This window comes from Harpia harpyja, chromosome 3, assembly GCF_026419915.1.
Source record: "Harpia harpyja isolate bHarHar1 chromosome 3, bHarHar1 primary haplotype, whole genome shotgun sequence".
NCBI classification, from domain to species: Eukaryota; Metazoa; Chordata; class Aves; order Accipitriformes; family Accipitridae; genus Harpia; species Harpia harpyja.
Window position 1 is genome coordinate 10,247,022 of NC_068942.1, and position 144,179 is coordinate 10,391,200.

The 144,179-nt window shown below is 41.4% G+C and overlaps 3 protein-coding genes across 11 annotated transcripts; 1 reads left to right on the top strand and 2 right to left on the bottom strand.

Annotated features, from left to right (window-relative positions):
* Nucleotides 1–720: 720 nt before the first annotated feature.
* Nucleotides 721–71,798, bottom strand: AFG1L (AFG1 like ATPase). 3 transcript variants are annotated; one of them, XM_052781368.1, is made up of 13 exons: nt 71,659–71,798; nt 63,575–63,798; nt 54,273–54,324; nt 53,540–53,641; nt 52,005–52,135; nt 46,523–46,622; nt 43,525–43,583; nt 28,146–28,228; nt 24,614–24,684; nt 24,257–24,357; nt 7,919–8,059; nt 6,098–6,211; nt 721–5,368 (listed from the first exon to the last, which is right to left on the bottom strand). In XM_052781368.1, exons 1-13 carry the CDS (start codon nt 71,762–71,764, stop codon nt 5,234–5,236), a joined length of 1,419 nt encoding a protein of 472 aa, XP_052637328.1. In that variant the 5' UTR covers nt 71,765–71,798; the 3' UTR covers nt 721–5,233. The 3 variants fall into 3 exon arrangements, with proteins under 3 accessions (XP_052637328.1, XP_052637327.1, XP_052637326.1); XM_052781366.1 differs by lacking the exon at nt 721–5,368 and having other exon boundaries at nt 6,116–6,189; nt 71,659–71,784; XM_052781367.1 differs by lacking the exons at nt 52,005–52,135; nt 53,540–53,641; nt 54,273–54,324 and having other exon boundaries at nt 71,659–71,784.
* A 6,431-nt stretch (nt 71,799–78,229) lies between these two features.
* On the top strand, nt 78,230–97,020 carry SNX3 (sorting nexin 3). Of its 7 annotated transcripts, none has more exons than XM_052781370.1 (5): nt 78,230–78,546; nt 91,575–91,670; nt 92,053–92,177; nt 92,528–92,615; nt 96,339–97,020. In XM_052781370.1, exons 1-5 carry the CDS (start codon nt 78,385–78,387, stop codon nt 96,396–96,398), a joined length of 531 nt encoding a protein of 176 aa, XP_052637330.1. In that variant the 5' UTR covers nt 78,230–78,384; the 3' UTR covers nt 96,399–97,020. The 7 variants fall into 7 exon arrangements, 6 of the variants coding, with proteins under 6 accessions (XP_052637330.1, XP_052637331.1, XP_052637334.1 ...); XM_052781371.1 differs by lacking the exon at nt 96,339–97,020 and adding an exon at nt 93,349–94,154; XR_008234292.1 differs by having other exon boundaries at nt 78,232–78,546; nt 92,464–92,615; nt 96,339–96,393.
* A 3,000-nt stretch (nt 97,021–100,020) lies between these two features.
* On the bottom strand, nt 100,021–117,408 carry NR2E1 (nuclear receptor subfamily 2 group E member 1). The gene is made up of 9 exons (XM_052781369.1): nt 117,196–117,408; nt 112,360–112,505; nt 111,707–111,794; nt 111,160–111,395; nt 109,698–109,844; nt 105,024–105,120; nt 104,489–104,638; nt 104,121–104,226; nt 100,021–101,477 (listed from the first exon to the last, which is right to left on the bottom strand). Exons 1-9 carry the CDS (start codon nt 117,218–117,220, stop codon nt 101,315–101,317), a joined length of 1,158 nt encoding a protein of 385 aa, XP_052637329.1. The 5' UTR covers nt 117,221–117,408; the 3' UTR covers nt 100,021–101,314.
* Between the last annotated feature and the right edge of the window lie 26,771 nt (nt 117,409–144,179).

Genomic DNA, 144,179 nt, shown 5'->3' on the forward strand with positions numbered 1-144,179 from the left:
CTGTTGGCCATCTGTCAGCAAGAACTGTCTGACTATCTGCCACTAGCATCCATGGAGAAGTGCCATGCTGCAGCCTTGCTCTCCCACTCACAACACAAACAGGTGCTGCAGGAGGGCACCTGCACCGGGGTGCTGCAGTGACCCCCCGACCCTCCCAACCCAGCAGTGCGGAGACTTCTCTGCCTGCCTAAATGTTAACTAACTGCTTCCCAGGGGGAATCTTCCAAGCTGTGTAACACATGTGACAGCTAACTGCAGAACTAATTGACTGACAGTGAAAGCAGATCTTGAACAGTAAGAATCCCAAACTAACAGAAGAAAAGAGCACTTTCATTGTGGTTTGCACTCAGTTGGAGCGCCTCAACCTCAAGTTGCTGGAGAAAAGAGTCAGAGAGGTGGATAAAAGTGTTCCAAACCTCAAAATTAGGGCTGCTGGCAGCAGTAACCACGGAGGACAAGTCTCGACTGCCTCTGAAGGAGGACCTTTCTGACAAGCCCTGGATACACCTACTACCAAAAGCCAAGCCACGTGTAGGGCAATGGCCTGCGGTGCTACAGCTCATCCAGGCAACCAAATGCCCAGAAACGGCCAGTGCTGCCAGTCTGGGTTGCCCCCTGGAGACAGAGATAAAGAAGAAAAAAAAAAATCTCACTAAGTAATTAACACAAGGCCTATCTATTCGAACATATACCTTAAAATAGCATGAGCAGTAAGTGAAATGTTTGTAAAATCTGGATTTATTGATTTTTCTTTATTACAACAAACTCTTCTCAAATAACAGAAGGATTTAGGAGCGTTCAGTTTGTTATATATTAGACTCAACATTACATATTCAAAAAAAAAATTCTCAGCATACAAGGAAAATCCCAACAGAATTTACAAAGCCACTGTACTTCACAATTACAGGAGCTAAGGTTGTAATGAATCATACAGGAAGTTTGTCATTACAGGTAGAACAACAACTACGTGAACTGGTTAGGGTTTTAATCACAAACCTCAAAATTTTTTTTCTTTAGAACAGATGATTAAAAAAAAAAATCACTACAAAGAGGCACGTTGTGTTTAGTTGATGGCATTAATTCTGTAACCCAAACAAGGAAACTAAGCCACTTTGAGTAGCTAAATTATTTTTTGCACTATTTACATACTTTACTGAAGTATTTTCATCCCAGAGCCTCAGCAAGCATCTTAGAATATTAATGAATGAAGCCTGGCAGCACTCCAGTGTTAGCAAATAAGAAAAGTAATATCATTCCCATTTTATCAACAGGGAGACTGAGGCACCAGGAATATTCAGATCCAGGTAACTGCAGAAAGAAAACTCTGGGATCTTTATCCTCTTAGACAGGTCTTGATGGAGAGACTGTTCTTCCTTGTTAGATGGCTGGTGACCATGCTGAGCACTGTTTGAAACCTGGTCAGGTTGGTTTTTTTTTCATGTTTAAATTGCTGCAAAATTGGTGACATCTATCCAGCTATAGTGTCATTATGATCACCTTTACTCAATAAAAGCCATTAATAGTTTTCCTTTTTAGATCAAAAAGCAACAACAGCAGTAAGTGCACCTTCAATTCCTCCAAAGACCTTTGGAAGGCTGTCTCATTATACCCAAAATACTGCAATTGTTCCCTCGATCTGTGCAAAGGTAAATACTGAAAACCAGTAACTTTGAGAGACAATTGCATTATTTATTAAAAAAAAAAAACAAAACAAGCCAAGTAAGAGCTACTGCATAAGAATGCAAAATGAAAATACAGCTTTAAAGATAAAATGTCTATATGGATAGAATTTTTGGGCATTGGGAACGTTCCTTCGTCAATCAAGTATTTGAAACAAATTAGCTGAGAGATTCTCAGCCAGGACGTGGCCTTTCTAAACCAACATGAAATGTTTCACATGGTCCATAATCACAAGGATTTTACTTCCTGTGACAGCAAAATATCATACCACATCAGTAAGGTTGAAGAAAGACCCTTAAAAATAATTTGGCAATAACGTTTGCTGAATGACTAAAAGGGAAATAAAGACTTGTTGCAGATCTGAGATGACATGAATTTGCACGTTAAGAAAAACCTAAAGAGCCAATACTTCAACTTGGGATAGAAGCATCCAGCATAAGTCCAGCAATTTTAAGGCCATTAAGGAGTGTGCATAATTTATTCACAGGCATCTCACAGTTCACATTTTGGCAAATACAACATCTGAGTGTGGGAATAAAAAGTCACAGACCACTGCTGTCTCACAGCAGTGAGGAGCAAGCCAGGCAGTAGGGGACAGGACTGCTGGGAGCGTAGGTGACCCAGTGCCCTGGGGCAGGACATACCCAGTGTTGTCCATCGTGCCCCAGTGACAGATTCTGGCCAGCACCAGTTGCCTGGAAGTTGTCTGACCTCAGAAGAAGCCCCCCCAAATTCACTATTGGAAAGAGACTTTATGCATGCTACAGCATCATTAGCAGCATTGTAAAATAAGCATATAGGGCCTCACTTTCTTCAGGGAAGTAGACAGACATAAATATGCTGCTTCTGTGGTTACTGTGGGGATCTCTGCCCTGGCATCTGGGCTGGCTGACAAATTGGTCCCATCAATCTCTCTTTGTGGCAATCCACACTCTGCAGTGCAACCACAAACACTGCACAATGATTTAAGCAGCTTTTCTTGTTTTCAGCCCCAAAACACTTCTGGAATACTCCCCATTTCTTCTCCTTGATTACAGCTGGCGCCTACCAATGACTCCCAACAGACAGCTTCCTTGCTGGCCAAGGAAAAACTGCACTATGGCTTTAGCAATATGCCCTGGAAGCAGTGCTGGCTCTGGAAGCTTTCGGGAACTTCCCTCATGTGGTTTGACAGAGCTCACCTACATCCTCGGAGGCTTTCAACGATACATCAGTCCCACTGCATTTAGGAGCTTCCGCAAACCTGGAGTATCCAAGTTTGCAATGGGTGCTCAGATTGCAGAAGAGCCTCAAATACCAATAGGCAAAGCTGCAGTTTGAACACAACCATCTGCCCAGGGGGCTCCAGGGATCCCGTGCTTAAAGGAGATCGGTCGTCGCTCACACGGACTGTGGAGAAACACTTCACTTCCCTGGCCCCAGACAGTCTCCATGGGAACACAAAACTTGCCAGGACCTCCTCTCTCACATGTCCCAAACATCTCACCTGTGCTCTGCAAGATTATGCATTTCCCTTGTACCGCATGACAGAGGACATACAGGCTAAACTAATAAACAGTTTTTAAAAGAATGCAAATAAATATCCAGATGCAAGGTGCTTTAGGGTATCTACCACCACCTCCTATTTTTCCACATTACATTCTGGTTCAGGAGGCATTTGAATGCTGCTAGAAAAAAAGTCAAGGCTGAAGCTTCAGAGAGTTATCAGCACACGCCCAGGCTGATGAGTATAGATTGCCATGTATAAATATAGAACCACACACATTTAAATTACATATATTAGTTTTATCTATACAAATATAGATATGTATAAATTAAGTATACATATGTGTGTGTACATACAGACACACATACATTAATCTCAATAGTCCCTCTGTTGAGAAACCTAATACAAATCTCTGAAAATATACATCAATTATTCGGATATTCTTAAGTATAAGCAATGTATTCTGACTGGGGTTTTCATAAATATGCATTAAAATTCTCCATGGTAGTCACCCTTGTGGGAATAAAAACATAGTTGCGTAAGTTGTAAACTATAAATAGAGGCTTTTAAAAATTCTCTGAAGAACAGGTATAGCCAGTATAAGTAACTTCCAGGACAAACAGAAGTGATCAGAACAGAAAACCACACTTCAGCACATGGCTCCAAAGCATCTGTATTACCATAACACATGCAAGTGCACAGGACCTCTCCAGTCCTCCCTGCCACACAAAACTCCCTTTTAAAAGCTTTCTGTAATTGTGATGGGGGCTACAATTGAAACAATTTAATCAGGCTTAACAAAGGCAGAGAAGAATATTTTTTATAACAGATACAGTACACGAAAAAGGTCATGTTGCAAAATCCAAGAAAACTCAAATTTGGGGACTGTGTTATATATCTTCTCCCTAAGAAATTAAGGCAAACTTTTCAGTCCATCTGCATAATGTTTTTGCCTATTCAGGGTTTCTAAATATGGTCTTAAAATGACTTTTTATAAAAATACACTATAAGCCAATATCTGCAATACCATATTTTGTTTGTTAGATTAAAACCAAGAATGACACAACTGCATTTTTAACTAAAAGAAAGTTTCCAACTACAAACACGAGGATAGGTGATGTGTTTTGAGGTATCAGTTAATATCCCATCATTTCCATGAAACACATTCCTATTGTAGCACGATGAATTGCCTCAGTAGTACTGTGTACTACTGTCCCCAGATCAGGGCAGGTGTGCTAGCAGCAATGGAAGGTTTGGTATAGATGAAGCCTGAGAAAATTCAGGGTAGAGGTACGTCACTGGTGTAGAGGCGGCATATCCAGGCTTGCAAGAACCGCAAAACTTGGGAAGAGTATTAACTTGCACTTCTATATTACAGTATACCCTGTCTTACCATAGTTTCTTTTCCCATCTGTGATTACTTAGATCTTCATCCTGTGCAGTTTCAAGTACCTTCAAGCTCCTCCTCAGGGTTCTCTCTTGGTTCAATCCATTAGTTTTCAATGAACCAGACTGAGCAAGTCTGATTACAAGAAACTCTTAGAGCCTGGAAGTCAGCAGATGGCTACACACAGAAAATAAGAAAAAAAACCCACAGAATACACTACAGAGGATCTCCAGGATTCTAGTAGGGACCTATACAATATCATATCAGGAGTTTCATATAGCAAGCATTTGATTTTTCTTTTGTCCAAACTGCATTGTACATGTCAGAAGCAGTGCATAAACCACAAAGTGCCCTCTTCACATGACATTATAAATCTACTGTGAACCCTGCGCAGACCATTAACTTTGTCTCTAGACTAATTCTCCAGAAAAATTCTAATCCCATTAAACTTCCTGAACATCAAAGTTATATTTTACAGAAAAGAAAACTAAGGCAAAATTTCACATGTCCACACACTGGTGGTACAGAAAAAAAGCCCGAGTCCTCACGTGTTAAGCACAAAAAACAACTGATGAAAGAAAACATGGTCCAAATAATAAAGTGCAATTATTATTTCAGTTGTGCTAAAAAGCTTTCAAATTCTGTAGTTTTACTTCTTGGTGATTTTATTAAACTTTTAATTATAACGTTTTTTTGCTTCTGTCCCCATCTTTCCAGTACTGTTCAGTTTGCATTTCTGTAAGCCGTGAGACAGTACGCTGAAAGGCAAAGATTTCCTCTTCTCCTGTAAACATGGAGAGTCCTTTGGCAGAATCCTACATTAATACACAAAAACAGTACCACAGAACTGTGAGAGACATAGCTGTACTGAAGTGCATCCTATCTAACTCCTAAGGATGAGTGCTTTACAGGCTTTGACAATACAGGAAAGCAGCACGGCACCAAAAAAATAAAAGTAACATCCAAAAATTAAAGAAAAACACCTATTATTAGGTAATCCTCTGAAGGAACATAGCAAAACAATAATTTGGGTTTAAAACAACATGACGACACCTTAACTGTCTATTTTCACTTTTCTGTTGATTAATTGTATACTGATTTAGACAAATAATTTAAAAATTCACTAACAATAACTATGTTATAGGGAAAAGGAAAAACAGAATAAGCAACATGCAAAATAGTACTGTTTGTGAGGCAGTCCTATATAGTCTAGCAAGTGGTAGAACAGACCATCTTTTATTTCTGTATTTTAAATGTAGGAGCTAAACTTAAATCAGTATTTTCATACATGATTGAACAGATATAATGATTAACAATCAAAATGACCCTAAAACTTACATAAAATGGTTCTATATATTGTGACATTTTCTTTGACTATGAATAAATAACATAACATGCAATTATGAGAGCGACAGATACACTGCAGAAAAAGCAGCAAATCGGTAGTTAAATGTTTACTTGATTCCTCTTCCTAAAATGCTGCTATAATTATAAGACCAAAACCAATTTTGTTACAAAAGGGAGACGATGTTAATATCATGTACCTGGCACAAGTCCAAATCATCCATCAACACTCTGTTGTCCTCTAGCTCACCATTGTCATGTTCTACCAGGAACAAGCTTTGGAGCGGAGTCACTGCAGAACAAATAATACGCACCTGAGAGAAGGAAAACAGGCAACAATATCATCACTTGGGCTTTACAGAAAACCAATAACATACATGTTTTATGAAAAGCAAAGTTCAAATTAAGACCTTGGTTTTTTTCTCGGGTATTTTCCCTTTCTTTTATTAGCACTGCTGTTACAAATTTACCTTAGTCATTTGGAATATTAACCTTACAGGATCTTCTTCTAAATAACAACTCATGTAACTTTTACTTAGGAAACGGCGTAACTGTGCTGTTAAATACTCAAAATATCTGCTACACAGGCAATGAGTTCACAATCAAGTTTACTTTCTAAAATAACAGCTATAAAGTATTAGTAACCAATGTTTCCTTTCCCCCCATAGTTAGACTCCTCTCAGTAGGTAAGTGCACTACACACGTATTTCCATCTAAAGAATGCTTATATGCCAAATTTTCCAGAAGGCTCAGTGGAACCACTCTTGCTTTCACCTATGCTACTCAAGTGCACATTATTTGCTAATAACAGTAATGATGCTGTTTTCATGCCTGCTGGGAGGAGATACAATGTGCAGTGAGATACAGTATCTCTGGGGGGCTGCAATGAACACAGACTGAAATATTATTACAAAAAGAGACACTGGTTGAGAGCATGCAGGCAAAATGCTTGCATTGTGGACAGGTCTCCACAAATATGCCTTCTCATGTAGTTTTTCCAAGCAACTACTTGTGACAGGAGTTTAACACTTGTGTTATTCCTATGGAGGAAGTAATAGAAAGCAGCTGTTTGCTTGCAATTCTTAATGGCAGCACATCGATAGAGCAGACCACCACTCCCCCCATTTCTAACACACTATTATTAGTTTATAAATATTAGCATAACCTCTTAGAAACCATCCATTTCCAAATCAGAAAGCGCAAAGAATCTGGCTGACTTGAACGAGACTACTCATACGCTTAGTTAGTTCAACACCTTGCTGAATCGCGGCCTTTCTGATCATCTTGCCAGGACATTCTTGAAAAAATAAAAACCTCAATCGATATTTCCTGATTGCATAAATATTTAAGTGTGTGCATATGTAATCACACATAAGATAGGGTTTCATATCTTGTATTACTATTAAGAAATCATCTTAAACATAAACTTCTCTTTGTTTTAGTAGCACTGATTTTGCTTCTATGATTGAAACCTCTGTAAATCCACATGAAGTGCTGCATTTATCATTACTATTCCATTAGCAGTTCTGCAACCTAATGTAAAGCCTACAGTGACTGTTTCCTTTAAACTTAATAATGTAACTATGCTATTAACTCCTCTATACCCTGTTCAGGAAGGCACTGATTCCCAACCAACTGCCCATACAGATTAAAATTTAAATTTACTCCAGCACAGTTGGCAGCACAATCTTTCATTATTAAAATGATGACATGGCTTCTGTGGTTTTCCTGGGTTAGGAAAGAAATAACATCCCTGTTGAAGAAAGGCAAATGAGCTCAGGCTTATATTTATGGTCATGTTTAATACTCACAGAAATCAAAAAAATACCTCCTTATTTGCCTTTATAGCAATGGGGCCTTTATTGTGAAGCTGGAATGATGTTTCTTTGCAGTGCTAGTTCATTCTGCTTATGTTTTCCAAATCATTACTACAGAAAGCCTTACTTCAAACCAATTATAACAGTCAGGGTTTAGGGTTCCCAGTATTATACCTATACATATAGGAAAGGCTTGGTTCTCACCTTATGCTCATAAAAAGTATCAATAAGAGTAATGAAACGACGAGCTTGTGTCCTCTTTGCCATTGTAAGAAGTGGTATGTCACGAACAAAGACTGTGTCAAAATGCTTTGATATCTCCAAATAGTCACTGGCCCCAAGAGGCTGAAATGAAACAAACCATAAGAAATGGAAACCCATGATAGAATGATACATAAACACTGTATCTTGAAATACTACAATTACAGAAAAGAGGGTGTAAAGTTCTGATCATATTCTTATTTTTGTTTCTTCATATCTTGCTTCAGGAGCACTTGTTTGCCCTTACTAGCAGAGATACATATGGGTGCTCAATCGTAATGTTGCCTTTACCTGAACAGTGTTCAATAGTTAAAAATGTGGCTCTTCTGCATCCTGACAATGTTGTGATCTGACAACCTCAAACAAAATAAATCACTATAAACCATAATCCATAGAAGAAAAGAAAAAACATGGTTAAGCTATGAAGTCAACCTAAAGCATAAATAATTTGAACAGCTATTAGGATGCTTTCCAGCAGCAAGATTTTTAAACGCAAATGCATAGGCTAGTTACTAAATTATAAGTAGACCTGCATTTTGTTCACCCAAGACTAACCTGGACTGAATAAAAATCTTACATTCTAAGTACTGAAAGCAACAGGAAACAGACAAAAATACAATTTTGTAGCAGATCCTTTGCTCATGGTTTCATCTGTAGTGATGAAATAAAAATCTTTAATAAGAACTTATTAGTTTCTATTTGTGTATCTAAACCATCAACAGAAGATATGCACAAATAGTAGTAGCTCATTCAAGTATACAATCAAACACATTCATTTAAAATTACTTTTTCATTACATGGAAGATACTTTTTTCTGCAAGATATACCCTATCAGTACTGCAGGCAGTACTTTATCTTGGGCTATTAGGTCATTGTATTTAGGAGAAAAACTTCATACTCCTGAAACTTGTCCCATTAGTTTTACTTGTGCAAGTACTTCACTATCTTGGATGCAACTACTCCACAGAGGAAGATCAGCAGCATTTTGCATGATAATGTCACAACTCCCTTCCCAGCTAATGAAATGTGCTGTACCAACAGTATAATATGGTTATAAAGCACTGCAATACTGCTAATCTCTTAAAAACAGTAAATAAAAAATATTTTCTGTAACTGAAATTGCTAGACAAATTTGCTGTAGACCAAGCCTATGGACTTCTTAACCAGAAAGCAAGAAACTAATCACCATGAGGGCTACCAGCAACAGCTTCAAGCATCACCTCTGAAAAAAAAAAAACAAAACCCAGAAATCTCATCTGGACAGAGAGTAGCTGAACTCAAAATGTTTTGATGAAATAAAGCATGAAAAAGTTCAAGAAAGTGAAAGGAACTGCTGGATGGAAACATCACAGAGCTAGCCCACCGCGTATCTCACCATCAGATACAAGTGATCGCTGGCTGGACAACAATCGTATCAAGTGCAAAAGAAAACAGTGGAAGCACTAAAAGCAACACAGATGGAGATTTTAAGATTGGTGGTAAGCAAACGGTTTAGGTAATGGTAGTTTTTATTCCATACTTAGGACTGAAGTATTGTTAAGTACAGAGGAGATCAAGTATGCCCATGTACTGAGTACCTGAGAGGGACAACAGCAGTGATCTAACTGCACGTGAGAAAGGAAATAATTCCTCATGTCTCTCTTCAGATAAGAAATCACAGACATCACTGCTATTCAGGTTCATTCTTTTATCACATGAAGAGTCCAAGCACTCTTCTGCTGAAGCCCAAAACCCTGAGGTATTATTCTATTCTGTCTTGCCCCAATATGACACACTTTCTCACCGAAACCATATGAATACACCCTCCCCATTTCAAATACAAAGTATCAAATACTAAAAGCCGATTCCTGAAGTAAATAAATAAATAAAAATTAAAGGCTTCAAACTTTCGCAAAATCCGCAAACTGAGGAAGATGGAATACTTCTTTTGCTTTTTATACAGACATAAACCCACAGTTCATAGAGGGTTACAATATGCATCTTTATCACAGCCAAACAAGAATTCAGTCTACTTCAGCAGTGCAAAAAGCAGGCAAATAAAAAATTCCTCTAATTAAGGACATAAAAGGCAGATCATTTCAAGCTGTTTAACAAGATTTTCTGAAACACCTACGCCAGCGCTAAGTGATAATATTCTGTAAATGTTGGCGGAAATGTGCCTTTGGAGACTCCAAAATCTTACAATCAGAAGGATCTGAGCCTAGCAGCCATGAGTATTTTAATAGAGTAAGTTTGTACCTCCCTGGCAAGACTCAAGTCTGGTGAGACGCAACGGAAACTCCAAGTTAGCCAGTCTGTTGTTATATATGACTCAGCTGGCATCAGCTGTAGTTCTTTACATAGAGGTGTTCTCAAACTCTCTCCTTTTAGAGTTTAGAAAGACATAACCCTGGAGATGAAGACAAAGCTTTTAATCTTGTTCTCAACATGACTTACTCTCATCTTGAACAAGTCCTTTAATTTTCTTCTGCCTTACTCCACTTACGGTAAAAAGAAGGAACCACCAGCAAATTTGCAAATGCTCTGGGGACAGCTTAAAGCCCTTTTTGTATTCCTCTAACCTTGGTATCGGCCCAATTTCCATGCTGCCTCCAATTGCTTCAACTTTTCTAACTCACCAGCTACACTCAAAACGCTCCAAGCGCAGGAGACCATGATGCAGGGGCACGCTGACAGCTTCAAGTCACATTCTCACTGGCCTGCTGCCCTTGCAAAACTAGCACGAGGCTGGCACAAGCACCCACGAACCAACTCTGTGCCGCAGAGGAAAGAGTCAGGGAAAATGTGTTCAAGGACAGATCACACCACTGCTGGAGATTCTGGCTGTACAGTCCATATACAGAAGCTCCACTGAGGAGCAGATTTCTGCTGTTTCAGCAGCCAACAGCCCTGCCCTCACCTTTACAGTATTGCCTACAGGCCCTTTTTCCTCACCTTGCATCAAGTATTGGCTGGATCCTGACTGCCAGCAATACAGGCTTGGACTAGGTAACAAGACTAGTGGCAAGTGATTTTAGACACTTAGCATTGTCCTCTGTATAACCCACCAGGGCTGAAATTTATTTTATGAACCTCAACCAGTCACAGAAAGTGTTTCATTTTAGTCAGTAGCACACATGAAGGTATTACTTCCTCTGAAATTGCAAATGAAGCTACAAATCTCCCTAATATTGATATAGATATATGTAATCCTCTTATTAAAAGTTTAGCCTGATTAATCTGGTCCTCTGAACAACATTCTAAAAATAACAACTTGATTTGGTGTGTGTTTCTGGTACCGTCTGATCTTTTTTGTTTCACTAGTTACCAATCAAAACTCAACTTCAGAACCGTAACACATTTACCTAACAATTGTCACTTACCATTTATTACCAGTTCTTTCACATGCTGCAATATTATTAAAAAAAAAAAATTAACAGATAAGAATCTTTCTTATGGTATTATTGTTCCTGCATGTGTATATAAGGTAAAATTGTTGTAGATTTTTGTCATTAACTCTGATGCCAGGAGTCAGTATTTTATAGCCATCATACTAATGCAAAACGCATTAGCACTAACATGGGCTACTGTCCTGACAAAGTGTTTACTCCACTTCAGCCTGCTTCACTGAGTTCTCACCTTCATTTGTTTTTGTTTCTCTGTCTACTTAATGCATTTTCAGCTATCATCATCTCAGTTCAAGTAGGATGTTTATTATTTGGACCTCTCTGTGGACTGTTTTAAGAGTTAGTTGTCTCCTGTTTCTATTATATATTCCATTCAATTAAAGTATAAAGCATCCTTTTTCTTTGTCGACTCATCAATGGCAAAGTAGCTCATCTTTTAGAGACTGTCTGAAGAATACAGAACACTTATGTTAGAAAAAGATATTTCATCTCAAGAGAAAATTTATTTTTGTTGATGGTGGAAGATATTCCAGGGCCTGCTCCAGTAACATCCTGAAGAGTTGTGATTGACAATAACCATAATTCAGTGCACACACTCTAACACTCCAAAACTTCCTAAAACCAAAATACAGTTTAAGACTAGATAATATTTACAACTTAGACATGAAGCAGTAACAAAAACTTACAGAGCTCTTTCTGTTGTTTCCAAAGGAGCCACACTCTATCACTAGTAGGGCTAATAAAATAGAGCACTGAGGTAGTATTTCAAGATCTTAATTCAAGAAAGGAACAGAAAAACCTAAGGCATGATCTGTGATGCAGCTGCATGCTGAATTTTAAATAAAAACTAAGATAGTTAGGGCACGGCTAACTTGGTTAAAAAAATTTAAAGACACTGATGGCAGTGCAAATCTATTGGAAAGTTCTGTAAGTTACAGGCAAAGATGAGAAGTTCATTTGAAGCATTATTAATAAACTGAGGATTTAATTAAGAAGGCAATTTCTTATCAAGTTTTACTGAAGGTTTCTGGTGGGAAAGAAAAGGCATTTCACTGTGTAATTAAAGATCATATCAGAGGGCATAATAAGGAAAGATTAAAATAACATGCAGTTTTGTTTTGGAGCTTCCTAACTAAGCACTATGAGTTGGCCTGCAACTTTAAAATCATTATTTTAACTTGTTTGAACACTACTTGACGTGAGGCTATACAACTTGTTTGTTAAAATATTCACTAATTGATTCATTATTCTTTCTTTTTAAATATTCCTTAATGTGTGTTTTAGTTACTAAGCAGGAAGACACCAAAAATAAACAGACCAATGATGTTTCCAGCAGTAACTGTGCAAATGAAAGCTACATTTTAAAAACATTATTAAAGCTGAAAAGTCAGACACAGATGTTAGAGAGCAGTTGCCTGTGCACCATTAATCTTCATCTCTTGGATATATGCTATAGTCTTGACTTACATTAACTGATGCTTCTCCTTCTCCCAGGATCCTTGACCTACCAGTATGCAGAACAGTGGTTCTCATATAACGCACACTTATCAACATGTGTTTTGTCCTCACTTCTGGTGTGTCACAAGATCTCATTCTTTACCAACTTTTCAAATGCTTGCCTGGAAGAAGAATTATGCATTTCTGCTTTGGCTTTTGTTACCACAACAGCTAGGTACTTCAACCTGCAGTAATGAATTTATCTCTACAACTACAGCTGTGTGTCAAGAAAGTGATACTATCTCCATTTTACAAACAGAAGACAGAGAAATTAAAAGCATATGTGAGCTCTTGATGTCAGGTTATGGACCTCTGAAAGTTGATTTTTTCAGGTTTCATGGAACACTACCAATTCAAAGTATACCACCCACTGAATTCCGTTAGAGCCATGACTATTGCAGTCTAGGACTCGGCGCCTCAAGAAGAATGTCCAGAAAATTAAGATTACAATTGCCAACAGCAAAAAGGTGGGGTTTTGGTCAAGTTTTTCTGTTTTGTTTTGGGTTTTTTTTTTGGGGGGGGTGGGGTTGGTTGGTTTTGTTGGTTTTTTTATAAATAAGAGTAGTATCACGCACTAACTCTGGCGCAGACTATGACAGAAGCCAATTATTCAAGGCAGCATTCAGCTGTATGTGATCATGTAATTACAATATCACATAGCAATGATTATTACTGTAGTGCCTATGCAGAAGGAGGGACAAACTCAGGTAACACAAGCAACAGTCATTCTGGAATTTTCTAACTGCATTTAGGTGTTGATAACACCTTATCTTATACCTACTGCCCATCCTTCGTGTAAGTGGTTTTCCAGCTTTGACACCTACATGGATCAGTAGAGCAGGAATCTGAGATCTATAAACCGTGGGGTAGAAGATATTTTCAGGATCAAGTACAGCCCCCTGCTATCTCAGGTTATCTCATCACAGATTCCTGGTAAGAACTGATTTTGTTTGATCTTACAGCAGAAGTTTTTTAGTCACATTTCTCATAGTGGAAAGTTGTTTCAGACCTTTGCTCTTCTGCTGATTAAGAAGATGCTTGTAACTTCCAGCTTTTTTTTTTAATTAATAAAGAATTCTATATTCATGTATGACAGTGTTATCTACTGAATGAAATAGTGCTTTTCCATTCTTGGTCTTTACTTGGGGTGACTGATGTGGATAAGGTTCCCACTTTTTTTTTCCCCCTCTCCTGTGGGGAGAACATGCATGCCATTCTAGCCTAGACTCTCCCAAATACACCTTTTCTGCACCTGCTCTGCTTAAGTTCATTTTCTTGCACACAGATGAATACTGCTTTAGTCATTGATATTTGCCCATTTCCCTGTTTTATCCCAATTCAGTTGAAATGTCAGTCTCACTAAAGCACGCTCCTGTTTATTCATCATTCAGCACAATCACTCCTGCCTTAGAAGAGCTTATCTACTAAATAGCAGCAGAGATCCACACTGAACCTACAAGAAGTGAGATGCCTCAAAGACCTATCAGCTGGTCAAAGCTGGCTACAGACTGGAGGAACTGCAAAAGCCATATTTCTGCTCCCAGAGCCCTCACTGCCAAATTTCCAGTTGCAACTCCAAAGTATGGCATTTGTCAACAAAAAGGTCTCCAAAAATAGTTAAGGCTTAAAAAAAAAAAGGTTTCTTTTGCTTTGTACAGTAAGCAAACAAGCCTACAAACATTTCAACAGGTATAAGTAGGTAAAACACAAAAGGCCATAAGAAAGAAGTGTATATACATCAAAATAACACGTAAGTTCCCCTTAAATAAGCTACTAGATCACAATTCAAGTGATCTTGTGATTTTTTAAGTTTTCAAAAGAACCTAAAAATTGTGGGAATTAGGTTTCTAGGTCATTCTATTTATAGGTCTATTTAAATATTGGCACTTACTTTTAAGATTTCAAAACCATGGTCAACAAAGCTTTAAAAAAAAAAAAAAAAAGTACATTCAGGCATTTAAGGAAAAAAAAATGAATTAAAAAGGCAAACACTTAAAAGTACAATCAGCTTCAAAAATCTTGTCTTTATGTATTCCCTGGTCTATAAAGTGTAGGATCTAAAACCTCAAGGTTTATGCAGCTTTCACTGAAGGGAGTGCTTTCTAAAATTAAGCCCTGATACACATATAACGAGGTATGAAACAGAAAGGAGGTTTAACGAACAATACTACAGCATTACAATATGTCTAACTGAAGTAAGTTTCTTCAAGTGTATTTTATAAAACATATGTGTGAGTTAGGCAACTTTTTTGGGGGGGGGGTGTAGAAACTGATTAAAACATTAGCTACATTTGCTTTAAGAAAAGATAGACTTTCAGTCCAGAGCTTAAGCTGCAAAAGCTAATCTCCTGCTGGGAATAAAACTAAGATCAAAATCAAACTAAGGAAAACTATGATTCTAAAATGTTACTGAAAATAGTGCTCACTTCTGAACAACTCCATGGTATGTTTATTTACAACTACACCCAACAATCCTACAATCCTAAAGATGACACCAAATTACACAGTGGTTACATTTAGCAGTTTTTAATGAAGGTAATTCCCTCAAAATGATTCAGAATCATTAAACTTCATATGCAGCTGAGTTGTGTCATCATGTAGGGGAAGACATTCAACTGACAGACACTTGCATTCCTAAATCACTTGTTGCCTTTGAAAATGGTGACTTTTTTCTTTTTTTTTTTTTTTTTTAAAGCTTAGTTACATCTTTCATTCTGAAGTGCAAGCTATGCAAGTTAGGAACCACATCTTCCTCCTGGTCTGTACAGTGCACCTATTGCAATGGAACAACAACCTAACAGAAAATGTTTGCCAATTCTTTGTTGTATTAATCTACACAAATATTGTATTTTGCCAATTACAGAAATGTTAAACAACTTCTAGAAAAAAAAAATCACAGTAAGATAACCTTTTACAACATAGATACTAAATCTATTTTCTTAGCTTTGTTATGCTGTAGTTTGCTAATGGTTAGTAACCCAAATTCCCTTGCTCTGTTTTCCAGCTCAAACTGAAAACATGACCTTATTTAAATTACTTTAAAAATAATAAACCCCATGGATTCATCTAGCCCCATATCCTCTAATAGTGGCCAGAAGCAGTTGTGTAGGGTGAATACAGGAATAGGATATGCATATGGCAATACTTTGCTGATATACTTTCCCAGGTAACGGTGACTTGCTGTTCATGAACTTCCATGCATTTCTGTATTAACCCTTTTGCATTTAACATGACTGTTTGTTCTTTAGTTTACCCATTCACGAAATCAGTTTTATAGATAGACTTTCCTATCATGTTAAGACACTATGTTCATTGGTACTTGGCAGCTGGATGAAAGGGTATATTTAATTACCTAATGAAAAGACTATAGGATCCACGAAGCAAAGTTATTCAACCTTAGTAAAGAAAAGGCTGGGATGTGTTTGAGTACACTATGAAGTCAGTACTCCCAGAAGAGGGCAGTAGTTGCTACGCACAAGTGAGAGGAAGACTGCAAAAGATAATGCTGTGAAGAAGACTCTATCTCCTTACTCCCTTAGGACCTTAGAAGATTACATATAATGTACACTGTTATCTAAATTATTTATGCCAACTCAAGATTCAAGCAAAACTGTCACAATTACCATTTTTTAAACAAAATTTTAAAAGGGAAATGAAGAAAGAGGACTGGCAGAAGGTGATTTTTCTAAGGCGTAATGAACACTAACCTTTATGTGTAAACACAGAGAAAAGAAGCTACTCTGATGGGGTAAGAAAGACTTACATTTGCATGATTGCTAGTTTACGATATTGAGATTTTAAAATCAAGTTAATATGTGTATTTTTAAAAGTATTTTCATCCGAACTTCAGATATACATACAACTGCTGAGAAAAGGGATAAGGAAAAATAAGTTTTTTATAAACACATTGTTGAGTTCAAATTATCAGATCTGACCATCCAAAAAGCCTTCTAGAATTTGTCACGGACAATTACAAACTGAATTTACTTGTAAACAACCAGCTCCTTAGAATCGACTATCCTGGCGATCTTTCATTCACACAGTAACTCAATGAAAAAATTAACTAATTATGTTTTGCAACAATCTAACTCCATTGGTAAATGTATCCCTCGTATAGATGGAAAACCTGACAGGAAGAAATTAATTAAAGGTCACAAAGAATGGGGGAAGTTAACATTAGCAATAAAATTCAGGAACTGTATGTCGGTGTTCTGCTTGGTGCCTCTCCCAGCCTTCTCTCCGGCTACATTTGTTCATTTTATGGGGCCTTAGAAAAGATGGTATGATAACAAACATTTTGATAAAAAACAAGCATAGTTCTCCTAGGTGATTACACTGGAGAAGCACATTTACAGGACTCCATTCTAGTGAGCAGGTAACTACTTTCAAGCCATGACAAAAGCTACCATGTGTCATACTGCCACATAAACCCTGGTGTGTCAGATCTGAAAAACTGCTTCTCATTTTGCTCTGAAGCAACTAAAATAGATCAATATCATCTCATGCAGCATTTTTTTGTTGTTGTTTTCCACGTGTTCACATAGCCAGTAAAGCAAAAAATCTAAGTGTATGAATTTGGTATTAACTAAGTTAGCTAAAACTTGGGATTTTCCTCAACTGGGAAACTATGATTTAAAAATCAATGCACACAATAATGTAACAAGATGCTTTCTACCAAGTCAACTGCATGTCACATCAGCATTGCATACAATATATTCTCTGTATTTTATTTTTATAAACATTAATGGACAACCAGTAACTACCAATATCTGATGCATTATTTTAGACAGAAATAACTCCTTATATTCTTGATGTGAAAAAATCTGATGCTAACATGTGAAACAAGAAACAAAAGACTGTAATACTAGAAAGGCACCAACTCTATCTCCCAAGGTCCTCAAGTATTAATTACAAAAGCAGCTATTTTGAAAATTCTACTTAAAGCTAGGAGATGTTTCAAATGGTATGAAGTTACCAGTTGCTGATTTGCTATTTTCATCTATTATATATTGGCTGATGTTTCATGAAATCATGTGATTCCGAAGTGGAAAATGTTTTAATATTTCCCTTTAAAACAGAATTTTTATTTTATTTCAAAGGAAACATCACTGAATTTGAAAAAGTTTTACAGGCTGTTCATATGAAATATTGTATTACAAACATTACTAAGTAAATCGTCTGAACAATTTCAAACACAACTCCTTAATCCTATACCAACAAATGGAGCATTTTAGGTCTGGATGTTTATCCCTCTGGACTGCACTGTAACACTTACCCAAGACCAGACCAGAAGACATATTGTCACAACGATGTGAAAGCAGAGTCATTTGGGTAATAAGCTCTTTCTCCAACATAACAAAAGCATCCATCCTTTCACACATTGACTCTTACAAAACTTAGATTCTTCTTTCTGGAACCATTAAGGGTTATGGATAGCCAAAGAAATCAATTCACCAAGTTCTGAGTACAATGTTGTCCACTAATGTCACAATGATTATTGAGAACCACATGAGCAACGGTATATGTCAGTTTCAGAAAACTCCAAAAAATAATATTGCAACTCCAAGATAATACTGCAACAATTCAGTGTAATCAAAAATAACTTCCCCAAAAAACTGATTCCCTCCATTACACTCACTTATCCCTCTACCTTAAATTAAATAATGTTTTTGGAATTATGAACCAAATGTAACAGAGGAAATAAGTTTAACTGAAGTTAATTGCATTAACTAAATCAAATTAGATTATATTTTGAGTTGTTCTGTCAGAAGACATTGACAATGTAAACTTTTTCACACACACACACAAAAATCTTGCTATCTTGCATTTACTGGATGGGAAACATGTAAACAAAAGTCTGAATAGAGTTGATATCCACCTTCCACTAGGAAACTAGTTTTCGTCTTGAAACTTTCCCATTCTGAATGGATGCCCCAAACTGACTTCATATGAACATGCATCTGTGTGTGTGAATGAATATTTATTCGTAAAAGTTTCAGTATTAATTATTATTACAGTAATAATTACTGTATTTCTGAGAGTTACAGATCTTGCTCCTCAAGTTAGACTTTCCTTTAGCAGTGGCTCAGTGAGAAGTTGTAGTGCTTCCATGCTGTGGACCAGGAATGTCAAATTTGGAAGAAATGGTGCTTGGTATCAGGGAAATGCCTTATACACATCCTGTGAAACCCCACTCAAATCCAAGGAAGCCACAAGCCTTGGAAAAACACAGTCTAAACTCACTGCACCGACGGGTAGTAGGCTAAGTATTGCCTACTCCCAAAAGCATGAGGGGGCTGAGTGCAGGTCATCCCCTTGAGATGGACTGGGCACGTTCCCGTCGGCTGCTGAACTTGTTCACTGCACGTGCAGGTGCAGTGAGACAGCTGCCAACAGGCAGCGGGGACCCTGAGTCTCTCAGGTCCCTAGTTTCAGACAATTTAAGACCAGAAGAGATCACGAGATCCTCCGATTTCCTGAATTTTAGAGACAGCTAAGCCTAAGAACTAGTACTTAGCTCAAACACAAACACCTCTTCCTAAAATGACACCCAGTTTTGACCCAAAACACAGTACGAGGAGGCTCTACCACTTCCTTCACTGTTCCAACTGTGTGAATGGGTGCTGCTTTTTTTTTTTTTTTTTTTTTTAATCTCAATCTCTCTGTAGTCTCTGGTTTTCATTATACCTTCTTCTGCCAGATTTAGGAGCCCATTAATACCTGTTTTTTTTCCTGTGGAAATAGCTGTACATTATAAAACCATCTTCCAGTCCTCTTTTTGATAAGCTGAACAAATTGAACTGTAAGTCTGTCATGCGAGGGCACAAATTCTCCAGCTGAAATGACTTGTGGCTTTTTCAACAGCCTCTTCAAGTTTTTCAATGTCTTTTCTAAAATTCTGATGTCAAAAACACACCTAACATTCTGCCATCAATCTGAGATGTTTTCAAAATTAAAATAATCTTTCTACCCTCCTATTTATTTCCACTCTACCCAACCCAGATGAAATTAGGTCTAAACGCTCTAACACTGGACCAAAACCTCCTTTTGAGCTGCTTGTCCATTACAACACCTAAATCTATTTCCAAGTCACTGTGCCTAGGACACAGTCTTCTCCTCCTGTGGGTATGACATGTGTTCCAAATTTCTAGAGGCAAAATTTTGTGTTTGCTTAGATTTAAAAAAGCAAAAAAACCCCAAACCCTTTCCCTCCTCCCCAAAATCTCAGTTCTGCTGAGAAATAAACTGCACACAGCATCCTCGTTTTCATTGCTCCTCCCCCCATACACACAGCACCCTTTGTATTTACAGCAAATTTGTATTAGCATTTATGTTATATTCAAAACTGCTGGGGAAAATAACTACTGTACTGGGCTTAATATAAAAATATACTCATTAGAAATGCTACACTCAACAACAATCCTTCAGTAACAATTCTTTTTCTAAGTTAGTTAACTAACTTATCCATCCATTTAACAAATACTTTCTTGACACTGCATAATGCCAATTTCTTAGTAAGAACAGCATCTACAAAACTCAACCTTTTCCACAAAATCAGGGAGACTGGAATTAATTTCATTTCCATTCTTTAGTTATCCACTGTGTGAATCCAGAACCAGCTTCTCCATTACCCTTTCTGGACTAAAATCTGACCGACAGCCTGCAGTTATACCGGTCATCATGCTTGCGTAGATTTTGCTTGTTTATTTTTTAATATTGGCAAATAACAGCATTCTTCTAGTGCCGTGGAACTTCTCTTGCACTCCAACATTTCTCAAAAATAAAAAGCTAGTTAGAGATCTCAGCCTAGTTTTCCAGGACTCCAACGACTCAAAATGTATTTGCAGGCTATTTTTAACATATACTAACTATTAACACACTGAAAGTTATTTTATTACCTTTAGTGAAACAAGTATTCCACTCTGCTTCACCTAGAAAAGTATTTTTTGCAAAACCTTTTCCTTTTTCCACATCATTATTAAAAGTTCACCCATATCCAACTAAGAATAAGCCAATAACATTCAGATAATACAAACCATATAAAACCTCCCATTTTACTTAACAACAACAAGCTTTACAGCTGAGCAGACATAATATTTGCCCATAATCTTTAGTTTGTCTTTAATTTTCCTGCACTTCATAGTATAGAATGAATGGCAACTAGTTATTTGATTCTGTCTTGACAGTGACACAGGACATACTTGTACTACCTTCTTCCTCAAAAAGTCCATCCTGGGTTTTGTTGTTGTTGTTTACACTTCCCTTTCCAGTTAGTTTTGGTCATACTTCCCTTTTGCTTTTGAAAATTACTTTTCCTGAACACTCAAATATGTAATTTCACTGTTCAGAAGTATCTTTTGGTTACACGGAATGTTAGAAAATTATGGAGAAGATTGTCCCTACGCAACACAAATTTCTAGATGAATTCATCACTGTAAGTTCCCATAAAGCTGCTCAAACCAAACGACCTTGTACTGGATGCAGTACATTTTATGCTAGAAAATTATCATTTGCAATTTTCAGGCTAATTACATTTCACCATTTCCTGCATTTCATCTACAGCATAAGCTTCCCATATAATGGTGTTTTTTCTTTATATGCTTTTTATAGCCAACTGCTTAAGAAGCAATGTACCTCATTCTCCATTTGCAACAGACCCCTATGAGTACTACCCTCTTGGGTTTGTTAATTAGCAGACTGATTGATATGTATTCAAGATCCTTGTGTTAATTAACTTTAAGGCAGGTACCAGTGTCTTTAATGTTGCATACCATCCTCCAGCTCTTTTAGCCACTGTCTTTAAGTAGGCTGTAAGCACTGATTCCACATTCTTGTTTTATGAATTGTCCCATGAGATTTCAATAATATCAATTATATCTCATTTTCTCAATTTCTCATTAATGAGAATTTCCCATTTATCATGCTTGTCACCAGGTCTTATCATTGCTATAAACCCAACTGCAAATCTTGTTTTCAATTCTGTCAGAAGTTTAATTGGCTCCTATGACACCAACTTCAAATTGCATTTATCTACCTAGGAAGCTTTGCTTGGGCTGTCACTTAAGCCCCTTCCTGGTTGCTACAGGCTCCGCCTAGGAAGATTCCCCACCCCGCATCCTTTCACACAATCTGGCTTCCCATGGGACTTTGTCCCCATGTCCTACACAAAGAAACCTGCAGATTCACTCTAGCCAAATCCAACAAATTCCCCTCCAGTATTTTCTTTTGTAGATCTTCCTTTTCATTACATCTTTCTCAGCCTTCCAGTTTCCTTTTTCTTAATAGTTGCACTCATGATGCCTGTCAACTTGTCTAACATTTGGCACCACAAGCAGTACCAAATACCTTGTAGCTATGTCTCCTACCCATTTCTGCTTTATCCCTCCACAAATAGTTCCCACTATTAGCCAGCTGACTTGAATATTTCTGAATGACTTTATACTTCCTGTCATGTTGAATGTCTCCTGACTTTGGGGGTTTTTCTGGCTACAAACCACCAGTGCACACTTCTGGATCCTACCTACTTCTTCTGTGGCATCAGTGGGAATGACTTCCCATTCTGACTGTTAAAAAGAGATACTGCATGTACAAATTTTTCCATCAAAAAGTTGAAAGATTTCATGAAAAGAAGGAACATGGCTTCATGGTTTGACAACTGAATTTTTCTTTTGCCTTTTAGCAGATTTTAACGGCAACAGGGTGGGCAAACAGAGCAACACAGCAGACAAGGTCTTAAATGTAGCTTATACCAATAGGAATTTTTTACTATTGCTATGAAGCCCTATAAAAGTTTACATTCATGAAAAAAAACATATTAAAGGCAACTCAAGCCGTTCATCCAAATTTAATGGACAATTCTGAAGTTCATGACTATATTTCTCTATCTATGAAGTGAGCACAGTGATACCACCTTACCAATACACTAACGTATTATTTATGAAGATACATCAGTGATCTGAAGGGAAAATTCATGGCAAAATAAATAATTGTATATAACAATTAAAGGTAGAAACAAATGGAGGCATATGCAAAGAAAGTAAGTGATGACCGAGGAAGCTGTTAAAGAAAAACATTTATTGTCTGCTGTGTTGTTTTAGTTTTAAGCATGTGATTATTCCATTAGAGACTATCATAACACATCTGCAGAAGGTATCTGAATTGAGACAGCATGACTCCCCAAGTCCTGCATGATCAGCATAAGAACACTACTGTTAAATGATGTTTAACATTTCATATGGATTCTCTTTACTTGTTCTGAGCACAAACCAAGCACCTCAGCTCTGTGGGGTCTGAACCCCACATAATTGTTCAACCAGATCAGAACCTTCAGACCCAAAGTAGTGGCCACTGCCATGTGAGCTACCAGAGCACTTCTCCTTAGAAGCAATTTATCATTCCATTTAAGTACGTAAGGCATTTACTGGACTAAAGAATTTCACAAGTGTTTGCTGAAAACATAGTTTCCTGATACGTTAAGAGGCACAATGAAGAAAAGGACTTAAAACTTTCAGTGAAAAAGCAAGCTATTGTACTCATGACATACCTCCATTCTCACAAATGGCTAACTGGTTTTGTCGGAAACTAAAAACCAACAAAGCCTAAAACCTACAGTCTGAAACACAACCAGTGAAATTTCTGTCCAAATAGTTATCAACTTGGTAGCTACAAGGAAGTGAAAACAATGTCATAACCAAAGGACTGGTCAGCATCCTGAATCAAAGGTGCTATCAGCCCAGTTTAGAGTTGTGATCATTTAACAATAACTTCAGGTGTGAGCAGAGAGGTCACTGAAGTACTATGCAACTTCTGGGGGACTGTCTTCAAACCCACTGGAGGTCATAAAGAAAGAGAGCTTTTCAGGAATCACACCCCACGTGTTTAGCAGAGAATTTGGCAGTATTTAGCAAAATTTGGCAAATTTTGAGAAGGCCTGGGACTAAACAGCCCCTATACAGCTAGTCACAACTAAGGTATGCAACAACAGCTTTACTCTAGTGGTGCCAGCATTACTACTCCTTTGCTTGAGTATCAACTTAAACCCCAGATTTTAAAAACAGTATTTGAATGCTATTTACATATTGGTATGTTGTGACCACTAACATACTAGCAATGATGTTAGCCCAGGCACATACCGTATTAGGATTTTTGAAGACAATCTGTGATATACTTAAGAGTGAATTTACTGTATCATTAAAAAGAAAATTATTATTGTTCTTTTGGGGAGTTAATTTTTTTTCTCCTGTTAAATTCAAAATCTTTCTGCCAAGTTAAAAAAAGCCCTTTTAATTTAGTACAACTTGGGAAAATACCGAGTTTTTGTGTTTGGGGTTTGTCGGGGTTTTTTTTAAACTGTGAAAAGTCTGAGCGTTAACTGATCTAGATTTGACTGGGTACTCACTCTGTCGCACAGCTCTTCAAACGTTAAGTCTGCAATGGTTCCACACGCTTTATTCAGCCTCAGCTCTCTGCCTTGCACTTTTAGAATCCTTGGTCTAGTTACTATGGGAACATGAACAAAGACTCAATCTTCTCTGGATAATTACTATAAAATTCATCTCTTACAGATAGGAAATGCATAGCTTGATGAATAATAGCACATGATTCAACACATAAATTAGACAAAATGCTGATACAATGACTGCCACTTGAGTGTGGCATCAACCCATATACAGCAATGGAACTTATTAATTGGTCAGTGGAGATTGGGCATTGTGTTCTAAATGTATTCTCTTTCAAGAGAAATTAACTTACGTACAATCATTTTGTTTCTGAGCCAGCTCATCAAACAACTTATCCATGACAGCCTCCACATCAGCTTCACTTGTGCTACAGTGAAAAGAATAATAGAATATGAAATTAATAACACTTGAAGCCAACATCAAACAGCTGCCTGAGCCTGCTTAGCTTTTTGCCCATAAAAAAAGAGAACAGGATGTTATGCTCTAAATACAAACATTAGATTTAGAATACACTTAAAAGTAGAGAATATTAACTCTCAGGTAGATGATTCTGCCTTATTTGCATACACTGAAAGACTTCTGTGTTTTAAGCTGCTTCCAGTAATGAGGCAATACAGGCAGAGCAGATCCATTAACACTATGTGTACACAATGAGAAAAAAGGCTTCTGGCTCTATCTTGCATGCAAAATAAGAGCAAATAGACAAGGCAAGGCAGTCAAGCACCTAAAGAACTATCCTTTGAAATTTCTGAGAGGCGACTTTGTGAAATTAAATATTGGAGCAGCTTTTGGGGTGTTGTGGGGGGAGAATCAAGTCAACTGATTGTATTGATCAGACAATTTGCAAAATTAAACTATGAAATTGAAAATACCAGCATGATCTCCCCATTAGTAATTTTATCAGTTTTCCCCGCTCTGTCCCCAATGCTATTTGGGAAAAGATCAACCACAGACAGTGAAAATGCAAAATATCCGTGCTGAGAGCTGAAGTAAAGTTTATATTCATCTTCTGGTTGCCACAAGAAGTATAAATCAGCATGATCAGAAAATATTTTTTGTCACTGAATGGGTTAGAGGGCCAGTCTTTCTGTGTTTCATTCTTAAAGAAGATAGATAATATTTGTAACTGTTTGTTTTTTCTCAGCTAGTTTGAAAGCTGAGAATAGTAAATTAATGCTACGGTAGACAATAAACTAGAACTAGGATATAAAACACTTCACTGAATTTTGTATAATCTCATTTGGTGTGAAAAGTCTACTTTTACAGATCATGGATGCACTCAAGTTGCATTGCTTCACACAGTTCTAGACCTCCTCTAAATGACAAGTGATGATCAGCACGTTACACAATTACTTTCCTGTTCATTAGGACTTAAGCACCTTAAAAATGTTAACAGCAGAGCTGAAATAACTACTTTTTAGCTCAAACTTAACGATAACAAACCTTGTAGATACAAAGAATTTGGATAAAAAAACTCTACAAACTTCTGCAAGTGCCATTTCAAACACTTCAAAAACCTTTTCTGAAAAGGAGATTACATAAAATTGTAACTTCAGAAAAAAAAGTTTCTCTCAACATTGATACTTGTGTGCTGCTTTCCTCTGACAAAACACCAACTGAAAAGGAACAGATAAAAACAGAAAAAAAAGCCATAAAAGGGGGAAATAGTGCATATATGTTGGAGAGTATGCATATAACTATCAAAAAGTTTGATGTAAAGGCTACAAGAAGAAACAGCCGAATACAATGCTTAGGTGGATATTTGCACCTAAATGCCAAGAAAGTTTGTTTTGAAAACAGACACCCGAGACTGAGATCACAAAAGCTAAGTTGATCAGAAATCTTGTAATTGTGTTATACTGATTCCTTTCAGATGAGTATGAAACAGCTTTAAACAACCCTTAGTTGCATATTTTAAATGAAGAAAAGACTACACAAATTATGAAGCATCAAGAGGATTTTTTAAAAAGTGTCATGATGATACTATCACCATTAATAGGGGAATGAAAACATGTTGGACAAGAACATTTTCTTTTGGGGGCAAGACTGGTAAATAAATTTCAAATATCTGTAGCAAAATACTGTATAGCACCTAATATTATAACAAAACAGAACAAAAAAATCCCCACATACTGTGCTAGTTCTTCAGGGTTGAAAGCTCCAATGAACAAGTTTGAATAGAAGAATGAAAGAGATTCCCTCAGAAAAAAAAAGGACGATAAAATAAGTATCTCATCTCCATTGGCAGCTACAGGATTTTTTTAAATTATATTTTTTCCCCACTGCTTCCTAATGATTTATACGACAAGCTCTAGAAGTAACCAACACCTTTCCAATGAGAGAACATGAGACAGACTTATCACCAATCTCTGCCATTCACTCAATCACAAGTTTTACAGCAGAACACCATGAAATACTTTGGCTGGGTACTACTCCTGGGACTTGTTCGTATTTCTTCTCCTCTGTCAGCTGATGCCATAGGCACCACGTTTAGCCTTTTACCTGCTAGAAACCATGCATGTGCTTTTCCTTTCTTCAGAGTACGGACAGTGAGAAAAGAATATGGTAGGTGCTCTCCGCAATTATCAAACAGAAAGTCACAGAGTGCAACGGGTGCAATAAGCTGGGCCGTAAGACGACAGCTACGTAGGCATCGGAACAAGAGGCACGATGAGCAATGCCAAGATAACAGTGGTAGCTTCAAACAGTAATTCCAAGCAGACAGCGCAAAACTTTAAGAAAGTGGAGTCAGGCAAGAATATAGAACAAGAATTACTTTTCTTGAGTTCATACAGTCACATTTTGTTTGAAGATACAGAACCTGCATTTGCCCTGTTTTCCATATATAAAATTCTGTCATTTCCTTCCAGAAGCAGAAAGAGTTACCTGTTGTAATTCTACTAAGCAGTACTCCTCCTTCTGGACAAACTACTACAATTTCTAACTTGATAATAAAGTGATACGGACATACTTAATTTCAAATATCTGATACATCAATGAAAATACTGCACCTTTCTTAACGGAAACATGATTTTTAAATCGATATTGTATGTTGGTTTGAAAGATACAACAGTTATAAATCTCATTTTAACTTATTGTTGTCTACCTTGCTCAGGTTGTTATTGATTAAATAATACTGTAAGAACAAATACAAAATAGAAAAATGCCTGCAATGCAAAGGTTTGAAAGTATTTAAAAAAAAAAGAGGATGTTTCTATTAGGCAGATATATGCTGCAACTATAAGCACACTGTGAATGCATTTTAAAATATATTTATTTGCAAATATAGAATAAAGTGCTAAAGAAATTTTGTCATGATAAACAGACACAATCTGTCAAAATAGGAGGGTGTTGGTTTTTTGGTTTTTTTGGTTTTTTTTTTTTTAAATCCACAGCACTGGAAACACCCAACATTAAATGAATCCTTGTCATTGGATTTCTATAAATACTTAATTACTTAAATACAATAAGGATGTTCTTCTATTATAAGAGAATTGTGCAATCTCTTACAAGAGGATATTCATTACTTTCTAACCATCTGTCACTTCAGTTCTCCAAACACCACACCTCCCCAAAAAATCTAATTAGTTTTTATTCAGTCACACATTATAAATGATGCTAGTGTCGATACTGAAAATGTAGTTTAATGAAGTTAATATCAAGGCATAATGGAAGGCGGTTTGCTGAACAAAATGGACCAGAAGGCAAAGAAAGGAAAAGTCACACTCTGCTAATTCTACTATACATTTTTCATTTCCCATTGACTAGGAAATTACTGGCTAATAAGAAGGAAAACGAGGACAAATACCATATCACAGATAAACTTACAGGTAGTAAAGTTTTCCAGCAGCAGGAAGCAGTCGTTTCCTGTAGTCTATTCCAGAATCAAGCTGGATTGTGCTGCAGTATTTCTACAGAGACAAAAAAAAAAGAAAAAGCTTTCCTCAAACCAAAGCTGTATTTACTATTGTCTGTGTTAGAGAGAAGACACGTTGCTGTGATAAACCATCAGCATGAATTTCATCTGCAAAACTGAAATTCAAGATCACAAAATTGAAGTCTCCTTTACATTTATGAAAGCAAAGAAATAAGCTGGAAATCATTCACATATTCGAAACAAAAAAGTAACCATTTTCAAAAGTCCATCAACTAGAAAATTAATATAGATTGGAAGCACACGAAATGAAACGATGGTGGGTATTACTCATTCTCTCTGGGTAGTGCTTTGTTGGGGGAGTGTGTAAAAATAATTATTTTCACATTAAAGAATATACATTTAGACACAGAAAATTAGGAGCAATAAAACTTTAACAGACTATGATCAAATTCTAGCAACAGAGACAACTGAAACTACTTCTACTTTATAAGCTAAAAATAATTTTATCTTTTCCTTCTACTAAGAAGATAAAAAATTTTGTGAGTCGAACATCAAATATATGAACTAAGTCTTGCTGCAAGATCGACTGAAGCATAAGGAGGAATAAACAAAGCTCTATATCAAAAAGATTTTGTTTCATTTTTGTGATGTCTGAATTGACTCAGGAAAGGATCTTCTTTTCTTTTTCACTTTAAACAACCTGTAAGATTCCCAGTGTGATACAGATGTCCCTGAGCCGTCACAATAATTACTTCTGTTAGAAAACTCAAAACCAGCTGTACTGAAGGGTGCTTTTTTTGATTCAAGGCCTGAGACTGAGAGCAAAATTCTCCCTAACCTCAGTGGGATCTAGATTTTACACCCTCTGGGGCAAAGGGAATAGCTCTGCTTATCTGTTATTACTACTGCCAACATACACAACTTCTGGGTGCTATACAGCTAGAAGCAAAAGCAGCTATAAAAGAAAGGGAGGAAAAGTTTTAATATTTTAGAAAATATACCTCTATCAATAACTTAATTAAAGCAATAAAACTTTTTTTTTTTGTAGGTAATTCAACACCATTAAAATTCTGTGGATTGCTAGAATCCATTAAATTAATCTACTTCTTCACTGCACTATGAACTATTAGTTTATCTTTAATACTCTTGTGAAGCGTTTCATATTCTGTGTGTCAAATTTTTCAAAGCCTCCTTGAGGCCATTCAAATAACAAAATTGGAAATGTCAAATCTCATTTCTAGCAACTACATTGCAGTAAAAAAAAACCCTTGAATTTTAGAAGAACTATCATCAGTGATTTAAGGAACAATGACCCTTTTGAACAAATGTGTTGCATAGGACTTATAGATTACAAATATCTGCAGGAGTGACTATGATGACTCATTGCACTAATTTTTTTAACCTTGGCTATTACTGAAGGCTCTATACCTATTTTAAACCTCCAACTTTTCTGCAAAGATATACAGCTGAAGAAAGAAGGTGAAAAAAAATCATCCTGAAAGCACAGAATCCCAGGAAAATCCATGTATCTTTAATTCCGGTAAGTGAAAAAGCCATGCTAATCAAATCATTATCTTGGGCTAAGGCTACTGCAAACACAATAGCATTGGTGCTACAATATTATTATAATCTATTCCCTTTCTTTTTGTGAAAGCTTACAAAGAAAGAGAATAACAGACCAGAAGAAAAAAGTTCCAGAGGCATGTAATAATATGCACAAGGGAGGGAGGATGTTTAAGCTTTTCTTCAGCATCAGTCTGGCAGTCAATCTAGAAGGAAGATTCCTGAAATTTCACAGCAAAGCTGGTATACTTAGCTTTTCTTTGCCAGGCACTGATGCTCAGCATCCTTCCGCCTAATGTTTTATTTTTTCAAAGTAGAAGATTAGCTCAAGTACTATTTTCTTCATGTTAGTAGGGGCGAGAAAAAAAAACCCAACCACAACACATTATTACTACAGCTATGCAGAATATGAGATTATTTAGATTAACTTTAAATACTCAGATATTTAGTAACACTTTATCATTTTGGCTTTTTTCCTGGAAACAACAGATAGGAAATTTGGCAGGAATTCAGCCTCATCTCTTTGGCCTTCAAGGTGGGTTTACAAACTCTACTGCTCTCTCAGGGTGTTGTGTTGCATACAGAGTGAAGAGTGAACACACAACTACCTATACTTAAGAGTGTGGTATGGTTATAGTAGGGCTGAAAGAAAAAAAAAAAGGGCACCTGAACACTGTAGCTGGTGTAAATTTATTGTGCTGATATTTACAGCAGTGTTTGTGGCTCAGCTGCTAATGACTGCTGAGTACAGCAGACATTCTGTGCACTCAAATACAGACTGATACTGGGCTATATTATGAAGGCCACTGCAGCTTGCTGAAATATAAATCAGCACTTGGTGATACAGTATTTTAGTCCACTTGTGTTCTGCTTACAAATTTATCACTCCTTAAATGCACTGACAGTCTTTTATGACTCCATGATTTAACATTATAGTGAATGAGTTTTGGAGCTAAGAACCGTAGATGTAAATAGTACCAATATAGCTATGAAGTATATTCATTTCTCCTGTCTTCCTTCCCTTTTCTCTTTCTTCAGAGTAATTAGTATTATCACTATTCAGGAAAAATCGCTATCATTAGTGACACTAGTTAAGAAGAGCTTGTGTGCTCAAAAGCTTATTTACGTTTTTGGGCCCTTTTTAAGCTACAAACAGTTGCCTAAATGAAAGATATTTCTTTTTCCTATAAACCCTGTCTTGTATGTCTACAATAATGTACTACTACTGATTCTAGTGTGATATAACATTACACAGTTTATTTCAAAAACTTGTTAGATATTCTGGGCTATAGGACCTTTCAGCCAGAAAGGCAATAGCAGCATCCCGGTCAGAGATGTATAAAATATAGTTATTACAGTCCTTCCTTAGGAGGCAAAAGCCAACTGAACCGAACATGAACAAAATGGAAAACCAGAATTCTGATATACAGCAGTTTTCTGTAACACGCGATATAAGCATAGAAGTAGGAGCCAGTTAACAGAAACATAGGGATACTTAGTCCTTTGGAAAACATTTGGCCTTTTACTATCCTGCTCCTTGAATTTTCCTAATTAATTTCCAATTTTGGTTTGGGTTTGGGTTTTTTTTTGCTTAATTCTGTGCCATCTTTCAAATACAGTTCTGCCTCTAATTTTTCAAACCAGCATTCTCAGTCAAATTCTGGTTTATATTTTACTTTGCATGTCTAGCATATTTTTCATCCATTACTGTCTCAAGAACCACTGACTTGGACCTTGAAGCCAGTTTCTTCCCCCCTCCCTGCTTTTTTTTTTTTTTTTTGGCATCTCCAGACTGATGCTCAGTTCAGGAAGGTACTCCAGCCATTTAGAGCCCATGTTCTAAACAAAAATAAAACAGCCATGAGAATTTCCTAACCCTTCTACAGGTTCACCTGAATAAGTATCTACCGCTGTTCATCATTAATTATTTCTACTGAGACACTTCAAAGCTCACGCACACCTATTCTGTTAGACACTGTATTCATAAAATGGATGGCCCCTGCTATTAAAACAAAACATTATGATCTGTGTAGCAACATGTTCCCAGAAAACATTCCTTTAAAACATGATTGCTGTTGTTAGATTATAACCTTTGTAGGGTAGGAACAACCTTCTCCTTACGTGACTATATGACAGTAGAGCATAGATCTATAGGTGCTACTGGAAAATAACGTAACGAAAAAAAAAATCAAACAGAAGTGTGAATAAAGAAATCAACCATTAAATGATAATGTGGAAGAAATTAATGCCAACAAAATGGCATACAAACATGCACTGGTGTGGGCAATGCTATTTATGCAAACTGAGCTCTATGCAGTAGAGAAGAGAAAGGGCGTGATAGCAGTACCAGTGAACTGAAAAGGTGGTAATGGGAGGATTGTTTGCACCACCAGGCAATAACAACAGCATTTCTCCTCCAAGTTAAGAATGTACCGGTGGAGATAGTTCTAAAGGGGGATTCAGCACATGGTCACCTTTACTCAAAGCCAGAGTCAGAAAGGTCACAGAGAAGCTATGTGCTGAGCAGAGATCCAAAAGTTTTTCCTTTTGGGGTTTCCTTTGTAGACAAGGGTACCCACCACAGTTCTTTTGTTTCTACACACGTAAACATTCACTTATCTGGTTCACAGGATGCAGAGGGCAAAATGTTCATATTTGTAAATAATTTTTTCAAGAGAAATGCTTTAAATGTTAAAAAGACAGCATATAATCAGAATGTATAATAGAAGAAAATAAAGCACACCAAAATATTGTAAACATTCAAGCAAAACACTTAAAATACTAGATTTACAAAAATGAAAAGCAGATACATGGTTGCACACTATCAAAATACAAATACTGCTCACAACTGTAAGAATGAAATACTGAACCTCAGAGAGGGTGCATATGCAAGTACCACCATGCACCTTCTCTCACCTTCAGAGGTGTCAATGACATTATACTCCTGCATCATCGAACTAGAAAATCAGTACTATCATTTACAAACCCTGCAAGTTTGGGGGTGGGGTGCAGGGGAGGTAGGCTTCTCTACTTTTTACCCTTCATCTTTTTGCAGCCTGGGGAAAAACCCTACTAAGATTACGTGTAGAAGTTCCAGTTTCTTTCTTCATCTTTGGACTAACTTCTCCAGCACTGGACTGATTAAACCCTACAGATGTGATTGCATCCTCACACTCACTAATCACCACCACGGAATCCTAATCAACAGCCAAAGAACTAACTGGAGTGCTCAGATTGTTAGTACTTAATTGTCAAAGCCACGACTGTAACTATTGGTTTCCATTTTTTAAGATGGAGTTTTAAACTTTCAGATTTCATTTACTTGGGCTAAACTTCTACTTTTCTTTTGAAATAAATACTTAAAATTGAAGCTACAGTTAGTCTAGTCTGTTCTTGTGGAACCATCTACAGTTTCCAACAGATTTGCTATTCTATTGAGATGTTTCAAGTCTGACTTACCCTATTCAATTCAAATGCATAAAATTAATTAGTCATACAATTTATTTTGAAGTCATTTATGTATTTATGTGTACAAAGAACAAATACAATTACAGAATTGAAAACGCAATTAGGAAGTTAAAAATAAAGCATGATCATGCACTCATTTCCACTGAAGTGGCATAAAAACTTTTTATTCCAGAAGGAAAAAAGACAAAGCCTCAAGGCTCAACTCGAGACAAAACACCTAAAATGACAACTTTCAGATAGAATAGATAAAATTAGACTTTCAGTATACCTACTGTAGAAAGTTATTGAATATAGAGTAATATAAATACATTTTTCTTCCTGTAAGCTCCTCTAATATTCCTTTGTTGCTGCAATCAAGAATGGTAGCTATTAAAATGTTTCACTGCTGAAGAAATTAAAGTACACGACATGATAGATCCTTAAGTAGAGGAACAAAGGTTTCAGAAAATCTCAAAAGGCAAAGTTAACTAGATAACCAGCAAGTTCAAGACATGTGTTTCCCATGTGTCATAAAAAACCTGAAATGCTAATACATGGGCTTGTATACATTTAGTACATGAGACACTGTACTAAATACCATGTGTCCCTATGAGCTCAAATATTGTGATCATCTCATGACCCTTGATAATGCAGGTTGAGCAGGTATTTCTTAACCTTACTGGAGACCACTGTAAGTCAACCCAGTTGTCATTCTCTGCTCTGAATTTTAATGGCATTAAAAAAACAAAACCAAAAACCAACATACAAACTCATACAAATCACCATGTCAGCCCATAGGGTAAGACAAACCCTATCAGAGAACCTCCAGAGAAGGTGTAGGGGAACAGAGATTTGAGAGTGCTTCACCTTGGGATGATCATTACCTTAATTCCCACACCTGCTGAGTTTCCTCAGCCTTTCACACTTGGGTCAAACCAGACACCTGCAAATGCAGCAGTAGCACTGCATCTGCAGTATCAAATACACCTTCCACACAAGCAGAGTATCATCCTATCCCCAGGCATGCAAAGCTGCACAAGTAATACTCTTGGCCGCTGGTATAGTTCTTAACAAGCATATTAGAACACCTACAATTAATAACCAAGCCATGCCTAACTGAGAAGTGCAACTTCTAACCACTCTGAGCAAAAGGAATCATAATTTCCACATAGGTATCACCTTCCCTTTTCAAATGCATCCTCAGCATCTAACTCTTTGTATTAGCTTACATACAAAAAAACACCCCACACCTGTCCTGCTGATTTGATCTCCATTAACAATACACAGGATCACTAATATTCCTTCCCCCCAGCAAATCAGAAAATACTGAGATTGTTCATTGGCAATCATTCCTCTCATACATTTACAACCAGCCTGAGAGAGAAAAATTCTCTTGCATCACACAACATGTAGACGCATGATGAGAGCCATCAACCAGCAACAGAGGAAGAGTTCCTCAGGTAAACAGAACTCACTAAACTTAACCATTTTTATTTTTCATTATCTGACTCCATGTAGTGTTCAATTATCAACTAGAATATTATTTCTTCTTTCTTAAAATTCTTTCTTAAGCGATTTCAAGAAAAGGTTTCTCTATCCAAAGGATACCATTACAATTGGCATTTTCCCAAATGATTCATAACTGTGGCAGAACAAGAATCCTCTTAAGCAAAAATGCAGTGTGTCATGAAAAAACTATTTCTGACCTGCGAAGCATACCCACAGGTTTTAACTTTGACATACTCTCAAAGTCATCAGCAAATGACAATCGCCAGCACGTTTCAGAATGTGAAACTGGTCCAACTGGGACTCATGAGCTGGGCAGGTCTGTCCACAGCCTGCTGAGAAGTGTACAAAGTTAAGTGCAGTGTTTCCTCTTTGGTGCAGCTCTAGAAGGAGATCAACCAGACCATTAGTCACGAGCAAGCGTGATACAGGTGCAGGACCTTCAAAGGGCTGCTCTTTTTATCCATGCTTAAAATTTGCCTTATTTAAAAAAAAAAAAAAAAGAGAGAGAGAGAGAGAGAATGTAAATCAAGTTTGTAACACTCTTAACTTTCTGCTACACCAATCCATGGAAATGAGATGTACTCAGGGGGAGGGACAATGAGAAAGGGAATCATCAGGTATGGTGATGGATAAAAACTTGGTCCAACTGTTGTTGGGTGTGCATACAGTTTTTGTCTCCCTGTTCAGATGTTGTTGAAACAGTAGACTTTAAAGAAAATGTCAATGAATCCTCATAAGCACTATACATGACCTCTGGGGTAATTAGCAATCATTCAAAAGCAACAAGACTAAAATGTTCTATTCTTTATTACTGTCAGCTCTTGTCTTGATCAGCATTTTAATAAAGATGGTTCATTGCTAAGACAGTTTCATGAATCAGTCATAATTACATTCTGACACGCAGTGAATAGTAAAGCAAAACTAAATATCACTTCATCAACCTTTCTAACCTTTATGCAAGTATTAACTGTAAATAATTTTTACACGATCTTACAACAGAAAATCTGCATATTTCTTAGCTTTGTACATACTCTACCCTAACTGAATTTCCTGTGACCTATACCTGAAAAAAAAAAAACCCTTACAATCAGTCATAATTACTTAGCTTTGCATGATATTCAGGTGTTGCCTTTCACAGATCAAATCAACTTCAAGTACAAAAGGCTATTTGTTCTACAAAATAGTGCAATGCTTTAAGGGGTTAACTGATTTTTTTTACAGTCTTTTCCCCTATATTCTTCTGCAATAACAAATTATGGGAAATTGCTACAATAGCTAGACACTTCATGTTTGTCCCAATTGTGAACATTGTAACAAAGCAAAACAAAAAAAACCCCAAACCCAAAAAACCAAGCAAATTTTGAGGAAAACTTTCAAAATGTCATTCAAGAATCCTGTACAATATCAATGAAACTAATCATGCTCAGGTTAATTTTGGATGACAAACATTTTATTTGTGAGTTATTTTTAAATGCACCTAGAGCACAAAGATCTGGGAAGTGAAATACTGCCAAATATAATTTTTTGAAATGAATCTTTTTCTTACACTTGTGACAAGAATATTTAAACTTTAAACTGAAGAGTTTAGCAGAGAGAAATTTAGGCATAAAAGTAATTCAATGGAAGTTGCACAAGTTTACATTACAGCCTTCAAAACTTTAACAACTAAGAAACCCCACTATTCTTGCTACCACAAGGAACATACGACCTATTGTACAACTTTTCAATAACTTATTTTAATGTCTAGCTACAAATCAGCTACCCCCTAAGAAGAGGAAAAATAGACAATTAACTTGTAAAAGAATGGTACATGAATAAAGACAGAGACTCTAAAAATGTAGTGTTCTGTGAATAGTATTTCAGATATTCAGACAAAAGTGAAAGAATTCAGGAGGTACAGATGTGGCTGTGCTGGGTAGGAGACAAGTAGCCTCTCCTTTTTCCAGTCAGGGAGCAGAAGAATGGCAGAGTAAACTTCCATGCAATACAAATTACACTGAACAGCTCTCCCCATTTCACATCACCTAAGAAATCTTCCTTTCAGAATAACTATAAATACAAAGAAGAAAAAACAAGCCACAACCTAAAACCAACCCACAAACCACTGTGTAACATTCAGTCTTGCTAAAGAACCAATAATGACTGTAACTTTCAAACTCCTAATAAACAAGCTGTAGTGTCTGTGAAAAACAAATGCCAAGAGTTCACTCCGAATTTATAACATGATGTTTTGTAAGCTAAGGGTCAAATTCACCCCTAATACATGTACTTCATTGGAATTATACCCTGGATGAAGTTATTTGTCTAGATTTCTTTTTTGCTGTTGTTTTTCTTTTTAACATTTGATTTGTATTTCTTTTCCCAGTATTAGCCTTTGCTCCTGCCAGAACTGTTGGCAGGCAGGGGAAAAAAAAAAGGTAGTGTTGATTTACGAAACTGGATTTCCCAGAATAAAAAAAAAAAAAAGCGATTAAGATCTAAACAAAGGCTAAAGATGGCTTACGCTTAGCTCTGATGAGGTCCACTACCTCATTACCAACAACTGAAAACTTCTGATGCATTTTGTTTCAAGGGAATCCAAAAGTCCTTGCTGTAAAGCAGGCTGGGGGGTGCTGGGTCCATTCACTCTTTCTGTATCGCAACCATTATGTAAGAAGTATAAAACACTGCCTTTATGCTGCCAAACCACAATGACTCTTCTTACATCAAAGCATTTTTACCACTAAGGTTTTTTTTCTCCGAAATTTATTCAAGCCAAGGGCAGGGAGACAACAATTCATACACACTAATTACACCTAATTATCTATTCCTTTTTTTTTTTTTTTTTTTTTCTTTCCACCAGCTTCGGCCACTGTTATTTGCTATCTGGGTTTCTCACAACCTCCCCTTGCCCTGTCCATCCAACTCAACAGTAAAGTCTTTGAAGAAAACAGTTGTGGCTTCTTAGAATTTTAACAATATAAGGTTCAACTCAAATTAAATTATTCTATTATTAGTTTTGACACATTTATGTGTTAAATATGAAGACTTCTTGGTTAATTTGGCAAATTCCTCACATCTCTTCGTGGCAAGAATTGCTGGTAACACCCTCTCTTGTAGGAGCTTCTCCTCATGCTTTCTTTTCATGATCTAAATGAAATGTTTATTGGATTAAAGTTCTTCTCTGCAGACCTCCACGGTGGCCTGTGACAAAGAGCTTAAAAGCTTTATTAATTGGCTCAGGCTTTTTGAGGGGAGGCAGGACCTCATTTCACATTACATCACAAGCAAATAAAACTGCCACGTGTAATTAGACTAATTTACCCTGATACAGCAGGAATCAACTATTCCATATCTATGATATGCTTTGATTTACTCATTTTAATCAAGGAGTAAACAAACCAAGCAAGAACTCAGGAAATCCTAACAATTAAAGGAAGTGAGAAGGCAGGGAGTCTGAGACTGAGCTACAGTAGCAACTAGTTTATCCTAAGATAAAGTTTTCATCTGCACCTAAATAAACTATCTAGGAGCAAGCGCGCACATGTGTTTAAGACAGACGCAGAAGGTAAACAAACTGAACAGCTTAATATCTAGAGAAAACGCTAAAGCAATAGGTACCATTATAAAATACTGTAACAGTTAAGTGCTCTGAACTACAGAATTCAAATAATCCTTGTGTTTAAATTTAACACGTACACAGGCTTAGAAGGCTGAATGCAGAAAGGGCTGGTAACTTCTAATCTGACACCTTGCTTTCTATATACAACATTTTGTTAGTTGACAGTCTTATAAATTTGTCAAACTAAAATTACCCAGAAATTATACTGATGTTCAGCACAAAAATACTTGCCATCATGCTATATTTTCTATTTTTAATTTTTTCTATGTTTAATTAGGTACGCTTCACAAAAGATGAGTACTTCTATTACTTGCAGAGAGAGAGAACAAGAACAAATGCTCCTTCTACTTAGGAGTTTGCTTGGTTACATACTAAGAAGGGAAACAAAAGGCCCAACATCTTCAGTAATGAAAAAGTCAATTGATAGGCAAAGCCATCACAATATCAAAGGCCTAATCCCTGCAATTCTGACTCAGGTGACAGTTCACAGGGGTCAGAGTGGCTGACACTGACCTCAAAAGCAGGTTTTAACTATTCAACATACTGAAAGCTGCTGGGCTATCACACCATTAGACTGGAACAAACTGACAAATCAATTTCATCAAGGAGATGACTTTGGGGGGGCGGGTAAAGGCAGACCCGCCCATCAACAAATCTCTGCATTTCTCACACAGGTGGTTGGACAAAAGCCGAGTGCACCATCAAAGACATTTTATATCTACCAGATGCCTTTGTACAAAACTAACTCCCACAATTTCCTTAGGGACAGCTCTAAATGTTTTAAACAAATATTTCTCACATATTCAAACTAAGTTATTGAAAAATGAAAATACTTTTAAATTCCTCCATTTCTTGCTTTGAAAGAAAGGGTATATTTTAATTAAAACCAACCAGAGTAGGCAACAATGTCCATAAATAAACATCAACCAATTTTGAGAAAGACAGTGAACAATACAGCGTATAAAAATACATTGCTTTCTATTCGAGAGGAGTGTACAATTGGTCCCTAATAGCAGAAGAAAAAAAAAAGTTCACTATAGGAAGCTTACAGTAATTTCATGTCCTACTGACAACAGGCTTCTGGTTGATTCTTTCTCTTTAGTTAAAGCAAAATGCAGGTAGCCAAAGCCAAACATTTTATTCTAAAACTGTACCTTTTAAAGGTATACTCAGGCTATGAAAAGCCCTAAAACCTCCTGACTTTCAGTCAGAATTTACTGCAGTGCAGGTCCACTGCAAGAAGAAAACCTGAGAAAATGCAGACGTTACATATTTGGTATTTTGACTTGCCTTGACTTTTTAAAACTTCACACTATCATTCCAGGAAACCTTTGGAAACTCAGGAACTGCTCATCGAAGTTATAGATTATACACAACAAACTATTTGAGGTGCTTTCCTTCCTGTTTGTCTGAAGATTTAAGCATTGAACTAGTTGCTGAATTAGAATAAGGATTCCAGAACAGTTAAGCGTTGACATAAATGTCTTCATTAAATGTCTGCAAAAATTAAAAGGTTGCTAAAATTACTGCCAAACCAGTAAAACAAAGCGTGCTTTCTCTTTTTTTTTTTTTTAAGAGCCTAACTTCAGATCTTACATCAAGTTGTTAAAGATACATAGCTTTATTTGTAAACCAGTTTTAAAATGTTTAGAAAATTTTTATATTACTTATTGGTTTAGATTAACAATTTTTTGAGTATTTCTGCTCTAAGCATTTGAACAAAGTAACTGTGAGCAATGAATGTTTTTCTTTTCAAGAACTGCCTTTGCCAAAAAAAAAAAAACAACCACAAACCCCACCAAAAAACCCAACAACAAACCACTTAGGCGTTCCATGCACTTTAAAATGCTTGGTAAGAGATGCCACAAGATTAAAAGCTCAATCAGAAGGAACTGAATCTAATTGCAATTATAGAATTAAAAGATTTTCCTTCCTAATACTTCTTATCTCTGTAAAGCTCTATCTTTATAAAATTTCATGGACTGAAGAAGCACTCTTACCTGTTGCAGAAACAAAGCCCTGCCATAAAGAATATTGTGTCCCAAAGAATTTTAGCCACAAAAATGAACCTATCAATTGAGAGTTTTTCCCTGTTTATCCAAACTACCACTTTAAGTTAGAGGACTAAAGAATCGCTGAAAAATTACATCTCAAACTACTTACGGGGATAGGTTCAGAATTGGGCAGGGGACACACACAGGGCAGGAAGAGATGCTGTCTTACTGGCCTGCCCAACTACACAGACCTGGAGCTTTTACATGGCCCTAGAAAGTGGAACTCACCAATTGCATCTCCCACTGCAGGCACTCAGCAATCACTTGTCCCCTGTAATCTACCACCTAGAAAGGCAATGCAGACAAACTTTGCGAGATAACTGTGTCTTCCCCAGAACGCTGTTTCACCTTTTTGCTTATTCCACAGAAATGGGATTGTAGTTATCTTTGTAAGAAATATGAACCCAAATACAGATACTGGAATTATATAGGCTGAAGAAAATAAAAACAACAACAAAATCAAGGACGAACATGGCTAATGCTAGATCCAGGAAAGAAACCATTTCTTTTGATCATTTGAAGACAGGGAAAGATTTTTGTGTAACAGTTACCAGGGTATCTAGGAACTATGTGTTCCATTTATGAGGAATGGAAACAGCCTGAAATCTATTTCAAGTGAAGTATCTCTTCACAGAAATGTACTGTCAATACTTCCCATTCACCCCATCTTCCCAAGAATATTTAAAGGAATTCAAAGATCCTGTGTTGAACTTGAACTACTTTTAGTGCTAAAGCCTTATTTTAAGATTTATGATCATAAAAGTTAATTTCCGAATCAAACAAACAAACAAAACCAACCCACCCATTCACCACCACTAAACTCCAAATAAAAGCCCTGCAGGAGGCTCTGAGCCTAGAGAAAACTGAGACAGGATTTAGTCCAAGTTGTCAAAGCCACCACCAGGGAACAGGTTAGATGAGACTGCCACTGCCACAGACACATATGGCTTGGAGTGAGGTAGAGGCAGAGAAGACAGTAAATCAAACATCTGCAAGCATCCAATGTAATATTTTTCCTTTATATTTCCATGCAAAACCCTGGAAGTTATCATCTTTACATTTCCTAAAGTCACATACAGAATTACAAACAGCTGAGGCAGAAGCTACTCCAATCCATTAACACCAATGCCATGATACAGATTATACTCACATTGGGGAGACATAAATATACATTTCTCAAACTACCACAGCCAGAGAATCAATTTATTTCTATCCAAACCTTTGTAATGTAAAGGTCACTTGTTAAAATCTTACTTTAAAATACATTCCAGTGTGTTTTTTTTAATGCCTACTTCTGATGTGTTAAATTCAAAATGCAGAATATTATTAATACCTTGCCATTGCCCTTCCATTTTCCAACTAAGGTCAGAGAAGCACTTGTTGACAAGTTTCCTCCGATCCACCTTTCAGGCATTATGTTTTGGGGAAAGAATTTTGTTATATTGGTAACATTTATTAAAATGACATTAAAGGCAGATACATTTAGAGCAGTGTTAAAACACAAAAATGTAGGGGAAAGAACAACAACATGTAATCAAGAATTTTAGAAAGGCCCTTGTGAATAGAGCATTGAGTTTTTTCTCCCTTCATTCATTATTATGGCAATGTCCATCTACCTCTAGTCTGGGTTGTGCTACTTGTTTCTTTTTGCACTACTCTATCCCCTGTCGCAGCTCTAAACCAATTCACCTTCAGAGCTTCTCTCAGCATTCTATCCACAAGGTCCCTTGTAAAAATTTAGATTATTTTCCCAGTCTTGATAAGGCGTTCTGTATGCATAAACTACATTTCACTTTTTTCTTCAGCTAGCCAAAAAGAGAAAAAAGGAAACTACAAATAAGCATACATGAGAGATATTCTTTAAGTCTGATCATCAGCAAAATGAAAGAGCCTTACATTTATCAAGGATGAAAACTAAGAGTCAACAAGGAAAGATATATAGAAAAGAAAGGTTTGCCATGGTTGCTGCATTTCAAAAAGCAAATGCATATGAAACTACTACTATTCTTCAAAATGCTCTATGATCAGGACCTCTCCCTGCATCCAATGAAGTCAGCTACAGAATAAACCCATTTCAAGAATCTGAAGTGGAAGTGGTTGTTCAGTTATTTTTATGTTTCTTACTTTTCTAAAGCCATCCAGGTAAAAACTACTTTCACTGGTGACCTCCCTGACTTCATACACAGCCATTCTGCGATACATAGGAGTGCTGCATACATGTCAATGGCATATTAACTCAGTAAACCTGGTAGCTGCTCAAATGTCAACATTAGATGGGATTTTCAAAGGTGCTTAGGCAATTGAGCCATCTTAGGATTTCACTAAGCCCAACCTACCCTAAACTCTACCTTACCTTTCTTTTATCTTAGATATTGATATATTTAACATTATGTATATATTTATGCTGGCAATACTTCTGTGAGGTAGGGAAGTGCTGTTATTTCCATTTTACATGTCACGTCAATCCAGACGGAGCAGGACACAGGAGCTATATGCTAGCCCTCAATAACGTAACAATACAACCGTAGCTTGTGAATTAAACGCAACTTGGCCAGAACTTAAAAATGTGAGTTCACCATATGTTCTTTTTAATAGCAAAATAAGCACTGATTGTATTATTCACATCAAGAAAGGATGCTCCATTTTTTAACCTAAATGAAGCAATTGCAGTTTACAGCCTGCCACACCACAACATGCAGACTCCAGGAAGCTTGCTTCAGAACTGCTGCTTGTTGAACATTACGTGAAGCCTCAAATACCCATTCAGAAAACCACTTACACACAAGAAAGACCCAGAAACAAGGTAATTGAGGGGTACATACCGAACGCTACTTTCCTTACACCAAAGGAACACCATATAGGAATACTATGTTACACGGCATATACACACCAGTAAGAAAGTCTTATCCAAACAAATTCTGCTACCTTGGTCAAAAAGGTAACTTTTTGTCATACTAAAAATGTCCAGCTTTCAAGACATGTTAATTCTATAGAGAAGGAGCTCCTTTTTGCCCTACCTTGAATTATTTTTGCCCCAAACAGTTAAAGCTTATACATCTTATCTGGAAACTAGTATCAAAGCAATCCTGTACAAATCTCTAATTTATTAATATAGCAGGCAAAATTGGAAAGCATTTAACGAGTGACTCTCCTTACCTTCAGCACAGCAATGAATGGTACAAAATTAGCTCTCTGAAGACCATTTTTATAAAGATCTGAAAGAAAGGAAATCAGTACCATTTTGCTACTTAGTCTTAATAACAATGTCAGCTTGTCTTTTAGTCTGGCAAATAAAACTCAGTGTTGCTAGAAAGAGGAGGAACAAAAGGCGGAAAAGGAGAGCTGAAATTGATTTCTTTTGCTGTATGAAAATTCAATACATTCTTAAGGAAGAAAGGAACATCGTGAGAAAGTCTGAAAAAGGCAGGGAGTAAAAGATGACTTAAATCTCTAATGACATATAACTGATTTTAGCAGAAGAAATAAGACCAGCATGTTTTAAAGTAAGGATATAAAAAAGGATTTGTAATGCTGGGTATACATTTGTATGATTATAAGGCCAAAACTATGGAACTGCTAAGTCCCAAGTATTTGGCAGAGGGGAAAAACCCAACATAAACTAAAAATATGCTATTTGAGTTTACAAAGTTAGTATAATTCTTATTCAGTGTACTGTGGTACACTTTATCTTCTAGCAATTCTACCAGGCACACTCCCTTTTCCAAAGGAAAAAAAAAAAGGGTCATCCCTATGGGGGGGAATAAATTAAATGAATATGTAAACTTACGCAAAGTTGCTAAAAATACAACAGAAATTTTTTTTTAAAATTAGAATGTTATGTTACAAAATGCAAATCTGCACTCAACAAAAAATTATAAAAACAAACTGCAAAGCAGCATTTTCTATCTTATTTATCTCTGTATTTTATACAGCATAGAGTTCTCTTCTCTGGAAACTATCCAACTGCCCAACATGTTCATAACAGAATGACTTGTTCATTGAAAATGTGATCACTTAAACTGTACAACGGGCTGCTCTTTTTCATTAATATTAGGAAGCCTTATAAAAGGGCAGTGCAGCACCTATGACTGACAGAAGGAATAAATAAGAGAATACAGACACCTGGCAGATATGTCACCAAAATTCCTGGCAAAGGCCATGCCAGGCTATTAATACTACCTATATTCCGCATAATGCCTGATGGGTACAACGAAGCTAAAGCTTTTGTGCTCTGCCAACATGTCATGGTGGACAGAAGATCCAGTATGCATGACAAACCAGAAGATCCAGTATGCAAGAGAAACCAACAGGACACCTACAAAATGGTTTTCACAAAATTGGATACATACACCGAAACGTTTAGGAAAATTACCAGTGAAGCTGATTCCGCACTCTAACAAAGTTGTATGAAGCCATGTATCATTCTCATTCATAACTCTGCAAATCATGATAGCTATACACTTGTTAAAACAGCAGCCAATTGCGTATTTACTTGCAAAAATTAATGAACATGTAACAGTACTATAAAACAGCTACTTCTGTTAGTTCTTCTAGTTAATAAGGCTGTGAGTTTTGTATTATGTCTCTGTTTTGTGAGGATGGGAAAAATAAACAGTAATTTTGGTGGAGAAATGAAGCCCACATTCCTCAAACACTGCACCTGAGTATTTTCCTTCATATTGCCCTGGGGCAGAAGTTTAATATGGTTAAGAGTATCACTAATAGTCAGCAGCTGGGTACATCTGCTCTCTAATGAAAAAGCTACTTTTACCCTTTGTATCCACAAGAAACAAATCTCTCAATTCAGTCTTAAACCTTGATGCAGCATAGTATGCTAACCAAACTCTCTTTCCTGTGGGAGGATATCAGACACACACCATGAGCACGCAGGAGTAGTGAGAAGGGAAGAAGAGACAGACATTGACCAACATCTGGACTGCAACATAGCTCAGTTCTGGAGACACTATTCTTGACATCCTCTGTTGGGTAGCTAGCACAAGTGGATGTCTTTCAAGTTGACACAGTGACTTAATATGTATTAAAAACCCAATACAATGATAATGGTCACAAACTGACATCTCAATTTAAGATGTGGGATACAATCCCCAAGTCACAGTAAAAATCTCTCCTGAACTTTAAGGAGTAGCACTTCAAAAAACACAAGGATTGTTCCCAACTGAGGCACTAGTGTCCAGTTTATCTGTAGTCAACCCAACTACAGCAGTTATGATTGCATCTTGTTTGCTCAAATAAGGAAAATAAACCAATGGGAAATTATTTCCCCCTCTAATAAAAACATTTGAGTGTTTTCTTCCCTTTTTGTTTTTTTAAACATAAAGTGCATTGTAAATCTTTAGTGATTCTCTTTTACTCAATCAATTTGGGTAGAAAACTTAACTCGTAGTTAATACTGTAACTCTTCAGTATTTTTTTGCAAACATTTGAAATTAATTAATCTGAAGTGTCATAAAAGTTGCACAGAAAGCATGCATTATGCTAACTGCTAATGCTACAGTACAACAAACATTTTTCTCCTCTGAAAAAAATTACAATTACTGCTTGGTTAAAACCCATACAGATTTGGGGACTTTGTAGAAGGACCTACCTAGCTAATCACCCTTTATCCACAAATATTGTTAGAAATAGAAACAACTCTCCACCTAAGTAATTCCCAATGAGTGACCTCAATCCAGGCTGTGAGAATGGCATCTTGATAAGGGGCTCTCCTTTGAGCTGGTGGATCACGTCTGCAAGTTTCCGAGTTAGAAACCAGGAAGGAATATAATCTCATTTCCCCTCTCTTCTGCAGAATATGATCTTTTCCTATCCTTGAATACATCCAAAACAGAGGAAATATTTCACCCCTCCTCAACTCCCCTGTCCCCAAATACCCTCCCACTGGCTTGGACAGAATAGAGAAGATCAGAAAACACAGGAGGTGGGGGGAGCAACACCTTGAGTTTGAGAGAAGGGAGTAGTAAGACTTAGTGAAAAACCTTTCTTCCTTAAGAACACAAAAAAGCAGGACAAATCAGAACATCTCAGATTCTTGGAGTTTAGTAGTATTAAATACTGTATGATTTTAATACGATTGTTTCGTAAGATACTGAGATTCGTTGCATTAGGATAATACTAGTAGCATGTTTGTTTTTACCTTCTGGCGGCCTGTTAGATGTTGCCACAACGACAACCCCATTTTGGAACAGATTTTCAAAAAGCTGCTTCAGAATCATGGCATCAGCAATGTCAGTGACCTGTAGAAGACAACACATTTGTTTTATCTTGCTTTCAGCTTCCGCCGCAATAGATCCGCAAGTGGCTTTGTAGCTAGGAAAAATGCTTGTTAGTGAAAGCCATGGAGAAAGATTCTAATTATTGCTTGGTGAGAAAAAATAAAAGGGATAATTAATAAGCAGTGAATGTACCACGGTCTTTCAAAACTTGCCCACTCTTTATTGCGGAACTCCACCATTTCTTTACCAATTGCTAAATGATTCCATGTTAACTTCTATTATAAAACTACAGGTGGGAGACACAGAAAACAGACCTAAACATTTAAGAGGCCTAATTAATTAGAAACAGCATGAAAAAAACAGAAAAAACATGAAAAGACAGAAAGAAAATACACACCGGCTGTTTTACATTTCTATTACCTTTGAGGCAAAGGTTTGCAGAGGTGAATTTAAATGGTCATGGGACTTCAGAAATAAAGACAAGTAGCCAACTATATACATAATCAGCTGCTGTTGAAAATAGAATGATATGACATAGATACTATTGTGTGATTGTTGCAAAAAACAATTCAACAGATGGCCCATCACAAAAATAAGCAATTTCATTGTTCTTTTTAAGTGCCTTCTATTACTGTCCATGAATAATCAAAAGGCACGCAGTCACTTCCAGCACAGTCAGCCTCTTCTAACCTTCAGGCACAAAACACGAATAAAAAATAAAAATGGGTGGGACAAGTGATACTGGGGAAGAAAAAAAACAAAAAAAAACCCTAAAAAATAAGCCATAAAGTAATATTTCTTTAAATATTTAAGTTTAGTTTAACGAACTTGCTTTACGGTACCAAGAAATAAAAGGGACACAGAAACCACCCTGTACAAATGAAAAAAATGTAATAGATTTTTCTGAAAAAAAATTGTTACAACAGCAATTTATATTTTACAGTTCACCAGCTGAGATCAGCAACCTTAATAAGTAAACCATCTTTATTATCATTACACTTGTTTCTCCTACATTCCCTTTGATTATTATGTAGACACTTGTTGCATTTTGACTTATCAAAACAGACCCCAATTCTGAGGAAATAAAAAAGTGGTGGCATGCTGAGAGTTGTACGCACTCATTACACAACAGATTGCTATGCTTTCAGTAGTTTAGATGTGTATGTTGTGATAGTAATACATCTACAGAAAGACTTTAACCAGTATAATTTTTTTCCCTACTCCACCAGCCCTCCACCCCCCATCATTCCCCCATTTCTAAATGACCTTTCTGGGCAGCAAAAAAATTTAATTCTATACTAGAGACAGTAAAAAACTTAGGTTACATTTCTGACAGCTAGTTTAGAAGCAATAGTGTTCATAAGGAACCACATGTAAACACCAGTTTCCTTCTTCCAAAGATTTCTTCTAATGAGTTCTATGGAATGCATTAATATGGATTTTTTTTTTTTTCCTTTTTCAAAAACAAACTTTTATACAATCAGTAACACACCCCTCAGATTTGCGTATCTCTGATCACTAAGAGCTGGTATTCCAAAAAGCATGTAGTAATTCACTATTGTACTATATGTCTAATATATCTGCTTATGCACCCACCTATCAATAATTTATCTCTTTTGAACACTAGAATTTAGGAACTTCCCCCGTTCCTAATAAAAAAGACACACAAGGAATCAGTATATATGTGCATTATAGGGGTAACTGAATTTCTTGTACCACAAAGCAAACCCAATAGCCAAGTTTTAAAAAATGTATTATATAAAAAAAGTTTGTAACAAAATGATTTATTTAAAAATACAAGGCATGCTACCTTTAGAAAACAGGGAGGGAAAGAATATTAATGCTCACAAACTACCACAATAACATTTTCTTGTTAATGAGAATTGTTATTTGATGCAAAATTCTGATGTTTTCAACTCCATTACAAAAAATACCCCTCTCGAAAGTTCTGTCAAAAAGCAAGAGAACCATTTTGAGAACTGGGATGCAAATCTGAGCTCTTTTTATCTAATACAGCTTGGTAAAGCAGGTAGAAGACAGTAACTAAAGCATTGTCATTTCTCATGGTTTTTACTGTCTCCAGTATTCATTGCAACAGAGAACAAAAGCAAAGGCTACAAATTACCAATAAGTAGAGCCTGCTAATGGAGAAAATGGAGAAATTTCATTAGCATTTAAGAGAAAAGATTTTTATGACCTAGTGCTGTTTTGCATTATGACTCACGTAAAAAAAAAAAAAAAAGGAAAAAAGAAAAAACACTAGGCTAATAGTTAATTTACATGTGTAAGTGCCTGAGACTCAGTCAGCCACTGATTGGTACAGTTCTACCTAATGAATGACAAACATAAGCATGTATTATCAGCAATTAGTATTAGCACAAAAATAAGAGCCTAATTTTTATTAGAGGCTTTTAATAGCATGCAGGTTAGTAAAAACTCCCTAAATTGTAGTTTGCTTTAAGTCCAAGTGGTACTGATGGTATATAAAGCCTAACACTGTATGATCATTCAGCTTACCAAGAAATAGGGATTCTGTTTTCATTATTGATACTAACAAACACAGGTTACAGTCACACGCCAGAATTAGAGCTTCTAATTACCTGTGTATAGTTATTTGATCACTAAACAATAACTAGGCCCATTTTATTGGCCAGCTTCTGTGTTCTGAAACGTCAAAATTATAATTACAAATGGCTTAATTCTAGGGGTTTTCTTCAAAATGAGGACACTTTTAGATTGGCTTAAGACTTTCGTGAAATTAAAAAAAAAAAAAAGGCTTTAATATTTACAGTAAACTGTATGACAAAGATCAGGAAGAAGTAGCAATGCTTTAATAACCCAAGAGCCTGTGGCTTAGGCAAATGCTGATGAAGCACCTGCTTCAGAAGGGACAAACTCAGAAGCTTAGTGCCATCACTAAGGTCCTGGCTATCACACAGTATTTGCAAAAAGAAACATTTAAGACACAGTAATTTTTAATTTTTTTTAATACAACAATATTTTGGAACACACAAAACTACTTTAAAAGTACTGAAATATTTTTCTACATCAATTAGTCTACTCTCTACTAGTTCGACAGTTCTCTAGGCTTTGCAACAAGATTCACTTCAGAGTACTTCTGTTGTGCTTTAGGCCACTGTCAGAGGAATGTGCAACCTCAGCAATGCTTTTATCTTTTGAAGTTCTGCATTTGGTTTCCTCTGAAATATGAGCATTAACATTACTTTTTGCTGTTACTGTATCATTCGTCTATGTGTCTGATCTTAAGATAAATAAATAAATTCAGCTTATTCTCCTTTTTTTCCAACAGGTATTCATAAGCAACCTGAAGTGTTTCAAGCAAATCCCAATAGTTTTCTGGTATTTCCTCCACACACAAATATTTTGCCAAAGTAGTATAGACCCAACTTGACTTTCCATCTGTCAAAACAGACAGTGGCTTTGTCTGCAAGTCAGAGCAGTGTATGTTCTGAGTCCCCAGCTTTTTCCAGTTTCATTTTAATCTAGCAATTCTTTAAATATGAGTGAATCAGACTGCAGTGAAATCAAGCCATTATATCCACTGGGGAAAAGAGCTGCAAACATCCTCAGAGATGACTCTTTATTATCAATGTTAATTGTGTCACCATGTGAGCTGCTCTTCCAGTCACTGCACTACTTTATGTCTATTTAAGCAGAAGGTTTCTTATCCCAGACTCAGTGCCTTCTACAAAATTTCAGAAAGCTGGGACTCCTCTTCAGTAGCCAAAGCCTGCATAATGTTCCATGCTACAGAAAATCAGTCAAGAAATCCAGCTATTCAAAAATCTGTGAATTTAGAGTATTAGTACACCCAGAACAAGTAGATTTTTAAAATTCACATAAGAATGCAAAGTCTTAGAAACACAGTTTAAAGTATAATTCTTGTATTACTTTCCCAACTGTGACCCACCGTCAAAAACACAGGTGATTTTTACAACTGAAGTGATTGATGTACTTCAAGCAAGTCAGCAGGGGGAGCAGGCTATCAATTTGGAAACAAGAAATACCAGAGTCTCTCCCCTTAAAATGTGGAAACGTGACAGTCTGGAAACGGCACCACCAGGATATGAAAGCAGTGGGCATTCATACAGAAAAGCAGGTTTTTACACTAATATATGGTACAACAAAGATGGCTTTTTCTACCATTTGAGCATTTGATGTCATGACAGTTAACACTCCTCCCTGCCCTCTCCAAATCTTCCCATTTCTTCATAGTGTAAATATAACTGTCTCTGTATTTAGGTTTTACACTGCAAGTTTTGGAAGCCCAGCATTCATATTCACTAGATAAAGCACAATTAAAATGATCAAACAGGAGCAATTGCAATGACCCCACCCATTCTGAAACCATAGATCAAAGGACTCCCCCTTGTCAAAAAATGCAAGAGTAACTTAAAACAAGAACACCTACTACTTTACAGCTACAAAAATCCCCTTCATGGGAGCTGGTCATAAACCAGTTATTTTCTCAGGTGCACAGGCTTGTAAAATAATAGCAAGAGATATAAATTGCTCTATCCATTTCAGTAATGTATTAAAGAGCATAACACAAACAATTTACAGTTAATAGACAATTCTTTTACTATTGGTGATTTGAGAACCAACACGGATCTGTTCTTAACTTGTTCTGCATTTTCTCTCTGAATTATAAAAATCTCAGCTGATTAAAGCTACCAAATACCTCTAGCCTCTCTCCTAAAAATTTTTATAAAGCAATTCTACACTTAAATTTGTGACGTGCCCTTAAAACAAAATTCACAAGCTGTGTAAAACAAATGAAACAACCAAGTTAGCTTGGGCAATGATCATTTTATGAGTTTATTTTTAATTTTCACATTTAATTCAATAAAGGTTTCTTAAAATATTAGTTATGTTGATATAATCTGGCACTGCCATGCCAAAGGCTCCAATAACTTCAGGAAAGAATTTAGGTTGAATTTGACAAGTTATTTCTACTTCCTTAATCACACTGAGACGATTTTGTTGCCTTACAGAACTCCAGCAAAGACCAGGCATGCCAAGCATCAGACAGCTACTCTCCTGGGCACTGGACAGACTCGGTACAAGACGATGGTCCCTCCCCTGAAGTACTCGTAAGCTTGTCACGAACTCCAATACCCCCTTGTATGACCAGTAACCAGACTGGTAAATGAAAGCACTACAAGGGGACTTACACCCCCAACTTGCATCTTATCTCCTGGGAAAAAAAACCCAAACACCATCTTCAAAACTGTGAAATGACTTCTACACTTCAACTTCTATAGTTCACCACTGGCCAGTGATTCAAACACTATATTAGCAGTAACACGTGTCATATTTTAAGATCAAAAGTAATTTTATGAAGTTTCCCTTGAAGTGCAGGAGTAATCTCTGACTTCTTACCTGAAATTCATCAAAGCATAAGAGAGCAGCCTCTTCGCTTATTTCCTCTGCTACTGGTGCAATTGGGTCATATGATTTGGCCATAAATCCTGCCTTTCTTTTTGGCAAGCTCTGCTTAAGTCGATGTATTCCTCAGTTGATAAAACAGAAAAGAACAAATGTTTCTTATTGCTTTTTCTAAGACAGGGAGAACAAAATTATTTAGCTACCAAATAAAAAGTAACCCAGTCCAGTAAAAATAAGAAAGCTTCCAATTTAGTCCAGTTTCAAGAGGGCAAAACAATTGTCAACCACATCCAGGCAACCATTAAAAGCTCACAGATTCTGCGATTCGTATTTTCTTGTTTAGAAATATGTAAAACAAAAATCAAAGAACCCTTGAAAGCTACACACCTATACTTTATCTTCTAAAAACTGATAAAAATTACAGTTTTCTCTTGCTCCAATTCATGACCTTAGTTTCAGTTTCACTTTGTAATTTGTCATTTTCTGTCTTAATCTTATCTCCGAGTATGAAAAACCCTTACGGTGTTTACAAATCAATGACACAGCTCTGTGCATTGCATCCTCTGAAGGCACGCTTAGAATGCATTTAGTTAAAAGAACTCAGACATAGCAACACAGTTATATTTTTAAATGTAAAGATGATGGTACTGGTACAAAGTAAGATTATTACATTCATAATTTACTGTCTCATAGATTGTATTCCATCTGACTAAACAAACATTCAGAAAACAAAGATCCTGCAGTAAGAAGCTACCTTTGTTAAGATTAAGCACAAATGACAAGAAATGGAAACAGAAAATCTCAACAGTGACCCAACAATGATAGAAAAGAGGGCACTGAAAGTGGCAGAAGTTGTCTACACTGATGAAAGCTTCCCAAGAAAAATGCAGGTGTCACTATACTTGTAAATTACAGCATTATTTAACAATTTCACAGTATTTTAAGGTCATAGAATTTAGAAACAGAAGCAAGTTTTAAAATATCTAAAACAATATCTGTCAAAACAAAGTGCCTTATTCACCCTGTCAGAAAATTTTCTGAAAGTTAGGATGAGCTTCCTTCTATTATTTTTTCCTCTAAATTGCTCATAGTATTACTAAGTTTGTCAACCAGAACAGTTCTCATTCTCCTTGGTATTTATACCTGATTTAGTTATTGCTTATTCAAAATACAGATTGAATTTAATCTTTACTGTTTCAATTTTAGCAATTGCCTTCTTCAGATTGCATGGAAGCTAATTGGTAACGGGAAAACAGTTAAGGATTTAATCCTAAATATACACCCAAGTTTTCTATACAATCAGGTATACAGAATCTTTCAGAAAAGATACTTGAGAAATAATATGCAATTAATATCTACTCTGGTATGACAGACAATGCTAAAATCCTCTAACCTCTCTCCTATTTTTTACATTTTTTGCTTAAATACTTATAGTTACGCTGATTAATATGAATACGAGAATGAGACAGACTTTTTTTATAGATACCATATTTCATAAAATTCTTGTAAATACCTGCGTCTGCACTTACTCTGGTGTACATCTAGCATGAAGCCGTGAAAATGGACTCTCTTTTTCCTTTCTACTTCTAAGTGAGAATAGAACATGTCCATCACCATTGTTTTTCCTGTGCCTTCAAATAAAAAAACCAAAAAAACCACCCAACAGGTAGTTAATTTAAGAACAGTATGTACTGATTACAATAATGATTTTTCATTAGCTTTGAACTAAAGAAACTATACTCTTCCACAGAATAAGTACAAGACCAGACTGTTTGTGAAGAACAGTTATATTTTCTGTTCAAAAACTTGGAACAACTGCATTTTTATTTTTCTATTTTAAAATTTTGATCCATACAGACATGGCCCAAAGGTTGCAGAAATGGCTCTATATGCATCCAGAAAACATCCTTAGTATTTCCTTTTGAAAAGTGAGTATGTTTTCATGCTGCATTGTTGCAATTAGAATATATAAATTCTCTCTGTGGCCCCCTCAATTACTTCCCAAATTCTTAAATTGCATTCTCAAATATTAGCAAGTGGGTAACATTGGAAAAACTACACATGGTAATGTAGTCCAATCCAACAGCTTCCAGAATTCAGAGTATAATTGTATTACATAACATCAAAACGTGGAAGAAAACTAATCCTGGAAATTCATTAAAGCAATAATGCTACATAAACATAAAGCTTTTAGACACTTCAGAATTTTAATAAACCTGCATTTAGAGAAAATTCCATTTAATTGATGCAACTGAAACTTACCAACATCTCCATAGACATAAAGACCTTTTGGGGGTTTGTTTTTTGCAAAGAGCTGCAAATCAAGAGAAAAAGAATAAATACAAATATGGGGTAAAATAAAAGCAAGCACATTGCTGTGGTAAAGTGAGAAAGTAGCTACACTTAACCACCGAAGTAGGACTAGCTAGCAAAGTGTAACCTTGAATAAATCATTAGCTGAGAATTGGTAAGCAATCTTAACGTTGTATTTGTGCGAATTCTATAAAAGAGTCCAAGCACACATGCAGGGTTTGAGTTGGGGTTTTTTTAGATCATTGTGAAAATATCCCCATTCCCAGTCCTAGCACACAGGCCTTTTTACCAGAACACATATAAAATGATTAAATGTTTCCCAATCCATCATCATCAAAACAAATCCTTTTCCTCACTAAGCCATTTGAACAAACAGTCCTAGGAAAAAGTATATAAAATTAAGCAGAATTGTAGTATTCATAGACATATGCACTATATACCTATTAAAGCAGCTCTGCTTAAGATATAAAACATTAGGATTTAGAAAATCACTATTGCAAAGCCAGTGAGTATTGTAGGTCCCCTTTCTCTCCACTCTGAATCTTAAATGCAGAATCATCTCTGGTTTTAAACATGATTAAAATCAACGGAGTCACAGCAAAAATATGTACCTATGTACACGTGCATGTGTGTGTACACGTATACATATATATAAAAGGTTATTTTCAAAGTATGCCTTCTATTAATAATTTTCTCAAGTGAGTTATGTTTATCTTGAATGAATACTGCTTAAGAATTTTTAATCTCTTAATATTACTCAGGACATGTGATATGACACCTGATGGTTTATTCTGTTTTACTCAAATACACATTTTTATGGAAAAACTTGCAATAACATCAAGACTTTCAATTTGAAACAGTCCTCCCCACTCAGAATTGTGTATAGCCACTTCCAAGCATAATTCTAAAAAGAAAGAGTTTCTAAAAAAATGGAAACCTTAACAAAATCCTCATCAAATCCATGAAACTGAATTGACATCCACAAAAACACTGCAGAAGAGTATTTGGTTATTTTCAAGTGCTCCACTTGCCGAGTTCTATGAGCTGAGCCAAAACAGAAGAAAATTAAAGCTGCAACCCTGTGGTCTCATTTGGAGCTGGGTAATTGCTAAACAACTTGAATCTAAAGCACTTTTCAAAATACAGTGCCATGTTAAAGAAATGTGGGAGTCAGCAGCAAAACACTAATTAAAGAAAATATATGACCACAAGGCAGAAAGAGAATGTCTCAGATCCTATAGTATCAGTTCATGCAGAAAATATGCAAGCATAGCCTATATAAGACCCACTTATAGATTTAATTTAGAGCTATATTAATAGGATAATCAAAAATTTGTGTCATCAATCTGTGGCTGAACGGGGTTTCAGATGTTCTGAAACCATTCCATTAATAGACAAGGCTGCAAGTATTTGCTAGTGCTTTGAAAGCACTGCAACACAATGTAATTGACAAACATTTTTCAGTGTGTACTTTTTAAGAGCTTGTACTCATTAAAATTACTGATGCTCAAAGTTACACAGCGAAGAAAGGAGAAATGGAAAAAAATCCAAATGAGAGACATTCATAAGAATTTCATTTTTAATTTGACATTAACAACAGTCATTTTAACAAAAGACTACCTTAAATTTATTACATAAAAAGGCAGCATTAATGTGATTTGCAGTTTCACGAGGAATGACACAAAGCTAGAAAAACAAATCAATGTTTAGAGTACCGCTTTATCTGTCTTCATAAAGGTTATATAACCAGAACAACTAGTAACACCTACATTTTATACCATTTTTTTCATTGTAAAGTGTTTATTAATTACATTTAATAATCTTGAAGCTTGTCTTTTTAGGCATATTTTATTCTCACTCCAGTACTCACCACTTCTAGAAAACATGTTACAGAAAAAGGCTTTTTTGGCTAATGGAAACAAATATAATGGCTTGGGCTCCACAGAAGTCTAAATCAACTTCCAGTTGATTTAAAAAATGGAATTAAGTTTTTCTGTGAAGACAACAATTTTTGAGTGATATCTAATTGCTAAAAAAAAAATATGGATGGATACTGCTGAAGCTGATCATCTCTAAAAGCAAACTGAATGCCAAAAAAACTCTTACGCTCTTTGAGCAGTTAAAGAGTTTGTAGGAAATATTTTACATATACTTCTGCCAGAAGTGCCACTATTGACACTTTTAGGATACTTGCTTCCGCAATCCTGTCAGGTGTTGTACAACACTAAGAATTTATTTTTAAATTCTTGGGTTGGTTTTTTTTAACATGTATTTTATTTTAAAAAAGTAAACTCGATCAGTGGACTTTTAATACTGAACCTCAGATATCCTACCGTTCTCAAGCTATTCTGCACGATAATAAAATGGATTTTTTTTTTTAATTTTTTTTTTAATTATTCTCACTTATCTTCTGAAGCCTGTTAGTTGCATAAGAAAAAGAGTAACTTCCACTAGGATTTCTGATAAAATCCAATCAATGCTGTTTGTTTAACTTAGAGCACAGCAAGCAGTCAAGAAAGTCAGTGGTATGTGGGGGCGAAGAAAGCAGAAGACTGATCTTGGTTCTATTGAAATACACACTCCAAAGAAGGAAGGGGAGAGATCTAATGCAGAAGATCCTGCAGTGACCCTAAAATAAGAGTAGTCTTGTTTATTTCAAGGAGGGAAGGGAAAAAAGTGGGAGATGTAGGAAGACAAACTAAAGAAATGAGCTTCTCCTCACTTCTCTATTATTCTGAGGCATATTTGGGGTCTCAGTATAATGATGTTCAATTGGTTGACAATAAATTTGCTTTTGCAACAATGATAAGATTTAAGGATGTTAAAGCTAACATTTAAAATGTACAAACCCAAAAATATTAAGGGATGCACAAAGTCTGAGTTTGAAGAGGAGAATTTTGAAATCCTTAGACATATGTTTGAATGCTCACCACATCCTTTCAAACAAGGGCATCACCACAAATGTCAAACCCCTTGAGTCCTCCAAGTTTCTTAATTCCCATAACATTCTTTGCAATAACTTAAGAAAGCATAACTTAAGCACTTCACCAAGTTTCATTATCATCAGGACATGCTACAGCAGGAGCCGTTTTTCCTTCTACAGATGAGATGACTTACAGATTTTGCTTTGAAAATCATTAATATGTAAAAATATTTACAATTCCACAACAGGAGACACACATTAGCATGCCCAGACTTACAGAACTCTCTCCTCTACCATCAAAATGTTTTACACATTCCTGTTTCAAAACTGCATGCCTTGCTTTGCATCAGATTTTTCTTTTTTTGGTTTAAATTGCACTTTCATCAATCAATATCCTACCTCATCTAAGGAATTATATCGGTCAAAACATCTCCTTCATTCTGACAACTTCCTATTCTTTCTTAAATGTCTTTAATAATGTGCAACGTCTTCCCACCTTCTCCCACATTCCCCACCTCAGACACCAGAAGCAAGCAAATCATTTCCTGGGAATATTTACACTCTGATTTGAAAAACTTGTAAGTGAAAATGCATGTCAATACTAAGGTGGTTAATTAAAATATGCAGAATTCAAGAGACAAGTCTCCAAACAGCAGATTTTTTTTTTTTTTAAACACTAACAAAACTACCTCTTTCTCCCACTCTTTCAGGCCTCCTTTTTGGTTGCTGTTGTAACTGAAGACATTTTCAAGGTCTTGAATGGTGTTTACTATTGTTCATACCTCTTTTCAAAACATGACCTCACTTATAATTGAGCTTATTTCAAGTCATTAGTACAGCAACTCAACAACACTTAAGATGTCCCAATTGGTATTATTTTGAAAATCTAGAGATCTGAAACATCTATGCAAACTCTTACGGCCTTGAACTTCAATTGAGAGGATCTCAAAATATCTCAACGTACAAGGCCATGCTTTCACCAAGTTGAAGATCAAAGTCCTTGTTCAAGTTTGAGTAATAATTTTGAAAAACAGAAGCCTACTTGGCTTGCGGCAAGACTAATTTTTTTTTCCCTTCAAATTCATTCTAAGCTGATGCCCCCAAAAACCTACATTGTAAAAAAAATACAGAGTTTTATTATCATAAAGGAAATGGCTGGTGTTGTGTGTCTCACCCCAGACTACTGATGTCAGAAAGCTATGGCCTGTAAGGTAATGCAAGTCTCTTGGATAGACACTGAAATGCTTGTATTGTATCTGATATAAATATTTGTTCCCTAATCCTACTTTTACCATATTTTTAGTGAATAAAACTATTTAGATAAAAAGTGACGAATGAAGAACAAAACTAAAACCAAAGCAGACCATTGTAATGGTTCAGAAGTGCAAGAAGTTTCTGTTTCTGGAATAACTGTTATTTTAGAAGAGGCTTCTGCAATTCTATCACAGAAGAAATCAAGCAATAAAATAAGGGATATCAGACTACAGAAATGGCTGACAGAGACAGGCTTCTCTCTCTCGCTTTTCTTCACTGCAACCTCCCAAACACATTATCTTCAATGACAGAGCCAGGAAAAATGAGCATGCTTGAAATGCCAGGCACCACTACTTTTTATTTCTAAAAAGCTGCCAGTACATTCTTTTCAATACAGGAGATTTCATACTAAAAGTAGGTTAGTCAAGGTGCTAGAAACCTCCTGAAAAAGCAAAAAGTCAATCTACAAACTACTATGCGTAACTGATTAAAGTGTTTGACTTCTTTCCAACAAGTCCTTAAGTAATTTAAAATACATCATTTTGTTTCATTTACATGTATTAAAACCCATTAAGTACAAAACAAAGCAAAACCAATGCCAATCATTTTATCGTAAAAACAATTGAACATCTATAGCATAAAGTTTATCTTTTACTTCCTAGCATACTCAAAGTTACAAAGTACCAGGCCTTCATGGGAGGAAAATGCCAGTGAGCTATTCATGAATACAGGATTTACCTGTGCCCTATATCATTAGTACTTCCTGAAGACATCTTCTACTAGTTACGTGAACTACTTCCACTCATAAGCCTACACAAATCCTATTCAACCCAGGCCAATTCCAGAGAACAGTACTCAACACCTCTTCTTGGCAGGAAAAGCCTTAGTTCTACTCTTCAAAACTGAACCAAGTTTGCAACAGCATCCCTGCCCTGAAAATCCATCATAACAAACATGTATTTTGCTTACTTAGAAAACTCCTTGAGAGATGCAGACATATGACAAGCATATGATACCAGTGTCTACAGGTAGTACAGTGCTTGATGGCTATGATTTTACCAACTACCTATTCACAGCTGTGACTCTTATTCTGGGGAAAACCTTCATTAAGGATGTTGACTACAACTTTGCCGAAGCAAAACCTGGCCTGCACTAGAATTTAAACCATACTTTATCTGGCTTCATTTTATCTCAAAAGGAGCTCTGTCTGAACTGGCGAATAACTTCCTCAAAGAGAGCAGAAGAGAAACAAAGTTGTTTTGACTTCTTCTCTGTCGTAAATCATGGTATGATTTGATTTAATTACACAAGCTAGCAGGCTTTAACAGATATACACAAAACTCACCTCTCTCCTCCTTTTCTGGTTTTGATGTACTTTTGATGTACGGCACTATAGTGCTCAACCTGGTTATCAATCTTCTTAAGATTTCCAAAGAGATACAAAGCCCTAGAAGAAAAACCTCAAACTGCAACACTTATCCTAATAGCAAGTAGTTCTAGAGCTGCTTCTCACTGACTGTGGCATTAGTCCCCAGGTATCAGCAAGCCATGCAACGATTTTCAAAAGCTGGTTTAAAATTAAAGCATGGAATTGAAGTAATGTTAAATGAAAGAGAGGAGTGCTTTGAATGAACTAGTGAAAACCACGTTCTCAACCTAAAAAATGGCATTTGACTTTTTCCTTCTAAGAAAGCATCAGTCAGGCTGGCTTTACTGCGATTAGCTCTGTTATACAGGGACAAAGTAACATCACAATTTCCTAAATAGAATAAGATTAGTATTTGTTCTCTGCAATAGAGACTTTCTTCCCTATTCATGCTCCCCAATCAAAGAAACAGTAAATAACAAACCCACATAATGCTTGATCTACAAAGCCATTACAAGACACCTGCTCTAACAACTATAATGATGCAGGGCACACCAGTTAACACAAGTCGGGTCTCAAAACTATTCTCAAAGGCAGCACTTTTAGAACTGAATATCCAAATGCCCAAAACAGTTTACCAGAAAAGATCAAAACGCTGTAGCCTACTGATCCTCAGGTTTGACAGTAAGACCAACGCCTTTATCATAACATTTTTTCTAAAGAACAAAAACAAGTAAAAGAATGGCAGTACGTCCAAAGATAATGCAGGAGCAAGCCAGGTAACTGGCTTCCTTTTGAGTGACTTCCTCTTTTACAGTCCAGGTACAGTGTCTAAAGACAATTTTGTGATTGGTAATTTAAAAGATTACGAGCCCAACCCCAAAGCTGAAAAAGAAGCCCAGACAGATGAAAAAAACAAACTTTTCACATTGAGCATCCTCAAGATATAAAACTCTGGCCTGGTAGATTACACTTAGAGAAGGAGTTTGGCAAGATGAATCCAGCTCAATCTCCTTACACTTATGCAAAAACAGCGCTCTCATTCAGGCACACTGCCATATTGCTTTGGATACCAAAGATAAGCAATAACCATTTTTGAAAGAGGGAATTTCTATTTTTTATTTGGTACTTGACCAAATTGAATCAGGAGGCTTGTTCAGACTCAAGAGTTACCCTACAAAGGCATCAAGACAACATGGATCCATAGGCACACACTCACATACAATACAAATGTTTTAAAATACCATAAACATACAATTTTCAGACTATATCATTTTTTACACTGGTTTTATGTTTTTAGTAATTTTAATCAAAGAAATACCAAAAGTAAAAAGGCTAAGTAATATGATGAGCTGACTCACCAGCCAGAGCAGGCAAAAATATACGCCAAACAATTGTTTGGCTCCAATTGCCATATCAAAGTTAGAATCATTGAATGGTTGAGGTTGGCAGGGACTTCAGGGGATCACGTGGCCAAACCCCCTGTTTAAAGCTGGGTCATAGAATATCAGAAGTTGGAAGGGACCCATAACGATGATCAGGCCAACGGCTTCCAGAACAGAACTTCCAAAGACACGCTCACTGACCTCTAGGAGCAGTCTTGCCTTACTTCCTGTACTTCACCACTCTTATGTTTTTCCTTCCAGACTGCCTGACTTCTGCTCCATGGAATTATTTCCCATTCAGGTTTCTTCTCACTGTATCTCAACAAAAAAAGAGCTCCTTCTTAGGTGTTTAGTCTGCTTCCTTTCATCTGGAAGCAGGGAGACATTTATAGCATTTCCAGTCAAGGACAGGATTAGTAAATGCATGATCTCCAGCTACATATATGAGTTTAAAGCATTCAACGGATGTTGGAGGCATTCTGATAGGCAAGCATGTGTCCCAATGCTCTGCACCCTGCCATACTTGCCTATTTGAAACAGGCACATTTACAGGCGTAACACAGGCTGTTTACAGGTATAATACTTGTTTTCATACCACCGACTCTTCTCTATATTTTTCATGCCTTGAAGCTAATGTACACTGCAAGAGCCTTAAAGTAGTAACTTGTCATTTGGTACCTAAAGGGCAGAGGACAGCATGTCATTTAAAGGCACTTGAGCCCTGTAGGTTTTGGCTTCCCTGGTCATTTAGGCTTGCCATGCCAACAAAATACAGTACTTGTGCCAGGTAATAGGAGAATTTGGGGTTGTAATGGGGAGTATATGGTTAGGTAACAAGTTCAATAGAGTTAGATATTTAGATTTATACTCATGAGATGAGGTGTGTTGCATAACAGATGCTGAGAAAGGCTGACATGGAGATTTATTAGCAAGGTCTGCAGCTGACAGCATACCTTGACTGTAAATATGAAAGTTACTTCTGATGAAAAATAAAAACAAAAGTAGTGCAAGAGAAAGAAAAAGAGAAACACTCGGTGGCCGGCTGGGAAGAGCAGTGACAGCTTCCAGACATCCTCCTCTTAGGGGTAGGAAGGTATCTCTCCAGCGCAGGCAGGGAAAGTGAAGATGTTGATGGCAATGAATATTTTGCTATGCTTTTTTCCCAGCACTATACTTTTATCATCAGACTCAGTCAAACGCCCTATTTTTGTTGCTTCCCTTCACCATGTTTATGACTATTTGTGCTGACTGGAGTATGTTAATCAGGTGCAAATGAAGCATATTCACTGGTTGTTCAGCTTCTGTGCACATCTATGATTGCCTAATATTTACTTAGTAATTAAATGTCTTATCTACTTTGCTGGGCGCTATGTTTGGTTTTCTGGGATATAAACTCAAATCTACAAAACAAGAGGCACAGAAAGCTGAGGGGGGATTCTCACACCAGTTCTAGTTGCTTCCCACGACAACCTGCCATAATAACACTATCAAGATTTGCAGGTGCAAGGCCACAAGAGCAACAATCTGAAAATAACAGCATGGGAACAAGACATGAAAAATACTGTCACAGAGGCTCTGGAAGACACTGCTTCAACAGCTTCAGGGAAGTTACAGAGCTGCAACAGCAGGCTCTTAGCATTACTAATGCTAAGGCACTATGGTTGCTAAGGTACTGTGCAACAGGGATATGTCTGAATTTTTGTTAATATTTGAAAAGGAGCTGTAATGCCCCCAAAAACACAACTGGGGTGCAGATCACACCTCTGCCTTCTTTCCTTACCTCAGCTGGAGACTAACAACACTGGAAAGAATGGACTTTTTATTTTAATAAGTCACATCTGATCTATATTATAATGCTCTGAAAAGCTAAATTGTTTAGCTTGGATTATTTAGACTCTGCTGGCTAATTTCACTTACATTCATGGAAGATCTGTTAGAACACAAAACATCAACATTCAGCTTGAGTAACCCAAACACACGTGTTACACCAGTGCTTGAGAGTTAAAACCTGGTCTATGCCCCTCTCTCCTATAGCCAAATGACATTTTAGGAAAGGCAGACAGTGGACACAACCAAAATCATATCAGATTTTCTTACAGAATTATTTCAATAAAATTTAATTTGGTTGCTTCTAGAGTGCCACTGGAATTTTACAAACCAAAAAAGAAAGAACAGAGATCCAAACACAAACAATGATCTATCTGTAAATGCCCAGCTGCAAAAATAACTCATGTTAATGACAGAAATTTATGTATTTTTAAGCACATTCTTATAAGCAAATATAAATGTAAAAAAAAAATATTTCTATCGTCATAAACCTCACCTTTGAGAGAAGATTTTTTGAACTGATGCTGTAGCCTTTAAGGCTCTCATGCAGCTTCTGCAGGTGCTGCACAACTATTCTTTGTTGCTTATCATTCCTCAGCTCTTCTTGCTTAATCAGAAAGTCGTAATGTTCTAAAGGTCCATTGCAAACCAATAAGGCTCTGGCATTAGAATCTGTAGGAGGACCAGGGACTGTCTTCTCGTCTGCCTGAGCTGTGTATGCTGTAAAATGAAAACTAGATTATTAATAGAGAAGTTCTGAAAAGCATCCTCTTATATTCATAGACAACACACTTTCTTAATATTTTACGCAAAGACATATATACATCACTTACCTATACAACCACTAGAGTATGTTACGCCATTGTTTTTCACTAAATCAACTTCTCACTTTAGTAGTAAACACCTTTAGTGTGGACACCAAAACAGGAGTTTTATAAGCAAGTTTAAAGAGTCAAAGACCACAGTAAGCAAGGCAATAGTTGTGAAGCCCTGCAATGCCACAGCCTGCTCTGCTGGCATTATCTTCTGTGTAGAAGAGACAAGGCTATGCCCAAGTAGGAATTCTGTTTAAATTACATTTAAAAAAAAAAAAAAAAAAAAAAAAAAAAAAAAGGTCAGAATTGCCAGGCACAAGATGATATATAGCTAGGAAAGGAAAGAACATAAAGATTACAAAGAAGGCTTGCTAAACTGGTAAGATCAGAAATCTGACAATGGACTATATTGAAAAGGTGTTTAATATCTTCTTTGCTTGCATTGTCATTTAAAAGGCTAAGTATAATCATGTGTAACACAATTTGTAGCAACAATAAAAGAAACAGATTTGAGTAGGAAAAATGCGTATCATAGACTACATAGTTAGATATTTTGAACATCGTGAGATCTAAGGAAATTCATCCCTAAATGCTTTAGGTTAAGTTTCCTAAGCAACACAATGGCCTCACTGAAGGCAGGTGAGGTTTCAAAACAGTAGGAAAATGAAACATTTTTTGTCTTTAAAAAGGAGAGAAAGGCAAATCCAGAAATTCATAGGTCAGTCAACACAACTTCAAAACATTCAAAAATACTGGAACAAGTACAAACAGATGGGATTTGGGTTTGGTTGGTTTTTTTTTTTTAAATAAAGAACTTAACAAGATAACAACATCACAAATAAAGGGTAACACCAGCTCCTCAGGAACAGCCTGAGATCAACAAGTTTACCTCCCTGACCAGGTAACATGCTTAGTGGGTAAAGGAAAAAATATCTTAATTGCAGTAACTGTTTTGTCATTGGGTCACATAGCATTCTCATATATAAAGCAGGAAAGTAAATTGCAAATGAAATTCCTTTTGAGCAGGTATAAAAACAGCTAGAAAAACTATGTAATGAATAATTACTACAGTTAAACTAGGTGTATATTTGCAGCAGAGTTTCAGAGAGGGCTCAGAATCTCAGCTTGGTGCAATCCAGAATTTCCATTCATGAACTGTATATGACAAAATAAAGTACATGGACTAGGAACACAGGTAACAGCAAGTCAGGAGGAGGCTGCACCCACCCTGGAAGGCAAAGCAATTCTGATAAACTGGACAAAGACTCTAATACAAATAGGATGCAATTCAACAGGGACAAAGTATGGTGCTTAGGGCAAATAAATAACTGAACTTAAAAGAGGGGGAATGACCAGCTAAAAAGCAGCTCTGTAGAAAAGGATCCGGGGGCTACACTGGATCACAAACTGACAGTGAGACACCATCATTAACACTATTGGAGAAAAAAATACAATAAAATAAAGAGCCACAAGTACTCCGATGTATATATATGAGGGGCAACATAAGCACACATGAAAAAAAACAGTTCTACTCAATACTGCTATAGTCTGCCCTGGAACACACTTCTCAATTTTCACATCGTATTTCATGAGAGGTATGAACTAAATGGGAGAGTAGAAGATGATTTAAAGGACTGTTTGTTAAACCATGGGTCACAACCCACAGAGAAGTTAATAGGCACAAGAAAAGTTTTAAATTGTTATAAGAAAAATGAAATTAATATAGTTACAAAAGAGAAGGATAAAACTGAACAATTAGATCAAATTATGTTTATTTATTGCAAGTAACACCTTAGTTTCTCCAAAGCAAGGCAGTCACTGTTTACACCTGCAGCCAATAATTATACCAAATTCTCCTGCCCTGAAGGAACTGAGTTACTGCTCTGAATTAAAAATAATTAGCTCATCCCTAGCGAGAGAGATCACATAAAGAGAGTAAAGTTCAAAGTCTGTTATTGCAAAAATTTGAGTAAAACCTTTAGAGAAGACTAAAGAAAAGCACATAGCTATTTCCAGATACACACAGGGTACTGAGAAAAGGAAATAAACTGTATTTACACAGTTACCTTAATAACTGTAATTAAGGCAGTGAAATCGATTAATAGTCTAGAAATTGTAAAACTTTCATTGATGGGGAGTGAATTTTAAAAATAAATTTGACAAAAATCTGTCAGGAACAGCTCAGCAATACCTGACCCACCTCCAAAGGGAAGGGGGAAAGGCACAGATTATCTCTCAAAGTTTTTTCGTCTTGTTTTCCACTTTTCCACTCCCACATAAAGTTAACCTCAGTCCTGCAATCTGCACCTCTAAACTATCCATGCCTTCGCAACACGTAGAGCTTGATGGCTCCAAGAGCTCCAGTGTGAGGGACAGCCAGTGCCCCATTGTACCATTATATCTATAAAGCCACCAGTTCCTACTCCTTACCCTAAGATTGGAGAAAAAAAACAAATAAAAGCTGATTTAGGATAAGAAAGGGTTTGTAGCTCATGACCTGCCTGGCCATGGACAAAGCACACCAGTAGGACTGCTCAGAAGCATGGTTTTTGTCTCAGATTACACGTACCTACAGCTAACCATTCTGGGAGTGAAAGAAAGTACTCTGTCATTAACAAATGATGGAGATGGAGAGTATGCACAAGTGATGACAGAGGGTGTCATGGGACAAATCACTCACCGTTCTCCTAAAATAACATTGAATGCTGGGATTTAAGTATGATGGGGATACACTGTAACACAGTACCAGGAGACACCCAGTAACTGGTAAGCGATAAACTCAAACTTGTAGCTGCTAAACAAAGGCATATGCTCTTAAAAAGAAAAGTGCATATAGGGGTTTTAGAGGTAAATCGGCAGAAGACAGCTGTTCAAGTGGTAAACTACCCTAAGAGACGGAAAAAAATGTGGGTCTTCCCTTCTAACCTTCATTTTGTGAGACCAATTATAAAATCATTCACACAACTATGCTTCTATAGTAATCTATTCCCAAACTGGTAAAGAAAAGGAAACTTCAGAAATTTTAATACATAGCAGAGGAATACCAAGGCAATTACCTTCCATAATTTTACATCAAGGAAACTACTGTTAGAATAGGAATCACCCATGATTCATGACATTAATCGTAGTCCTACAGCCTTCTCCTCCATATTGCAAAAGATGGTTTTAAATGTATCTCTTCCTGTTTCATTATCTTTGTATTACATCAACTCAATTTTTATTAGTTCCCTTCTGAAATCTTTTAAGTGTCACACACAGAAAAAGCATCTTCTACCTCTATGTAGTGTTCTAGATACGACTATAGAAAAGCGCAACGTCAATTCATTATTCATCTAGTTTTACATAGAACAGTGTAAAAACTACAGACATGCGTTTATCCATAACCTATCTTTCCCACCTCCAGGGTGCAAGACAGTGTTGGATGTTAGCACATTTAGCCTGGCATTCCCTGCTTCTTCAAGAGTTGCCACCAGGTTGCAACTTTTTATTAAATTTCTGCTCCTAACAGATTTAAGTGTAATCTCTATTTCAAGCCATAAAATTAGCTGTTTGGATTTGCCTTTCTGCTTGTCTATCCAAGGATAACAGACCAAGCTGCAGTGAAGACCTACTGTGATACACACAGAAAGGTCCTGCCTTGGAGAAATCTGAGGGGAAAATCTCACCAAAGCCAGAAAAACTTGTTAATGTATAAATGCCTAATGAAAATGCCAGTCTGAAATTATAAAAAATTCCTTTGAAGTGGGGAACTTAAGACACCTTCAGTAAACTGGCATTAATTTACCACTGCAAAGATAAGTGTCTACATTAAAAGAAAAAGTGTTCTTAAGTCCAGGGAACTTCTGCTCTGGAAAAAGAACAGCAAATTGAAAAACTAATCAGTATGTTGCCATGTTTTCCTACTGCCACTTAGAACTGATGTCTGAGATGACACCAGAAAAAGGCATGCAAGTTTCAATGACACCGCTTACGAAAGCAACAGTCACAGCTGAGGCAGGCACTAGAGTTATTTATATAAGACAATCTGAAATGGAAGCTAGGTTGTGGCATATCAAAAACTGATCTTGACAGCAGCCAGGAGGTTGAGAGCACAGAACTGTAACTGAGGTAAACACCACTCACCCTGGTAATCCTTATATTTTTCCTAGCAGTTGGATTTCATTATGTAAGGTTTTGAACTGTGATGTTTAAAATCTGTCAGACGGTAATTCCCATGACAAAAATCCTAGCAGGTCCTTGTCTCCCCCATATTTCAGGGCCTAGGAAAAGAACCTGGGTTTCCCTGACATGAATTTCATCTTCGCTATCCTTCCATGACTGCAGAAACTGACACCTTTGAATTTATTAATCTATGAGATTTCAAGTAGCGCAAAAAGATTTCATGTGAACTTAAGATGATTATTCACTTCTGGGAGAGAAAAACTATTGTACTTCCACAGATGAATTCAAATTTGGTCTGCAAGATCTCTTACTGCCTTCGAACTAAACATCTTTTAAACACATGATTAGATTTGTAGACCTTTAATAGGATGAAAAAGAAAAACCATGACAGATAGATAATAACCAGCTAAAGAAGCAAAGATCAAACAAATGGAACTGAACTCCTTTTATTGCAAAAGGAAGTCATGCTTCAGATTACAATATTCAACTCACTAGAGGGTCACTCACAGTACACATGAAAATGTGTATTATTAATTCGGGAAACAAAGTTGAAAAAAGCACTTCAGGGGACTGATAAAAAAAAAAAAATTACCTTTAACCCTCGTGCTGTATGTATGCTTCAAACCACTCCCTCATGGGAATGATCAGAAACGGTTTTCATTCATGGAGATTAAGGCTGGAAGACAACATTGACCTTTCTAAGTATAAGGGAAGTAAATTTATCTAATTACCCCTGAACTATGCTCAAGAATTGTGTTGATTACAGCATATTTTGAAGAAAATATATTCTGAAGACATAAGAGATGGAGAATTAACCATTTCCTATGATGCTTTGCTGTAATGGTTAATTACTGTTTGTCTTAAAGATAAAAAATATTTCTATCTAATAGTTGTCCAAGAACCGCATCTAAACCAAACTCATGGAGGTTACAACTGCCCCAAAGTTAACAACCCTAAAATCACCCAACTGCCATCTTTGCTGACAGTCACAATGAAGAAGCTGGAACAGCTTCTGCTAAACCAGTGTTAAGGCAACATACAGGAATCACATCTGTTTCATTACTGCTCTGCAGGCAGAATTCTGCCTTGAGAGCTTTTCACAAACACTGGAATTTGGAGGGGGGGAGGGCAGAGAAAAAAAAGGTAATAGAAAGTAACTTTTAAAAATTGTCCTGTTTTCAACAGTCCAAACTGAAGTTCTGAATATTAGTTTGGGTCGCTATAAAGCCAAACTGCTTCAAACCCCCAAACCTTTAACGTAAAGCTGCTAAAACTACCTATGAAACACAGCTGCTGTGACAGAAGAAAAGGACTCTGAAGTTAGAAGGCACTTTTATCAACAGGCAGATGGTGGTATCAGAGACCTCGCTAAACTCATAATTAAGCTGATAATGGAACTGCCGCAAAATCTTTCCGGTTTAGATGATACCACAGTGATGGGGAAGGGCAATGGTACAGTCTTGTAGCTCCAAAGGTTATTTTCCTGCAGAGGAATGGGCGTGAAGGTAGCAAAATATCAGAAAAGACAGGGTTTTTGCATGCTAGTACCCACAGATAATAATAATGTTCTCTTGTCTCATCTTTTATTATATACATGTGCAAGGTTTGCAGAATCAGTCTCAAATAGGCAAACTGCCCCATAGTGTACAAGGATTTCGATAAGTTAAGCACGTGCATAAACCTGCCGAAGAAAAAAAACTTGGCATGTAAGCTTCTCAGGAAAGAGATCATGTGTTGGTTATGAAGCAGAAAATACATTTATAGTCCTATAATAACACCAAACAATTGTTCCTTTCAAAATATTTTACAATGCTTGATGAGAAGAGTGGGAGAGGAGGCCATCTGAAAAGAATTATTTACTTTCCAATGCTTAATAGAACGCTTAGAAAATCAAAGTCCATCCATCCAACCAACCATACGGGGGGGAGGGAGGGCTAAGTTACCTGCACAAATTGAAAATGTTAGGCCAATATCATGGAAAACAAATGGGGAAAAAAAAAACCAAACCAAACCATACCTGCTGAAATGAGCAGTTTAAATCAGAAAAGGCAGTTTGCAGCCAAGATACAAGAACAAGGACTTGGACTGTCCTCCCATCTTTGTCTCATTATATGACCTTAGATGTATCACTAAACCCCTGTTTAGCCTTCTTGCAGTCCATTCATTCCAGCAGTATGAAGCAGTATTTAAGCTTCTGGAGAATCATCAGAGTTGGAACTAGAATTCTGCTTTTTTGCATACATGCCTGTGACATTATTCTGAAATAAGATTACTTGTACTATTTCGATGCACACCCTATTTAACAATCTGACCTAGATATGACAGTAGAAAAAGACAGAAAACTTTATCAGCAAAATTGCAACTTTACACAAATACTACTTGTACCGTTTCCTTAATTAAAAGAATTCACAAAAGTGTGGAAAGCAAATCACAAAAACAAATAAAAACTATAAACCAGTGATCATAAAAACAAGATTATAAATCAATTCAATGATGGCTGCCCACCCTTGCAGATGTCCTCAAATAACATATGTAAGGACTACCTTCCCTTTAACATGGATGTTGAAGAACTATCCCTAAAGCCACTGGATTTGCTCTGACAACTTTTTTAAAATAGTAGTATGTTGGTTATAAAAAACAATCTACATAGATTTAAAGTGTTAGACCAATATCAAATAAAACATATACAACTATAGTACTAAGTGTAGCGCTTGTCTGTTTTCCTTAGGATGTATAAATATTGCACAATCACAATATAGCGTATGTATGTGAACACTTATCAGTCCTCCGAGATGTGCTGACTGACTTTCAGACCTCTGGGACCTACCTGACGTCTACTGAATTCTCACACTTTAGTCAGACTGGAGGAGGACGAATAGCTCTCACTGAAGAAAAGAGACCTCCGCCTCTAACCTAAGCCTCAAGTTAACAAAACCTACTTCCCCATAAATTTGCGTAGAGCTCAGCTGTTGTTACACATCGGAGGATCCTTAAGGGGAAAAAAAGTCCCTTAAGGCATCCTAAAGCACAGTAAAAGCTTTGGCAGACACCACCGCACTCGCCGCCCGCCAAGCTCTCGATGCAGCAGCAACGTAACGCGCTTCACCAGGCAGCGCGCTGAAGCCCGGTTTACTAGGGGAAAGCGGTATCGTTAACTCGGGAAGTCGCGGGGCCGTTCACGGATCCCCCGCCGCTCCAGGGGACCGCGGCCGACTCCCGGCGCCAGCCCCCGGCCGCGCCGCCCGGGGACGCGGGGCCCCTCCGGGGCTGGGTCGGCGGCCAGGCCGCCCCGGCCCGCCCGGGCCAGTGAACACGGGGACACGGACGGGGCACGCCGGCGCGGCGGTCCCGGTGCGCGTCCCGGCGGCTGCCGCCCGCCCCGCCCGCCCGGCACCGGCAAGCCCCCTCCCCTCGGCCCGGCCCCCCCTCCGCCGGCGGGGAGACCCGCGGAGCGGCGGGGAGGGACGCACCGGCTCCCGCGGCCGACTCCACGGTGCACCTCCCTACGGGGTGCTCCAGCAGCCTGGCGCTCGCCCTCCCTTGGCCCGGCTGCGGACAGGGCTTGGCGCTGGGCCGGCGAGCCCCCTCCCGCCGCGGTACTGACCTCTCCGCAGTACGGCGGCCCGCGCCGGTAGCAGGCGGACGGCGCGCCGCGCCGAAGCCCGCAGCAGGCAGCGCGCAGTAACCAAGGGCGACACGGGCGCCGCCATCTTCCCTTCCCGGCCCGGCCTCTGCGGCGGGGGCGCGGGGCGCGCTGGGAAGTGGAGTCCCGCCGGGGCAACGACCGCCGTCCTTCGGAGGAGCCGGGCCTCGACCGGTGCTGGGCGAGTCGTTCCAGCGGGGGTCCCCGGCTCCCCTCCCTCCCTTTGCCCCCAAAACCGAGCCGCAGGCTGTGGTGCAGCCCCTGAGGAGCCGGCCGCAGCCGCCCCGGCCACTCAGCACAAACCGCACTTCAGGGACCCACCGAGTGCCACACTGGTGCCATTTATAGTACCTGGCTGCCGTATCCACGCGTTCCAATTTTCCAAACAGCTTGCCTCACAAAATCGCCTATGATTTCTGTCGTGCTGCACCATGGCCGCACCCGATGCAGCTGCTTTCAGGCCAGCTTGGCTGTCACTGAGGAGTTTTGGCAGCTGAATTTGCATTTGTCAGTGATTTCTAGCTTGTGTTGTTTGTTTACCTTTAAAAGCACGGACCGTAGGACAAATATTCCCGGTCAGCTTTACAGCCTATCTGCACTACAACCACTTTTATGCCCATGAACAAATATTTAAACCGCAACAGCAAGATACATTAATGTAAAAGCAGATTTCCCTGAAGATAATGCAAAACCTAGAGGCCAATTCAGTCCCATACTGTCGGTGTGTGCTTAGCACACGGTAAGTCTCGTCCTTGGCAGTACCAGTTCAGACACCCACGTGGGGCTCCTGTGAGCTTCTTGGGAGAAGGCCGACCGCCTGCCTCGTTTGGTAGGTACCTGATGTCTTACCCAACCACCTCCGTTGTGACTAGGAAGCTCTTTTGACAGAAAGGCACAATGCAAAAAGCCTACGCTCCAACGGAAAGGCACTGGCACTCGGGAATCGCTAACCGTAATACTCGCCTGCTGGCTGGCTGGCCCTCCATTCCCGCCAGAAATGCAGCCAAAGGTCAGGATGGGGCTTCAGAAGATGTTGCCTATGGAGTGCATTGTGCAAGAAAGAGATAACAAAATGCCTGCTCATGGTAAAAGTGCAAAGGAAATGCTTTAACTGACTTTTGGGTTTGCAACATCATAATTACTGTATCTTATTCTAGAGTTAAATTTCAACATGAAAAAGTGAACAAGTAATTTTCACAGACTATTATTCTTTTTTTTTTTTTTTTCATAAAGAGTATAGCAAAATATTACATCAGGGCACTATAGAATTGCTTGCTAACAGAAGTTGATTAGATCCTAAATGGTACTGCTAAATTTAAAAAAATGTTTTTAATCTTTAAAATACTAACAGTGATTACAGTTATGTTCGAACATGTTCAGCTGTTTTAAAATATATAGTTGCTCTAGACATATCTTCAGAGCTACATACCTAATTAAGCCAATTTATCACATCTTAGAAGAGCTGTTTTCAGTGCATTTTCTTTCATCTTTCCTTTATTGAGCATTTATTGGTTTTGACTCATTCTAGCATGTTACAGCTATCAACACCTGTGCCCATTTAGGAATGAATTCCAGTACAAATCATAGTGAATTGAATAGACATCTCAAAGATGCTTCACAATTGTCGCAATATTTTTAGAAACTCAAACAAGGAAACAAACAACTTCAGTAAAAGTGATTTAAATAACAAATAACTTATCTTTATAAACAGCTTATCTCCTTGAGAACAAAGAATAAACAAGGCAACAAGAGCCGTTTTTTCTTCCATTATTAACTCAGATCACAATACGAATGGGTGAAATGTCAAGAATAATTGGAGAAAATGACAGCATAATCTTCAGCAAAAACATCTGATTTATTTAAATTGTCACTGTTTTTTTCTTAACCTTGTTATCCAAGGGAGCATAGAAAAAATTCCCACTTGGGTCTATTCTGACATCATCTACCTAAGTGAATAAACCCTCCGCAATGCTATGAGCCTTCTATACACTGGCAAACTCTGAAATGCCACCATATACTGTATCACACACCCCAGGAACTGAATCTGCGTTGGCTGTAAGCACTTGGCACAACCACGTTTTGGTGTTAACCTAAAAGAATGGGACTTTCAAGTATACTTCTGTAGATTAGCATGGTTAATGTCCTGTAACAGATACAGATCCGTTCTGTGGTACGCTTGTATACTTCATTCCCTGTACCTGTCCCCTTGCTCGCCTCCAAAAATGTGACATTGCAACTGTGCAGAAATTAAATTGACACTTTTTCAACCCAGCTGCATTATTAGTCTGCCAGCTAGCCAAAAGCATAGGTGGTCTTTAACAGGAATAAAAATCAGGGGTATAATAAAACCCCTCCAGAGACCCCCTCTGGCTTCTAGTGGCATAAACTGCACTCCTTTTAGCAATCCTGATGTGCTGAACCCCATGGGGATGTATGTGTCCAAGGGTCTCTGGGTCTCTGCCAGACCCTCCGAGTTTCTGCAGACGGAGGACAGGGTTTACCTGCCTGCAAGGCTCCAAGACATTCCCACCATGGGAAGCATCTTTGGCTCCCAAACATAAATGTACTTTTGATCTAGGACTGACCATTCAGCCTACTCTAAGAAAATGGATTTTGTGGCTAGTTTTCATCAACACAGTTTCCAACAAAAGGCATTTTCCTGGGATTATGTCAAAACACCCTGGAGTAAACTTGCTATTAACCTCATCTATTTCAAGACAATCAAATATGCTATTAATAGTCTACGTTGCTTATAAAGCCTCAGATTAAAAAAGCTGCAGAAATGTTCCCAAATGTATGGACTTACAGCCATTTTCACTATCTGTTTACAGCTTGCATTTCAGTCAGCTCGAACAGCTCAATGTGCTACAAATTCATTGTGCAATTTTCCAGTTACACGGACACTACTCAGCTTCTCTCAGAACAAGGAGTTCACAGCAGAAATGAATGCTGTGAGGTGGTGGATGACATTTTAAACATTAAGGAATCTAGAAGGATATGAGAACCATCCCTTGTGGAAAGGGATAGGATAATGTTGTATAAAAAGGGAGAAGAGGAACTGAATACAATAGTTAAATCTGAATATATATATATATATATAAAAAAAAAATGTGGATATCACAAATTATATTTATAGGTTTAATATTTTTATCGGGATGGTAAGTATACAATGCAGACATTCAAACACCATGCTTCAAAGCACTGGCAGCTAATGCAGGAATCAGGAAGTCATTTTTCCACATAAAGCATTGCACAATTAGTTCAATGCCTTGTGGGTTTTGCCATATCCTGAGTCAGCATTCCCCACAAGTTTTGACAAAATATGCCTGTGTTGACTAAAATGTGTTAACATGGGCATTTGGCAGAAGGCTGGAGAACCCTAACTGAATAACGGAGAGATTTGGTTTCCTTTCCAGTTAAATGTGACTTTCTCTTTTAAAAACAAAGAAACAAACAAAAAACTACTTGACAGGTATTACTATACCAAATTTAAGAATTAATAATCCATTAATACCTGCTTCTGTGGGTACGTGCTATGAGACTCTGGTATTCATATTGCCACTTCAAGTTGTGCCAGAAAATCTTTGTGTCATAGTTGAATAACGTGGAGTAACAAATCCATGAGTACCTAATCTCTTGGTTTTTACTCTAAATGCTTGATTTCTTGCATCTAATCTTTGGACCTACAAACACAGCTGACCTCTCTCCCTCCAGATTTGAAATTTGGCTCAAAGTTCATGTCAGAAACAGAATTAAAACTTTCTTTTCTTTGCAAGCAGAAACAACTACAGATAGTGTAACTCCAGTCTCATGGATCGCAAAAAACACCCAAAACATAATTCAAAATAAACAAATGCATTTTCTGAGGGTTGGAAGGAAACAAGGAGGCTCATGGGACTCTGATTCTCCCTCATTTTCATTCCTTCTCTTTGCCTCATTAGCCAGCGCGGCATGTATGCTTTCACGTGATGTAAGGGGGGGCTAGCCATGAAGCAGGGCATCTTCCCCTTTGTCTCCCAGGTCAGAGGATTTGTATCTGACCTCAATGAAAAAAACAGAGGTGGGAGACCTCACCAAATCACTGTAATCTCCTTACTTACCAATGCTATTGACACATGGGCACTAAAACATTCACTCCCTATAGCTTGCCTCCATACAGCAGCTCTCCACCACCAGTTATCTCTATTAGGAAAAGCAGATAGAACAATGGTGCTAAGATGGTATGCTGTGAGAAAAGCATTCAACTTAAGCCTCACTCTTAGTTATTTATCCAGCGTTAGAACAAATTATATTCTTGATTCACCATAGGCTCACCAACTTCACAAATATAGAGTATTAGGCACATTTTCTGTTTCTTTGGAATAGAAAATGAAACCAGGCTTAGCCAGGAGACAGACAATACATTATACTTACTTAAGACAATACCAGTGCTTTGCCATATCTTCACATTTGCAGTCAGATGTGGTAGCACAGGTTGTGTAACAAACAAAAGCTTATCCAGATGCATGCATATGTAATCTCAGTAGAATTAATGAGTTTTTTCTTGCCTTGCTGCAAGACCAGTTTAATAACTAGTATAATTCAGGTAAGGCTCCCTTCCACTCCTTTATAAAACTCTGTCAGCTTAATTTCTGTTTATAATTATAAAGTGAAGAGCTGGCAGCTATTAGCATAAAGAAAGGATGTAAGGAAGGTGCACTAGTAAGGGGGAGAAATAATATTGGAGTAGTGATGAGCAGGAAATTCACAGAAAATTTACCAAGCAAACCACCTACGGCATACTGGTTATGTGGATGGGCTATTTTTGCACTTTGGGTTCATCTCTGCTTTCTGATTATCTTTTTCTTAACACAGACAACTGCTAACCAAACTTGCCAGATGTTAACTTTGAATCTCTCAGCTGTGATTTGTGGGCAGCCTACTATTTTGCCTACTGCCTAGACACAGATTTTTAGAAAAAAATGTAACTAGTTTCCTATAGTCTCATTCTACCTGCATAGAATGTTGTGTAGACATAGAACATAGTGACCCCAGAACACTTTCACAAGGAAAATGATATATGCTTTTAATCATTGGAGGGGTACTGTTATGAAATATAAAAAAATTCTGGAAGACCTCTGAGTCATTTAGAAATATTAGCCATGGGTTAATGTAATTTCTATTCACTGATGTCTTAGGTGCACCAAAAAGGCAAGCATTCCACTTCTTTTGGCAATATTTCTTTTATCGTAGCACACCATCTACCTGAGACAGGTACAGAAGAATCAAAGACCTAATGTCTTGGGAGGGAACAATCGCATCAGCCCCCCTTCTATCATTCTTTTTTCTATCTTTCTTCAATGCCCTAAACCACCTTCCCCTTCTGGAAACACAGTTTTCCTTTCTTATCCTTTCCTTTATAAGAAATGAGCACAAACTGTTACATTCGTAAGCTGTGAGGATATAAAAACTGGGCCACTTGGTTATACCGCTATTAAATGCGTATCATTTGTGAAAATTCAAGAACTTGCTGGTTTTTTAAAAGCTGTAAGGCTGCTACAGGCAACATTGCCATCTCACTTTCAGGTTGGGTCAATAACCTTGAAAACTTTGTTTTCAATACAGAGCTTTTGGTAGGCATCTCCTCCAGCCTCCACTTATACCTGGCTGATTCCTTTTGCCTAACACCTTGCATATACAGCATTTCCTATCCAGTCCTTTCACCCTGGCTCTCAGCATTTCATATCTTGGTTACAGCATTGCCTTCTTCCCTGACCTTGACGTGTACAGTTTTGTTCATGTCCACTGACAATGCCGTTGCAAAAATCATTTCGTATTCTCTCACACCGAGACCTAGGTTATGCTTCTGGCTAATATACCAACCTAACCTACCTGGGATGCCCCACCCGTAATGAACAGCAATCCTTCCTTTCTGCACTCTTTAAGGGCTGCAGGTGAAAAGCCGCAGCCAGGAGTTCTGTACCATTATTACCACATGTTGTTAAAACCTTCTTCGGTTCAAAACAAATCGGTTAGCTTGCCGCTGCGCTGACCGAATCGCATCGCCGTTGTCTGTCTACGTCCCTGATCCGTGCAACCGCATCAACCGAGGCCGAGGCCTCACGGGGGGCCAGGCCCAGCCGAGCCACCCCGGGGTCGCCTCCCGGCGCGGCCTCCCGCGGCCGCCCGCACCGCACAACCCTCCCCCCCAAAACACGCCGCCGCACAGGGGCTCCTTCCCTGGACGAGAGGAGGGGACTCACTGCGAGCCCCAAGCGGGAGAAATCAGCGCGAAGACCCCGGCCGCTCCCTCCTCCCGCCCCACAGCACCCCCCGCGCCGCCGAGCCCCTCAGCCCGCGCCCGGCCCGTCGCGCCGCCCGCCTGTCGGGCGGGCCCCTGAAAACAGCTCTCGCAGCCACCGCCCCGCACCTCCCGCGCACGCCGGGACCTGTAGTTCGGAGGGCGGACGGCCGCGCCGGCCCTAGCGAGGGGGGCGGCCGCTGAGGACTACAAAGCCCAGCCTGCCTTGCGCGCGGCGGCGGGCCCATCCGCTGGCGGCGGCGGCGGCGTGGGTGCGCGTTGCCGGGCAGTCAGCTGGCCGCGGGGCGATAAGAGGGCGGGCGGCGCGGGGCGGCGGCGCTCGGTGCTCGCTCCCTCGCTCACGTCCTGCCGCGCTCCGGGGGGGGGAGAAAGGCGCCCGCTCCGCCATGGCCGAGACGATCGCGGACACCCGGCGGCTGATCAGCAAGCCGCAGAACCTGAACGACGCCTACGGGCCGCCCAGCAACTTCCTGGAGATCGACGTGGGCAACCCGCAGACGGTGGGGGTGGGCCGCGGCCGCTTCACCACCTACGAGATCCGCGTCAAGGTGAGGGTCCGGTCCGGCGGGGCGGGGCGGGGGGGGGGGACGCTGGCGGCGGCCCCGGCCCCGCTGCGGCTCGCCGAGGGGCCGGACCCGCCGCCTCCGTCCCGGCCCAGGCGGGCGGCCGGGGTCGCCCAGCGGGCAGCTCCGCGGGCTACGTGCGCGCCCCTCCGGCGGCGGGGCCCGGCGGCTGGGAAGCAAATATGAGGCGAGAGAAGGCGAATGCGGGGCCTGTGTGTCGGTGTTGGGCTCCGGCCGGCTCTTATGTAACCGGGAGGGGTGTCCCCGGGCCGGGGTGGCGGTGACGGGCTGCCGCCGCCGTGTCCTTCAGGGCCGGTTTCGCAGCTAATGCGGCGAGTACCGCTGGGGAGGTGATGGCAGAGCAGCAGTGGGCTTCATCCTCGGTGTGAGAGCAGGCCCCAGCTTCTGCGAGCGACGGGAGCTCGTAACTCCGAGGGTCTGGTGGTAGCGAAGACAACGCATCTCGGTGAAGATAACCAAAGGACAAATGCTGTTTCAGCACTGCTGTGCACAGCTGTCATTAGACTGAAATATTGCTGTACTGTGAGCAATTGCTTGCCTGTTTTGAAGTAAATAGAAGAGGGCAAACTCTCAGCTCTCTGAGGTGTAGTAATAGGGGTGGATCTGCCCAGAGAAGGATGTCAAGTTCAGGGTTCCAGTAGCCTCAAAAACCCATAGAGAATGTGTAAATAAGTCTAGTGGGCACATGTGCTAGATCAATGCTAGCTGAAGTGATAAGGTGAGTGTATGCGGGGGAGGGCTTCCTGTTTTCTTTTGTACCTGAAATATAAATTGAGTGCCTAATAAATGGGGCTGTTTCTCACCGTGTGTTATCAAACTTTTTCTGAGTAGCACTACATGCCTTCCTAGCTGGAAGGGCCATGTTCACTGACTTGCCCCAAAGGCTAGTAGTTTTAAGCTTGAAAAAAACTATGTGAAGTCATTACTGTGTTTCCTGGTCTTTCTAGTTTCATAAACAGGGCCTGGAGGAGTGGACAGAAAAATGCAATATCTATGGCATGGTCCTTGCCTGTGGCTGGCAGGGACTTGAGGCAGGGCACCCTTTTAGTCTACGCTGCCAGGCATAAGTTCAGCTGAGAAAGATAACCTCGTACAATTTTATCTTTTTTTGTAGCTTGTGGTTGAGTCTACTACCTTGTATAGCTTTACTCTGTCACAGCTGATTGAACCTGCTCAGTTATTTCAGGCAGTAATAGAGGGTGAAGAAGCCTCATTGACCCACTGCACACCTTCACTGCAATGAGTTCTTCTTTCACTGGACACCATAGAGTGCCCATGCCTTCATGGCAGGGGAGGCTTCAGCTGGGGGGCTGCTGCCTTGATGACTAAAATTCTTCAGACAAGACTAAAACCCTGTGTGCATTTTCTGGTATTAAAGGTCCAAGTTCTCAGCTTAGTGTAACTTTACTTAAAAAAGCAAAATCAACTGAGATCTGAAGCTACTAGGGAGGATACTTCTTTAATTCTGATGCTCCTAAATTGTCATGTCCAGTAGCTATGCTCATGTTTCAGGATGTGTCCAACCAATTGTAGCCTGTGTTTGGCCTCTGTGTGAGGACAAACTAGAACTTGCCGACTTGTGTTGCATTACACTGCCCTTATCGGGACCCTAGCTGTCCACTTAGCAGAAAGATGTAACTCTACCTTGCTGGGAAGTATTTGTGCCTTAAGTTCCTGATGACTTTTCTTTCCATGAGACTGAGCATTTGGAATTGCTGGATCCAGGGAAGATGATACAAAAGGGACTTAGCTATGATATGGCCTTGAGAATGAGACCAAATTTGCTGGGATTAAAAAAATAATAATTTTTTAAAAATCCCCAACTGAAGTTCTTCAGCAGAAAGGAAAGCAGAAAAGCAAGTTTTGACACAGATTACTCTTGGCCCATATGCTGTTTGGGGTAGAAAATTCTGGATTCCTGTTGTAATGAAGACATAGAAGTGACTTGAACAAACGTACACTGTGATAATACTGTGACCTTCCTCTATTCTTCCTCCTAGTCTGACTGCTATATAAACATTGTTTCCTCCACCCTCCTTACTGGCATATCTGCATGCTTGTATGCAGGACTATCTCTTATAATATGTGATCATTCCCTTTCCAGTTGTGTACCACTGTACACATAGTGCATCTGTGCTGTATACATTCACAGCTATCATGAACTGTAAAACTGAGTTTTAGGTCTCCGTATGCTGGAAGGCTACAGAGCAGGTAATACAAGTCATGCAGAATTATGTTCGCTGTCTAAACTTGTATCAATTAACTGCTTCTCAGCAGAACACAGACCATGTTGCTAATACGCAAGTTACAGCATGGGAGAAGAGTTCGAACTTGAATTGCTGTAGTATTGTATTTCTAAAAGGTAGGCCTTGTAATATAAGCTGCTTGTTGGAGCGTGGCAGACAATAGCCACCAGCTTGCCTCTGTGGTTTGACAACTGCTTGTGGTCACAGAAAGTAGCAGCTGACATTCGCAGTTTCCCCCAGCAGTGCAGCAGAACAAATGTGAGAAGATGGAGTGAGTTACCTGTGTCATATCTGGAAAGCTATGTCTTCAACTAATACCTTAAAATGTTAAATGGTGCAGAAATGGATGGCTTAACTGCTGCCAAGTTCTTGTAAAAGCTATTGATAGCCTCATGTTATGGCTGGAGATCATGCTAAGCCAGTAACATTGTCAGAGGACACTGAGATTCATGTTTGCATTGATGCAATTAGACTTGTACCATTGTCGTGGTGTTTATGAACTCGATCCAAGGGTAATTCTATCTTTATTGTTTTCTGTGAATCTCAAAGCTTAACTTTTTTGGAGAAGACTGAGCTTGCTAGCACTCTTGAACTGATGTCTGATAATTAATATCTTGCAAAAAGTACTTGTGTGAAATACTGCAGAGTTCCCCCAAAGGTTTTATTGGCAAGCTGTCTACTGATATTGCAGCTGAAGCATATCTGTTGCTTGGAAAACAATAAGTGGAACAACCTCATGCTTTAGTTCTTGTATTGCTGTACTCATGAACTTCTGGTGGAAGTTGGAAAGCCTAATGGGGAACTCAAAAGTTTTAGGTAGACTGCTCAGCAGTAGACTACTGGATAAGCAAGTCAATTGTACTTCAGTACTTAGGAAGGTTTTTCATAGCATGTGTCTCTGCAGGCTAGTAGGATTGCTGTGCGTTGTGGTAAACATATGGTACTTTCACAAGCAGTTAAGCTCTTTAAGAGTGCTGCGGGTAGAACCTGTACAGCACTTCCAGTGGGGCAGCTTAATTCACAGATGGTCAGTTGGCCGAAGTATTGACTTTCTGAGCCTGAACTTGCATTAAGTAACATTCTGTTCCTGGCAAACTGGACAAGGTGTTGGCAGAAAGCTTTCTACTGTAGTAACCAGTATAAGGCACACAGCGTAGCAGTATGCCACTGCAGTGCAGCTTGGCAATGAAAGTTAAAGATCTTGTTCAGTAATGGTAAATGACAGAAAATGCCATCCTGCAGTGCCAAAATGGCAAATTTGAGTGGGTCATGTTCTTGACAGGGTAGTTGAGAATTTGCTTTCCATCAGTAGCATTAGGCAGTGAGTTTGTACCATTCTGAGGTATCCTTTGTGTGAAGGCTTAGGGCGAGCTAAAAAAGGAGAACAATGCAGTAAGGTGTAAAGCTCCAAGTGCTTTTTCTAGTGAAATAAAACTTGATAAAATAGTCGTCTAAAGGTATCTAGATGATCACAGTAAGGTGACTGTGCAGTGGCTAAAACTAACATAATCAACTAGACTGCCTGTTGAAAGTAATACAAACTACTTCATTGCCTTTACCACTTGAGGTAAAGTGTGAACCAACAGTTAAATTCTCAGTATAAATACCCTTGCATGCTATATGCTGTTTCTCATGAGTCTTTATTAGCTGTTCACTCAGGAACCACCAATAGAGGGGTGGTGGTTGTTCCCTCCTACTTGTTACACCTTTTCAGGGTGGGCTTGTGCATGTCAATACTCTTCAACAAGGGCATGTGAAACACCTGTTACTATTTATGGGCTGTAAGCCAGTCTTCTCTCTAAATTCCAGGAAACAAAGGTAGAACAAATATTATCCTATAGCATGTCTGCAGTCCTCAGTCCAGTTCCAGGTATCATTTGACTTCCACTGTAGTCGAAACAAATAGTTTTCCTGGTAAGCGGATCAACGGGAACATCTTTGCTCAGATTCTGTGCAATAGCTTCAGTTGCTAAATCTTTTAAAGAGGCAAGACTTAAGCTTTACAAGCAAACTCTGATCCTAGCAGCTGGTGACACACTTCAGAGCTGTACACCCACTGTAAAAGCAGTGCCATGGGAGATAAGCACATTGGTTAAATACTGTCAACAAAGCATATGGATATCCAGGAACTTGCTACATTTGGGAAAATAGCCCTTTGTTAACACTGTTTCATCTGTTATTTTTTCTGTAAAAGTGACTTCTGTGCTGCCCATTTTAGTTGGGTTTGTCACCTAGACTAAAAGGTTAAATTATCTGTTTATGGTTAGTGAGAACTTGCAGAGAAGTTATTTTTAATACTCAATAATATTATTAATATTCAAACTGACAGAACTAAAATAAAATACCTGTTACAGGAGCTACTAGTCCAAGTAGTTAAAGAATTCTTTTTAGTCAAATCAAATTTAAACAAAACGCCTTTGTCATCTTAATTATGTTCTTTAATGTTAAATGGCCTGTTGCCTCTAATCAGCATCACTAAACTTGGCACTAAGGCACACCTTAGCTTCTCGAGGTTCCATGGCTCAGTGGCTTGTCTTGAGGTGTAGAAAGGTAACACCTTGCTGCTGTGCTTCCAGATGGTGTGAAATGCATCACTTGGGTGGTGCCAGTGCTCTTCAAGGCAGCAGTCACCTTTCCTGTATCTTCTGCACAAAGACTTCTGTAGACCTTCAGAGGTACTTGACTACATATGCCCAGTGTGGGGAAGGAAATGAACACACAGGCTGTAAAGTGCCTGCAGTGTTAAGAATAGTATTGGTCTCAAAGGATTGGGGAAGTATATCAAAGTACTGCTAAACTTGAGCTGCTTTTGAAAGTCTGTTCTTGTCTTAACCCTTTTTTTTTTTTCAAGACATAGCTTGGATACAGTATTTGCATTTCAGCATATTTATAGTAGTCTAACTTGTATGACTGATTTGAGTCTGACTTCTGTGATCAAATCAAGTCAGAGTAAGATGGTAAATGAACTGAAAGTATAACTTGCTCAGAAAGCACTTGTCTTATGCCATGGTGTTGCAAAGTGGCACTCTTGATTTGGTGAACGTGTCTTTGAAATGTTCTGTCCTTGAACGGTACCAAATTTCCTGTCCTTCATGTGTTTGGCACGGTTTGAAGTTGCAGACTCTTTTCCCACCATGAGAAGAATCAAATCTGCTGCTACACATAGTTGACATCAGCATTGTTCAGTTTCGTAGTCAGTGAAGCTTGTGGTGGAGTAATGACTAAACACTGACTCAGTGTGGATGTGTTTAGGGATGCATAATCAGCACTAATTCTCTATTTCTCTACTACTGCAAATCTTGCATCACACTGCAAGTCTGCTCTAACTCTAGTTAATTACTCTCTTAATACCCTATTCTAGACACTGCTACCAGCTAGATATTTTTAGACTCCTCAAAGAATAAAAATGCACTGTTTCAGGCGACTTTGTTTTTCTGCTTTACAGCCCAGGTACTGCATCTTTACAAACATTAACTGTTCCATTGAGCAGTAATTCAGAAAAGCATATCTGGAAGGCTAAGAACTTCCCAAGACACTGACTAGGGAGACAGAGAAGTGGAATGGCTTGGATGAAAAACTTCTGAAGCAAGGAGAGTGGATTTACAAGTCTACTGCATGTATTAGCTCTGAGCAGCTGATTTTTGTGTAGAGGTTTTTGATTAAACTAAGTTCAAGAGCCTAGTCCAAAGGTACTGAACTAGTTTAGTGTTGATGTCTGTTACTGTGTAAATAAAATAACCAAGTCTCTGAATAGTGCTTCTTATTAGTATACTAGTTTCACTGGTGACTTGGAATCTTTTTATTTCTGTGCATACAATGTGGGCCTTGATTGTCATGTATTAAGAGTGCACTCTAGTACAGTGCTGAACAGACCAAATCAAATGGGACAATGACTAATCTTTGTAGGACAGATGGCTGTGATCCAGGTAGGCATGTGATGCCAGAGTACTTTGATACATCTTTATTTTTAGGTGGCTTGCCAAGAAAGTGTCAGCTTGAACTTTAGAGCAGTCAGGTCTCTATTGTTTTTATCTGGGGGAATAAATAATGCGGTGTAGATTTATGAGCTTCTAACTGTAGGGGAATTATTTTCTTTAAAGTTTTTTCACTTGGTAATGCAATGCCAGTTGCACTACTGCAGGCTGTTTTAGCAAGTACATAATGCAAATGCCCTATGAAGCTCTAACACTGAGTGTAGGGTCTGAAGTTGCTGTTGCAGCTGTGACTTTTGATGTGAGAAGGATTGAGTAGCCCTAATGTTCTGATCAAGGTGTAAAAACAAATATTTTACCGACTGAAGACAGGTCTGTGAATGTATTCCTTCTGTGGCTGTTTCTTGAGAATCCAGCTCAAAACTTCTGTCATGGGAGGATCTTCTGGGGCACATGACAGTATAGTTTGTTTTGGCCACAAAGCTGATCTTGAAAGCGTAACCATAAGCTAGTGTATAGCAGCTTCACTCTAAAATCCAGGAAAAAAAAACATGAAGCTATATCTCAAGTGGTTTAAAGCCACCTCTATACCTGGAAATAAAGCTTCAGAGACTATTTCTATGGGCCTAAGCTGCAGCACCCCCTAAGTGTTAAGATATGCTACAAATTAATGGAGAGGAGCTATCAGCCTTTCTGTAGCTGTTAGGTGCCTGCTTAATGTGAATGTTACTGCTCCAATAAAACTGGAAATACGAAGAGAATATTTTGCTTAGTATGCCTACTTCTATACTAGTTACTTATTGCTTGTTTCTTGCATGTTTGAAGTGTAGGGATACTGGACTGTCTCTAGTTTGCAAAGCACATTAAAACTTTTGTTCCTGGTAAAAACTATCAATTGCAGCAATCCACTGCAATTTTGTTGGCCCTATTTGACCATAGCTAGTAGATGTCACCTAATGATGCTAAAGCATCAACTTAATGTGATCCCTCTTCAGTCATTCTCAATGAGGAATGCATGGTACCATTAGTGGGCCAAACCAGAGCATATGGCAGTTATACCTTGCAATTGTGTAAAAATAGCAGTCCCTTCTCTTTTAAAAGGAATATTTGGTATTTCAAAGGAGGCTTTGGCTTGCTAACCCTGAAATAATTATCCAGAAATAATTACTAATTCTGCCTGGGTGTTATAAAAGTCTTTGCCTGTGTGTGTCCTTCTTAAAGCGGGCTCCTGTTTTTACCTATGGCTTCTGAGCATGGAACCTGAAGAATAAAGAATCAGTAAACAATCTGTTTTTCTAGACTTACCATGCTTGGAGCCTTTTGACCATGGCATACCATAATTCAGCTGTTCATGATGTTGGTGAACTTGATCAGGTGATGATAGATGCTGCTTGGCAAAAACCCAGACACCCCTATGCTAATTTTCATAGAGCAGCTCTGAGCTCAAGGCATTGGACTTGGCAAAGGTTAACTCTTGTCAGAAGACTGATAGTCTTTGTTGTGTTGCTACTAGGATTTCACTGCCTTAGTCTTTAAGATGGAAAACATCCTAGCTCCATGTCTCAGTATTGTGGAGTGAGAAGCTCTATAGTTCTTGGTATAGCTTAAGTCAGCATTGTTTAAAACTTGGGTGTATACATATGGTCAGATTTTTCAGTGTTCTATTAACTTCAGATTTTTTGCATGTAGTAGATAGACCCGGACATCAAGTGGATAAAAGGGGAGGTAGAACACTGCTTTGATCAAAAGGACTGAAACTTAGAAAAATAACAACCCCTTATCTGACCTTTTGCAGTGGGGAAAGAGGTTTTCCTTCAGTAAAGTACACAGCAAAAATCTAAACTCCTAGCAACTGAAGTTTAGAGCACATTTGCCTTCTTGCTTTTTATAATTGTAGGAAATGGGGAGGTAGCTGCTTATGTCAAGTCGGGACGGAAACAAACCACTGGCAAGGTTTCTGCAATAACAGTGGACTGCTGGAGCCAGTTTCTTCTACTAAAGGACAGCAGGCTCTTGCGTTAAAACTGTAATACTTTTTTTATCCACCCTGAATGCTACTTACTGTAATACCCCAGAGCTCCCATTGGCTGACTGTAAATGTAGCCAAAGGGTGTAGTCTGTTGACAAAGATTACAGCTTGTATGAAGAGATAGTAAGAAGCTTGAATTTAGCTTTTGAGAGTCAAGGCCACAAACTTCTATCAAAAGTGCGCTGATTGCTTTCTTTCACTCTATTTTAATGGAAATAGAGTTGTATCAAGGCTACCATAACCTACTTGAAAAGACAACATCAAAGTAGGTGCTATGGCAACAGTGAAGCTTTATTCTCAGTCTGTTAGGAGTGGGAGACATGGGCAATGCAGTGCTGCTGCTGAGTTACATTGGCAGATGAGGAAATGAATCCAATTTACCTCAAACTATCCTGGACAACTACAGCTGTGGAGTTTCTGCAGTTGTGGGGGTGGACTGGGCTGCAGTGACATTCGGAGTCAATCTTGTGGTGTGTCAGCACGCTCTTTGAAGGAACCCAAATGCTGTTTGCATTCAATTTATGTGTGGGAACAAATTTGTAGGAGCAAGTGTGGCTATTTGCAGGGCTTTTTCCACTCACTGGATAAATTAATCTAGTCTAGATAACAGAACACTTGAAATTACTTAGAATTGTAAACTAATGTATTTTAAATAAAGTACTCTAATTTTCCTCCTGTTTTTAAGGTAACTTGTATGCCATAATGGCTGCACTGGAGACCTGTGTATCTGAAGCTGAATGGACAGTATTGACTAGTACTCGGACTACTTGCATTCTGTCTGTGAAAGCCTCCTCACTTGTATACATAAACAATTTCTGGACTTCTAACTGGGCATAGCTTGGGGATTGACTGTAGTAACAGCTAGAAGACTGTTACCTGGTTATCCAAGCTACTGTCTTTAGGACTGTCATTTACTTCTGAGATGAATTGGGAACCTTCTGAGCTTGGAGTTGGACTTAGAGTTTGAATATGTTATAAAAACCTAAATGTAGCTGAAGAAACATGCTTACTGTGAATACTGGTTTTGCCCTGAAATCTATTAGCAGGCAACCACTGCTTCCCATTACCAGTTTGTTGAACACTAGCCAAATGACTGTAGAAACTTGTTTGGCATCAGAGTGGAGAAATGCAGGAGTGACTTAAGGGTCTGGGTTTGTCATCTGCTGTTTAACTATGTAATTTAACTTGACACCAGTTATAACAATGTTTATTCCAGTGTACTGGCTTGGCCATTAACTCACCCAGCAGAATACAGACTGTTAGTTTGACAGTAGTCAGAGAAAGCCTAGTGGGTATCTACATATAGTCTGATACAGAAGCAGTGCTAGACAGAATCTGTCTTGTCTTACCATCTTTCTATGCTTAGGATTTTACGCTATGTGGTGCTTCTGCAGAGCTGGTTTATTGGTCCTTCTGGAATAATGCTTTATCTGCAATTCTGACTAGTAACTTATGGTTGTTTAATGTCTTAGGTAGTGCATAATCCTTTCAGGTTGAGGGCTTGCATTCAAACTGCTAAGAGGCATGATTTTGGACTAGGAAGTTGTTGAAAATGTTTTGGTAAAAATGAGACTAATTATTACACTGTAGAAAAAACAAATTGCTGCAGTAATTATGCTGAATTTATCAGAGGAATGAGCTATGCTCCAGGGGCTGTGCCAAACTGGGTCATGAGTTTCATGATAGTAGACTTTGCAGCTCAGCAGTCCAGAAAGCCAACACTATAATGCTGAATGAGCATGGGGAGAAATGTTTGTAAAAATGAAACTAGCCTGACTTCAAGTTTTGTGCCTTACTCTTATCTCTGTTCTAGTAGGCAAACAAAGCATGGACAGTGTTCAGAATAGTTACTGGCACCTCAGTGACTAAACAAGGATAACTCTTAACATAAACTGTGAAGCTGAGAATAACTTTTTTGATATCCTGTATGGTCTTAAAGTGACACTTCAGTAGAAATTGAAAGTTTCTGTTGACACCCTAGGGTTGTCCTTCTACCAAATTCTTGCCCAGTGATAGCCTGTGCTTCAGCAGCTGTTTGGCTTGCTTAATGAAAACCATCTACCCATGGTAGCCAGAGGCAGTAGGATGTGCTGAAACCCCTCCTACTGAAGGAAAAAGTTGTCTGCTCAAACAGGGTAATAATCCATAATGAGAAAGGCACATGCAGTAACTTCAGATGTGAATATATCCTGAGTTAAAAATAGGGACCTAAGATGTGAATAGGTTAAACTGTATAGAAGAGTATTCTCAAATTGCTTTTTTAAAATAGATCCTTTTTAACAGCTGCATATCTGAAGAACACTGCTCTATCAGTACTAACTTCTAGAAGGTGAATTGCTGCAGTTTCTGGGTTTTAAGTAACACAAGGTTTAGAAGTTGATCTCAACAGATAGTTCTAATTCATATCCAGGCCAAATGACAGGGACACGCATGTTCCTTTAGTGTGTAGTTGTCAAGTTGTGACTTGTAAGCCACTTAATTTAATGGGAGCCTTCTAACATACTCTTCAGTTGAAACGTTTCCTGTGCTTATGTTCAAAATGGAAGAAGATTTTGGAGCCTAGAGGGAAAACAAGTACTCTTAACAGTTCTTTTCGCCAACTTGCTAGCTGGGCTAGCATGTCAAAAGTTCAAAAGGGATTGTAGAAGGTAAAATGAACTCAATTGGCACTTCTACCTGACATTATACCTGTAAGCCTGATATGTTGTTTAGAGATTAACTTTATAGACTTCATGCCCAGAAGCATGAAAAGAGTTCCTGAAGACCTGGGGACTCATTGTTTTTTAGCTGCTTTTATTCAATTCTAATCCCTCTTGTAAGTAACTTGAGAGCAGAATGGAATATTTTCTGCAGGTGAGAGCCTATATGTTAAATATTGTAAAGGACTTTCTACCCAAGACACTGACAAAGGGTTGATATTGTAATGTGGAAGGCTGAACCTGTTTAAAAAGCCAGTAGCTGAAATCGGAGAAAAATAATCCAGTACTTCTGGGAATCTCCTTCATGTACTCTGGGGGACCTAGCTTTATTCAATCTTGAGTATTCTTATCCTCAAGACAAGAGTGTTTATAAAGCCTGACTTCTGACATAATAAAATTGCACTTAAGACTATTATTAGTCACTAGTACAATCAACAATGTTTTACCTGGGAAGGAGAGCTTGATTACTTTTAAACATTTAGCAATAAGAGATTTCATAAGAAAATACTCTTCTGTACTTTATCATTTGTAAATCATGGACTAAATAGCATAATGTGAAAGTACACAACTAACTTCTCAAGTACTTTTGAACTGTGGCAGCTAAAAAACTTGTTATTGTCTGGAGGTAATACAATGGCCCATAGTCATAGGCCTGCCTAGTGCAGGGGAGTATGTCTGCAATTAAACCTGTTCTGAGCAGCCAAAAGTATCACTCAATGATAGCTTAAGCATACATCCTACAAATTATACTGTACAGAGATACCCACTCAAACTGCGACCAGAAGTTCAGTGAGATGGCTTACAGCTTAAAATAAAACAACAAAAAAATAAAAGCCACCAGCCAAGAATGACTGCTGTGCTTCTGCCAACAGGAAGACTGGGGATAACTGTAGTTCCATGTGAACATCAGCTTCCTAGGGTACTCCTCAAGAGTCTTCTTTAAAGGTGTATTAAGACAGTGAATATGCAGTCTGACAACAGTAAGCTTTATTCTGCTACTGCTGTTTATGTATGGTAATTACAGGCTCTTGGTCTTGCTTTTAGTAGGTCATAATGCCTATAAATGTTTTTGTAACACTCTAGCCAGTTTGCCGTATCAATGACATGTAAGCTTCAGAGTGTGGTCTTGGTGCTTTCCATTCTGGGGATGTCATTAGGAGAGTGTTCCCTCAATGTCTACTGTTAAAATAATGTGCAAGTTGGCTTACAACTGTGGGATAACACTGTACCCCAAGAATGAACAGAAGTAATACAGGCTCTCACACAACTTAATGTAAGGACATGTATCAGGGTGCTTGTGTATTTAACATGGTCTTGTGCAGCATTATAGCCTGGCTCCCAGTTGATGTCTCTTTCAGGGGTGTTGAGTTGGGTGCTGACTCCTAGCCTTGTTCAGGAAAGTTCTGTCTAATCAAGCTCTGCTTGGTTTAACTTTGTAGTAAAACAGTCCTATCTCATCAGCACTGAATGTTGTGTTGCATCTCAGCCTTCTTGGCTTCTTTGGAGCTATCCAAACTTGGCAGCTTGTACTGTCACATCTTTGGCTTCATCTGTCCTGTATGGATTCACTGCAGGACTTGTTGATTTTGCTTTTGAAGATGTTGGAGGCCATGTTGTGTCAGGTAATAGAAAAGTACAGGAAGCTTGGTTAATGTCCTATGCTGGTACCTGAAACACTCCCTTGAATGCAGTAAGAGGAGCCTGCGTGGATTAAGATGACTTTTTCTTCCCACCTCCAATTTTGTACATGTATTGGCATTGGGAATCCAGCACCTGAGACAGTAAGAATAGCAGGTGCTTGTGCAACCTTAGGAACATCTCAAGTGGCCAGCAAATCTGCTAGGTGATATGGTGGTAAAATACCAGTGATTAGGATGCCTTATAAATGAGGCCTGCAGTTAAGCAGCTTGAGGCACAGCTTACTCATGTAGCTTAGAGAGCTTTATCTGTATTTCTGTATCTTGAGTGTTTCTCAATACTGTTGTTGCTTAAGTGAAACTAATTTGTAGCTTAACAGCTTGTTTCTTGCTTCTGTTTATCAAAACTTCTATTTTGTCTAATCAATAGCTTATGGTCTTGTTTTCAGACAAATCTACCTATCTTCAAGTTGAAAGAATCTACAGTCAGAAGAAGATACAGTGACTTTGAATGGCTAAGGAATGAACTAGAAAGAGAAAGCAAGGTGGGTAAAATGGAAGGTAAATACAAGTCTTTGTAGACATACAAAGAGTACTGATGCTGAAATGTTATCATTGTTATAAAGCATATGTATCATATAGAGCAGATACTGTGGTTGAAAATGTCTAGAACTAAAACACTGTCAGTCTTTCAGCAGACCTCAGTTATACAATGCTAGAGGCTGTTTCATGGTTTTGAGTTAATTTGGAGTTAGACTACTTGAATTTACCTTAACTCCATGGGCAGATACTGTTCTTCTCTGGTCACATTTTATTGCTTCACTAGGGATGTGATTCAGTTGGGTCCTCTAGGAGGAAGAGGTGGCATAGGAGGTGTATAAACTTGCTTACAGGCTGCACTTATGGATGCTTTTCTAAATCTTTCAGGTTGTGGTTCCACCTCTTCCAGGAAAAGCTCTTCTCCGTCAGCTCCCTTTCCGAGGAGATGACGGCATATTTGATGATTCCTTTATAGAGGAAAGGAAGCAGGCTCTCGAACAATTCATAAACAAGTAAGTGTTTGGTCTAGTTATTGGGAGACAAACCCAGAATTCAGCTCCAGAAAATTTAATTAAAGCTGCTAATCCTCTAACTATGGTAGCTGCACTAAGTTCAGAGTAATAACTTTCACATAATCTTGCAGTAGGACATACTAACATTGCTCATCCAGTGTTTAGTTTAGATGTCTTAGTGTTTACCTAAACAACTGAAATGAATGTTAGTGTTGTTGTTAATTTATGCAAATTACTACTAAAATTATAGCATTCAAAATAGTTCTACTTTTTCATTTCTGAAAAGGTATCCTCCACTGGGTGAACAATGGAGCTTACAATGGGCTTACAGCAGTTTACTTTGATTGCAGATGTGAGGTATTATCAGCTTGTGTAATGATGCATATTTTCTCTAATCATCATGAGAATCTTTATGAAGATGTAAAAACACTACCTGAGGTATGCACCTACATAGTTTGAAATGGATGCTTGGGGTTTTGTCACTGCCTTTCAAAGGGTGAGCAGAAATTATAGTAACAAAGTCTTATGATTCTTTTTCTACCATCTGACACTACTAACCACTCTCCATATATTGACTTGAAGAGCTACTTTAATCTCTTTAACAATGTGGATCCAAACAGTGGGTAGGAAGGAACACTGTCAGTTAACCAGCTCTTCTGGTCTCTAGAGCCAGCACTGTTCAGAGCAACTGGATTTGGGACTGCTCCCTTTAAAAGTTCAAGCTTGTCAGTTCCACTAGCATTCTAATCTTGTTCAATAGTAATGCTGTTTAATAGGGACACAGGATGTCTGAGTTAAGCCAGAACTTATAACAATCTGCTTGTCAGTTATTGTTAGTTAGTTCAGGCATGTATCTTTGGAGTTGCAAGTGACTCGTTTACTAAAATTGTCTGTCTTGTGCAAGTAAGTGTGTATGAAATCTTTAGTTTTTCTTAACATAGTTGCCTGTTAGCTCAAGTTAGAGGTATTGCTAATGGTTCTGAGCAGGTAAAATGCTTCAGACTGCTCTTGCCTCTGTTCAAAGACAAATAGAATCAATTTCCAAGGCATCTAGTTCTGCATTTACACTACATGAAGGCAGATATGCTTATAGTAAGATGGAATGGGGGCGGGGGGGTTAAGGCTATACAATCAAGGTCATGACTGTAAAGTACAACTTTTATCCACACAGGCTTGGGACTCTAAATGCTGAAGTGCACTTACTGAAAGTTTTGTATGCTGAGTCTAGCAATATGTGGGGGAAGAGGGCTGTTTATGTTCTGAAGCAGCTGATAGTACAACAGTCATCTTAACTGGAATCTCTGAAAAACTCAGTATAGCTGACAAAGGGAGTGGCCAGTTTACTGGTATCACTTGTTTAGTCCTACAGCAAGTAATAGGTTGATCTTGTGGAAGTGTAAAACTTCTTGGTCAATTTTTCCTCCTTTGAAACATAAAACCAGGCTGTTAATGAAGATATTGATGTAGTGGCAGACTTGAGTACAGCTGGAACAAGGCTCTTCAGGCACAACTCCTAGCTATTCAACCTCATCAATTTATTCTAATGGCATGACCAACTCATCAAGCAAATATTATTAATTAAAGTTTTGTACTATGTAGAAGCTTTAAGGCTTCTACCAAGTACTCTGGGTACTAGTGAACTTAGACCTGAAGGTAATTTGCATAATACATTCATATTGCTGCATTCTCAAAGCTAGTCTTTACCTCTAGAACTAGAGAAGAGTCCCTCAGATAACTGATACCACTATATCCAAAAAAGATCTTGGTGCACCAATGCCAGTTCTTGATACCCAGGAGTGTTAAGATAGATGTTGAGAAGCTTTATCCCTCTAGATCTAAAATCTAAGAGGGATTAAATCACAGCAGTGCAGCTTACTTGAGTCAGCTCTCTTGAGCCAGCTTGCTGGCACTACCATCAATACTACATAGAATGACATTCACAGGGGTGGCTATGTTGCAACATTCTTGTCTGCCTGAACCCGATGTTGTGGTTTAACCCCAGCCAGCAGCTAAACACCACGCAGCCGCTCACTCACTCCCCCCCCACCCAGTGGGATGGGGGAGAAAATCGGGAAAAGAAGCAAAACCTGTGGGTTGAGATAAGAACGGTTTAATAGAACAGAAAAGAAGAAACTAATAATGATAATGATAACACTAATAAAATGACAACAGCAATAATGAAAGGATTGGAATGTACAAATGATGCGCAGTGCAATTGCTCACCACCTGCTGACTGACACCCAGCCAGTCCCCGAGCGGCGATTCCCTGCCCCCACTTCCCAGTTCCTATACTAGATGGGATGTCCCATGGTATGGAATACACCGTTGGCCAGTTTGGGTCAGGTGCCCTGGCTGTGTCCCCTCCCAACTTCTTGTGCCCCTCCAGCTTTCTCACTGGCTGGGCATGAGAAGCTGAAAAATCCTTGACTTTAGTCTAAACACTACTGAGCAACAACTGAAAACATCAGTGTTATCAACATTCTTCGCATACTGAACTCAAAACATAGCACTGTACCAGCTACTAGGAAGACAGTTAACTCTATCCCAGCTGAAATCAGGACACCCGACTGTGGGATACATGAAAATTCTTGAAGTAGCAGCTGTGATGTGTAAAGGTCACCTTAGTGAAGAATTCTAAGGAAAAGCCAATGCAGAGCGAGGTATTCATGTGAAACCAAGAGCTGAATCTGAGAGCTCAGATCTAGTCTTGCAATTCAGCCACCAAATTGCAAGCCTTCCTGAAAGGGAGAAGAAATATGCTGCTGCCTCATCATCTTCTCCTGTATATCTTTCTCTTGAAGTTCAAGGCCAGCAACTTCAGTCTGATGGGGGTAAGAAACTCAAACTAAGAAACTCCAACTAGTTATTCCAGACTCTCTTCCTTCTGAACTAGTGTTTTGGACTGCTGCCCATTTACTAAAACCTGGCAAGATTGATAGGTTTTATGACTGCACTTGAAATAATCTATCAAAGCTGAATAGGAGAGCTCAGCTTCCTCATTAAAGGACACCTTCAATGACAAGTGAGTAGTAACAAGTGAATCTGTCCTGTGGTGAAAAAAGCACTAATAGATACATTTGGAGAAGATGCACAAAAGTGCTTGGAAGTACTGATGCTGAGCCACTGGAGTTAACTATGTATTACACCTGTTCCACTAGGTAACTTCCATTTAGAGTAGAAATGTTCTGACAGATATGGAGGCCATAAGGCTGACACAAGCTGTCCTAGGGAGGATGGGGGGGCTTTCTGTCTTAGAGGAAGCAGCCTGTCTTGGTGGACCAAACTGGATGTAGCTTTTTTCAAAACAAACTGCTTTAGGTTTTCATATGCATAAGTGATCAACTTCCAGGGATTCTGATTCTCTTGGATTTTTACCTACACAGAGGGCTGCCTGGTATTTTAAGGGTTTAAATGCAATACCTTGTTGTTTTCTTCCAAGCTTGGGAGTGTCTTCTAATACAGTTTCAGTTCCTTTACTGTTAAAAGGCTGGTGGCTCAGTCTACATGTGGAACAAAACTAAATCTACAGTAGAGATGCTGGTCTAGTCTAGAGCAGACAAGCTCTGTGTCTCTTATGTTTCATATCTCAAGACACCTGCAATTAACAGAATGGCCAGTACCCTCTGGCTGGGCATCAGTGCTGCTTGTAGTGCTAGGAATAGTGACCATGGTAAGTCACTGCACTGAACAGTGTCAGAGCCTTCAGAAGACCTTCACACCCCCTGGTGGAATAAGCCTTTAACTCTGCCTGGGCTAACTGCTATGGAATTAGGTGGAGAACTGAGGGGGTTAAGCAGCCTTTAGAAAGGTGTCCTGTGTCAAAGGCATCAAGACCTGTAAAAAGCTGCTTGGCTTGCTTAACTCTACATTTCCTAATGCTAGGATGGACACTTTGATAGTCCCCTCAATTGCAGGTGACAGATGATAATGTAATATGCTTCCAGATGATCAGAGGTAGCTCAGGGTTCCTATGGACTAACTTCATCTGGGGGAGAATGACAAGTCTTGCTGCCAGACATCATTCTAGTCGCCAACAGTGAACTGGAAGTGGGTCTATGCCTAAGTGCAGAACCATGGGTTATTGGTATAAAACTTTGCTCTGCTGACTAGCTGCAAGTAGACTTGATTTGTTAGTACTAATGCTTGTTTTTTCCTCTCTAGGGTTGCAGGCCACCCACTGGCACAGAACGAGCGCTGTCTTCACATGTTCTTACAAGATGAAGTAATAGACAAAAACTACACACCATCCAAAATAAGACATACTTGAGTTCTGAAAACATCTTCTCAAACATTAGTGGTTCTTATGCTTGGTTTTAAGAGGTTGTAGTTTGTCTTAGCATGCTGAGGATAAACAGGCACAAAGTTTCCACTAACATCAGTACACTGCTTGGTCTTTGCATATGCTTTATACCATAAAAGAACTCACTTGTCTTCTAGCTAAATCCCTCTCAATCCTTGATTTAAGAGTATTATACTATGAGACCATCCACCCCTTGCAATGTCTCACAAACCTTTCCACTCTTATTTGCAATGACTTAACAATGTTTACTGACTTGGCCTTACTTGAACTTGCACAGTTGTAGTGTCACGTGTTCACCTGTATTTGACTAAACTGCTATGCTGTTTCTGAGGTAGTCATCTGTCTGAACTTCTGTAGAAAGACTGCTTTATTTCTGATACCCTGTGTGAGAAACACTTATGCAATTGTCTTCAAGCTTGTAAAACACTTTATACTGAAGTAATGAGGGAATTATCTTTATATTCTGTAAGAGGAAAAAATCAAATTTATATACTAAAGTAACTTGTCTAAAGTTTTGAAATAAAAGTGAAAATGCACTTCAAATGTTTTGTCACTCTTGACCTTGAGTGTGGGGTATCTCATGCTTTCTGAGAAGCAGGGACTTGACTATAAGTGAACTGGTGTTTCAGCCTTGCTGTGATGCTCTTCTGCAATGTAGTCTTGTGTTACTATCAGCCAGCACTAAATACCCTTAGATGCTGGCAGTCACTGCTTAAGTGTTAAAGAACATACAAAGGTATTGAAGACTATTCCTGTGTTGTGGAGCCAAGGCTGGAACCCTATTCATGGTAGGCAGTCAACAGATCTGTGGCTTCAATAAGTTTGGAAAAAGAGTACATTTCTACTTGGCATGACAAGCATCAATCTAGCTTCAACTAGCAAGTGAAAATTATACCATCCTACAGAGAAAGGAATGTTGACATAACCTATAATATATAACTTCAGTCCTAGATTAAAGTAGCTCTGCTCTACAAATACAATTAGGGACATGAAGTCATACAAGCCTGTTGTAAGAGGTGATCATAGACCACTTACCTGAACATTAAAGGAAGGGGAAGCTGTAGTATTGTGTTTGTATGACCACTGGTAAAATACAGGTTGTTGATGCCTGAACTGCAGTTCACAGGCAATACTACTAAAGTTGCCTTTCTCACTAGATGCTTGTATGGCTGGAGAAGCTTCCTTAGTGCATCCAAATGTGACATGGGAGTTACCTATCCAGATGTTCTTGAAAACAGATTCAAGAACACTAGTAGCAATCTGATCCAGTGTTTTGTGCTATTTGGTAACAGTACATATTGGCTTAGGCTTGACTCTGCTGCTTTTTTCCTTCTTATACTTCTTATCACTGTAGAGAACATCCTACAAGCTTACTGGTGAAGTTATTAGTTTCTTTTAACTAAGACCATTAACCTTATTTATGGAAATCTGGATGTAAAAGACTGAACTGACAAATGAGGGTTTTATGTAGTACTAGTGACTAGCTACACTGAATAGTTAGATGCTGAAAAAATTGCTCTTTCCCCCTCATACGTAACAGACTGTGCTAAATCTCTCCAACAGTCCTATTAGTGAAACCAGGGACCAAAACTGACAGAGCCCACTTGCAGCCCAGAGCTGTCTAGCTTTTCAACACAGTCTAGCTTTTCAGTAAGTTCTTAATGTAAAATCAATTCTAAAATTCCCTGTGTTATTGAATCACATTTAAAAGTTGAGTTATTCTTGGAAATGGGGAAAGAAGGACTAAATGTATATGAAGTTTTATTATTTAGGTTTAGATACATAGTAAAGTGTGTTTCTCAAATGTTCTTTTCTGAGAGAAGCTTCTTTCAGAAATCAAAGTAAATGCCCCATCTTATCTCTAAAAGATGATGACACAATCTGTATCATCTGCTGGGGGGGGGGGGGAGAATTCAGCTGAAGAGGGAAAAGCTGCATGCTTGATGTCAAAGTATTGCTATTTCCAAAGTGAGGACTTTGGAGTGTTAACCTCTGAGGATGACAGGACATCTGCACTGGACTCTGGGCTTTCACCTGGCCTTCAGACTTTCCAGGCTAACTAGAGACCCTAATTCTAGTGTAGTGTAACTAGTTCTGCTTCTGTGCAATCTGCAGTACTGGGAGGAAGACATGGTCTGAGATTAGCTGTGCCTAAACCACAGAGATCTGGGCATTGTTCCCAGCTTGTGAGTCTGCTCTGCAGCTGGGCTAGGTCCTGCAGGTAAGGGGATGTGAGATGGGAGTGCACCCATTGCCCTGCCTGCTTTGCAACTGGGAGAAAGCCAGTATGCTCTGTTGCATCCTCTAGCCTGGGTGATCTAGGGACTGGGACTACAGCACACTGCAAAGTGTGGTAGCCTTGCAGTGTGGTTGCGGTTCGTGTTTATTGCTGCTCTGGGACAGCAGCGTGAATCTGATTGAAATGAGTGTTCTGTTATGGGTTCTGCACAGCACTGGGTTCAGCTTCCTTAGCTATAAACTGAATTGTCACAGAGTGGGGAACCACAATTGATTTTTATGCCCTGTCCAGTTCTTTTTAGCATAGAGAGCAGAAAATGGTTGAAGGTTATTACAGGTGCAGGAAAAACACTTCATAAAGTGTTTGTTGGTTTCTTTCTAACAATGTGCTATGCCTTGTGGTAATTGCATTCCCAAGTGCTCCATCCTAGTTTGTATAGAAGATGTTTTAAAGTCCTGTAGTCCATGCTTAGTCTCACCTGACTCATAAAAGACTGGTCTTGTATACTTTGTTATGGCTGTCTTGGAGAGGATAGAATGTGAGACCTAGCAGACTGTGCAAATGGAAGAGAGTTGGGGTGAAAACTTTGACCTCTGAAATGCGTGAGATTTTTATGCTTGGAGTCAAGGGAGCTAGGATTTCACTTGTGATCTGTATTCCTTGACACTGAAAACCAATGAGCCATTGATATACACTGTACATCTCCATCTGTCATTTTAGTGTGCATGGCTCTTCGGTCACTCATTGCCATATGAACATTATGTTGCATTTCCCTTCTCCTATTGCCAACTTGTTCTGTGCATTGGGAGTTGCTTACCTCTTTCTTTGGTGTGATTACACAATTGGACACCTTAATAAAACTTCAGAATCTTTTTAACTGAAGCAGTGTTTTTCTACTCATCACCCTTCGTTAGCTGCACAATTCACCAATATTAAAAATTGTAATAACATGAAACAGAAGACTTATACTAGGTTAGACCTCTGATCCATTCGGTATTGTGTCCTAGAAAAAGCTCTGTGTCAGCTCCTTGAGAAGGAAACCTTGCAGCAGGTGTATATTTGGATTAAAGAAGACAGCTCTATGCAGGACCTCAAGGTCCCTTTGTCCCAAGGCAGAATCACCTAAGCTGTTGCTTTAATCCTTGTCTAACCTGTTTTTTAAAACCACTGATGATGGAGACTCCACAGCATCCAAGGCAATCCATCTGAGTAGAGGGTATTTCTGTTCCCTGGTAAGTAGGGTACAGTGGAAGAAACTAATCCAGAAATAGAAGGACCAGCATTAAAAGAACAGTGACAAGTAATTTAAATTCAATATATTTTTATTCTTTGTAAATACAATGAGTACAACTTTTTAACTTCACAAATCAGTTAATCCACTTTGTACAGGAAAAGTTTTACTCATTCTATGATAGTCCAAGTGCTGATTTTTCTCAGTGCTAGTTCCTAATAACAAATCAAATTTTGAAAAGTACAGCAGCTATCTTTAAATGTTTTTTCTACATTTTTCATACATCAAATAAGCAGCTTATAACATTTTTGTGTGTGAGAGGGTGTAGGCGAACAAGGCTTCAACATTAGAACCTGGAGTTTTCTAAAAAGGCATTGGAGACTTTTGGAAATTGTTAGCATTGTATCAGTCAACAACCTTTATTTCTTTGAAATAAAATTCCTTCCGTTGATTTTTTTTTTTTTTAATAGTCATTTCACTTCTCTGCACATCTCATTGACAAAGAGTTTGGCCACCGTTGCCTTTGGTTTCAGCACTGTGCCAACGGGACAGCCAGCAGGTCACTGAAGCGGTCATCTCCATTGTATTTGGTTTTGCTGTTTTAGTCTTCCTTTCTTGACTTGTACCTTTTCAGGGGTGGGTGAGTGTGTGTGTGAATGTGTGTCTGTGGGTGGAAGAAAAGGAGGGAAGGTTGGGGAGGAAGTGTATAAAGCTCTTCTGTCTTTGAGATGTTAACTGAACAAATTGTGGTGACATCCGCATCAAAGATCACCAGTTCATTTTGCAGGAAGAATGCAGCTGCTGTCATAAGCTACTTTTTAATCAGTTCTGAAGGCCACTTTATGATGTATTATAGCAGAAGCAATGTTTTGGTAACCTGGTCTTAAATGTTGCCTATCATATTAAAACCATTTTCCCAACATAGGCTACTTTTAAAACAGTTCTGAAGGCCACCGCATCTCATGTTACAACAGAAGCCAAGTTTGGTCACCCAGTTCCAAATACTGAACAAACTAAAGTACCTTCTTTCACATTTTGTCTCAGATCTGCCAGTTAAATGAGAGAATAGCAGAGTCTTTGTTAACTATGACTGGCATCTGAATTGCCTCCATCCTGTAGTAACAGGAATAGCAGCCAAATTCCAACCACTTTCACTTTTTCTGTAGAACAAAGCATTCTCTCCATGATCTAAATCATTCTGTTCAGAGCAGCAGAATCATATCTACTGGGGTATTTTTTGTCAATGGGTTTAAAGGCTAAACATTCCCAGGCTTATGCTTCCTGTAGATTTTGTTAGTTGAGGCTTATTCTCCATAGGTAAAAGTTCTTCTCAAACTGTCCATCCTGGTTGTTTATTTTAAGGTAATTTATATGTCACTGGATTTGTACATATCTGAAAGCAGTCTTGTAATTGGTACATTCCCAATGGTCTTTTTGAAAAACACTTCTTCTATTGTAGATGGACTAATTGAACGTAAAGCTGGTAAAAGCAATAAAAGTTTTCCAAAACGACAGGGTTGTGTGGGATACCTGGGAGACAGAGAGAGAAAAAATGTTATTGAAGTTTTTAAGTATTTTTTCAAAGAAAGTCTTTTACTTTATAGAAAAGACCAATATTCAACAAATTGTATAGATGGGTGCTACCTGTGCTAAAACCCTGTGCTTTGTACTCATGTGAGCAAGACGGTTGACCCCAAGGAAAACTCTCTTAATGGAGGTTAGCAGAATATAGACCAATGTCTCTGAGTTTTGATTAGCTCCTTTGTTTATTCCCTCAGAGGAGTAGCAATACAGAGACAGGATCTGCTCTGACTTGTCCCTCATACAACATCTATGTTCTTGATGCAGTTCAGGGAAGAGCTTGACCTATAATAAATACCCTGTCATTTAAAGTGCAATTTAAACCTACCTGGACTGTCATGGTAATAATTTTGCCCCCTTTTGGTTGCCATATATGTTGAATACCAGTTGACATTTGGAAAGAAATTTTCGTGTTAAGGAAGCTGTGTTTTAACCCGAGGTAATGTGTTCATGTAATAGGATATTTTCCATCCTTTCTCCCAGTTTTTGAAGCCAACACAACATAGGATATGTATTCTAGCTGTGCTTATGCTGACTTTACAGCAGTGATTCTCAAACCTCTGCCTACAGTAGCCTCCCTACAAGAAGGAGTAGGTTGTTTGGAGAAACACTCTGCTTCTCCAGTCTGCCTTCCCTTGCGTCCTGTTGAGAGGGACTCCACTGAGATGAAAGGGCTGATAACGCAGTAACACTGGCAGAAAGGTAAATTCAAGCCTGAGGATGAAACGCAAGCTGAAAGCCCTATCCCACTGGAGCCAATGTGACAAGTCTGTCAATGGACTGCACTTTTTTCCTTTTGAAAGGGTATCTTTTACAACAGATACTGTTTAGCCCAGTAGCTAAATATTTCCAGCAACGCAGAAATGCAATGGAAAAGTCGCCATGCCTGGAATGGAAAGCGTGGCTATGTAAAACCATTCCTCCCTGGCTTCTCTCTCCAACAGGCCCTGTCTCACTCAGAGTCTCCAGGGAGCAATCTTCATGGGAAAGGCCTTCCGTAAGAACAGGAAGAGGTTACTATGCAGCGGTTATTCTTTTTGCTCTGACCTAGCCATAACTGGATGGTATTTGCATTTTTGTTCCTGTCCCCAGGGCAGGCCGTGCCCTTTAGACTAAATAGAAGTGCTTCAGAGACTGCTGCCATCTGATCTGATAGTGAGTGGACTTCTGCTAGGCAGAGCTATTAAGAGAGCAGATCAAAGATTCAGAAGGAAAAAATGGTATAGAAGTTTCTCTTCCACTGCTCCATTTCCCACTGTGCTAGTCTCATGGACCTCCACTGCAGCTAAAGGACTTGGACATGGACTTTACATGACCTGTCACCACTCTCCAGAAGTCCTGAACCAACCAGAGCAGCTGTTGCAGAAGATGTTAGGTGCACTCTTCAGGCTTCTCCCCTGTCCCACCACTCTGAAGTGGTCCATAGCAGGAGGCTAATGACCTATTCACAGCCAGCTGTTCTAGAGTGTGGGGTTGTACTTTGTGTAGTACGTTTTGTGCGTTCCTGGGCTCACCCCTGTACACTTTGTGGGATGACAGCTACAGCTTTTACAGCAGGGTTTTAAGATTTCTGTATCCCACGGGACTTATCCTGAATGAGACAAGGGGAAGATTTTCTTCCCAAACAATGATTCTCATCACTCTGCTGCAGCACCAAAATGGGATTCACAAGTTCTGGGTTTTTCATTTCAACCTGAGAACAGACTCAGGGTAGTGTCTTGGAAGAGCCATTTAACTTCCTTCTGTCCCAATTTCTATGTCTGCAAAATGGGGGAAATGATATGGGGATTGGAGGGAAAAGCACTCATACTGCTGTGGGATGTGATGTTTTGAGCACCACTAATAGCAGTATTGAACAAAATGTAGAGGAAAATGTAGCCTTCTGAACTGCAAAGTGTTCCACAGCAGGTATCAATTGCCAGGGGAAGATCTCTCCTTTTAGCAGTTTTCCATTTGTCTGAATAAATTGAGGTGCTGGAGCGTGTCGAAAGAACAGCAACAAAGCTGGTGAAGGGCCTGGAGCACAAGTCTTCTGAGGAGCAGCTGAAGGAACTGGGGTTGTTCAGCCTGGAGAAAAGGAGGCTGAGGGGAGACCTTATCGCTCTCTACAGCTACCTGAAAGGAGGTTGTAGTGAGGTGGGGGTCGGTCTCTTCTCCCAAGTAACTAGTGATAGGATGAGAGGAAATGGCCTCAAGTTGCACCAGGGGAGGTTTAGATTGGATCTTCAGAAAAATTTCTTCACCAAAAGGGTTGTCAAGCATTGGAACAGGCTGGCCAGGGAAGTGGTTGAGCCTCCATCCCTGTAGGTATTTAAAAGACGTGTTGATGTGGCGCTTAGGGACGTGGGTTAGTGGTGGACTTGACAGTGTTAGGTTAATGGTTGGACTGGATGATTTTAAGGGTCTTCTCCAACCTTTTCTATGATTCTGTTTCATCAGGAAATGCCAAATCCCAGCAGGCTGACAGCCAATGTATACTTGCTATAACAGCCCTGTCACCATTTCAGTCAGTGGAAATGTCACCTTCACTACAGTGAGAGCAGGATTTTACCCCTACACCTGCAAGAAATATTCAGAGAAGACACCGCTCACCTGGTATGAATGTAGCTGTTCAGAGTGAGCTGGGCTTCATCTTGAAGGGCTGCTATGGCGGCAGCATTTCGGAAACTCCTCAGTTCGGAACCACTGTGTGTAGGCACTGGAAAGCAGATCAGTTACTAGATCAGCTTGACTCTTGGGTGGGTCAAAACAGTTCAGCTAGTGCTGAATTAAATGTTCCCATTAGTTCCCCAGCACTCCACTGTCAGCCTTTCAAAATGCAACACTTGACTATTGGAATTCAATACCGGGAAACCTGTTGGATAATACAAAGCTATGTCTGGTTTAAAACATCATTTTTGCTTTAAAGTAGCAACCTCATAGCTATCAGACCAGGCGAGCAAGAGATTCTTTCTGCTTACCAGCTTTGAAAGTGACAATGCATTTGAGACAGGCAAATTCAGTAGCATCTAGCCGAAGTTGTCTAAATCTAGCCACAACCTCCTGTAAAGCCTGTATTTCTGAAATAATTTTATTCAGCTTCTGAGAATCTGTATTGTCACCGTTCATGCCTAAAACAGAAACAGATGAAATGAATAATATTAAAGGCATTTGCTTTATTTTATATTGATTTCTGACAAAATCCTCTGTATCAATATCTACTCTATTGTCACACTTGTCTATCTGGTTCCATGTAAACTGACTGTATTGTATGAAAGTTAATATAAAATCTTCTCTTGGATGATAACAAACACAGTAATTTGCATTTAAATGACAATGCAAGCAGTCATGAATACAACAAAACAACATTATTTGCATTTAAATATAGATTTATAAATGACAGGTATGCTCTATTGTTCAGTAGGAATTTGTTATTCTTTACATGTTGTTCTTTTTTCAGTAATGTATTTTTATGGTAATTTTTGTAACAAAGTCATTAAATTGTGCAATTCTTACCAGATACAGCCAGTAGAGTGTTAGCATCAACTGGAATGGCCCATTGTGCTATTCCTAGAACAAACAGTTCTCTCCAAGCATCTTCCAAAAGCATCAGCTGTCATACAATAGATGTACAATATAACATAGTGTATAATTTATAGATTTATAAACAATTTAAATATGTAAATTTCTGTTATTTTAAAAACTACTTTAAATGCCTGTCATGGTATTTTCCCCACAGCATTCGTTAGCTCTTCTCTTGGCTTTTTGAGAAGGTGTCTAGAAATAAGTCTATGCCTTGTAGAAAAACACAGGGTTGGCTCACTGTGCACCATGTTGCAGACCAAAAGGGAGGAGAAAGAGAAAGGAGAGTGAGAACTCCTGCCCCAGAGAGCTTGGTCACAACATGAACACTCGCCTGTGTTTCTCAGCACAGCGTGGGCTCTCTCCTCCCCTCCCTCGGCACATATAGCTGTCCTAGGACAAGTTGGATGAGTGGTCTCCTATTGCTCTCTAGGGATTACCCTCCTTTCCCTCGGGAAGGCAGGATTTGTGAAGAAAAGCCTGGACAACGTCCTGAAATTACATCACTCTGTAGGGAACACTGCTTTAGAGCACATATGTATCTTTAACCCCTTCCTTTCTAAGCAAGTCTTTAGCTCTTTCAAGTACAGCATCTGGACACACATACGGTTTCTCAGGGTCACCTGTTTTCCTGCTTTTTGCTTAAAATCATTCAGAAATTCCAGGCACTAAGAGCTGTTTCCTTTCAGAGAACTGAGCTTCCAAGCACCTAGGCTGACAGCATTGCTAGTTCTCTGTACAATTTTTGTACATTGTCTGGTTGTGTGGAGGACGCATTTTCCTCTGTTTGGAGGCAATGCCTTTGATTTCCGTGGAGAGGCAGTGGTGCATCTGAAGAGGAGACAAGACTCCTGGTAACGCAGACTGGCAAAGCTAGAACAGACCTGTTTAGTCTCGAGGGCATCTATGGATTGTTGGCCCAGACCACCTCTTAAGAGGGGTCTGGATGGCCCCCAGTTCAGCTGAAGTTCATGGCCTAAAGGACATGCTGTGGTGCATACACATTGCTGGGACCTCATGTCTGTCAAGAGGGTGGGAGAGATTTGGAGGGGTCAGAACTGTAGTGGACTCAGGAGGTATCAACTGGTGGCTCCATGCAGTGTAAACAGATCGCCCAAAACTCATGCAGAAAAAACCCCAAACCACAAGCATTAATATTGCTACGGTCCCTGAAAGTATCAGCAGTTCAGCTTCTTAGGAAAATAGGAAGGAGGGTACGTTAAGTCTATGAAGAGTCTGTAAGGAAGAATAAAGTAAAAAAATATGTTGTACCAAATGAATGATGATTTCCTTGGAATCAGATATATGTGAAAGTAATAGATGATACAGGAAGCATGCAGTAAAAGTGAATCCTTTATCGATGTGCTAACTCTTAACAGTATTCTAAGTTTTAAACCACCCTGTTCCAATCAGAATGGGAGGAAGAGCTCTCAGAGTCTCTGCTCTCAGCTTGTCACTGCAGGCTTATGCCCATTTTGTGCCTTTTTGTGCTATGTGCTTTGCAGAACTTCTACATAACCTGACTAAGGAAATCATGACAGGAAAGTATTTCTGTCTCTGTTTGCATACAATTACTGTTTGAAGTAATTACGTTGGATTTTACAGGACTGGAAGCTGCCCAGATTATTGTATGAAATGGGGGGCGGGCAGTGTCTAGGGTGGAGTGCCCATCTCAGCTCTGTTCTGAGAGCAGCTGAACCTGCTCGTACGTCTCCTAACTGCTGCAGCCTGCGAACCCAGCCCCTCCTCCTGATAATCCTGCCTGATGGATGTGCAGGTTTCTGTATGACATAGGAAATGATTCGCCAGCCTTTCATTTGCTTTTGTAAAACGTTTTTTGTCATTCATTCATGCAGATACAATGGTAATGAATGGTAGTTCCTGGAAGATATCAATTTCATATGTTCTTTTCTACTAAGTCTTTAAAGTCAGAAGACTTCAGAAATAAGAGACTATTCTAACAGCTGAAGCTTTCTTCATGCCTATGCATAAGTCTGTAAAACCACCAATTAAAATAATTCATGCTGAAGCCATACTCATCCCTCCTTCTTCATAGAAACAAGAAATACCAGGCTTTCTGAAGGACTGGTTTTTGCTTCTTAATCAACCGCATCCTGTAAGTACAACCTTTTGTTGGTGACCTGCATTGGGCCAATCTGTCTTATGGACAAGGTGGGCAGGTGTGCAGGCCAGCAGAACTTGAAGCATGGCATTTTTGTTGTGTGGCTTCCAATCCACGATGGGATTAGCTGCATGGAGCTGGGGAAGGGACACAGCCTCTGTTTTACTGAGGGTAGTGACACAGCAATCCTTGGACTTGTGTTTTGTCAGCAAATTGGTTTCTACTTATCCCCTTGCCTTTGAGATGAAACTGTCACAGAGTCCTGGAATCCCAATGTGCTTGCCTTTTTGGAAGAGCGCAAACAAACAAAAGCAAAATCCAGGAAAAGGTTTTAGACTCTTCTTGGAGAGATGTCAGCGATACAAGAAGAGAAACACAGACATTTACAGCTGGGCCATTGTCAAATTAAATAATGCAATGGCACTATTATAAAAATTAACCGTCTGATTTTTCATGACATAAGGTGATGAAAATCAGAGTTATTTCTTCTCCAGCTCTTCTGAATATGACAGGGGAATCATGCAGAAAGAGGCCCAGGTCAAAGCTTTAGAGCTGAGCAGCTCTGAGTTTTGAGGAAGCTGACTTGCAATGAGGTACAGCGAGTCAAGGTGATGTTAAGGAAAGGCTGGGATTTTAATGTGTAATTCACTAACATTAGTCCCTGATATGAAAATGAAAGAGGCAGTGGGTTATATAAAGATGATGGGAACACTCTGGTATCTATGGTAGATAAGCAGGCCTTGCTGTTTGAGGCATGCTTGGTCATGTGCAATGGAGACCTCCCTTGTTCCTAAATCCTGCTGCCCCCTCCTCCACCCACTAACAGAGATGACTGGGAAAATGCATCTGTATGATGTCAAATAAAGCCTTCACCTAAGGAGCCTCCTGTGGACATCACTGCTCTAGAGATGGACCCAGCCTCTTCTCATGCACTGAGGATGCTGCTGAAGCAGGATACTTGCTGCTTGCCCCTGATATTTGGGCCTGTTTCTTTGGTTGCTCGGCATGACAGACCCAGTGCTCCACAGGAGTAGCAGCAGCAGAAGACAACATTGGAGAGCAGCACGCCGCACTGGGACTGCTGTCTTCCTAACGACGTGTATAACCCCCGGGCTCTATCTCATTGCTCCCCTCATGCTTACTACGTAGCAGTACTGCAGCCAGAGTGGAGCAGTGGCCCCCTGTGTCTAATTTCAGGACAAGGATTTCAAAACATGAGTCTGGTGCTAGAAAAGGAACATTTCGATGTACCTTAGCTTTGTATCACATTGTGACCATCATGATTTACCTTTAGGTAGAAAACACTATTCCTTTCCTACAAAGCTCTTTTCTTTCAGTTCAAAATACATATTTGCATATCAACTGCAACACTTGCAACATGCATCCAGGGAAGGGAACTAGTTCCTCTGATGACTGCTACGTAACATCTAAGGCACAAGTTTTCTAGTTAACCATTTTGGAAAATTAGCTCAATCATATCAAAGTATTAGATGTCTTTTATGATTAGAGCTTTGCGTAGATTTCCCCCCTTCCATTTTATAATTATCTGATTACTTTTTTTTAAATTAGTGCATTATATAAAGCACACCGAGTCCTCATCAAGAATCAAGTCATTAAGAAATTGCTTCAGCTCGTATGGTTCACATATGATTTACTTGAGGCAAAGGCAAATTGTCATAGAGGAAAACAAGACAAATTAGGGAAGATTTTAATTAATGGTGAAAAATATTGGGGGCTGGCCAAATTCTGCTTCCACCATATTGGTGTAATTGTAAGTAAGCTCACTGAAGCCAACATGAATAAGGAAAATATGTTGGCTGTGTAAATGGAGAGGAGAGGAGAGAGGAGAGAGGAGAGAGGAGAGAGGAGAGAGGAGAGGAGAGGAGAGGAGAGAGGAGAGGAGAGGAGAGGAGAGGAGAGGAGAGGAGAGGAGAGGAGAGGAGAGGAGAGGAGAGGAGAGGAGAGGAGAGGAGAGGAGAGGAGAGGAGAGGAGAGGAGAGGAGAGGAGAGGAGAGGAGAGGAGAGGAGAGGAGAGGAGAGGAGGAGGAATGGTCTTCAGAAATCACCTCAGTCATATCCTGAGGCCATGTGCTTAACTAAGCACTGCTCATCCCAAAATAGCAAAGTAAGGTGCTATTCCCCATTTTATGGAGGAGAAAGTTGTCCCACAAGTAGAGAAGCAGTTTTGGCACACTGAGCTTGGTCTGCAGCCTGGTGACTTTTCCTCTAGAACTTGTCCTCCCATAATACTCGCTTCATATTCGATTTTTTTCTGGCTTGATTTTCACTTGCTTCATTAAATAAAAGTTGAAGGAAAGCAGTTTCTAAATCACTGCCTGGTTTTCAGGGGCAGACCAAAACTCTGCCCTGAACTTCAGAACTGCTGAAGTCCATTACAGATTCAAAGGTTCAGAACCTAATCTGAGCTCTGAGCCTTCTTTAACAGGCAGGCCAGGCCGACGCAAATCCCACAGCAGGTGCCTTACCTGGTCTTGTAAGGACAAGGTGGAGAAGGCTGGGACACTCTTGGCCCACTTGATGCTCATGAACAGAAGTCTGGCTGCTGACTCACAGACGGATTCGGTGGCTACTTCGTAGAGATACATGGGGGTACTGTTGACTTCATGCGGGTACTAATGTCAAAAAGAAAATAAAGCAACTTCATACAATGTCACTAAGGCAGCCTCGTCTTCCTCTCCCCTACAGCTGCCATTCAGTGCATCATGCTCATGCCCAATACAGAGTGTGCACTCTCTTATTCTGCAAGCAGAGGGCATTGCTTTCAGTGGGCTCACTCCAAACTGCTCTCTGCTGCTCATCCATGTGGATGAACTGTACTACAGAAACAGTTCTCCGGAGGAGGTTGAAGGGAGAATGAAATTATTACATGAGGGGAAAAAATTTACCAAAATGCAGTGTCATCCTTTACCCTGTTACACAATAGCACACCTCTGGTAGCAGAGTTAGAAGAATACAAATTCGATTAAGAATTTGTGTTTTGTAACGTGTGCTTCAGAGGCCGATTGAGCACTCCAGCCTTGCTCAGCAAAGCAGTAAGTATTCGTTTAGCCTTAACCTTCATCTAGATCCCTGACTCCAACAGGCTGTAAGCAGATGCATAGAGCTAAGCATAACTACCTGAAGGGTGTGTAGGATTGGAATGGAGTTACATTTTCAAGCATGTGCTATGTTTTCTTGCTAAATAATTTCTGATTCAGGATTTTCCAAAATTATAATATAAAACTATATGTTGTGATCATGTTCACAATGGCTTCTCCCAAGCTACCAACTCTGGAAATGGAGAACTATTTGAGCTGTCTCTTCTTCGATTTTCTAGGTGCTGTAAATGTGCAAAATGCCATTGCAAAGGGGTTAATGAAAAACATCACCTAATGGCTAATTCTTGCGCAGTTAAGGCCATGGCAGCGCTTCCACTGGGCTGCTTAGGAAATGCCACAGCCAAGAAGCGCAGAGCCAGCTTAGACACGTTTGTGCCTGTGTGGACAAGCTGCAGGCTTTGGTCAGTACAGATAGTACTTTCTGGACTACACCACTATGGAGATGGGCATTTTGCTGAAGAAAACCCAGTGATTGCAGCTCATCCTCATTGAAACAAGGTTTAAAATTGACTTGTGGATAGGCTCCAGGCAGGAGGAGCACCTCTGCAACCATGCGGGTGTAAGGGTGTAGGAGAGACGGGGTTTGTACAGAGCAGGTTATCCGTTGGTCCTTCTGCATGTCCCGTCTGCAGAGGGCCTCTTACCCCTTGCACCTCGTACCTTCAGAGCTTTTAGGGGCGTAACGAGAGAGTCCCCACCACAACCCGCAAGGCCTCAAGCCTTGCTCTTTACCACATCTACTACCCCAGAGGCAGGAAGGAGCTGGCGGGTCGCAGGCACCCCAGCAGCGGGGTCTGCAGGCCTGCCGGGGGCCGGGGCGGTAGCTGACCTTTGGGGTAGGCTGCGCCAGGCCCACCAGAGCCTGCCTCTCCGGGGTGCCGGCGACGGCGGCCAGCTCCAGGCCGTGGGGCTCCAGCTGGGAGACGGCGGTGAAGAAGGCGGGCGCCGGCAGGGCGGCGGCAGGGAAGTGCGGGGCACTGCCGCTCTCCTCCTTGTGCCCGCGGAAGTAGAGGGCCACCTGCTTCCGTATCGTCGACGTCCGGGGGCCCCGCTCGTGCTGCACCGCTGCGGGGGCACCAAGGAGAGGCCAGGGGGTCACCGCGGGGTCCCGCACCGGGTACCCCACGCCGCTCGGCCGGCCTTCCCTCCTCCCTGCAATTTTGGGGGGACCGGTCCTGCGTCCCCAGCCCGGGGGGGGGGGGGGGAGGGGGGCGTGTCTGGGGAGAAACGGGCGAGGCTGCCGCGGGATGGGGGGGGTCATTAGGGGCCCGGGTGGGGGAGACCCTGCGGTGACGCGCCGCTCCCCGGCTCAGAGCGAGACCCGGCTCCCTCCTGCCGCCCCGCCGCCCCGGCCCCGGGAGAGGGGGAGCAGGTACCGTCTTTGTTCATGTTGACTTCCAAGCACTTCTTCAGCCGGCAGGCCCGGCACTGGTTCCTGTGCGTCTTGTCCACCGGGCAGCCTCCCTGCAACACAGCCAGCCGTCGGGCCGGGGGCGGGGGGAGCAGCGCGCTCACCCCGCCGGCCCTCGGCGCCCTCCCCGCGGCGGCGGGAGGCACGGAGGGGGCCGCCCCTGGGTGCGCCGGGGTGGGAGGACGGGACGGGACGGGCCGCGGGGGGGGCCGGGCCGGGCCGGGCCGGGCCGGGGTGCTTGGCCCCGCGGCGGGGCGCGGCGGGGCGGGCCGGGCCGCCTTCAGCACCCGAGACAGCGACGGCGGCGCCGCCCCCTCGGGGCGCCCCGGTCCCCCCCCCCGCCGTCATTCCCCCCCCGCCCCATCCTCCCCGGAGGGCTGCGGCCGCAGGGCCCGAGGTGGGGGGACACCCCCGGGGGGGGGGGAGGGGAGGCGGGCTGGGGCACCCGGCGCCCGGCCTCGGGCCGGGACCCCGTGGGAAGGGGGGGTGAGGCTGCGTGGCAGCTGGATCTCAGTGCTGCGGGTGCTTCTGTTGGCGGGGGGGGGGGGCAACACGGGGCCCCGGGGAAATGCAGGGTAAGAGGTGCAGGCGGTGAGGGGACTGCGCTGCGGCCGGTACCTGATTTCCTGATTTGCAAACATAGGTCCTATTCCTCCTGATGCTCCGCTTGAAAAATCCCGAGCACCCATCGCAGGCGTAAACCCCATAGTGCTTCCCGGAGCTGCGGTCGCCACACACTTTGCAAGGGATGTCTAAAATGCGACCTGAAAGCAGAGAAGGGAGAGAGGGAGAGAGCGAGCGCTCAGCAATCTGACCTCCGGAGGGATTAGCCCCAGAGCCGCAGTACAAGCAAATAATGAAGTGATTTTATAGCCAACTTTCTTTTCCTTGAGCAAGTGTCAGTTTTCTACAATGAGCATTATTCATGCCCCGCTACGTTTATTTGGATCTTCTATAATCGCCAAGACCCATTTTGGAAGGGAAGATTACAGCCGCGGGAGCAGACGACTCGCCTGCTAGAAGTGGGGATGCGGAGGGAGGGGGGACTGGGGGGGGACTGGGGGGGCGTTTCCCTCGCTTTCTGGCGCCCGGCAAACAGAGGACGGCACTTTCCCCGGGCAGGAGAGCGGTCAGGAGACCGAGGCACAGAACAAACCAAAACAAAATAAAACGACCGGGAAGCCAAGTAACCTCCTCTCCCCCTCAGCAACCCCAGCGAAAGGGGGCTGGCTCCTGCCGCAGACGAGGCGTGCCATTTTCTTCACCCCAAAACCTGCAGCAAAACTTTCCGCCTCGCCTTTGTGCGCGGAGGCGGCTGCGGGCGGGGGGCGGGCGGGGGGGGGCGGGCAGCACCCCTCCGCTCCCCTCCGCTCCGCCTCGCCCGCAGCCCCCGCTCCGCCGGGCGCTGCCTTCGCGCCGGCTTTGACTAGAACTGCAGATGCTCGGAGGGTGGTGTAAAAACTGGTACAGAGATTATTGCAGCCCGGTTCAAGAAACCCGCCAAAACCCCGCTCGGCTTCTGCCTTTTCTCCGGCTTATCTCTTCTGTTTTCTCCTTTTCCTTTTCTCTTTTCTTTCTCTTCGCTTTTCTTTTCCTTTCTCTTTTCTTTCTTCCCTTTTTTCTTTTCTTTTTTCTTTTTTCTCTTTTTTCTTTTCTTCTCTTTTTTATTTTTTTTTCCTCTGCCTCAAACAGCCTTCTTCCCTCCTACCAGAACTTAAGCTGGAGATTCAGTCCCTCTCACCAAAACTTGGTCTCCAAACTCCGAGGGACAGCGCTCGGGGCCGCTATCTTTTTTTTTTTGGAAGTAGTTCAGGGAGAGCCCCGGCTGCGGGTGCCCCAGGGGCTCCTCTCGCTCCCTGGAGAATTTAGGAGCCCGAGATACTTTCAGACATGTCTGCGCTAAGGCTCTAAGACAATGCCTGCTGGCAGACAATAGGGACATTAGATAAAGTGTTAACTTAATGATTTTGCCCATTGAAACTCGTTTGACTGCCTCCAATGAGCACAAGCTGCCAGCTTCTCCCCTAAATGAAACCCGACAGCTGCTATACACAACACGGCGAGAGGGACGGGGATTAGGTTAGGGACTGCGAGAGGGAGGGGTGGCGGAGGCAGGGAAGGTGGGAGGGAGGGAGGCAGGGAGAGAGGTTAAAGAATAGAAAACTTTTGCGCAATTAATAAGGAGCGCCGCTAAAGGAAGCCCCCCCCGCCCCACCGCCTGCGAGCAAGCCGCGGCTTTGGAGCTGCAGGTAGGCGCCCGTGAGGAGGGCTGAGGCCAAGGCACGGTTTCTGGGAGTGTGTAATTACAAGCCCTCCTTGCCACCTGCCTATTGGGGCACCAGTGACCCGTCAAAAAGTGTAGCATGGGAATTCGGATATCGCACAATGCCAACGGGGGAAAGCGCTCGACTTCCCTCTCCAGCCCTCAGCATCCACGGGGAGGGAGAGGGTCCACACGCACGCACACAAAGAAGGAGGAGGAGGAGGAGGAGGAGGAGGGGCAGGCTGGGGGTGGGGGGAGAGACACTGAAGCGGTACGTGCGGCGGTGGTGCATCCCGGTGCAGAGCCCGGCACCGCCGCGCTGCCCCCGCGCACCCCGGCCCGCCGCCGCTCCCGGCGCCGGGACCCCCCCCGACACCCCCCCCCGGCTCCCCCTTCCCTCGGCAGCGGCCGCGCAGCCGGCCCCGCCGTGGGGCCGCCGCGCGGGGCACCGGGCAGCCGCGGGGGTCCCCGCTTCCCCGGCCGGCCTGCGGAGCGGGGCAGCCGACTCGGCTTCGTCGGCGCTAAAAGCGGGCGGCGGAGAGGGAAGAAACTTCTTGGGTTTAGTTTTACAAAACAGTTTTCCCCAGGCGGATTTTCAAGTCTGGGAGCCGCTTTAAAAAAATCATACGCACTATATACGTGCATATCCACACCACGCATGTAAACACACGTTGTTCCATATATTCTTTACACCTCCACATACTCCGTCTATAAAGCCCGAGCACCTGGACCATCTCGCCAAACCCAAATAACCACGTTTCCAGGCGTCGGAGCGGCGCGGCCGGTCCGATCAACTCCGTGGCCCCCGACGAGGCGGAGGACGGGGAGGGGGGTCACGGCGGAGGGAGAGGCTGGAGCCCCCCGCCCCGTCCCGCCGCCCGCCCCGCAATCCCGGCCGCTCTCTGCCCCCCCGACCCCCCCCATCCCCGCGCCCGCGGAGGCTGTTATGAGAAAACTTTCGTGCAGGGCAAAATATGAAATAAGTAGACGGGGAAGAGGCAGGCCGGGGGGTGGGAAGAGAAAAATGTAAGCTTGACACGGGGTCATGAGATAACTGATTAACTCTGTTTAAAAGCGCTCCGGTTCCCCGAGGTACCGCTTCGTCTCAGAAGTTTAGCGCTAAGAAAATGGGATTTCTGTTCAGCTGGGAAACCGTTTTGAACATCCCACGACAGGGGGTCCTTTGGAGCTTTTTTTGTGTGTCATAATTGCTTAAAGGATATATGGCAGCCCCGATTACTGTAATTACCATCAGAGGCTGTTGAAAGAAGTTAGTCTGGGCTCGGGGGACGGCGGGATGGGGTCTTGTTACCACCCAGGCAGACATCGCCGCTGACATCGCTAGACGCCCACCGGCGGGCAGAAAAGCCAGGCCGGAGCCCCCTTGCCCGGGAGCCCCCCCGGGACCCCCGGGACGGGCGCCCAGGCCCCGGGACAGCGGGTCGGGCTTCTAAATGCGCTGCCGAGGCCCACTGGGCTCGGGCCCCGGCCCGAAGCAGTCCCCGCCTGTCCCCGTCCCCGCGGGGCCTGGCCGCATCGGGCCTGGGGGTCCCTTTCGGGCGGTCCCCGGGGGCCGGGGGGGGGGGATCGGAGTCAGCAGCCGAAGCGGCGGTGGTGCCCGGGGGTCGCCCAGCGCCGTGCGGCCGGAGGAAAGGTCCAGCCGGGCGGGTTTTCTCCTCCGCAAAATGTCTCCGGCAGAAGCTCCGCCGTCCTTTGAGGACGAGGCTGCCCGGCCCCTCCTGCCCCTTCCCGGACACTCAGAAATCTGCCAGGAGCCCCGACAACGTCCCGGCGCGGCTGCCCACGGGCCCGATCCTGCTCCGGCTCCCCTCGCACTTACCGGGCAGCTCGGGCGGCGCAGCATTTTTTTTTTTTGCCGCTGCCCCCTTCCCCTCCGCCGGTTATTACATCCACCACAGGCCCGCTATTTTATTTATTTATCCCCCCCCCCCCCCCGGGGGGGCTGGCGCGGAAAAACGCCGCGCTGAGCCTCACGGGGGAAGAAGGCAAACCAACACACGCCGAACCGTCCGCAGCTCGGCCGCAGCGCCGGGGCTCCGCGCCCCCCGCCTCCTCCACGCGCGACTTCCGCGCCGCGGCACCCCCCACACACACACTTCCACCACCCCCACCCCCCCGGGGTTTCCCGGTCCCCGCGGACAAAGGGCGGACCCGGGTCAAAATAATGGAGGGCAGCGGCAAGGAGAAGGCCGCGGGGCTGGCGGGGGGCGGCCGGTGGCAGGTACGGCGGCGGGTCCCTCCCGGCTCTGCCGCCCTTTTTCCGCCGCTCCGCAACCCCGGGAGCCCGCCGGAGCGCAGAGGAAATAACTGTCCGATCCATCACTTGTCAGACATTAAATTGGATTGGGTATTTTTGCCCCCCTTTGTTACTGACTCCGTCCATATTACCAACTCCGAAAGTCCCATTGGGATTATACGGATTGAGCCATTCTGTAAGAGCTGTTAGTCATGCTTTAAATTCCCCAGTTATGAGGTGCATGGATTTAGGATTAAGGAAAATGTGACTTTTAAGTTGTTTCTGCTTTCCTCGTTGCAGGATTATTTGTTGTAACTGGAAACGGTGTGCAAAGTATTGCATTTAAATCCTCCTTCAACCGAGTTGCTTACGCGATTCCGTGTAACTGAGTGACCGGAGTTTCAAACTCTTAAAAAGAAATTATTATGTCGCAGGAGATTGCATAAAGTCCGTGAGAAAAAACAGCACGTTTCAACTCCGCAATGCCCTTTAAACCCAAACCTTCCCCCCCCCCCCCCCCCCCCCTCCGCCCCGGTACCGCAGACCCGCGGACAACCGCCCGCCCGCGCCCCGGCGGGAGGAGCCCCCTCCCCGCCGCCGGCGGAGCTGCCTTTCCCGGGGCTCGCTGCCCCCGGGCTCCTGCCCCGGTTCGAGGCGCGGAGAGCCGGGCCGGGCAGCTGGAAAGCGGCTTTTTGTAAGCCCCGGGCCCAAACTCCGTCGGGGCAACTCCGAGCCTATATATTCGTTGCCACTCCGGATGGAAATGTACACTTCTTTTTTAATTCGGGGCGGGGGGGGTGGGGAGTGCAAACCCAAACCACAACCCCCCCCTCCCCTTCCTCTCCCTCCCCTCCAGCTCCCGCCCCCCCCCCCCGGCCGGGCTGCAGCCGGTTTCGGGAAGGCTGCTCGAAGCCTCCACCGCGTTATTACCCACTTGTTGATCCCGCCGGCTTGCTCATGCTCGAAGCCCCCGGGAATCGTTAAACTCGGGGCGAAGTGTCGGCGCCGGGGCGAGGCGGTGCGCCCCCCCGGCCGCCCCCCCCCCCCCCGCCGGCGCGGCGGCTCCGCGGGGCAGGTGCCTCCCTCGGGCGCTTCACTGCTGGCTCCGCCGCGGGGGCCGGCACATCCTCGCCGCTGCCCAGCTCCCCAGCGATGTCCTCCCGAGGGACGGGGACACGCTGCGGGGACGCGGCAAGGGGGGGAGGGAAAAAAAAAAAAGAGAAAAAAGGAAAAAAAAAAGGAAAAAAGAAAAACAAAAAGAAAAAGAAAATAAACGAAATGACCCAAAGTCGGCGGCCGCTCGCTGCCCCCCTGCGAGCAGATGCTCTCGGGACCCCGGGAGGGTGCAGGGGGGGTGCGAGTGGGCTCGCCACCGCGCTCCTGGAAGGCAAGCGAGAGCCACAGCAGCCAGGACAACAATGAGGCGAAGGAGAAGGTAGGATGGGGAGCGGGGCTCTGCGCCGAGCGCCTCGGTGCAGCGAGCAGGGAGATCAGAGCCTGGAAAAAATAAAGGAAGGGGGGAAAAGGCGTCAGAGGAGGCTGTCTCTGCCTCTCAGAAACTGAATGGTATAAAAAGGGAAAGGTTTCCAGAAGTTCATTACACTGGCTGACTTTGCGCTTTGAGCTCCAGGCTTCGGCCCCTATAATATCGGCAGAGAGGCTGTGACAGGCAGCGGCGGGGAGGGGAGAGGGACGCCCCTTGCCCACTGAGCTTCCCTTGCTTTCCCCCCAACTCCTGCCGCTGCGTGACGTCACCCTGCGCTGGGAAGGGGAGGGGGCAGGGAGGGGGTTAAATGCTAATGATATTAATGAACCCCCGAGCGGCTTCCACACAAAATGCAGCGGCTGCCGAGATGATTCCGCTTCCTCACTCGCCTTGTGCCCTCGCTGTCATAAAAAGGGACCCCCCCCCCAAAAAAAAGAAGAAAAAAAACAAGGAAAAAAAAGAAAAAAGAGGAGACAAAAGAAAAGCAGAAAGAACGGATCAAGATCCCGTTTCTTTTGCATTTTCCCGTGGCGAGGTGGGGCCCGCCTGCGGTTCGCCCCTGCCCCTGCCCTTGCCCCGGCCCGGGCAGCGGCTGTGCTGGAGGCCGGCTGGGAGCGGGCCGGGTCTGTGAGCCGAGCCGGGCCGGGCCGGGCCAGGCCGGGCCGGGCCGCCAGCCTTCCTCCGTCCTGCCGCGGGAGCCGGAGGCTGGCACGGGGGGGAGCGGGGGCGGGCTGGCTCCTGGAGGCGCACGGCGGGGGTGTGCGGGGGGGAGCAGGGCGGGCGGGTTGTTTTCCCCCTCGGGAGGAGCGGGGAGCGCTCTGCCCTGCCCCAGCCCGCAAAAACTCCGCGTCTCCCGGTGCCCGGAGCCGGGATCGCCTCCGCCTGCTCCCCGCGGCCGGGGGGCACCGCCGAGCTCAGCCCCGCGGCCGGCGGCTCCCCGCTCCCCGGCGCCGGGACCTGTTGCACGGCGGCCGTGCAAGGAGCCCGCCCGCGGCCGGGGGTCACTCCTCCTGCTCCCCACACCGGGCTCGGCGGGCGGGCTCCTGCCGCCCCGGCCCCCGGGGGATTGAAGAGGGCCCCGCCTGCCCCGCAGGGTTGCCCTGACTCCCGGGCACCGCCGAGCTCGCCGCGCCTCTGCAGCCCGCCGCCCCCGAGTGTCCCAGCAGCGCTGCCGGGGCCGGGGTGCAGGGGGGCGGCGAGGGGCCAGAGGTGGGACCCCGTCCCAACTCAGCAGCTCTGGTTTCGCCGAGAGGCTGCCGAGCTCTCGCACTCCTGTTGGAAACTCTCTGTGAGGTGGGAGCTGGTAGAGCAGCCCAAGGGTGGGGGAGAGGTGCGCATCTGGGAAGGGAGGAAAGAGCATCTCTCCTGCAGATGCGAGCTAGGGCGGGCAACAGCACCAGAGAGCAGGGCCAGCGGTTGCTGAGGAGCTTGTGAAGCCCTCGGATGTCCCTCAGTCACTGCTTTCTCATCCCTGCCACCGGTGCGATATGGTAATGCGCCACAACTGACTTCTGCCTTGCTGGCTGTGGTTCAGCCCAGCACCAAACACGCTGTCCCTGTCCTTCTGCCTGTCATCTTTTGTCCTTCTGTCCCAGGTCATGGGTGATCACTCTTGCGCCTGTCCCATACCTGTGTCACAGAGCTGGATGGCTCTGGACAGCACTGGGATACCAGTGACTTTCTGCTCTTTGCTCCCCATGGGACCAGCGCATCTGTGGCACAGATCGAAGCCTTCAATCTGGACAAGCCTGGTCCTGCCTAACACTGAGGGACACTGTCCAGAGGGCTGGGAAGTTGCTCAGGGAGATCCCAGAAAGCAAAGAAACTGGTGGATCAGGGAATGCGGACAGATTTTCACTCCAAATCTGCTGCCAGGGAGGCAGGGAAAAGTTTACCTCCTTGAGCAACGTTCAAAGCAACAGGGAAGGAGGTGACTATGCTACATTAGCAGGGCCTGGAGGCCAAAACAAAGAGAGGGGATTAAATGGCAGCAGGGCCCAAACCTGGCCCAGGGCACCCCCTGCACTAGTGAGGCAGATCTCTGGCCCTACAGCAGCCACAATTCTTTGCCCTGTAAACTCAAAGGCACCTGAAAAACACTGGAAAGGCTGGTCAAACTGCATCCACAGGTTCCAGCCACACCAGAGGCAGGCTGCTCTGAGCATGAGCAGGGCTTTCCCTCCCATGTACAGCATCAGGCTCTGCCAAGGGAAAAAAAAGAAGAGCTCAGACTACCCACCTCTCCACCCAGAGCTCCACTAACATAACCCAGACACCCAAAGCTGGCTCTGCACTTGGGCTGGGGCTGCGCCTCACTGAGGAGGGAGCAAACCATCAGCCCTTCCCTGTCCCCTGGGCTGTGCCTGGTGTTGCTTTCCAATCCTGCATCAGATGAGGTGTGTCCTCTGTCTCTTTGGAGCTGTTCCTGTGGTTTCCGTGATGGACAGAGATATCTCAGCCCTGAATGTGAAGGCAAGATGCATCCTCAAAGAGTACAGGGAAGAGCTCTCTCCCCACTCCAGCTTTTCACTACAGCTTCTATCATCAAAGCTGTTTCCATGATCGTTGGGTGGAAAAGTAGTCCAGCTCCAACAAGGCTGGAAATTATAGTTAACATTTAGTATTTATCATTATTACCATTTAGCATTTACCATTATTGTCCTGGTTTCGGCTGGGATAAAGTTAATGTTCTTCCTAGTAGCTGGTATGGTGCTGTGTTTTGGATTTAGGATGAGAATAATGTTGATAACACACTGATGTTTTCGTTGTTGCTGAGCAGTGCTTACACAGAGTCAAGGACTTTTCAGCTTCTCACACAGCCCTGCCAGCAAGTAGGCTGGGGGGGGGCACAAGAAGCTGGGAGGGGACACAGCTAGGACAGCTGACCTAAACTGGCCAAAGGGGTATTCCATACCATATAACATCATGCTGAACAATAAAACTGGGGGGAGTTGGGCAGGGGGTGGCAGCCCCCTGCTCGGGGACTGGCTGGCATCAGTCAGCAGGTGGTGAGCAATTGCATTGTGCATCACTTGTTTTGTATATTCTTTATCATTACTATTATTATTATTTTCCCTTCCTTTTCTGTCCTATTAAACTGTCTTTATCTCAACCCACGAGTTTTACCTTTTTTCCAATTCTCTTCCCCATCCTGCTAGCGGGGGGAGTGAGTGAACGGCTGTGTGGTGTTTAGCTGCCTGCTGGGTTAAACCGCAACAATTATATTTAGCATTTTGTTTATTAGGCAGTCCTACCTATACAGAAGATGCTAATAAAGTAATGAAATTTGCTGTCTCCTCGTAATGCCTTGGAAGTACAAATAGTTATCAATCCTGCCACAGAAGCTGGCATGTATTCCCTTTTCACTATAGCTCCTTCAGAACTCTGGACTATGACTACAATTACATGGTGACATTTCTCAGCGTTGTGCCTCAGTCTCTTGCCAGGTATCTTTTCTTCTGTTGGAGTCTTAGCAGCAAGAAAAATCCAACGGGCGACCCATCTTCAAGTACACTGCTCCTTCTGCCTTTACCTTGCTCCTCTTCTCTGCTCTTTGGATGGGGAGCCAAAAAACCTTCAGTAAAAGAAAAAAGTGAAGGAGGTCAGGCAGGGAAAAATTTAAGCTGCCAGAGGTGCATGGATATAGCAGCAGAATATACGGATGTGCTGTTTTCATCCATTTCTCTCAATGGGAAGCAGGTGGGTAAGATCAGGCAAATCTAACATACCCGTTTTCTTGGAAAGGAGATAAGGAAGGAAAGGATAGAGCTATTTTCTCCTGGGAGGAGGAGCTGCTGTTGCTTTGCGGCGCTCGAGAAGCTATCTCCACTCTCCTCCTTTGGTGCACGTGCCAGGGAAGAGCCGGGGACGTCCCTCGCCACCTTAGGCAGCCCCGTGCAGGGAGGTGAGCACGGCAGCACTCTCGCAGCGTAAATACCTGCCGGGTTTAGTTCTTCTGGGTTGCTCAATCCCCCCTGAAGTCTGAGGCGCCTTCCCTTCTTTGTAGGTCACAGTCCGTGTTTTTGCAGCACCACCACAAATCCCTTTCTGCATCCACCTGCAGGCAGGTGGACGGGCAGTGGCACCACGAAGGCCGCTGTAGGGACCGTGCTGCTCCTCAGCTGCCCTGCCACGCTCCTGGCCTGTGACATGGCTGTGCTTGATGCCCAGCTCGGGCTGCTCCTCATGCGGGTGGTGGAAATGCACCTAACGAGCTCTTTTGCGGTATTGAGTCTTCCTTGCGAAGCCCCTGCCTCACAGACGCCTTCCCTGGAGGGCCCTGCACCGTACACCCAGCGATGGCGTCGCAGGCCTTCCCCGTGCCCTGCCTGGGCTGTCGCACCCAACATGGCTGACCCCGGGGGCTGAGGACGCTGCGTGGCAACTGCCCTGGCGGCCATCTTGGTGCCACCTCATGGATGCCCTGGAGCTGTGTGCCTTCCAGGGCTGCAGGGACGCGCTGAGAGCCGTGGCTAATTAAAAAAAAATCCAAAACACCACAGCTTCGTGCTGTGAGTTTTCTCCAGACAGGGCAAGAAAAGGCTTTTTTCCAAAATGTGAAAATCCAAGGTACAGAAGGATGACCCAGTGAAAAGACTCTCCTGTGAATGCTCCCTCTCTCCTGGCGCACGGGGATTTCATCATGTTTACGTATCCTCCATAAAGCGAAGCCACCTTCCTGCTGCAGCTGGGGATGACTTTCCCTGAGCTGGTGGTGGTGCCCTGTGTTCAATCTCTGCGTGCTGAGGTGTCCCAGTGAACATACCAGTTACCTCTGGTGGCTTTTGGGCTTGAGTAGCTCTCAGCCCATCCTCCATCTTGAGTAATCCATCCGGCAAAAAGTTGGGGAACACCTGCGTTCCCCACAGATGCCAGTGAAAAAGTGGCGAGTTTCTCCATTGTGCATGTGCGTGCTCAGTTAAATAAGTTAATGACTGCATGAAACAGTGACTATGTAGCTCTATTTCCACATGTGCATCTGATGAGTATATGTTAGCAAAGCCACCTTGCGCAGAACAGCGGGGAAAATTATACCTAAGGAAGATAGCTGAGAAAAGAGTATCTCCGTAAGCCACGGCACTTCTTCTCAATACTCGTATTCAGGGGTGGAACAAGCCTGAGTTCACTTGCAGCAATGAAATGCCCCATTAATCACATATGCCTTTGAAAGGGATATGTCAGGCTTGGCTTATACGCCTACATTGGTACCTGATCCCATCTAGACAATGCCAGACAAGCACTTAACAAAGCGGCTCTAGTTAGTAACTTGACTTATTTGTTAGTTTGCTAGTTAGATATAAATCAAAGTGTCGTAATAAGCCAATGATGTAGCAGCAGCTGCAATCTAATTTAGAGAGAAACAGCCTCATTTTAGTTTTCCTGACATGAACACAAAAGACAGTATCAATACTGAAGCCGGTAGAGACACAGCTGTATAAAACTAGTGAAAGGTCCAAATATGAGGGCAAATATATTATTAACTCAGTAAAAGAAAACTTAAAATAAGATTGGGTCTATCCTTTAACAGGTTTAAATTGCCAACAAAAGAATGCTGACTACGAGGAATAAATACATCTTGGAGCTATGCTGTGACATTTAAAAATCATTTTACCCATGTGTTAAACAAATAGCTCTGGTTACATCCTAAGCACTTGTGTGTGTGTGTAGGAAAGAGTTGCCTCAGCTATGATCCTGATTGATTGCACTTTGAGCATAATAATTTCTATGGTAGATTGGCCTCCCAAATTTTGCTGTAGAAGCCTATTAACAAGCTGACCTTTGAGGCAATTGCACAAAATACTGTGTAGTGGCAGCAAGGAATGCTCTTGGGAAGGGCCGTATTTCTGGCTGGCAATGTAATGGCTCGGCTCCATTGACTTCAATTTAGCTATATCTCTTGATATTGGCTGGTGACCAGATCTGTGATATCTATTTCAGGAAACGAATTTAGAACCAACAAAAATAAATACTTCCAGATGCAGCATTGAGTCAGCATATCGCATTCAGTGCTGCTTGAAAGTATTGAGTCAGTTGATGCAGATAGATTTTTAAGGAGAGTTTAGTAGTTTTATGGCTGTCCATGATATTTATAGACATGCTTGCTTTATCTCTTGCTTCATAAAGTATAGGTCACAGAATATATTTGCAGGTAGAGCAACTACTGGCAAGTCCAAGCAGAGAAGAGCACGGTATGCGTCACTCTGCAACCAGCTAGACGTATTATGAGGTTGGTTGGGGTTTTCTGCCTTTTGAGTTTTCAGACATTGATGAGGCCAGGATGTTGAGCTTGAAAAACCAGTGGCGTCAGCCTGTGTAACAAAATCTAGCACTCTTACCTCTAAGAAACGAGGAAAGCAGAGCTCTGCTGTGTTCCTCTGTAAAATGATTTAACTCCTGCAGCTATTTGCACTTGTTCTACCTGAACAGGAAATGCAGTCCAATGAAAACATACACTGAGGCAGATTCTGATCCTGCGGTCTTCCATCATAAATATGAAATAGGCAGTAGTTTAATGGGCTTCAACAGGATTGCTGGTGTGCACAAGATCTGCAGAATTTGGCATGAACAATCAAAGTTTTAGGCAGCCTATCTGACCTGAAGAGTCCTGTCAGTCCTCAGCTAAGATTTCACCATTCAAATACAATGCACGTCCTTGAACTTGCAATGTATTTTGCTGGTTCACAAACCCTGGTGCCTGGAGTGCTTTCTGCAGTGTGGGGCAACTGCATGCTACTGACCCAAGGATTCCAAGCTCTAAGTGCTCCTAAAAGAGACTTCAGATATTTTTACTCATGTCCTCATGTGATTTTGCGAGATGCAACTTTGCTATAGTTGTCACGAGAATATTTTGTCACTGTAAATACTAGGGAATCACAGGTGCTTGGATATGGGAGAGGATATCTCTTTGTTGAGATGTGATCCAGTAACTGTATGTCCCTCTTTTCCATGAGGAATGGCTCTTATAAAGAAATATAAAGGGGAATGTGTGGTGGGAATCCCAGGACAGAGCTTTATCTTGTGACTTAGCTCTTTGTGCGGCAATACAGACCACAAAGCATTGAAGCATTGAATCTAAAACTCTGAGGATTGGCATGGATGGCAATTCAGCATGGAACGGTGCATGTGGAGTAATAACAACTAGTAATGTTTACATTAACTGCTTTTCATAATTACTCTGTTCCGTGGCAGTGCTGATACTGGTAAGCAAAGTTGTGTGGCAGATCACTTAGTTAAAGCGGTAGAATTCCAATGCGCAGATTATTGCTCAACAATGCTTTTCTTCCAAATACAAGTGCAGAGACTATACTGCATATTAAATCATGAAATCTTGGAAATCCAAAATCTTGGAAACTCCAAGAGTGATCCAAATACTGTAATTTAGCTGCAAATACACATGGGAAGTTTTAAAAAATCTACTGTATTGTTGATTAACCGGTTTTGTACTGTCAGGAGCATCTGATTATTGACATTTTCTGTATATTATCATTGCAGTGTTGGCTGATGCTGCTCAAATCCACCTAGCACTTTTGCTGGCATGAGGTTGACATGATTCAGCACCTGACAGACAAACAGAGGAAATGGCTTATTCTTCTGTTCATTTTTCTGTGCACATGGTAAACACACTGTAGCTGGTAGAATATTTTCTGTCATATCCAGTAGCTAGACTTTTCTTCTATTGGAAATCATAGGCAAAATCACTACTTGAGGAGGAAGAAGAGTTTTGGTCTTGGGAACCTCGCTGATTTGATTGATGACCAGGGCCAGTCATTCTAAGGGAATAAAGGGTGGGGCAGCTAAACTTCCTAGGGAATACCATTGTCCCTCGTACCAGTGTTCTTCCCATGCCAGGGAAGAACAGTGTTAATTTACTTGTGCATTTCCAGAAGAGTTGAATGAGTGAGGCCTCCATAGGAGACATGCCACATAGGCGTCTCTCTCTGCTGGACTTCCTGGAGAAAACTGTATTTGAACATATTTGCAATTGTACTGCTTGACTTCTACCCCATCTCAGTGCCTTGCACCATTGCAAGGTGTGTCCATCCTTACTTCCTTGCCCTTGTGGTATCTTAAAACTCCTCTGCAGATGGGGAAGGTCTTAGGTCTTACACCCATCTGCTGCAACTGAGGACACTGCTGCTCTGCAACTGTTTGTTGAACTCTTTGTCCCGTGTGTTGAAGGCCACCTAGAACATGCGACACCCACTGGTGTCTTCAGGTGTGGAGCCTGATGTTTCAGTTTTAGCTTAGTGTGTTCTAGTTTTGCTGTAAACCAATTCACTTGCAATGGCCCTAACCTAATTGTAAACAATGCCTGCTTCTGGCTGGTTTATAATTAGGTTGCAGCCACTTGTACCCTTTTCCCTTTCCAAGAGCAGGTGTAAGCAGGCTTAGGGGAACTTGGTGGGTATAAAGCAGGCTGGTGACATTTTTTATGTCAGTTTGAACTTGGCCTTTATTTTTCTTGTGTCTTTCAGGAAATGCCTTGGGAAGGCCATCAAATAAACACCAGTGGGTTGGGCAATACTCAAACAATGAGGTTCTTTCTTTGAGTAATGTAGATCAAACTCATTTAAGATACAGTGAGACAAAGTACTCTGACAGAAGAGCTGGACCGACTGTCACCCAGCAATGGAGTTTCCAGCGTTCATTGTGAAGTTTTAGGGCTGTATAGCTGCCTTGCATCCATTTCTCACGCCTCTCCTTTTGGTCAGATAGCTGCAGCAGATCTACTTCAGTGAACTGGGTTTCTTTAACTTTGTTTGGGAAGCCAAACTGCCTGAATAGCAGTAGATAAACACTGTGACTACAGCAGAACTACTTGTTCTCCTGCGAATTTGGCTTCTTTGCTGTGCAAAGGCCTCTGGGGTGGGGCAGGGCAGGCTATACTTTATGTCTAGGTGATGAGATGATAGTTTCTTGTATGCAAAGGGCAACGTATGTCAGGCTGAACAACCTCTTCCAGCCTTTCCTAGGAAAAAGCAGGGCTCTAGTTTTCAGCACCATGGTGCTCGCAGAAACCTGTTAGCCACCTCCTCGCCACCCGACTGGGCGTAACAGAAGGTGCAATCACAGGTGAGATTAGGCATATTTCTTCCATTTTCCCCAAAATTTGTGTTATTAAGAGAGATTAATCTGACAGGGTTGGGAACTTCCCAGCTGCTGCCTTCCAATGTGAGAGCAGGTGTCTCCATGCTGCCGGGAGAGGCTGTGTGTACATGGACCTGGATCTGCAGGAGCCCAAGCTGGGGAGAGAGATTCCTGCGCTTTTCCCTTTCTGGTTTTGAAGTATGTGGGGAGGTGTTGTGGGGAAGGGCAGGTCCCATGTGTGAGCCAGGGATGTTGTGATGTGCTACGATCTGAGGGTGGGAGCAACAGCAGTGCATGTGAACAGCTGCAGTTTGTAACAGAGCGAGCCTCCATTCATGCAAACAGTCCTTGAAGTCCAAAGGGGAGTGTGCCTGTAAGGGGCACAGCGGCATTGGTGTGGGGGCAAGAAATAACTTTGGGTTTGTTTCACCTTTTCTGCCTGGGATATGGGCCCCAGTGCACCTAGCATAGGAAAAGCTACACCAGCCTGTTTACAGAAAACTCCTTGTATTGGTTTAAATGTAGATTTTGGTGGCAAGACCATGGAGAATGACGCCTGCTGCTCTCAGAGTTGAGCTGCTGGTGGAGTATTTGAGGCTGGGAAACCCTGGCTAGCCTAGCACAGTGCTGTGACAATGCCATGTAAAAGAAGTTCCCTGAAAGGCTTTTAGAAGTCAGAGCAGCTATACAACAGCCTGGGAGCTTGTTAGCTCCCTTGCTACATCTGCCTTGAGGTGAACAAGAGCCCCCATCAATGCCATTTCGCCCTTCTGTACCTCAGGCCCTGCGCCCACCCCACCTGCTCAGGACAGACCCCCAGACAGACAAGGATGCACTTGCTCTTCCCCCCACACTTCTTTTTCTCCCCTTTTTCCTCCATGGCTTTTTGCTTTTAAAGGTTGCTGCTGACAAATCTATCTATTTGGGGCAAATTGTCAGTGAGAAACTTCCGCTCGAACTCTTTGGGACAAAACTGCCTCTTTGAAAGGGTAAATCCCGTTGCATGAAGGTCTGAACAATGGCCAAATGTGTTGCTGCTACTGCTGCCACTGCTGCTGAGGCCGGGGCTGTGACAAAGAGCGGATTAATTGGTGCCGCGGCTGACTGGTTCGAGATGGCTCCACTCAGCCCGCGCTGCGGGGAGCCCCATTGACTGGGCCCCGAGTCCCACTTTTCACAAACTCCAAACAAAAGTCAATTTCTTTTTTATAAGGCGAGGGAAGAAAAAAAAAATCAGTTCATGTTTGAGCTCGGGAAGTTGACTTGTTGGATTATAGGGCGTCATGCTCTCTCTGTCTGTCTCTCCCATGCTTTAAAGTTGCTTCTCCCCCTAAGAGAAGAGTGAGGGGAGGAAAATGGAAGCAAAAGCGAGCCGTCCCCATCAGTGTGAACGTGAGAGTGGGCTCTGGGGATAGAAAGCTACCAAGCAGCTTGGGCTCTGTGACCATGCTGGGGACCAAGCTAGAGCTCTTATTTAGTGGGGATAAACATCTCCAGCCATCTGATGCTATTCTCAAAGGTGTCTGCACCACATTCAATCCTTAGGTAGATAGCGCTGTCAGGGAACAAGACTGAGTTAGTTAGTGTGATCGAAGTCAGCATATCCATACAGGACTTCATGACTGGCAAAGTCTCCTGCCATCTTCTAGCAGGGCAGGTTTTCTCATGTGAAAGTGGGCAACACAACTAGATGTCTTGTGCCCTCCTTGAATAACCTTTGACTTCCTCTGACTCTAAGCAGGTCCCACCAGGGGATGCAGAAGGAGGTTCCCAAGTGGTACATCCCGTGCACTCAGAAAAACTATAATATATATAGGAGCAATCAGAGAGAGAGGGAGGACAAAAGAAAACCAGGGGATTACTCTTGTGCATACAGCTGTTAATAGCCATTACCAACTTGGCACAGTTTCTGCAGCTGAGGTTATACTGGAGCATTTTGGGAAGTTAATCCCTGTAATTGCTTTGATAATCTTGTGGTATTTGAGATATCACTTAATCAATATTTAGCTTTTCTTTTGGAAAATGGTAATCCCCAAATAAAAGAGAGAGGCTATTATCAGATGTAACTGCTGACCCTCTCCTCCTGGCGGTGGTATAGTATCAGATCTCCTAGTTACCTGCAATTTATTTGCATATATTTTGTCTTTGCAGGGGGACGTTTCACATTGGATTCTATTTCTCCCTTTTCCGCAGAGTGGATCCTTTGATCTGACTCTCACTAATTGCTTTGACACACGGGGGAGGGAGTAGGCCATCCAACAGTTAAAGTTAATTCCCCTGATTTTTTAAACATCATTTTCTGCAACCTATTCTTACTTTAATGGGAAACACAGTGTGTTTTATCATCCACAGCTTTGCTGCAGACTATATGGCAGGCAAACAGAGCTTGAAACTAGGGTAGAAGGGTACAGAGTGTGGCAGTTTGATTTGAAGTTCATAGTTCTCATGTGTTACACCTCTGTGCACTCTGCGCATAAACTTCTGATTTTTTAAGGTCCACATAAAGTGATTAAAGATTTTATTCTGTTCACTTTTCAGTTAGAACTATCTTTCTAAAAATGGGTACAGTGAGAGCCAAACAGTAGGAACATCTGTTCATGTTATCCATGTAGCTCTGCAAGTAGAGCCTAACTTGAAAAGAGCCTCTGGCTTCATTGCTGAGCTGTAGGATTTAACCCCCCAGCCCCGAACCTTTGACTGTGACCTTCGCTACGCCACTGCATTTGCTTTTTCCCGGTACGATGTTCTTTGGCTTTCAGCTAACCTGACACTGGAAAGACTCCGTTATCTTCCCAGGCTGATCCTCTTTCTGTCTGTATTGTGTATCTGTATATAGTTCAGAATTAATCCATATCTGTTTTTATCAGTAAACAGAGAGAGACATGAAACAACAAATCTGTAGAAAGATGAAATTATTGGTTTCATTATTCTCCCTTTTCTTCCTCCTTACAAGAATCCATCAAGGAAACGATGAAGATATGAAAGATGAAATCTCTCATATTATACATTAAGTCTGGCATAGAGGTCTATAGGAAGCAAAGAGATCTTGTGCTGGGGTTTTCCTTGCTGTTGGATATGCCCTTAAAATTTTCATGGTTTCCTAAGAAGAGCTTCATTAGTGTGCAGAAAACAATACAAAGAATTATCCTTTTCACTGTGCCCCTATTCTTACGCTTCTGGCTGTCAGCTATCAAGCTCTCCTAAAACTAAAGATGGCAATTTTCAGCAGAGCAGCTGAGTTGTGGGGAACTCCAAGGGAAGGAATGGTCTGATATGTCAAAGGTGTTGGAAAAATCAAAGGGAAAGAGGCTGGAGAAGAGGCGGTTAGAATTGACTAGAAGGACATCATTAGTGATTTTAGAGAGAGCAATTCCTGCAGAGTGAAGTGGCTGAAAACCAGACTGCTGAGTGTCAGAGAGGTGAGTTCAAGAGAATGGGAGTAAACTAGTCATTTGAAAGGATAAGAGGTAAAGGAGATGAGAAAGGCATAATGGTATGTAGAGGAGGGTTGTTTTTGCAGAGACTTCAGAGACTTATTTGAAAACAGACGAAGAGGGCAATCCATAGAAAGAGTATGCTGGTGAATCTGGGGAAGGAAAGTGCTAATCAAAGAATGAGTAGGGATGGGAGGAGGCTGAAGGGACCCTCGCAGGGAGTGGATGAAGAAAGGGCTTTTTTCCAAGGATAAATGCAAAGATGCAGACGATGAACGCAAGGCTCCAGAGGCATTCGCCAGACCATGTGCCTGGATGAAATAAGGCAGTGTAGAGGCTGGCAGAGTTAGTAGTTAGTGGGTGTGGAAGGGCAACAAGGCAAGCTGAGAGGAGAGTTATGGGTAACTATCACCAGATTGATGGGCTAAAGGGAGGACAAAGAAACACAAAGAAATCAGAGCAGCCAAAAGGTAACTGGAGAGTGCTCAAGGTGTAAAAGGCAGAAACAGCTATGCAGTGAGGTCAGTGACTCTCTGTTGAGCTGGCAGCTGAAACCTGAAGCTCTTAAAATAGGACTCGAGCTGCAAAAATCAACAAGAGAAATGCAGTTGGCAACAGTAAGGAGAAGAAGGGTTACCAGGAACACACTATAAGGAAGCAGATAAGAAAACAGGGGAGAAAGGGACAGGCACCACAGCTGACAGACATAACAGTTCACAGTGAGGCAAAGAGAACTGGGGCGATAGCAGTGCCATTATATACAAGGGATTTTGACATATTAATCTAGTTTCAGGTGTGGCCATAAGGGTTTCCAAAGCCCGTAGTCCTGCCTCAGTTGGTGTAGTTGGGAAATATAAAGGCGACTCTTCAAATAAAACAGCCAGGGAAGAATCTATGCATTCTCTTTTTTTCTTTTTCATCCATATAAACCCTTTGGAATCCTCCGAACTTCTCAGATATCAGGGTTTGCATCTTGGACAGATGGACCTACCTCCTGAGCCTGTCGTTGTTGCTCCCTGCCTAGAAAGTCTAGTGTTCAGCAACAGGCTGTCCTGTTAGGGCCGAGCAAAGTGCTTTCCTTTCACTCCTGATTTTCTCTTCAGTGCCCAAGATCAACATACAGGTGCCTGTATCAGCCTGGCGGCACTTAAAATACCTGATTTTGGAGATAAGGCCTTTGCTTTCCCTACATCTCTGCTATTGGGCAATGCTGAGCAGCTCAGTCACCCTTCCTGTGTCTAAGACTGCTTTGTAAATCTAATCCAGCTCATCCACAAAGCTCTGGCAATGTAAAGGGGCCTGTAGAGAAATAAGAATATGAGTTGTGCTTTTTTGTACCACAAGAACTGTACGGATGGCTCTTGCCTTCCAAGAGAAGCAGGCCTATTGCATCGAAACTTTATTAAGGTGTTCCTTGCATTGGGCACTGTATTTACTGGCACAAGATAGGCGACAGGGTAGAGTTGGTTTTTCATGTCTACCAGACACGCGGGTGCTGTAGTACGTACCAGGATGCCAGTTGCACTGGGCTGCACTGTGCTCGCCCCAAGCAGGGCCATCTGCTCAGCCCCATTGGGTAAACGTGTAACATCAGTGGGGGGACAGCTGAGTGTGAAGGCAAGATTGCTGCAGAGCATCTAGGTGATCAGAGGTGATCAAGCCTCCTGCCTCTCAGAGCCCAGGCTGCCTCTGCCAGTGTGCCAAGCAGGGTGAGGCACTATCTTTTTTTTCATGTAAATTAAACACATTTGGTATGGAAACACCAAGAGGCAACAAATGTGCAGCCTTGCTCTGCTTTGTACAAGGTCACTTTTGAGAATTGAGCTCACTCTAAAGTTGCTAAGGACAAGGACTGACATCTCTGTTTCTGTTGAGACCATGGGCTCCTCCTCCACAGAAAAGTTCAGAGGATGGAGAAAGCCCATATGAGCCTCCTGGGCTGGGAAGCCAGCTCATCACACCCCTCAGGGCTGAGAAGGTGACAGGGTGGAATTTCTAGTCCAGGCGATAATACTGGAGTTGGAGCATTTGCAGTTCCTGAGGTCCAACTCCAGTCTTGCCAAGGCAGTTGGATTCAGTGAGATATGTGCCCAGGGCTTCACTACCAATTTGACCTAAAAAAGATAATTTCTGTGTTGTGAGAAGACAAATTAAATGCATTTCAGGAGCCCAGGTTTACACTCTCTGCTTGTAAGTTCTTTTTATGGTTATTTGCATGAAATTGTTGTTTCTGGATGACAACTGATCATAATTTAATTTAACTGCACACTACCAGGTTCTGCAAGGCTATCTGGTAAAAATAATTTTTTCCTTCTGGAAAAGGTTAGGCTGAGCTGGAGGGAGGCATCAACCTCTAGCTGTTGCCTCTTTCACAGACTGTGAAATACGACTTTAATGTCAGAGTCAGAAAGTTAAGTCCAGTTCTGGGCACACACAACCCTGTGAGTTGTGTCAAGAAGAGAGATAATGAATGTCTCAATTGCTGTGAAATATTTCCACAGATCATTTATTTAGTTTGAAATAACAAGTTTTAAAGTGTCTGTTATGTTTATTACTGAGGAATATGTCTTACACTTTATTCTACTGGGTGTTAACAAGGTTTTCCCAATTAATTAGTCATTGGATTATTTAAGATGCAAAGGCAGTTAAAATAGTATTACAAGGTATCTAAACTATTTTCATCAGATACCTCTGTTGTGCTTGTTGTTGTATTAACAGGGGAGGTTAATTTTACTTGACTTTAGAAATCTGAATTGCAGAATTGGTTATCTCCATCTTGCTTTATGCTGAGAAAAAAGACACTTTTATGATGTATTCCTCAGATCTATTTTAGCTTTAGAATTTTGGATTAGATTAATTGCATTGTAAAAGTACCAGTTTAGTAGACACCCTAAAAGTAGCTGTCTACTTCCTACCAGGGGAATCTCAGACAGGTCTTTAAGGACCTTACTGTTTAAGAGGGCAAAAAGGGCAAAAGATAGAAGAATGGAGGTATCATTATCTCCTTCTAAAAATGGGGAACAGAAGTGCAGAGGGACTGAAGGTGGGATTCATCTGACCACAAAGCAGACATCTGCAGTACTAACTGCAAATGTTCAAGTTTGGTATGTGGACTCTTCATGGTCAATTGGGAGAAAACTCTTCTGGGCCACAGTTCATCCTTCCCGTACCAGACATCCAAAATAGGCACTTCTGGGTTAGTAGTTGTATGACGTCTTTCCTTCCACTGACTCTCAAGGCATCCAGTCTCATAAGGCTCAGATGCAGATATCTTCACATGGATATTAAAAGTCAGGTGAGATGAATCCCCCCGGCTCCATGTCACATGGGAAGTTTGTGCTGGTGCCTGAGAATGAACCCAGTTTTCCTGAGAACCTTAACAGTGACACCTTTCTCTGAAGACCCCTTGCTTTAGTACAAATACTCCTTCTGAGGCAGACCCTGACACTGGGGACCCTGAAAGCTTTCATTAAGCTATAAAGGGCAATACCTAACCATTGATACGGGATCACTTGTCTGCAAAAATGTCTGTCTTCTGAATGGTCAGGTAAAACATTGCCCGGTTGCGGTGTTCAGTAGGAGCAGGGTAGAGCCCTGGGCCTTCATTCGTCCTCCAGCTGTCCGGTGGCAGTGACTTCCAGAGGCAGGGAAGATGTGCTGCTTCTTTTCTGTATCTTGATCCCATACATGTAATTTGATTGTCTTTCCTCGGCAATGTCTTTCCTCCCCAATTCGTGCCTCTCAGTTATACCCATACCACGCATCACCTGATCCCCAAGTCCAGCTCCAAGTCCAACCACTTAATTCTGGTCAGTGGTCTCTTGATTTCTTATCAGTCTCCACTGTGGCTGGGCTGGCCTTCTTCTGAAGTTACTTCATTCTCTTGGAATTGTCTCCTTGGTCCTTATCTTCCTCATTCTGCTTGTATCTGCTAAATTCAGCTAGTTCTTTGTTATCAGCAGTAATTTTCTCAAAAAAGTTTACTCTCTCTCAGCTCTTGCAGCCTAAGGCTTCAGCTACTTTAGCTGCTAATGCCAAGCCACTGATGCTAAATTAGACTATTCAGAGACAATACAGTTCATCAAATTTCTTCTGTAACACTGGGATAGAGTTAATTTTTTCCACGGTAGCTGGTATGGGGCTATGTTTTGGATTTGTGCTGAAAACAGTATTGATAACACAGGGATGTTTTCATTCCTGCTGAGCAGTGCTCACACAGAGCCAAGGGCTTTGCTGTTTCTCACCCCACCCCACCAGCGAGCAGGCTGGGGGGGCACAAGGAGCTGGGAGGGGACACAGCCGGGACAGCTGACCCCAACTGACCCAAGGGATATTCCAGACCATATGACGTCAGGCTCAGCGTATAGAGCTGGGGGAAGAAGAAGGAAGGGGGGATGTTCGGAGTGATGGCGTTTGTCTTCCCAAGTCACCGTTAGACGTGATGGAGCCCTGCTTTCCTGGAGATGGCTGAACACCTGCCTGCCCAGGGGAAGTGGTGAATGACTTCCTTGTTTTGCTTTGCTTGCATGCACAGCTTTTGCTTTACCTGTTAAATTGTCTTTAGCTCAACCCATGAGTTTTCTGACTTTTACCCTTCCAATTCTCTCCCCCATCCCACCGAGGAGGAGTGAGCAAGTGGCTGTGTGGGGCTGAGTTGCCGGCTGGGGTTGAACCATGACATGCAATCAAACCCGCATGATGCCAAACCTCCTTCAGGCCCTTGCAGGCAGAAATGTAGAAGGCGTGTTTAACTGAAGATATTTTTGAAAGGTGGCACAGTTCAAATTTCCTCAGAGTTACGTATCCACTGCCAGGCTGTTCCTAGAACATACAATGGACACTTGGGAGAATCATTAATATACTTTGCACCACTTGACTGGACAATAGAGCAAAGAAGCAGTAGACGCCTTCTTACATGCCAATAATTCCATTAGAAAATGTGTATATGGTGGCAGGAGAAAGCCATCAAAAAAAGAATTTGGCTATTCTAAAACTCAGACTTTTGGTTTGGCATGTTGCATTTTGCATGTCTACAGCTTCTGTATCTGATCAGTTCAAGGCTTTTTTTTTAAATGTTGCTTTGGTGAAACATAACTCCTCTAAAGATGGAGAAACAGAATCAAGGTCAAAGAGACCATTTTCCACTGTGAACCAATAGCAGTGAGGGATAAGACTGGAGGTAGCCTGATTTTCAGGCGTCTTTTAATCACCATATCATACTTCCTCCTCAGTTAATCCAAAAACTTCTCCAAACTATTCTGTCCTAGATTTTTTTTTTGGCGATGTAAATTTTAAGCTCAGTACATTCTGTCCAGGAATACGGGCTGCACAGTCAGATATTTGTGCGGGGATGTACATCTGTATGTTTATAATGGGGAGCAATTATTACTCTCTTCTACTCTGCTCTGTTCTCTGCTGAGTAGAGAAAACTACGAACAATTAATTTCATGTCTCTTCCGTAAGCCAAAGAAGCACTCTCAATCTTTACTTTCAAGAAGCAATTAACTTCAGGTTTATTAGTCAAGTTGTGCTATGAAGTTTCAATCTTTCATTGTACACTGTGAATTTTAATTACAATTTATTAAAATAATTTAATTGACTTCAGTCAATGGGCGTGAATGAGGGCAGAATTTCCCTGAGAAAGCTGTAGACAGAAGAAAAGGCCACCCATCCTAAATGCCTTCTGCCTGCCCTTTTTTGGGTTGCATCAGACTGTTTGAAAGAGGGCTGCATTTATCATCTTTGATGCCTCCAGCTCAATGGTCAATTCATATTAGATTCCACAAAAGGCAGTGAACCAAATTCATCTCTGATACAATTCCATTGACTTCAATGGTCTTACCACAGGGATTAATCTGGCCTAATATTATAGTATTAGAATGTGTGTGTGTGTACCATTAGCCCAGACTCTTTGCTAGAGTTCATGCCGTGTAAAAGCTGGTAGCTGTTGCAGTTGCAATTTGCTCAAGAAATCCAATTCCTTTTGTTGACCCACTGAAGTTCACATTCCAAAAAAAAAAAAAAAAAGACCAAAACCCCCTCCAAATCCCTAATCAATTTGAAACCGCAGCTGAATTTAGATGCATATTTGCTAATTTGGTTTATTATGCATGCAAATATTGGTATAAAAGGTGTTTCAATTATTTTCTAAGGCAGGGACCTATGCATTCTCTGCAGTCACAAAGAGTTTAAATGGAGTTATTTTTCCCTGCCTATAATCGTTCTCCCTTTTAAGTACCCAGGCAGAAAAAGTAAGTTTACTGCTTCTAGCACAATGGCTCTCTTCACTTTTAGGTTTGGGAGACCTGGGTGACCTACGAAAGTTAATTAGAAGGTTAACAAAGACTAAGGCAGAGTAGAATACAGCGCCTCTCCTCCAGCCAAAGATGTCATCCATTAATTAGGGAAATCGTTAAGGTGGCCTTTATTGAATCCATAGAAAATCGGCAGTTGGCGGTCGACAGTTTTGATCAGATTTTCCTCTCCCCAATAATACTACCCTTAATCGTAGGAGACGAGGAGGGTTCGGGGTGGGATGGGAGGGGTGAGGGGGAAAGTGTGTGTGCGCGTAGGGGGAGTATGTGTTTCAGCGACATTACAGTTAAACAGCCGCCAATTGTGACGGCTTTGATTCTCAGGCTTACATGGCATACTTTTTCCATGATGTAATCTTTATTGAACCTGGAAGCTGGGGGGTGGGGGGCAGGGGGCAAGTGAAACTCGCTGCTGCTGCTGCTGCCGCTGCTGCCTCTCAGCCGTAGGAAGCCCTGGGAGTTAATATTGCAGTCATCATAGGCAGAGCTTGCTGCTTTTGCATGGTAATATGCTACCGGACTCCCCTTCCCTCCTAACCGAAGACTGTCTGCTTCTAGCAATGAGAGCAAACAGCCATCTGCACAACAGACCCTTCATTTCTCCACGAATACATTCACTTTAAAGTTGAAGGGCCTTTTTGAAGACCTTAGATTTTTTTTTTTTATACTCTTTTTTCCCACTACAGTACCAAAGTGGTGTTGCTATGGAGAATTTCAAGTGAAACGCTAGACGGTCCTGGCATTTTAACATGTATATTTTTTAGCCTACTGCGAGAACTGGCTGGGTGGAGGTCTTTACCAGTTTAGTTTTGACATTTTTCCCTACACATTGAATAAGCTATGTCAAGGACAGCGATTACAGCGAGTCCAGCCCGTTCAGTGTTGTAACCAAGAAGTGACCTAGCATTGAAGAAATGTTTTGTTTGAACATGGGAAGCCATCACCTTCCAGGGGAGGAAGGCAAAGACAAGGGCTACTGCAATCTAGGATGTTTATGTTAAAGCAATGCTGTCCCAGCTTTGATGTCGCAGAACCTATTGCCTGGAGCCATTGGTTTGAGAGTTTTAAAAAATGTGGAATCAAGAGCTATTTGGATATCTAGAGGACTATATCCTATGCAACATGTGGTACAAAATGCCTTAGAAAGATTTAAAAATAAAACAACTGGGTGAATAATACTTTAATTGACTGGTCTTCTTCAGAATAAACTATACACAGTTCCAGGCCATTAAACACCAACAAGCTACTAAAAAAATCTTCTACTTATTCTTGCACCTCATATTCTGGTAAAAAGCTTCTTCACATTAGCATGAATTTCTCTACCAAAAAGAATTCAAATGTGAAATACCAAGAAAAAATGGCTACATTTTAGAAACAAGTTTTAATATGCACAGGGCACACATCTGCCTTATTGCCTATACCTTTCTCTATACTGCATAGATGGTACTTTATTTTTACATATAGCCTATAATTCAAGCTCTCCCATAAAATAATTCAAGCTTACTTAATATTTTTAATATGCAAAATATGTCATATTGAAAGTAAGTATCAGCACAGAAACAGTAGCAAAGAAATGCCAAGCTGCTTCTGATGCACTCCATGTGACCCTCAGCTTTTCTGCATCCTTCTTGTGTCAAAAGGGAGATGGAACAAGGTATACTCCATGAGTAGGGCTTTCTCCATGCTTTGAAGAGCTCCCAGAGAATTGTGATTTGACCTGGAGAGGTGTTGTGTTCCCACAGCTCTGTTTTGGACCTTTTTCTCTTTTAGGCTAAGAGACAAACTAACTCACCCATTGTGTAGCTACTGAGATCCCCAGATAAAGTGCTATAAGAGGGCCACACACTATTATGCTTTTATTATGGAGCAGCAGTGGCTGTTCAAGAGTTACTGTGGATTTTTATATGTTTTCCTACTGCCTTTTGTCTTCTAGTAGCAGTCCTGTGGCTTTGAGAGCTTTGGTCTCCGACTAGAGGAGGGTTCCTAAATTTAAGGTGGCATCTTTAGGAGGCTTTGGAAATCATTCTGGGTAGGGGAACACAGGGTCCCCATTGCTTAGACGTATTTTTGTATCATTGTAGCTTCCATATTAAAATGCATGTGAGGGTGGAGAGCTGGTGTCAGTGTTAACTTCAGCACTCCTGCAATGAATTTCCTGGCAATATTGAACGGCATTTGTACAAAGTCCCTGGTGAGCAGCGCATTACTTATGGAGATGTTGTCGAGAGTATGGACAGGATGAAATCTCAAGGCTGGGAGAAGATTCTTGTATCTGTAGCTATAAGAAGCATACAAAGGATGAGAAGGTGGCTTACAGATGTTTTTTTCTCAGCTGATGCTCCTGGAGTTGCAGCCCAAATTTGTGTACTTGGTATGGAACTTTACTGGATTTTTCATGTGATTTTTTTTTCTCTTGATGGCTGTGACTGGGAGCAAAGCAAACACAAATCATTGCAAACACAATTTCACAGTGATTTCACTGTTAATACAGCTTTGAGAAGGCTGGTAAAAGGTGCACACTAGTATTACTTTTTAATTATGTTCAATATAGCAGCACTTATAAGAGACAGAGAAGGGGGAAAGTGGGTTTCTTTTTTTTTTTAATCCACTTAATTTAAATTTCCTAAAATGGCACAGAAGGGAATCAGTACAGGAGACAAGGCAAAAGAAGTCCAGTCAAAACTGTAGGAGGTTTTCCGGATGTGCAGGAGCCTGGGTTTGGCTGCTTGTGCAGTTTCTCCCCCTGCCATCTTCTGTAAAAGCATCATAGAAGGGATTTCTGGGGAAGTCCAGGTATCTAGAAGGTAGATAATTCCACCTAGCTTTAGGCATTTGCTCCCGTTTTAGTGTCTTGAATGTCTTTTTCTATTCAAGGGGGACAGAGGAACACTTGTAACGCTTGTTCTTTTGACCTGTTTCAGACTCCCATGTCAAGATGAGATGAACTGTGCCCTCAGCATGCCTACTCCCCCCTTGAAGTGTAAAGGGGATCTGGACAACAGCTTCATCTGAGTTAGGCTCAACCTTGAAATTGAGTCCTGTAGCTAAACCAGAAGCATTTTCTAGTGAAGGGAGCCCAGCATATGACACCTTGTGGGAGGAATGGAGGGTCACTGGAGAGCCATGAGGTGGAAAAGGAGCTGGCTAGAGAAGAGGAGACAGTTGGCTATGCTGAAAGGCAAGCTGCCAGATCAAGGAAAATCACTCCTGGAGTTTCTCAAGAAGATTTATATTTTTAATAAATATCTGGATGCAAAACATAGCAGCATCAGCTATACACAGAAGGGCAGGAATATCCAACAGGAAGAGCTGATGGCATTTGCAAATAGAATGGAAATTATTTATAATCATTTAAAATGCCCTTAAGGATGAATCAGAAGGATTTCTGCTTGAAGCCAGAAGTTCATTACGTAGAAATGCAAAAGGGAAAAAAAAAGACCTCCTTCTATTACTGACCACACTCTGACTATGAGACACTAAAGTTATAGGGTTGCCAAGTAGGCAAATGCAATTCTAGGTTATATCAAATGAGCTGTTTCTAGTAGAAAAAGGAAAACAGGAATGCTGTGCTCTGCCATGCACTGAGACTTCCTGTGGAATTCTGTGAACAAAACCTGCAGAAATGGAGGCTATCACAAGTGACTAAAATAAGGTCTAAAGACGCGAGAAAAGAGCATGAGACCTTGCAGAAGGGATTAAAGCAACATCTGAAGGCTTTGCTGAAAGGCTTGGGAGATGGCCTGAGACTGGAGGTAAATTTTTTTGGGGGCAGCAGAAGCTGGAACAAGTTCAAAATAGATGAATAAGGAACCAGTAAGCAGATGGCTGAGGACCAGCAGCTTTTCCGGGGACAGGGGAGGCCAAGGAATCTTTGGCAAGCTTGGAGGTTACTAACTGAGCAGGATGGCAGTGAGCATTTAAAAAGCTAAAAATACCAACAGCACAAGGAAATCAGAAAGTTGCAAAAGTCAGAAACCTGATGTGGAATTAAGGCTGTCAGAGGACTTCTATTGCCTAGCCTTACCTAACACTGTCACAACTGCAGAAACCAGAAGGGAAGAAGTCAAACAAACTGTCCCAGTATATAAGAAACTGCCAAAAAAATTGCAGTGAATGATCTGAGGAGGTATGCCCAGAACCTTTGTGTTGGAGAAGATGGACAGCAACAGCATTTCCCAGGAACCAAACAGCTCTGAAGCACTACCTGCACGAAAAAAAGACTCAGTTGTCCACTCTATTTCCAAACCAAGGGCGCACAGCCTGAAGCCAGAAACCAGCCCGGTAGACTGGGGCTCAGCAGGGATCTCAGACAAGAGAAGGGGAGAATCTACCTAAGCTGAGGGGGAACCTGAGAAGCCTTCCCTCCTGGCACCCCTTCAGTAAGGGCTGCCAAGATGCTTTGGCAATGGACCAGTTGAGACGGACTCAGCTGGACTTGGCCTGGCCTGCAAAGATCAGCGAAAGGAGGCCAGAACCGTTCTGAGAGGTGCTGGAATTTGCCGTAGGGCTCGGGTGCAGCTGTACACTGAAAGGGGACATCGCTGCAGGAGAGAGACATGAGCTCAGCGCTGCGGACATGGTGAGTATGGGTGAGAGTCTGATACACGGGATGGGAATCCTCCTGATGGCTCTTCTGCGTGATTAGAAGGAATGATACAATAAGTTTATGTGATGAGGAAAATGGTTGCTAAGGGAAGCAGCCCTGTTAACTGCTCATTTAAGGGGGCAGGTAGGGAAATACCACAATAAGGATAGCCTGGAGTGTGGCCAAAATGGAGTAACTCGTAGTAGCCAGTGAAAGCCCTTGCCCAGCTTTGAAGGAGAACCGGTGCAGCTTATTGATCTGAAAGTCAAAGTGTGGAAGTACAAGGGTCAGAGCTGCTGACCTCGCCATCTTAAGCAGGTGGATTGGCTGTGGCCGAATGTGTGAGGGGTTACCAGCTCTGAGGATAGTGGGCACCAGCTGAGCATACAAGTCATTGCGTGGACGTGGGCTGAAGCGAGGAGAGAGCATAGTAGGGACCATGGAGCCTGCTCCACAGCTTGTTATGAAAGGCCAGTATCCGAACAGTGGGGTCTGGTCTGCTGCCCTTGCAGATGTTGCATGGATGAAGTAGATGAGCTGAAGGTATCCGATCTGTAGGCCATGAGTTGCTTATAGGAGAAGAAGTTGTCATAACACAGTCTGTACTCTGCTAGTAAAAGAAAGCTGAGGAGGATCCAAGATGTGCCTTGAGATCTGGAAAATCTTGGCAGTGAATGCTGCTGTGCATCAGAGGTGGTGCCTGCATAAGCAGGTTGCTTTGGAGCAGCAGTGCAGTTTTGAAGCTAATGCCACTTGCTGCAGGTTGGCTCAGTGACAGAGCAGCTGTAGTGCGTATCAGCTCGTCTCCTGTCAGAGAACACTACTTGGGAAGCTCAGATGCCCACCGAACGTGCTTCAAGCATCCCTTCCACTTGTGTGGTGGGGTGTTTGGTCCAGAGAAGCTGACTAAATGTTATATGAAGAACCCCCCCCCGAGGCTGCATGCAGTGTAGATTTGGAGGCCAATAATTGTTTCAGTCCTCTGTGGAGCCAAAGTTCTTGCTAACACAGGCACAGCCAGAGGATATGGTGACTGTGCAGTTGTGAGTTAGGGGGGCAGCAAACAGAGAAATGGTGAGTGCTGGGTCAGGACATCTTTTAATAGCTCTACTTAATGAAAAAGACTATGAAGCTGTGCCTCTGGTAAGGGTTCACAGATGGTTCCTCTGAGTACTGAAGTCACTGGTTTAACTTCATAATGAAGACTCGAGGCTCATCTTTAGAGGCACTGACCCACTAAACTGCTCCACACTGTCTGGGGAGAAGGCCTTGTACAGGCCACTGAAGACCTAAAGGTGCCTTCAGGAGTAACATGGATGTCATCCACAGGTCTGGTTAAGGGAGACAATAGTGCGTGCCTCAGTACAAAGTAGAACATGCTGAAAGAAATAATGCCGTAGTAGGTGCAGTCGCTGTCGTGAGAGGGTAACACCTTGGGTATTGCAGTGTATCAGTCTGGTTTCCATACTTGGTTTTAAGAAGAATTGGCAAGTGGCAGTGGAAGCAAAGAGCAGGGGTGAAGGGCAGGAGACAGCATTTCTACTGCGTCAGTAAGCAGCACTTGAAAGTGCCGGCTTCTGGCTGACACTGAGGGATCTTGGAAGCGGTCACTGCAAAGTAGGTCCCTCTCAGCCTGTCTGCTGTGCCGAGATGGCTCTGGGCACGCTCGGAGACTGCTGGTAAGAAAGACTGCATTTACAACCAGCCTGGGACCAGATCAAGGCTGCCACTGAACTTGAGCTTCCTGAAATAAGAGTTGCTCTGAAAAGAGGCAGCTTCTCATGGACACACAACCCGACGAGAGAGAGTTTTCTCTAACAAAAAGAAAAATATGGCTGTGCACAGGACTGGGCAATTTCCCAGGCAGTCACAGATGTGCAGAGTTTTGTGGGGCTCTGAATTTACTACGAAGGCCTTATTTGTGGATTTGCCAATATTGCAGAACCACTACATAAACGGGGTGAGAAAGAGATACCAACTGCAGTGGCATGTGAGACTTAACTACTTTCAGAATTAGGGTTGCTTTTGTCTTGGCAGATCTAATTTTAAAACCCTTTAGGGGGTTTGTAGCCCCTGTAGGCCAAGATGCTAGTCCCTGCAGACAGGAAGCTGCTCTGAAACAAGAACACCAAGGGTATGTGCATTTGAAGATTTAATATTTAATTTATAAAGTTGAAGATCTAATATCAACAACGGTCTAAGTAATGCAGAGACTTTGGAAACAGGAGTTCAGAGAGGCAGTTTGCCTGAAAATGGGGGAAGTGGTGGGGTTTTGTAGTCACACACACGTCCTGGAATAAGAAAGGCGCTACAGCCACCTTGTCCCAGCTGCTTGGTGGAAGTCAGTTGCAAATGTTGCCCTGAGCCAGATTGCTCAAGAGAGGTATTCTGGGAGAGAAGATTGTCCCTCCACTTCCATAACATGTTCAGGTTCAAAAGTTTCTGGTGCACGTCCTGAATACTACTAGACACAGGATCAGATACGCTTGAGAAATGTAGACACTTCCTGATGACTCTGCCTTGGATGTAGCACGTCGGGTAACTAGAAAATCTGTTGGCAAATGTACTTGTCCATGAGTGCTGGAGAATTGTAATTGTGACAGAGATTAAGGAGAAAACTATGTAAAAGGTGGGAAGACTTATCCGGTGATGGTTCTGGTACAAGCTGATGATCCTAAATACCTCATAGCTCAGTCCTGAGCTATACAAGAGTTTTGAAACTGCCAGATATTTGGAGAATGCAAAAAATCTTAGGCAAGCTATTAGAGGATTTGTGCTGAGTAAAGCACCAGAAAAAAGCATAAGAAATTTGGCAAGAAATGAGCTCTTTGCAATAATAAAGCTGTTGGGATAGAACAGACATATAGGAGTAAGGAAGAAGCTGGTTAAGGATTTATTAGAGAAGGGATGTAGAAAGGTAGCCCAAGACTTTCTTTCAGTATCCTGAACTCCTCCTGCAACCAGGAACATCCCCGATGAGGCAGAGAGTCTGCCACATGGTTGTACACAGCA

Excerpts from the sequence above, each read along its gene's own strand:
- SNX3 (XM_052781370.1), top strand. The coding sequence starts at position 78,385 with ATGGCCGAGACGATCGCGGACACCCGGCGGCTGATCAGCAAGCCGCAG. Across the intron at positions 92,178-92,527 it reads CTCGAACAATTCATAAACAA|ATGTGAGGTATTATCAGCTT; the intron begins GTAAGTGTTTGG and ends CTTTGATTGCAG. Across the intron at positions 92,616-96,338 it reads ATGTAAAAACACTACCTGAG|GGTTGCAGGCCACCCACTGG; the intron begins GTATGCACCTAC and ends TTTCCTCTCTAG.
- NR2E1 (XM_052781369.1), bottom strand. The coding sequence starts at position 117,220 with ATGAGCAAGCCGGCGGGATCAACAA. Across the intron at positions 111,795-112,359 it reads TTTGCAAATCAGGAAATCAG|GGAGGCTGCCCGGTGGACAA; the intron begins GTACCGGCCGCA and ends GCTGTGTTGCAG. Across the intron at positions 104,639-105,023 it reads CACTCTACTGGCTGTATCTG|GCATGAACGGTGACAATACA; the intron begins GTAAGAATTGCA and ends TTTCTGTTTTAG.
- AFG1L (XM_052781368.1), bottom strand. The coding sequence starts at position 71,764 with ATGGCGGCGCCCGTGTCGCCCTTGGTTACTGCGCGCTGCCTGCTGCGG. Across the intron at positions 46,623-52,004 it reads TATGCTTTGATGAATTTCAG|GTCACTGACATTGCTGATGC; the intron begins GTAAGAAGTCAG and ends TGTCTTCTACAG. Across the intron at positions 6,212-7,918 it reads ATACTTTTTATGAGCATAAG|GTGCGTATTATTTGTTCTGC; the intron begins GTGAGAACCAAG and ends TCCTTCTCTCAG.